This window comes from Macrotis lagotis, chromosome 7 (assembly GCF_037893015.1).
Source record: "Macrotis lagotis isolate mMagLag1 chromosome 7, bilby.v1.9.chrom.fasta, whole genome shotgun sequence".
Lineage (NCBI taxonomy): Eukaryota > Metazoa > Chordata > Mammalia > Peramelemorphia > Peramelidae > Macrotis > Macrotis lagotis.
The window spans coordinates 149987015-150131193 of NC_133664.1; the positions used below are offsets into that span (position 1 = coordinate 149987015).

The window sequence follows — 144179 nt, forward strand, 5'->3', positions numbered from 1 at the left end:
CTAACTTTCACTTGAAACCTATGCATTGTCTTCTCCATTATAATGTATGCATAATGCTCCTTGAGAACATAGATTGTTTTTGCCCTAGGGTTTAATAAATACTTTATTATTCTTTAATTTCCAGAATATCAGTGATAAAAGATATACCTTGGGGCAGCTAGGTGGCGTAGTGTTTAGAGCACCAACCTTGAAATCAGAAGGACTTGATTTCAAATCCAGCCTCAGATGCTTGATACTTAACTAGCTGTGTGACCTCAGGCAAGTCATTTAACCCCATTGTCGCACAAAAAAAAATAAATAAATAAATCCTAAAAAAAAAAAGATGCACCTTAATTTTGGAGGGGTCACTAAAATGATTTAATGACAATAATGATGTTTGCCCTTCTTTCCCAAAGAAGTCTGTGATATCAGGGGAGGTATGTATGCCATGATAAGCTCAAGAATTAAACTTGAATGATGAGGTTCTTGCTAAGTAAACAGCCTTAATTTCTCCTGCAGAGTCATCTGTATCCAGTGGACAGATATTAATCAGGACCACTAGAGATGGCCCTGGATGCAAGGCCATCAGGGTTAAGTGATTTGCCCAGTATCATTTAGCTAGTAAATGTCAAGTGCCTGAGACTGGACTGAAGCTCCCATCTACCTATCTCCAAGATTAGTATTCTATCCACTGTGACTTGGTAACTGAGTGACAAAGTAAGACTATTCGTTTTCTTTCTGTGGAAATATATTCAACTTGATGGAGGGGGGGTGACTATTACCCTATTCCTTTGCTCAGCATGTCCTGTCCTTTTTTACTCTCTTCTTAAGGAAAATTTTCATGATATATTGATGTGAGGTTTCTATGTAGTCAATAAGACTTTGACCTTTTTCAAGTCATATTATACAACATATTTTTCATCATTTTCCCTAAGCCCACTTTTTCAATAAAGTTATCAAATATAAATATTTTGCACATTTGATTTGCAGGATCTTATAGAATAACATACTGAATTTCTCTTCGTCATCATCTACTACAGATGTAATGTAGACTAGATGCAATTGTCTTCATAATGGTATTTTTACTATTGCTTTCATTGAGTACAGTAATATCTGATAACTGATTGTCCCATGAAATGATATTGATAAATTTTGGATATCTTAAAAAGTCGACTCCACTTACTCCTTCCTTTTTTACCTCCCCAAGGAGAACCTGTGAGTCATCCTTCTAATAGGTAGCAACTTCTCTTTGTCTTAAAGCTTCACTAATAAAAAGAGTATCAAAATTGATGTAATTGTTTCCAAATTGCTTATAAAAGAAAGAAGAGGAAAAACTTCAGATGTATTGTTTTTCTTATTTTGACTATTGGTTAATACATTATTGACTCTGGAAGAAGGAAGATTTTACATTTTGCAAAGCATTTCATTATGACTTTATTTGCACTTTCAGAGTTTTCTTTGGAGAATAATGGTCAGTCTTAGATCTTCTTGGTGATGGAAATTTCATTTAAGGTGATTTATTATGTTAAAAAAATTATTATATTTTCTCATTAGTTTTGTCATTTCAGCTGTGAAAGATCCTTACAAAATAGCAATGAGGAAAGCTACATCTAATTGGCAATCATTGTTTTCCTCATAAAAGGACCTATTATTTAGAAATTTAGAGCCTTATCATTGACAACTAGATCACTGGTTGATTCAGAGAATGTTATATTGCTTCTGTTCCTTCGTGTTTCTTCATGAATTGGGAAAAGTAGGAAAATCAGTTTTACAACTCTATTAAGATTATTACTGTTTGCCCTTCTTTCTCTAAGAGGACCATGACATCAGAAAGCTGATACCATGACTTGTATGTAAATTGGATTTAAATAAGGAGGGCTCTGCAAAATCACCAGCCTCACTGTCTCTTTAGGAACCATCTGTGTCCAGTGGTAAGATATCATTGTTTCAGAGAATGTTAAATTGGTTCTTTATCTCCATGAATTGAAAGGAGCAGGAAAATTAACTTTACAACTATATTTAAAATATTTGTTGGGTATGGTGACCCATATCTGTATGCTATGGGGTGTATTGCTTAAGTTCAGGAATTCCCAGCTATGGAACTATGCCAGTCAGATGTCCACACTAATTATGGAAGGCCCCAGGGAACAGGGAACCACCTGGCTGCCTAAAGAGAGAGTAAGCAGTGAAGGTCAGAAGAGGAGCAAATTAAAACTTCTATGACTATCAGCAGTGGTATCTGTCTGTGAATGACCTACTCTATGCTTTAGATATAGAGATTTGGACTCAAAAAAATGAAGATAAAATAATTTAATGTAAAAATACTTTTAAAGAGTTATGTTTCTTTGGTAAAATATTAACAGTGGAAGTAATAGTTACTTTATTTCTGAATTGTATTTTCACTTTTATTAGAGAATACAGTTTTTCAAACATAAAGAATAACATAAAATAACAAGAGCTGGTATCATAACATCATTGATTTGGAAATAAAAGGGAACTCAGAGGTTATGTAATGCCATTTTTACAGAGAGGAAAATGAGACCCAGAGAAATAAAGTGATTTGCCCAAAGTTACAACAGTCTGAATTTGGTATACCTAAGAGTTGAACTCAGATGTTCTAACTCTAAATCCAGTCCTCTTTCTACTCTGTGATGTGTCAACCATAACATCCAGAGACCTGGGTTCAAAACCTGCCTGTTATTCCTTCTAGTTGCAAGTCATTTAACCTTTCAGTACAACAAGCAACTCCCTAAAACTGTATAGAGCAGATAAGTTTCTGCATTCTGCTGATTGAGAGAGTTTCTCTTTAGGGAGTTTCCTGAGCTGCTAGGGGTGGGGAACATTAAAAACAAATAGGTGTTCAACATAAAACAACAAGAGAATATAAATTATGTTATTTAGTCATTTTCAATCATGTTTGTCTCTATAAATCCTTTGATGGTTTTCTTGGGAAAGATCCTGGAATGATTTGCTATTTCCTTCTCCAGCTCATTTTATAGATGAGGAAACTGAGGCAAACAGGATTAAGTGACTTGCTCAGGGTACACTGATAGTAAGTATCTGAAATATTTCTGCTACCTGATATTTTAATATGTATATGTAAATGTATAAAACATATATGTGACAAGTATATAATGAATTTTATCTCAGTTGGTAAATTGAGGCAAGGGAAGTATTATAGAATAGAAATCTAGTTTAAAATAGGCTAATTAGGGGCGGCTAGGTGGCATAGTGGATAAAGCACCGGCCTTGGAGTCAGCAGTACCTGGGTTCAAATCTGGTCTCAGACACTTAATAATTACCTAGCTGTGTGTCCTTGGGCAAGCCACTTAACCCCATTTGCCTTGAAAAAAATAAATAAATAAAATAGGCAAATTCATTTGAGTTAACTGTCTCCCCCTCCCCCAGGTGAACTGACCTGAATCCTAAGTGTAGGGCTTTCTGTAGAATGAGAATCATGTAAAGATTATCCTATCTGTGTTTCTTAAACTTCTTTGAATTTAAACTCAGGTTTTACTAACTCCAGGATAAATACTCAATCCATTGTATCACCTAGCAAATGTGTATTATTTGTTATTAATCCCACAAACAAAAAACTTATCAATGTTTACAAAATAGCACCAATATGATTCTTAATTTCATAGTTTTTTTGTACTATTTCCTTTGTATGGAATTTTATTATTGTCTTTAACCAAATATTTCTAAGTAATTTATTATTTCTTTTGGATCAACTTTCTTCATTCTGTACCACTTAAAATAAATCTTTCTATGTTTCACTTAGTTCGTATTTGTTTTGCTTCTGATGCTATGACAATCCATTTAAATTAGTTCAATAATTGGCAGAGAAATTTTGGTTATAAAAATATTTGAAAATTTTTATATCTTTCATTTGTTTACTCTCTACATTTTCTTCTTTACTAGCCTTTGGGATAACTTTTCCTAGCTGAATATCTTACCAAACTCTTTTTTTCTCTTTTCTGCATCTCATTCTTTTTATGAGATAATATTTTTCTTAATATCCCCACCATCTTGCTTTGGGAGACTTTACAAACAAATTTATTTGATAAACTAACATTAATCATTGGGTGAGAGTTTTGAACTTAGAAAACTGAATTGTCCTGACTTCAGGCCCAGAACTTTAGCCATTGCATTATCTACCTGCCAGAAACCAACTAGGTATCCAAAAAAATTGTAGAATGACTAAACAATTTGTGATAAGATATTGTCCAAATTATTTTAAACTTATAAAGACTGATTCTTGTATTAGTAATAGATTATATCCTATCTGGCAAAATATAATAAATTTCACTTTCGTGATATTATTTGATGCCCATCTTTTCCAAAGTCAATCTACTTTACAAATGTAATTAAATGACCACAGATTTAAAGAATAAAGGGAACTTAAAAATCATTAAATCCAATCCTCCTTTAGACTTAAGGAAATTGAGACCCATAGAAGTTATAGGCAGAAAGTTGCAGAATTGAGATATGAACTTATTTTTGGTATTAAATATATATTTTACTCAACTTATACAAAAGGCAATAATATGTCCAAATGATTGCATAATTGTATGGCTTACTGTTAAAATTAAAGATCAGAAACATTTAAAGGATAATTATGAAACAATGTAAAGAACAACTTGATAACTCAGTATCATGCCCTCCATCTAAAAGCAAGCTATATGTCCGTAGCCAAGGAAAAATGACCACAGAAAATGAACCATTCAGTAAAGAACAATCCACCTCCCAACAACCCACTAAACCTTTCCCTACAGCCTGAAAGCAGCCAATCTCTTGCATTCCCTCTAAATGAAAGAAGATGATACTTGTTTTCCTCATAGAAGCATAAAAACAAAAAGCTTTTGATAATTCTTAGGTCTAGAAGACTTCAACCTTGTTGCAATGAGTTAAAAAAAAATCTCTATCAAAAAAAAAAAAGCCCTATTTAAAAGGAGGAGCCAATATAACAGACCTGGATTTGTAAATATTATCTAAAAGCACCTGTGGAGCTATCCATAGTACTGGAAAACTATAGTCTAAATACTTTCATCAGAGTTCATAGCTTCTATTTATGTTATCAAACTATTTCTTCTGTCTACTGTAAACTTTGACCCTCCCAATTTTGATTGTCATAAATGCTAATCTCAGACACTGAAACCTTCCCAGTTGATTCTTAGCCAGCTCCAGTTTCATCTACCAGCCATATCTTCCTATCCACCCCAGCTATTGATTTACTGTAATTCAGTTACCATTAAATACAGCTGATCTATTAACCCAAAATGATGAGGTTAACTATTCACCCTCAAAATCAAGAGACTGGTCCATTAGTCAGAAAATAAAGTTAGATCATCAAGGAATAGGGAAGATCTAATGCTTTAATCTGAAGGGAGAAAGAGAAAAAAAAACAAGTATCAGACTTATTTATCCCCTTTTAAATCCAAACTAAAACTTAGAAACCCTGAGGAAGTAGCCTGTTTTCTAAATGACACAACACAACATATCTTTATTATGTTCTTTGTCGAAGCTGCCTTCTTATGTGATGACAGAAAAAGATCAAATTATTGTCCTCAGGGTAAAAATGATCAAATTTAATCTGTCATTCAGGAGAGGCATAATTGATTTAAATACCTACTGCTGTCATTAATGGATTTCATTCTGCTTGCATGAAAATAAAGACTGACCTGGCTTACTGAATTTTGTAGTGATCATGGAAGTATGAATTAATTGGAAAGGGCTTTGATTAGATTTTTCTCTTCACAGTGTGGAAGAAATTAGTTATTTTTTCCAGAGGACAGAATTTGACCTAGGAATGCTGTTGTTATTTCTTTATCAAAGCTATAATAAATGTAGGAAAATCTTGTAGTAATGTGGCAATCTAACTATATCAAAGTTGCCTTTGGAATCTGAGTCACTGTAATTTGTCTACTACTGATTTTTGACAGATTTCTTTTATTGAGAGTTATTGTAATCTACCTAAATACTTATTTGTTAAAAAAAACCTAAATACCAAAGTAATAAAAAGGAAACCAGTACCTCTGCATTGTCCATAAATGGTTGAAACTAGATAAATTGTGGGTCTTCTATGTTCTTTAAACCATTACCATGTTATTTACCCAATCCCATATGGAATGTTCACATGTACCAAATATTAATGGTTCTTAAGGTTAAAGGAAAAAACTTCAATACTGAAATACTTTAAATTATTGCCAAAAGAAAAAAAAAGATTTTTTTTTTTTACTTAAAACAATCAGGCTTATATCAGGAAAATAAAAATTACAAAAGAATTCTCGTTTGTTTTCTTTCTGAAATAGAAACAATCACAAGATAAATCATTTATATATTCTGCTACCAGTGGTGGCTAAACTACCATGTTGGAAGAGTGAGAGAGCAAAGAATGAATTCACATTTCCTCTCATTACCTGCCCTTTATGTTGTAAAGTGCCTTCTCAAATGTGAAGATGTAAATATTGTATTTCTATTTGCTGAATGCCGATATAGTACTTGGCATCATTCCAGGGAAAGACAGAGGTATGATTTCTGCCCAGGAGACTTACTATCTAAGAAAGGCAGGCAAAGTCATTTGCACACAACAAAGCTTCTGAGACACTGGTTAAATGTCAGAGAGCTAGGGCATTGGCTTCCAACCACAACATCAGACCCCCAGACCTCTAGTCTTTTTTATTTTTCATTCCTTTCCCCCTCCCTTCCTTTCCTACATCTTTCTGTTGCTTCTAAAGAATAGATTTATCATTTAAAGACATCATTTGCATTTTAAGGACAACAGCATAAGAAAAACAGACAAAAAGGGAATGGTAAGCTAGTAAATGATAAGCTAGCAAAAATAACTGAGAAAAGGGTCAAAGTAATCAAAGAATGAAAGTCCTAGCCTATATCAAGGTCAAGAGATAGAACTAATTCTACAGCTTTCAAGAAAATAACAAATATGATCTTCCACATAGCCATTCACTTACATGCAATTAAATCTAAACTTTTTTGAGGTTCTAATTCTCTACCTCCCACAAGCTACTGACATTGCAATGGGGCAGTCAGTTGCTGAAGTTGATAATGTCATGTAAATTTGGAACTGCATTTACAGACCCACTGACTGATTAGTGAATACATGGAGAGCAGGAGGAGATTATTTGAAAGCTTTCAATAGAGCTTGTCCAATGTGTAGCAGGAGTGACTCATTTATTACCTGGGTTTCAAGCCTGGAGCATTTTGCATAAAGACTCTCCTAATTAGTTGAAAGAATAATAACTTAATACTGTGTTCCTGAATGAGGGGTAGAATGTGCAGGAAAACTTTGAAGAGGAGAGCCCATTCTTCACTCTTACTCAGAGACAGAAACAGAAAGAATATGGTTCCAGTCTCCCCCCTTTTTTTTTTGAACCAGCTCTGGGAAAGAGAAAGAGAGAGTTACCCTTACAGACATATAAGGGAAATCTAGCTCTTCAACATGCCCCTGATTTCCAAATTGCCTTCTGAAATAATTTGGGAGATTTCGCCTTTGGTGAGATCAATTTTATCTCTTTGTTAAGAAAGATATGTACACTCACATATAAAGAGTTTATTCACTCTTTTCTATTTTCTTGTACATTCTAATCTGTATAACTTCTCTAATTTCTATTTGTTGTATGCTTACATAAATAAGTTTACTCACTAAGAAATACACATACACAAACACACATAAGAACAAAGTGGCAAGTCAAATGGTACCTTCTTCCCTCCAGGCAGGAATCAAAGTCTGACTTGAAGAGGGTTGGGCAAGTGTCTAGAGAGATCTAATCATAATGTTCCCTCCTCCATCCTAACACAAGTTACATTTAGAAAACTCATGTGGATATACACAGCTTGCATAGGCAAGCTATACCTTATATCTACATGGTGCAAATTTACAAACCATCTTTAGACAAAAAAAAATTATCTCCTCTTCCACTGTTTGATGCCTGGGGTCCTCAAAAAATGTGATAAAGCTGTTCCCACAGAAATAAAATTTAAAAGGTGAGAGAGATAGGGAAATAAATAATCAATCACATTCACAAATTCATAGTGGGATATGAGTGATTAATACTACTATTCTGACTCAATTATTGGTGCTTTTTAAAATGATTTTTTCATAATAATACTTATGTGTAGAAGGAAACTCTAAAATATTTGCCTCAGGCAAATAATAATATTCCCTTACTCTAATGAGCAGAAGAGAAAGAGATGGAAATAGCTACTAAGGAGAAGGAACTGCAATGGTCAATGTGGTTAACTGTTTCAAAATATGATAGGTAGAATTTTGAAAACCTAGATGACTTTCAATAACTATTTACAAAGCTGCATTATTATAGCCTTTGCAAAGACCTCAATGTCTCCTCAAATGAAGGATTCTAAAAGATTTAATCATTTAAATTCATATTCTATGGCATATCCCCACAATAATACTGATCCTATTTCTTCTTTTATTGTTCCTTGCCCAAATGTCAACTACCATTCTTCCTTTCTCAGATTCCTGGAATTCCTCATATTTACTATATCTTCTTAATATATATTACTCCACCACCACTTTTATCTACTCTCTTCCTTTAAAATCAGGTATTCCAATCTGGAACCTTATTATCATCATAAATCCCACCCCACCATGCATCAATGATACTTGGAAGTTCAAATTTGTCTCCTTGCAATAGGATCTCTAGACCACACAAATCCTTAATAACATATTTGTATAATCATATATACATCATAAGATCTTCTTCTTAGTCTCTAATTTATTACAATTCCACTCTTATCATTATTCTCTTCTCTATGCTGTACCTGCTCTTCTCAATGATATCAGGTTTGTCAGTTCTATTAGGACGGTTTTTCCCTGACCCTCTCTTTCAGTTTGAAGTTCGCTTGCACAAGACTAAAGGAAAATATGCATTTACCAACCCTTGTTAGTTCCATTCCATCCCTAGTCAAGAACCTACCAGTTCTATTTTGAGTTTTGTGTCCACATCCAACAAGAGTAATGAAAACCACCTTTGTCCCTAAAAGCTTCAGGATTTTTTTGTTTTGGTTTGTTTCTCCTTTTGTTTTTGCCTAAGACTTCATAATAGTTATTAATTTTTTTAAGATCCTTCAGTAATACCATTTGTCCCCACACAAATCATCAAAACTGGGTAGTGCTCATCAAGTTTAACAAGTCTCAGGAGACACTCTGTCATGTTTTAGATACATGCCCCCAGGAAGTCAGTAGATCTCTCTGTTTTTTTATGTCAGATTGACAAATTGCTGCCTAAGTACCACTCAGTAGGGAGCTACTTCTTCTCGCCATTACTAGATGAAATTTTAACTGATAGCACCCATGGATCCACACATAATTTCTAACTCTCAAGAAACTGCATCTCCCAGAGACTCCAACTTATCCCTAACTTGCATCCTTTTTAGCAATGGCTTCCAAACTATATGGAGTGACACATTTATGTAAAAGAAAATATGTCATCCTCACATCTCAAAAAACATACAAAAATAATTTTACCTTCTTATTTTATTAAAATATAACAAGAATTTATTATAATTTTAATTATCTTAAATTTATAATAAATAATCACTTCACTGAATTCATAGAATGAAAAAATGAAAGGGACTTAGAGAGTATGAGATCTGGCTCCATTAACATCAGATGGAGAAATCTAGCTGGAACCAAGGTGTGCAATTGCCATAAGCAATAACTTGATCCCTCTTGACATATAGAACCACCTGAGTGGGGCAAGGGATTGAAGAGATAGCAACTTGTTTACCATTTCTTGGCAGATTCCCCTTCTGATACTACCACTCCTCATCACTTGTAGTTAATTCACAGTATTAGTCTTCCTTTTACTATCATTGATTTGGGCTTTTTTTTCACTGAAGAAAGCAGAATCATATGTAGTTGTATTCAAAAGCATGATAATTTTGTCATTTGATTTGTGTCTTCCTAATGGACACCACCATTTAGAAATCTATCTTATGAGAAGGGACTTATGGGGTAGCTAGTTGATGTGGTGGATAGAGCACCAGCCCTGGAGTCAGGAGGACCTGAATTCAAATTTGACCTCAGACACTTAATAATTGCCTAGCTGTGTGACCTTGGGCAAGTCATTTAACCCCATTGCCTTAAATAAGTAATTTTTTAAAAAAATAAGAGACTTATACCTATTAAGTAGTTGTGCATATTCCTAGCTTTCTTCTTTCTCTCCCTTTTGATGCCCCATTCACTCAGTGTTTTGCATTGTAAAGAAGGGTTTAAAATTAAAGGACCAAATTCTGCCCCTGAAACATGCTACCTATATGACCTTTAACCTGTCATTTCTGTGGGCCTCAGTTTTCTCCTCTATCAAATAAGGGAATTAAGTTAGTGGCTCTCATCACTCCAGATCTATGTCCATTCTTTCAGGCAACTCTTCATTTTCCCTGATAAACTAAATAGTAGATTTGCATCACTTCAGCTTGAGTACCTTCCTCTTTAGAAGAGAGAACAACTTTTACTTTTTACATACAAAGGTGCCCTCTCTGTTTGCTTGAATTAAGATTCTTTGTCTGTTAGTGGTAGTGATGGCCCTATGGTTCTCTAGACTAATCCTTTTAATTCACTATGGTAAAACTATCTCTATGCAGTACTTGAAATGAAATAGGATATACAGTACATAAATCTTATAAGATATTTTCTTCATGTTTCATCTTCCTGCTGATCTCCAAATATCTATCAATACTTCCCTGGATTTTAGTTTTTCCTTTTCCACTATAGGAAAATCAAGTATTAATTTGCTTAGCAAACCAAAATATTTTATACATTTAGTTCACAAGACAAAAGGGCAAAAGAAAGTCATAATGCAAACAATGTTTAATGAACCTCATTTTAACTTGGTACTCATCACCATTTGACTCCTATATTCCTCTATTTACAAGCTAAACTGACTACAAGAGTAGGGGAAGCCTAATTTGTTTATGAGACAAAAGTAGATAATCCAACAGGACATAAGGACACAAGACCATAAACTCATGAAAAGATAATTGATTTGATCTGTAAATATGAGGAATTTGAGCTGTGTTTGCAGTTCTACTTTCTTTCTAAAGGGAGAGTAGAGGGGTTTGGGACCAAGTAAAAGGACTTTAATCACAATCAGCAGGGAAGGATAGGCAAAAGGAGAAAAAGGTAAGGTTGAGAAAAGGGAGAGGAGAACAAATTTGCATTATGTGATCTATTTTTTCAAAGCTAAGGTTGTCCTTGCTCATGGTAATGGGGGGAAAAAGTTCAGTTTTTCCTCTTTGAGTCCATATTTTCAAACACAAATGATCTCCCAAACATCATGGCCTCCAAAAAAGATCAAAACTTGTAGCTGATCCAAAGTTTTCTCCAAAGATGCAGATATATATGATGGACACAAGTAGACCATAACACATGTCCTATGATGACATACATTCAAGAAATGAGTGATAAAAGGGACATTGTATGATCAAAAAATTATGAAGTCATTCCTGCAGTAAAAGCATGAGATAACAAGTTGACAAACTGAGTGCCACTCTGGTATTCTTGGGATATAAAAAGACCAGGAGGAAAGACTTTTGCATAAGGTACACAGAGATTGACAAGGAATGAATGTGCTGCCATTTCTACCCGTGAAGGTTCTGAACCACAGATACCTTAAAAGAAAGATACATTCATCTACTCTCTTAATGAGCGTTAATAGAGGAGAGTGTGTGGTCTTCCTACTTGCCAAAAAGTGGTGGACAGCATGTACCCAGGTCACATGACAAGGCAAAAATTTGCACTGGCTCTAAAATCAGAGACCTTGGGTTCAGAGCTCACCTCTGAAGCTTACTACCTGTGTGATCTTGGGTAACTTGATGAATTTCCTTGGGTCTTAGTTTTCTCATCTGTAAAACTGGATGATCTTTCAAATCCATTCCATATCTATATCTATAATTTTTTGCCTCATACAACTTGAGATATAATGAGAATACTTCATTAATTTATGAGACTCCTAGAGAATGCTGAGATTCTTGGAAATACATTGTCCAGATCTTGGAGAAAAGAGGACAAATGGTGAAATCACCCTATCCTAATTTAGTCAGTCACCTTCCTAAGTCTACTCCTATTCCTATTCCTATTAATAAAGATGTGAAGTGCCTTCCTCAAGATCATATTGCTATTTACCAGCATATATTGAACTAGAACCTATCTCCCCTAAATTCACAGTCCAATTATCTTTAAACTGACCCTTAAAATGTCGATGCACCATGTAAATTTCATCATTGCTTTTTGAAGTAGGATAGGGTTCTTTGTTTTATTTTACAAGAATACTTATAATAAAGGATTCTTTTAAAAATATGCATATTGCAGATGCTGTTCTCAAAATAGCCAATCACCACATGTGCTGTTCTTTTGAGTGAACAGTATTAGTGCAAGCCTGGCTTACATTCCATATGATATAATCCAATTATCTAAGTTCCAGGAGCCAAAAAATAAAACTTAAACAGATAACTGGCTCTGTCTCACAGCTATAAGTAGGCTAGGAAATGTCAATCATTCTATTCCCTTGGAAAGAAATGAAGATGCAATTTCAAATGGTGTGCTTTGGGGATGCTGTGATCCACATGAAGGCTGGTAATCTTCAAGCTTATTTCTATGCCAAATAAATGCAGAGTTTCTCCTATAAATATACTGCATTATCATATATAAAATTTATTCATTTCTCTGCTATGGTTACAGAATCATTTAAATAGCAAAGATTGTAGAACACAATGTCAATGGGATTTGGATTCTAGAAGCAAATTTACAAGAACAAGCACTCATATTACCAAGGGCTAAACTTATCTAGGACAATGATTACCTACCAGAAACCTACAAATTTCTACCACAGCTAGAGCAACATATGGAAAAGACTAGGTGTTCAGGACATTAGCTGAGGAAATAGAAGACCTTCAAAAGAAAGGTTTTGTCCCTTCTTCTCTAGCTTTGTAATCATTTTCTCCGTGCAGTTTACTAGGAAGATAAGATTTTTGAATGTTTTAACTTGAAAATGATAATCAAGTGATTTAGGTGACCCTACACAAGACCAATATGAAGGTAACTAGGCAGGAAAGCACTCACCTTGACCTTTGTCAGTCCAGTGGGGGACCCTGGTATGCCCTTACTTCAGCTTCAGATTGTTAAATAAAAATACAGACACATTTTTTTCTGTCACCTCTTCAGTCAGTTCTTAAACACATTCTTGCTTATGTGTCCTATTTCTCTGCCTCCAAGAATAAACTCCCCAAACTAGATTGCTTCTCTGTGGCTCTGCTACATGATTCCACTTAATATATCAGGCCAACTTAATTCACTTAGTATCAGGTATGCATTGAGGTCCAGAAGGGTGTGAGGAAACTCAGGTAGTCAGTACAAAAAAAGGAAAGGGAAAAAGTAGAGAGGATAAGATTATAGAGATCTAAACTCTGAAGAACTAGAGTTCAAATTCTGCCTCTGACAGTACCTTTTTTAACTTTAGGCCTTATTCCCTCTCTCTGGGTCTCAGTTTCCTCATTGAAAATGAAGCTATAAAATTAGATGGCCTCTGAAATCCCTTTTAGCATGAATATGGGGATGAATATGGCCCTTTTCTACCATTCCAGGTTTCTCCTCCTTTTACTCTGTGATTCAGGGACATCAACTTCCTTTCTGTTCCTAAGGTAAAACACACCATCTCCTGACTTTCAAACCTTTTCAGTAGCTATTCCCTATGAGTGAAAAGTCCTCCTTCCTCATTTCCACCCCCTGGCATCTGTGACTTCCTTCATATCTCAGCTAAAGTCCCACATTCTGCAAGGTCTTTCTTTATTCTCCCAAATTTTAGTAGCTCCCCTCTGAGACTATCTCCAGGGCAGCTAGATAGCACAGTAGATAGAACACTGGATAAAGCACTGGCCTCAGAGCCAAGAGGACAGGAGTTCAAATCTTGACTCAGACACTAGAAACATACTAGCTGTGTGATATTGGGCAAGTCACGCTGTGTAATCTTAGGCAAGTCACTTAACCCTGATTGTCTCTCATCCAGGACCATCTTTAGTGGTCCTGATTCATATTTGGTCTCTGGACCCAGATGACTCTGGAGGAGAAAGTGAGATTGGTAAAATAGCATAGCACTTCCTCGCTCAAATCCATTTCACATGCTTGTCATAGCATCACCTCCCTCATGTCATGGTCTTCTTCAATAACAAAGAACAAACATCAATATCATCTCCAAATTGTACAATGTACAAATAGATTGGGGATAGTCCTATATCTATGTCTTTATTTATATGTATTGTTTGTACATAATTGTTTACATCTCCCCATTAGATTGTGAACTAGTTGAAAGCAGAGACTATTTTCTTTTTTAGCACAAAGCCTGGTAGATCATAAGTGCCTAATAAATGCTGGTTGACTAGCCATTTGAAAATCAAATTCAGAATGAATTCATTTTTTAATTCAGTAGAGAATAGCACTCTCTTCATCTAATCAAAAGTTATGTCAGAGAGTCATCTAAATAGAACTTCTTTTCAAATTTAGAAGTGTGACCCTTCCCCCACCTCCAACAACCATTCTTAGCATTCACACCTGTGATTATTAGGCTTCCTGCACTGCCATTCACCACATGCTGGAATAATGAGCCAATTAGACTGGATCCCTGATCGGTCCCATTTTGCTTTAACTAAAAACACAATCTCTGTTTAACATTTCAAAGAAAAGCATCTCCTTTTCATTCTGGAGAGGTTTAAGAGACAGAATCCTGACTGTTGATATAATATTTCCTTTACAATAAAGATAGGTAGATAGATGATAGATAGATAAATAGATAGACAGACAGACAGACAGATGGATGATAGACAGATAGATAGATAGATAGATAGATAGATAGATAGATAGATAGATAGATAGATGATAGATAGAGAGAAAGATAGAAAGATAGATGATAGATAGACACACAGGTGGGGAGATAAGTAGATATAGGTAGGTAGGAGGGCAGGAGGTAAACACATAGATACTTCTCTCTCCTTAGATCACCATATGGAACACTAAGGTACCTTTTGGAAAAAGACCCATGAAGATTATAATTTAATCTTTTCATTTTTCATGGCATTCTCAAAGACCAAGGGGGAAAGAAGAAAAACATATGTTATAACAATTTTCTCCCTGTTTCTTCTGATTAAAATCAATATTCTTCTTGTTCTTAACAGCAGCAAAGATCAACACAATAGTTTCTGTAAACTCAACAGAATGCCAAGTGGTATCTTAGTATGATGTCAGTTTAAGACTATGGTCAGCCCATAATAGCTATTGTTATATTATCTACAAAATGTCATGGGTATGTATGGCATTTCATAAAACTGAATATGTGGAAGGCAAGGTCCTTGCCTCAAGCCACTTCTGAACTCAATTAAACAAAGCATAAGATAACAGCAGAAGACAGAATCAAATCTCATACAGGGATGGGGGCTGGACAAATATAAGCAATGTTTTTCTATGGATGTTCAGTGGTGTTTGCTGAGTTCAAAGCTAATGAGGCAACCCAGTCAGGATCATAACTTCAATCCTCTTCCAGAGCCATATGGTCTGCTGGGTTTCTTGGTCACAAACTCACATTGAAAATTCAACAATCAGCTTTCATGGGTATGAGTTGGATCAGGAACATCTTGGTTAAAAATAAACACATTACTTATAAACCAATATAAGTTAATTTATTAAAGTATAGTAGATATAATTCTGAAATTCATGAGTATTTATCTAATCTAGCACCTTCACTTTAGAGATCCTGTAAGGCTAAGTTACTTTTACAAGACTTTACATATAGAAAGGAATAAAGTTAAGAACTGAACCTATGTCTTCTAAACCTCAAACTTAGTCCTCTCCCCATTGCTGCAGAAAGTACAAGATCATAGCTCAGTGAGAAGTAAGAGATGATCGATTTCAAGTGTTTTGTTTTCCAGGTGAGAAAACGAAGACCCAGAGTTGTAATATGGCTTACCTGTGGTCTGACAGTTTGATACTAGCAATAGACATTCTAGAATTGAGTCCCTCAGGCTCTGAGTCCAATATTCCTAGACTGAACAAATGTCAGAACTAGAATTTACCTTAGAGGTTATCTAAAATATGGGAGCTAGACTAAATCATCTCGGAGGTCTTTTCCAGCTACCATGTGCTATTCAAATTCTTTGTGCTGGGTACTGAGGTATAAAAAGGAAAAAAAAAAAACAAAATCCTGAAAAAGATGCAAAGCATATAGTCTAATAAAAGAATGCATTACATACACAAAAATACTACACAATAAATGCATAAGAGGATGGATATTCTATGCTTTAGTTCAACCAATTCTTTCGACTGTTAAGTCAGTTGTTTCCACAACACCTCCCTGGCTCCCAACCCTTGCAAAGTAGCATGCTTAAGGTGAAGAAGCACAGTGTTTCTGTCTATAGAAAGGTGCATATTAATTGTTAATGGCAAATAGGTACTTGAAGGAATGAAATGGGAGACTACATATCCCTGCATAAAAGAACTTCAGAGTAGAGTCTGGGAGCAAAAGTGATGGAGAAATGATACTCTTAAATGTGAACATTTGAGGAAATCCAAAAAAGGATACCTAGGCTTTCTTGTAATAGGCTGTATCTGCTGTAAACAAATCTCATTGTGCTGCCTTTACCTTCTACTGACTTAACCCCCTACACTAATCCCTATTGCTGAAACAACTTATATTTAGAATTCCATATTCTGGAATCTTCAATCCTCAATAATTGACAGGTCTCTTCCTCTTATACCAGAGAACCGGTTATGTGCCAGGTACTATGCTAAGCCCTTTACAAATGTCTCATTTGATCATCAAGACAACCCTGAGAGATAGCTTCTTTGATTATCCTTAATTTACAATTGAGGAAACTTAGACAGAGGGTTAGTGACTGACCAAGACTCACACATCTAGGAAATATCTGAGACTGGATTTATTCCCAGATTTGTCTCCAGGTGCAGTACTCTAACCACTGTACCACCTACTGCCCTAGGCAGGAAACTAAACAGTCTCAATTAAACAGAGCATAAGATAAAGGCAAAAGACTGAATTAAATTTCAAAGTAGGAAATTTGCCTCCCTATGAAATACTTGGCTGCCATAGAAGAAACCCTTGATGTATGGAACAATCCAGATATTCACGCACCAGACTGGAGAGAGATAAGGACCAACTTTAACCTGAGCATTGGGCCATGAGAGTTGCCTTTTACATAATGATAAATCTCCTTTGTTCTCCTGTCATGACCTAAGGATCATACTACTTTAGCCTCCTTCTTTCTTGATGTCTTCTGCCCCTCTTGAGATCAGATTATATCTCTGTTTACATTCAGATGCAATGTATCCTTCCCCCCTTAGCATATTCCCAAATGTCTCAAGAAAGGAGTTGCGGTTTTCTTCTCTTGTGTTATTTAAAATGTATGAAATAAAAACTTGCATCTAGCATCATGGAAATGACTTTCTCTTTCACCTCTTATTTTCCCCAGCTCTTACCCTTCTACAAAAGGCCTTTCCCCAGTCTTCTCAGCTGCTATTGCCTTATTATCTCACATTACCTTCATCTATTCTGAATGTCACATATAAACAAATTTATTTGTCTTTTGTCTACTCCATTAGGGTGTACTCTCCTTGAAAGCACTGACTGTTTTTGTTTTTCTTTAGCTCCTGGTGCTTACACTTAGCACAGAGCCTGGCTCATAATAAGTGCTCAATAAATACAAGTTGATTGATTTGTTGACTGTCTAGCTTTCCTCTTCTGTGCAGCTGTAATGTACGGGGCACCATAACAAGTGATTCAACCTCCAGCCTCCTTAACCCCCCCATTTGGGATCTTTCAAAGATATTATTTTGTGTTCATTTCCAGTGAAGTAAAGATAATCAATATATAGCATCAGAAGGAGGTGAGGAGGAATGGGTGATTCAAATTAAGTAAATAGAGGAGGTAACACAGCTAAAAAAATGGTCATAGGATGGTATCTGTCAGTCATTCAACAATGATGTTTGTCCTTCACTCTCAAAGACCATGACATCAGAGAAGTAATACCATGACAAGCACTTGAACTAAATTTAAGTGGGGGTGGGGGGGAGGTGCTGTGCTAAGTCATCAGTCTCACTATTTCTGCTCCAGAGTCATCTGGGTCTAGTGGTCACATATGGACTGGCTATAGCCCTAGATGTGAGGCAATCAGGATTAAGTAACTTGCCCAAGGTCACACAGCTAGTAAGTGTCTGAGGTTGAGATCTGAACTCAAGTCCTCCTGATTTTAGGGCCAGTATTCTTTCTACCCACTGTCCCATATAACTAGTTGCCCTAGTTAATAAACATTCATTAAATGCCTACTCTTTTCCAGATGATATGCTAAGCACTGGTGATACCCAAAAAATGTAAAAGATAATTCTTTACTTCAAGGACCCTGCAGGCTAATGGGGGAGAATAGAAGCAAATAAATATATACAGGATAAATAGGAAATCATTAACAGAAGGAAAGCAGTAGGATTAAGAAGGATTATAGGGGGCATCTAGGTGACACAGTGGATAGAACACCAGACCTGGAGCCAGGAGGACCTGAGTTTAAATCTGACTTCAGATGCTTAATAATTACCTAGCTCTGTGATGTTGGGCAAGTCATCTTAACCCCATTGCCTTGCAAAAAAAAATGATTATAGAACATGAAATTTTAACTGGGATTTCAGGAAAGCTATAGAGTATCTTTTTTCCATGGTACAGCAAGAATACCAGGATCACTAGACTGGAGACTATGTGGGGTAAGATGTAAAGGCTAAGAATATTGAAGAGGTGGGGGAATGGGCAATGAAAGATTTTGAATACCAAAGCAAGGATTTTGTATTTGATGGTAGAGATTATAGGGAGCCACTGTGGTTTAGCAAAATTAGTTTGGAGGCTGCCAGATACACTGGAGGTGGGAAAGATTTGTGGCAGACAGACCAACTGGTTTTCTATTGCACCTGAGGTGATGAGGGCCCACACCAAGTTGTTAGCAAAAGTAGAGGAGAGAAACAGGATATTCAAGAGATATTACAAAGGTGATAATGACAGGTGTTGACATATTGTATATTGGGGGTGATAGTGAGAAGCCAAGGGTATCCCCAAGGTTAAAAGCCATAGGGGGGACCAGAAGGGAACAGTAATAAGGAAATTTGGAAAGGGAGAGAATTAGGGGAAAAAGGAAATGCATTCAATTTTATTCTTGTTGAATTTGAATATGTCTACTGGACTTCCAGTTTGAGATGTCTGAAAGGTAGTTGAAAGTAAGAGATTGAATGTCATCAGAGGTTAAGGCTGTGTAGGTTGAAGCAGGATAGAGATGATAATTAAATCCATAGGACATAGGATAAGATCACCAATTGAAAGAGAAAAGAGAAAAGGATCCAGCACAGAACTCTATGGGATACCCATATTTTGTGAGAATGAGCTAGATGAGGATCCAGCAAAGAGACCAAAGAATGGTCAAATAGAAAGGGAAATAGTGTGATGTCCCAAAAATCAAGTGAGAAGAGAATCGACAATGTCAAAAACTACAGAGGTGAAGAGCAATGAGGATTGAGAAAAGGCCATTGTATTAGTCAATTATGAGATTATTAGTAGCTTCAGAAGCAGCAGTTTCTCTAAAATGATGAAACCCAAAACCTGATTATTTAAAAGTTAAGAAGAGAGTGAGAAGAGAGAAAGGTCTTATTAAGCCCAGAAGTGATTTTATGCAATGTATATATCCAATCCATGAGCAGTTAAAAACAAAAAAAAGAAAAATAGGATAGTCCTTCCCTTTCAAAGATCCTTTTCATTTGTTTTTCCCTATTTGCTATGCAACATCCACATTATACCAACAAAGTTGTTCATTTCCAATACTAAAGATCATTTCTATATGAAAACAGAACCCAAATTTACATTTCACCTGCTTTTTTTAACTTTCAGAACTTCAAAGACTCCTAGCCATCTCAGCACATCCAAGCAGGAACAAAGATAATCAGCATCATGTCACAAAGAATAAGCTATCTGAGGTAGTTTCAAGGAGAAACTGAATTCTTGATCAGAATTACAGAGTTCTTGAAGGCACCTTCAGAGAAGGATTCAAATATAACTCATGAAATCAGAAAAAGTGGCACAAAAATTTGAGTTTCAGAAGAAATCCGATCCCAACAGTTACAGAGCAGCATCAAACAATTTACTCTACACACATAAGAGTCATACTAGACTACATAATTAAAAGATAAATAGATATGTCCAAAGACTATTACCACACTTCTAATTCTTTCAGCAAAAAGCAAGTAATTAACTAATTGTTTGGAAGCAAAACTAAAACTAAGCAACTGGCCTTTCTAAAAAAATTATTTCTCTGATAATGTTGATTTTGAAGTTAAAAATCAATGATTTCAAATTCACCAAAGAGCTTAGAAATCAGCATTAGAACAAAAACTAATTATTTCCTATTCAAATAAATCTTTCATTAGAGAGATAAATGGTAGTTTTTAACTTAAGTTTAAAAGGTTTTAAAAATCTAAAAAGTCAACTTTTCTCAGTATTAGACAAAAGATAGGATTATACTGTATAAGATTTCAGATGGAAAAAATTCATTTCTGCCCAAACTTTCTTGATCCAACATGAATTAGACTATTCTGATCAAATCACTACTAAATACATGAGAAAATAAATAATTTTTTTCAGCCTCTTGGTGGATCATTACTTAAATGATTGTGGCAATTCCCTCTCAACTGGTCTGTAGAATGCTAGTCTCTCCATTTAGTTCCTTCTGGTACTGACAGATGAATCTTTGCAAAATAATCTTCAGTCTTTCAAATATTTTTAGCTAGCATTGTAATTTCATTAGTGAAAGAAAGTCATGCTAAAGGCCCTCCTTCATCAATACAGATCATTACATTCGCCACAACTTAAGGTTTTAGATTTTAGAGAGTTGTCTGGGACAGTGAAGTTGTAGCTTGCTCAAGATCTAACATCCAGAAACAGATATGACTTAAAACCAACTTTTCTTGACCCAGATACCCACTGAGATAGGTGGATGAGTTGAAATGACTGAGGAAACAAAGGTTTGAGTTTCAAAGCATATTAATTTATTAACAATCCATGCCGATTGTATAATGAATTGGGACCAGACCTCCCCAAGAGTAGACAGATTTTTATATATTAAAAGATGAGGGGTGGCTAGGTGGCACAGTGGATAGAGCACCGGCCCTGGAGTCAGGAGTACCTGAGTTCAAATCTGGCCTCAGACGTCTAATAATTACCTAGCTGTGTGGCCTTGGGCAAGCCACTTAACCTCATTGCCTGAAAATCTAAAAAAAAAGATAAAAATAACCAGGATACAAAAATAGAATGTATAATTAACTCATCTAATTTCTAACTAAAGGAAAAATTATGGGTTTTCTGGGTTGAGAGAAGGATAGCAAACAAGTACAATTCACTAAAATCAGAAAAAAATAGGCATTCCACTCCTCCCAAATATCTATTAAATCAAAGGAACATGGAAATAATAATTTATTGATCAGTATGGGTTCACTTTTCAGATAAGGCAGATGTTTGCTTGAGATGTATGAAAAATATGAGAACCATGAGAAAATATGAGAAAACTTACATCAATTTTAGGATCTGACTGGGTTTCTGGGCATAGTAAGACCACCAAGTGAAGTAGTATAAAGTTATGGGTCTCTGAACAAGTTGAGCAACGAAGAATTAAGTTCAAACAATGCAATAAAGTTTTAACACAATTCCCATCACTGAATAAAGCTTTCTCATGACAGAAATTTAAATAGACCCATAGATAATTAAAAGGGGACTGAGTCAGCTCCAGAATTGAGTCACAAGATAGTCAATGTGGTTCACTCAATTTTCTACAATTCCTTCATCACTCTATATCCATGGGGCCACAGAAACTCTCAAATGACATGCCAGCTTATCAATATTCTTCCCATATAATTTCCAGACCTAAACACAGTATCCTAGATGAAGCCTAAGTATCAGACAAAATAGAACAGAGGGGGAAAAGAAAAAAGGGCCGAATGGGGTCACAGAGTTGTAGATGACTTAAAACAACTGAACAAAAACAAGACTGTGTCAAAATTTTTTTTGCTGAAATGTCATACTTTGGTTCATAGTTTACTAACAGTTTTCTAAAAGAAGCAAATCCTTTATTTCATGAAAACTGTTATCTTGTCACACTGTATTAGTGTACTGAGTTTTTTGAACCCTAACTTAGAAATTCATATTTATACTATTTTATTATTAGATTGATTCCATTTTTCTAACACAGTAAAGGCTTTTGGGATCCTGCTTCTATCATCCTTTGTATTATTTATTTCTTCCAGAATAAGACATATATTGATGCAGAGAATTATGAATATAAAAAATTTATAGTCAGAAACAAATTCTGTAATCTTTTATGCTGTTATATTTTGTTAATTGTGGAAGGTTGCTTGCTCCCGAGATATAACCTGACCCCTGTTGTTTGTATTCTGTCTCCCATCTTCCCCTTCATCTAACCTTGACCATAGACTGGCATGTTGAAGTTGGGGGTCATGCACCTTAGGACAGGAAGGACCAGTATGTAGCTTGCCCATTGAAGAATACCTGGCCCAGGTGCTAAACCACTCCCCAAGCACCACCCCCTTGTCCAACCTACTACAGAAGTTTATCTAAGAGGAAGTACCACCCCTTCTTTCTTCTTTTTGTCTCTTTGATCCTCCAGGATGTTTGAATTTCTCTTTCCTTCCTAGGCCATGTACTCCCATGCTAGACCCTGGTGGTTCACCATGGACCCCATGCCACGTGGGCTGGAAAGCTCTCTCTCGCTCTCTCTCCCCCCTCTCTCCCCTCTCTCACTCAAACTTCAACTAAATTTCCCTCAAAATGTTTTTTTGGGGGGGGGGGTTTTAACCTGTTTACTTTGCTATATTTATAATACAATCCTGAGCACTTTTAAAATACCAGAGGAGCACTTGAATTCATTCACTCTTCAGTAGCCTTAGATCTTCTATCTTCTATCTCTATACCTCAGTGTTAATAATATGAGAGTTGTTTAAAGGGTCAAATTGACAGGACTTGATACCAAGTTAGATATGGGTGGTGAGAAAGAGGAATGAGTTGAGGATAACACCAAGATTGTGAATCTGAGTGATTGGGAAACTGGTAGCATCCTCATGAGTAATAGGGAAGTTTGATGGGAAAGATAATAAAGTTTTTGACATGTTGATTTTAAGATATCTACACATCTGATTAGAGGTGGCTAATAGGTAGCTGTTAAGAAAGTTAAGAAGTTAAGAAAGAGGTCAAGGTTAGATAAGAAAATGTGAGGATAGTCATCAAAGAGAAAATAACTGAAACCATGGAAGCTGATAAGATCTACAAGCAAAATAATTTATAGGAAGAAGAAAAGAGACCCCAAGTCAGAGCTCTAAGGATACCCACCGGTAGCATATAAAGATCTAGTAAATAAAGATATAGTAAAAAAAAAAAAAAGACTGAGAAAGAATAATCATACACAGGGTAAAACCAAGAGAATAGTGTCACCAAAACCTTAAGAGAAGAGTGCCAAGAAAAAGAAAACTATTGACAATGTCAAGAGCTGGCAGAGATGATTAGAATTGAGAAAAGGCCATTGAATTTGGCAAATAAGCCAATTCAATTCAAATTCAAAATTTGGGGGAGAGCAGTTTCAGTCAAATGAAGTCAGGACTAGAAAGAAAGAAAACAAATTAGACATAAGAATTTTAAACAACCTCTTTAGATTGATAGATTTTTTTGAGGGCAGGGACTCCCTCTTTTGAATAAACCTTCTTAGCTGAACTTAGCTGAAAGGGGAAAGATATAGGAAAATAAGCTAGCAAGGATGTAGAATTCACATGAGGGTTTTTGAGGATGGGGAGACTTGGATAAGTCTGCAGGCAGTAGAGAAGCAACTAGTAGAAAAGAAAAAATTCAAGATAAATAAGAGAGTGGAATGAAGTGGCAGCATGCCAGAGAAGATGGGATAGAATGAGATCATTTATTTAGAGGAATTTGCCTTGACAAGGAGTAGGATTACTTCCTCATTTTGGAGGTAGAGATAGTGGGAGAGGGCATCTGAGTAATATGAGATGAAAAGAGGAGAAGGGGAAGCTCTCACCAATGGGCATATCCCTTTTTTCAACTTCTATTTCTCCCCCATCTAGTTTTTAGTTAGTGAAAGCAAGAGATCACAGAGACAACACAGTTGAACACTCTCAATAGTCTTCTTCAAACAACTTTAAAATAATGCTTTTTATCAAATTTTGGAGTGGCAGAGTAAACAAAAGGCCAAAATGAGACTTTTTCTGACCTGAGAAAACTTAGGAGGTCAGTAGAAGGTTTGTGACAGCAAGTTGTAAGACTATGCAGAGTCCATATATGATGGCAGCAATAGTGATAACTGTAGCAGCTTCAAGAGCAAGAGTATCCATCCTTTTAGCTTTACTGGGTCTCACTGCCCAACAAAAGCCCATCAAGGAGAGCATACTCATTCATAAATACAATGTAACCCAAAACACAGCCCTGAGAGTCACTGGGGCCAAAAAATCCCATGTTGCATACACCTATTCAAGAACTTTCAGCCTAAAGATGGAAAGGGGAGGTCAGACAATCACTCCAGAGCGAAGGGATCCTTTGCTAGCACTGAGTACAACTGGCACTGGCTGGCAACTTTATTACCAACAACTTGGTTACAGTTCCAGAGAGTTTTTGAAGATCTGTCACAAGAGAGCAGGAGCCTGGGTATAGTTCCAGTTCCAAGAAGAGAATTAACCCGAATGGCTGCAGGAAAGCAAAGTCCTTTCTGCATTAACATCAGAACACAGATCAAGAAAACAGTGAAAACACCTCTTGCCTCAACACACCAATCACTCTGGCTCTCTTTGGTTAATAAAGGCCAGGTCCCACTTGATCGTTGTTTGAGCCCTGATAGCTCAGAAGGAATTGTTTCTGTTGGTCAGAAACCCTGAGGATCTTCTGCTCCAGATCAATATTTTTTTATTTCAAATTTAAATTTGAAAGAAGCTACAATTGGGCAAGTGCAAAAAGAAAAAAAAAATTACTTCAAAAATACAATTGGGCAAATGGAAAAGGATAACAGTTGCTTTAAAAATAGAATTGACCAGATGGAAAAGGAGATGAAAAAGCTGACTGAAGAAAATACCTCACTGAAAAATAGGCTGGAACTAGTGGAAGTCAATGACTCCAGGAAACAACACGAATATTTTAAACAAAATCAAAAAATGAAAATGAAAACATAGAAGAAAATGTAAAATATCTCTTTGGTAAAATAACTGATCTGGAAAAATAGATCCAAGAGAGAGATTTTTTCTCATTTCTTTGTTTATTTATTTTTTCATCTACATGTAACAATAGTTTTCAACAATCATTTTTTTACATCTTTCTCACTCCCTCCCCCCTCCCATAACAGAGAGCAATGTATTAAAGAATCTACATCTATATCCAAGTTTAATATATATATATATATATATATATATATATATATATGTGTGTGTGTGTGTGTGTGTGTGTATATATATTAATCAGGTTGGGAAAAAAGAGTCACATCCAAATAGAAGAAAATAGGGGGGAAATACATAAATCTTAAGAAAACTTTTTTTTTTAAATATTGAAGATAGTAAACTTTGGTCTGCATTTAAAGTCCATAGTTCCTTCTCTGGATGAATGGTATTTTTCCAACACAAGTCTTTTAGTATTGTCTTTGGTTATTGTACTGCACAAATTATCAAGTTCATCATAGTTGATCATCACCCCATGTTGCTGTTAGTATGTAAAATGTTCTTCTGGTTCTGCTCACTTCACTCAGCATCAGTTCTTGCAATTCTTTCCATACTATTCTGAGGTTCCCATCCCTCCTGATTTCTTATAGAACAATTTAGTGTTCGATAACATTCATATACCACAATTTGTTCAGCCATTCCTCAATTGATGGGCATCTCTTCAATTTCTAATTCTTTGCCACTAAGAAAAGATAGGAGAGATAATTTAAGAATCATTGGATTACCTGAAAGCCATGATTATAAAAAGAGTCTGGATAACATTCTTCAGGGAATCATCAAGAACTGCTCTGATGTCCTGGAACCAGAGGCAAAATAGTCAATGAAAGAATCCACTAACTACCTCCTGAAAAGGATCCCAAAATGGAAACACCAAGGAATATTGTGGCCTAACTCCAGAATTATCAGTTCAAGGAAAAAATCCTGAAAGTGGCCAGGAAGAAGCAACTAAATTCTGAAGAGCCACAGTCAGGATCACACAGGATCTGATTGTATCAACATTAAAGAGTCAAGGGCCAGAATATGATATTTAGGAGGGCAAGGGAGCTTGGATTATAATCAAAAATCATCTACCCAGCAAAACTGAGCATACTCTTTCAGGAGGAAAAAAAATGGACATTTAACAAAATAGGTTACTTCCAAACTTTTCTGCTGAAAAAAACGAAGTTGAACAAAAATTTAATCTTCAAACAGAAAACTCAAAGATACATGTAAGGGTAAACAGGGAAAAGAAAAAAGACTTGTATTTAACAAGATTACATCCCTACATAGAGAGAAAGATTCTTGAGAATTATAACTTTATTAGAGGTAATATACTGAGGCTGAAGGTCTGCACATAAGTTGATTTTGATGGAATGATTTTTAAAAATTAAGCCATTAAAAGGTGTGGGGGGCTTGTAATGAGAAGAAGGAAGGGAGAGACAGAATGGGGGTAAATTGCAACACATTAAGAGGCACATTAAGCTTATCATTTCTTATAGCACAGTGGTAGTATTCCATCATAATCAACTTGTGCAATAATTCTCCCATTGATGGGCATTTGTGCAACTTCCAGTTCTCTGTCACCACAAAGAGAGCAGCAATAAACATTTTAGAACATGTAGGTTCTTTTCCTTTTTCCCTAATTTTCTTCATAAATAGACCAGGTAGTGGTAATATTTTTTCTTCATTTTTCAAAGAAGACCATAGCATTAGGGAAGTGATACCATGACAAGCATGTGAATTGAGTGAGGGGTATTGAACTAAATCATCAGCCTTACTTTCTCCTCAGAGCCATCTGGGTGCAATGGTCAGATATGAATCAGGACCACTGAAGATGGCCCTGAATGTGAGGCAATAAGGGTTAAGTAATTTGCCCAAGGTCATACAGCTAGTAAGTGTCAAGTGTCTGAGGCTGGATTCAAACTCCTGTCCATTGTGCCCCCAAGTTGCCCCTAATGCTAGGTCAAAGGGTATGGGTAGTTTAGTAATCCTTTGGGCATAATTTGAGATTGTTCTACAATATGGTTGGATCATGTCACAATTCACAATAAGTAAATTTTTCAATAATGACTTCTGGTTTTTACATGATTTTAGAAAAGCATGGAAATACTTGCATGAAATAATAATTAGTGAGATAAGCAGAGCCAAGAGAACATTATAAATAATAACAGCAATATTATATTAAGAACAACTTCAAAAAATAAGTTAGTTTGATTAGTATAAATACCCAAATTAACTATAAAGGACATTTGAAGAAAGATGCTATCTGCATACAAAAAAGAACTGATAAATAGAAATATGTATAGAATAATTTTACATATATATGTATATACTTATTTGTGTCTAATGGCAGCCATCTCTAGGACAGGGGAAGGAAGAAAAAAAACAAATGTATGTGATAATTTTGTTATATTTGAAAGAAATAGCAAATTGTGCATAACAGATTTGCAGTTTCATGCTTAATAATGTTTTTATTGTACTATGTTATAAAATACTTGTTTTATTCCATAAATTAAGAATAAAATTCAATAAAAGATAAAAACTTAAACTAAAAACTTGGTTTGACTGTATAATTCATGTAATGTACTTAAACAAGATAATAATTATAGTCCTCTAAAAATATCATTCATGGCTAATTTCCACATGCACAATAACATATAAAATGCTCATATGTCAGACTAATTTGACTGTGACTTTGATTACAGTACTAATATCTTCTTGAATCTTCTGTCATTTGGATATCACAGGCATCTATTCACCCCTTAAAATACATTAGATACAAGAGTACTTGGGGGAACTGACTGGAAGAACATTTGGGAGGTTCCTGGAGGCAAGATAGAAATTTCAGGTATTACTGTTCCATTAAAGAAATTATCACATTTTTAAAAATCACATTGTTAAAAAAAATCTTTATGATTTTACCCCCCTGGTGTTAATTGGTTGCTTTTATCCCTGAGTGTTTCATTAAATGTTATTAAGGGGTAGTACATTGAAACAATTTTTGAAAGGATGGCTTGACATTTAACAGGAAAAGTATTTTTTCCTCCTTGTTCACACTTCTATTGTTCACTTTGAGGTAGGAGTATATCTTCCTGCAGAAAGAATACTACTCTGCTTCAAACTTATTTCCACATATGACATTTAAAGCCCCAGCATCTGATCCAGCATGATTGTCATGACCTTTTGACACAGATTGCTATTAAACTATATACCCTTCAAACCTGAGCAAGGCTACCTTTAAAATATATGGGGGTGTGTGTGTATATATAGTTAGATATAGATATATAGACATACAGATATACAGATAGAGATAGATTTAGAGATAGAGATAGATATAGATATATATGTGTGTGTAATCTTTTTTTACTTTAATAAGCAGAGAAAGGGATGTATCATTTATTGTTTTTAAATGGGGCAAAGTCATTGACTCTTTCTGGAACTGAGTCACCACTCTTGTAAAAATAAAACAGTAGATTAGGAAATCTTTAAGAAGCCTTTAAGTTGGGTAGCTAGGTGGCATAGTGGATAGAGCATTGATCCTGGAATCAGGAGGATCTGAGTTTGAATATGATCTCAGACACTTAATAATTGCCTACCTGTGCGACCTTGGTCAAGTCACTTAACACTCCCCTCCCCCAAAAAAGCAAGAATCCTTTAAGTTCTGAATCTTATTCCAGAACCAATTCAGGAAGAGATTGAGTTGGAATTTTCCCCCTCTGGGTCACTGCCTAGAGATAATGAGAGCAACACTCCAAAGTGAAACTAGGGCCTTGAGCAAGTCATTTAACCCTTTTGATCCTTAGCTTCCAGTTGAAGTGAAAGGACCCTTCCTCCTCTAAGTGATTTTCTTAAAGTACAAGTCACACATACCTTAGTACACTCCCATGGCTCCCTATCAGCTCTAAGATCAAATACAAAAGATTTGTTTTGACATTCATAGCCCTTCATGATCGGCACCACCTCCATTTTTCTAATCTTATACCTTATGCTGCATCACATACACACACACACACACACACACACACACACACACCACCCACGCCTTCACATCACACATGCATGTACCATACATGAACACACACCACACAAACACACATGCACCACATATACAGACACACCTCTTTGCTATTCCTTAAACAAGACTTTATCTTTCTTTCATTGATTGTATGCTTGGTATGTCTCCCTCCTCATGCCTATCTCTGGGTTTCCCTGACTTCCTTTAAATCCCAGCTAAAATTCCACCTTCTACATAAAACCTTCCCTTTTAATTCTAGTGCCTTCCCTTTCTTGATTATTTCCTATTTATTCTGGGTATAAGCTCTTGACTATCATTGACTGCTTATTATCTTTCTCACTGTGAGCTCCTATAGAATAGGAACTATCTTTATCCTTAGCACAATACATAGCACATGGAAAATAATTAATAAATATTTATTAATTAACCAAATCTATGATCCTTTAATTCCATGGATGACTAGAGCACACAACAAAATCACAGACTCACAGATTTAATTTTGGAAAGGACCATAAAGCCTTCTAATTTAACCCATCTCATTTTGAGGGGAAAGAAATGGAGGCTCAAAGAAGTTAACTGATTCACCCAAATTACACAGGAAATAATCAGCAAGTCTGCAATTCCTACTTTCTGACGTTCAATTCAGAATCATCTCCACTGCAGCATACTGCCATCACTAGGCTAATATTTCACCTGTGCCTGTAGCAGTAGGTCCCAAATATGTAAACCCTCATCAGAAATAGGAATATGTGTATATATGGACCAAGTGGCTTCTTCTTCCAGTGGGAGGGAAACAATGCATCCACTTCTCATAGATATGATACAACAAAACTGAAGTCCTCCCCCTGCCCCATGCCTCCTCCTTAAACATCAAATAATTCTTTCAAATTCTGATTTACAAAAAGATAAGACAGGCATAATAGTGCTTTCTAGAGAGCCTTTAAAACACATGACTCACAGCTAGCACTCTGTCAATAGCTTCTAGTATAATATGAGCAATTTAATGGAATTTGTACTTGACAGTAATAGGTGTATGTGTGTATATATTAGATCAATGAAAAGAAAAAGAAAAATCCAGTGAACAAGAAGTATCTACAATGCATGTCTGGTATTTTAAAAGGACATTTTTTTTTTGCTACCTAGCTCAAAAAAAATTTGTTCTGTTGAACTCTGCTTATGAGTACAAGTACAATTAAAAAAATAGCTTCTCTAATATTCATGACTGACTGTTGCTTCTCTGACTCCTTTATAACCTTTATCATTCCCACTAAGTGCAGATGCCCCCAAGGCTCTACCTTGGACCCTCATTTTTTCTCTCACTCTTTTTTCCTAACTCTTCTTCTCCCTCTTCCTTACTCTTTCTTATTCTTTCTTCCTTCCCTCCCTTTCTCTCTCTCTGTCTCTCCCTCTCTATCTCTTTGTGAATCTCTGTCTCTCCCTATCCTTCCTGCTGTGTCTCTGGTCTCTGTCTCTCACTCTTTTCTCTGTTTATATCTCTGTATCTCTCTAACTCTCTCCTTCTCTCTCTCTCTCTCTCTCTCTCTCTCTCTCTCTCTCTCTCTCTCTCTCTCTCTCTCTCTCTCTCTCTCTCTCTCCCTCCCCCAATGTCTTTGTCTTTCTGTCCTTTCCTGTCTTCGACTCTTCCTCTCCTTCTCTCTGTGTCACTTCCTTTTTTCTCTCTCTCCTTTCTCTGGTCTCTGCTTCTGTCTGTTTACCACTATCTCCTTTTCTCTCACCTGAAGTGTCATAGTTTTAATTAGCATATCTATATAGATAACACAGATTTACATAACCAGCCCCTATCTTTCCCCTGAGTTTCATTTTTCTCTTATCAATTGCCTATTCAAAGTTCCACTACTATCTATTCCATGTCCTAGATTTATAACTTTGGTATTACCCTTGACTCTTCCCTCTCCACACTACAAATTTAATCAAATGCCAAATCTTGCTATTTCTGATTCCATAATATCCAAACATTTTTCTCTACTCACATAACAACCCTCTTAATTCAATCCTTTACCATGTCTCACATGCATTATTACAATGACTTCCTAAAAGGTCTCTCAACCTCTTCTCTCCCCACATCAGTTCATCCTTCACACAACTGCTAAATTTTCTTCTTTTCTTTTTGTTGATATTTTATTCTATGTTTCTAATTACATGTTATGAAAGTATTTTAACAATCATCGACTTGCATATTTATGTTACACATTTTCTATCACCCTCCCTTCCCAACCTCTCCCCTCAGAGTGAACAGTTTGATAAAAGGCATACATGTGCAATTGTGCTTAACAGGTTTACATGTTATATTTTGTGTCTGAGGAATTAGGACTAAGGGGAAAAGAAAGAAAACCCTGTGATAGACAAGAAAAAAATATAAGAGAAGTTATAAAAAAAGTGAAGATAATATCTATTCAGATTCTGGGGTGGGGTTGGTTTTTGTTTTGTTTTGTTTTATTTTTTTTGCCTCTGGATGTGGATGGAGTTGTCCATAATAGGCCTCTAGAATTGTCCTAGATCTCTGAACTGTTGAGAGGAACTGTAGTCATTATAGCTGATATACTCATTATGCTGATGTTAATGTGTACAATGTTCTCTTGGTTCTGCTCCCTTTGCTCAGCATTAGTTCATGTAATTCTTTCCATGCTTTAAAGTTTGAACATTCATGGTTTCTTATAGAAAAATATTACTCAAATGCTATAACTTGTTCATTCATTCCCCAACTGATGCGTATTCCCTCAATTTCCAATTCCCTGACACTACAAAAAGAGCTGCTATAAATATTTTTTAACATATGGAACTTTTCTCATTTTTTCTGATTTCTTTTGGATATAAACCTAGCATTGATATTGCTAGGTAATAGGTATGGTCAGTTTTATTGCTCTTTTGGCACAGTTCCATATTGCTCTCCAAAATGATTGAATTAGTTCACAACTCCACTAACAATACATTAATATCCTAATCTTCGCACATCCTCTCTAACATTAATCATTTTTCTTTTTAGTCATCCTAACCAATCAGATAGGTGTGAGATGGTACCTCATAGTCCTCTAACCAATAATGATTTCAATCATGTTTTTCACATGATTATATATATATATATATATATATATATATATATATATGTTTTTAATTTTTTCTGTTGAAAACTGCCTGTTCATTTGACCATTTTTCAATCAGGAAAAGTCTTGTAACCTTACAAATTTGATTCAATTCTTTATATGGTTTAGAAATGAGACCTTTATCAGAACAGCTAGACATGAAAAATGTTTCCCAGCTTTCTGTTTACCTTCTATTCCTGGTTGCATTGGTTTCATTAGTGCAAAAACTTTTTAATTTAATATATTCATGGGGCGGCTAGGTGGCACAATGGATAGAGCACCAGCCCTGGAGTCAGGAGTAACTGAGTTCAAATCCAGCCTCAGACTCTTAATAATAACCTAGCTGTGTGACCTTGGGAAAGCCACTTAACCCCACTGCTTTGCAAAAAAAAAAAAAACTTTAAAAATAATTTAATATAGTCAGAATCATCCATTTTTCAATTTATAAAGTACTCTATTTCTTTTTTGGTCATAAATTTATCACCTTTCCATAGATCCAACAGATAAGAGTATTTCTGGATCTGTTAATTTGTCTATGATATCATTCTTCATATCTAAATTCTTGTACCCATTTTAATCTTATTTTAGAATAGGATGTGAGATGTGGATCTATGCCTAGCTTTTGCCAAATTTTTTTCTAGTTTTCCCAACAGTTTTTGTCAAATAGTGGGTTCTTATCCCAGAAGCTGTTTTGGAGTTTGTCAAACAAGAGATTACTGTAATCCTTTACTATTGTTTCTTTTGTACCTATTCTAATCCACTAGTCTATTACTCTATTTCTTAACCAGTACCAGGCAATTTTTGATGATGGCTGCTTTAAAGCTTTAGATCTGGTACAGTTAAACCATTTTCTTTTGCATTTTTTTAGCAATTCCCTTGATATTCTTAACTTTTTGTTGTCTCACTTGAATTTGTTACTATTTTTTAAGTTCTGTAAAATAGGTTTCTGGTAATTTGATTAGTGTGGCATTGAATAAGTAATTTATTTTTTATTAAATTTTCATTTTTATAATATTAGCTTAGCCTAACCATGAGCAATTGACATTTTTCCAGTTGTTTAAATCTGATTTTTAGCAGTGTGAAAATTATTTTGTAATTGTGTTCATATGGTTTGGGGTTTGTTTTGAGAGGTGAATTCCTAAGTATTTTGTTGTCTATAGTTACATTATGCTAAAATTCTCTATCTCTTGCCCTTGGGCTTTGTTGCTCATAATATAGATGCTGATTTATGTGGGTTTATTTTATATCCCACTATTTTGCTGAAGTTAATTGTTCCAATAAGATTTTAGTTGATTTTCTAGGGTTGTCTAAGTATACCATCATATCACTGGCAAAGAGTGAAAGTTTTGTTTTCCCTTTGCCAATTCTAATTCCTTCAATTTCTTTTTCTTCTCTTATGCTAAAGCTTATATTTCTAATACTATATTGAATAGTAATGGTGATAATGGACATTCTTGTTTCACACCTATTCTTGTTGAAAATGTTCCTAGTTTATCCCCATTACATATAATGTTTCATTTTTGTTTTAGATAGATTCTACTTATTGTTTTAAGGAAAACTCCATCTATTCTTATTATCTCCAGTGTTTTTTTTTTATTTTTATTTTCATTTTTAATAGAGGCAATGGGGTTAAGTGACTTGTCAAAGTTCACACAGTTAGGCAATTATTAAATGTCTGAAGTTGGATTTGAACTCAGGTCTTCCTGACTCCAGGGTTGTTCCACTGTATCACCTAGCTGCACCCTCTCTAGTGTTTTTAATAGAATGAATGTATTTTGTCAAATACCTTTTCAGCATCTATTGAGATAATCATAGGATTTCTATTGGTTTTGGGATATGTTCAATTATGTTGAGTGTCTTCCAAATATTGAACCATTCCTGCCTTCCTGGTAGAAATCCTTTCTGATAATTGTTTATTATCTTAGTAATAACTTACTGTAATCTCTTTGTTAAAATTTTATTTAAGATTTTTACATCAAAGTTCATTAGGGAGATTGGTCTATAATTTTCTTTGTCTGTTTTGGCTCTTCCTGGTTGGGGTACCAGCACCATATTGATGTCATAAAAAGAATTTGGCCAAACTCCTCCTATTTTTTTAAATAATCTATGTAGAATTGGAATTAATTATACCTTAAATGTCTGATAGAAGTTACTGGGAAATCCATCTGGACCTGGATACTTTTTTTTAGCAAGTTTATTAATGGCCTGTTCAATTTCTTTTTCTGAAGTACAGTTATCTTAAGTGATTTATTTCCTCTTCTGTTAATTTGGATAGTTTATATTTTTGTAAATATTCATCCATTTTCCTCAGGTCATCAAATTTTTTGACATACAGTTGGGCAAAATAGCTTTGAATTAGGCAATTAGGTGACACAGTGGATAGAGTACTGGCCCTGGAGTCAGGAGTACCTGAGTTCAAATCTGGCCTCAGACACTTAATAATTACCTAGCTGTGTGGCCTTGGGCAAGCCACCCCATTTGACTTGCAAAAAAAAAAACTAAAAAAATAGCTTTGAATTATCTCATTAATTTTTACTCAGTGGTAAGTACACCCACCTTTTTCCTTTCTTTTTTTTAAAATCAGATTAAACAAAGGTTTATTTATTTTATTGGTTATTTTAATAAAAATCAATCCAGTTTTATTTATTAGATCAATGGTTTTCTTACTTTCAATTCTATTACTCTCTCCTTTGATTTTCAGAATTTCTAATTTCGTATTTAATTGGAGATCTTTGATTTCTTTTTCTATCATTTTAGTTGCATGTCCAATTCATTAATCTCCTCTTTCTCTATTTAATTCATATGAGCATTTAGAGATATAAAATTTCCCCTAAAAACTGCTTCAACTGCATCCCATAAATTTTGATATGATATGATAACTCATTGTTGGTCTTTTATAGGATGAAATGGTTGATTATTTCTATGAATCCACTCACTTTAAAATTAGGTATTTAGTTTCCAATTAATTTTATTTATCTTTCCATGTGCCTTTATTACATGTAATTTTTAATTGGATCATGGTCTGAAAAGTATAAACTTATTATTTTTGTCTTTCTGCATTTGTTTGTTTTTAATGCCCTAACACACAGCTAATTTTGGAATAGGTGCCACTGAGTGCAAAGAAAAAGGTTTTCTGCATTCAGTTTTCTCCAGAGATTTATCATATCTAAGTTTTTCAAGATTTTATTCACCTTCTTAACTTCTTTCTTGTTTACTTTGTGGTTAGATTTATCTAATTCTGAGAGAGGGAGATTGTGGTCCCCCACTATTATAGTTTTTCTGTCTATGTCTCCTTGTAATATGTTCAGCTTCTCTAAGGATTTAGATGTTATGCCACTTTTTGCATATGTGTTTAATAATAATATAACTTCATTGCCTCTGGAGCATTTTAAGAAGATTTGTTTTCTTCCTTATCCCTTTTAATGAGATGTATTTTTGCTTTTGCTTTGTCTGAGGTAATGATTGCTACCTCCAATTTTTTTTATTTCTGCTGAAGCATAATATAATTTGCCTCAGCCTTTTACCTTCACTTTATGTATATCTCTTGGCTTCAAATGTATTTTTGTAAGTAACATATTATAGGATTCTGCTTTTTAATCCATTCTATTATTCCATTATTCCCTATTATGGAAGAGCTCATCCCATTCACATTTACAGTTAAGATTGCTGATTCAGTATTTATCTCCATGCTATCTTTCCCCATTTATACTTGTCTCCTTTCCTCTTACTTCTCACCAATGTTTTGCTCCCTTTATCCTTTACTTTTTCTTTTAAATTTTAACTTTAAATTTACTTTTATTTTTGTCTTTGCATTCCCTTTTATGAGTCCCTTCTGCTTTCTTTTGCATTTTCCCCTACTTCCATGTAGGGTAGGATAGATTTTTTTTTGACAAGGCAATGGGGTTAAGTGGCTTGCCCAAGACCACACAGCTAGGTAATTATTAAGTGTCTGAGACCAGATTTGAACTCAGGTACTCCTGACTCCAGGACTGGTGGTCTAGCCAATGCGCCACCTAGCTGCCCCCATGGGATAGATTTTTAAGCCAATTGGGAATGGGTCAAATCTATTGATTAATACTCAGGATTCACACCCCCTCTTCTTTCCCTATACTATAATAGGTCTTTCAGTCTCTTCACCTGGTGTTATTTATCCACTAATACCTAACCTTCTCCTACTATAGCCTTCCTTTTTATACTTTTATGGTTTTAATCCTGTCTTATATCTACAATCCATTTGTCAAAATATGCTCCTTTTATCTGTCTTGATAGAAATTCCATTCTCAAAAGTTGATTGATTGATAAACAACATTGTCTCATAGTCACCAAGTATCTTCCCCTCTTCTGTCTTCTTAGAAAGATTCTTCTCAAGAGTCATAAATCACATAAAATTATAATTGATTTACACTGCCCTTTTCAAGTATCCTTCATGAGCAATGCAGTCTTCCTGAGCCAGAGCACTGAACAAAGTAAAATCATTTCATGGATTATTTATACCTTCCCCCCACCCCCCACCAAACACACTCCCTCCTATTGTAGGAAAAGCATCATGAAAAGCAAAACCACTTTGTGATTTTTTCATATTCAATACCTCTAAGTACATTTTTTCACTTCTTCTCTATAGTGCTAAAACCATATCCCTACAACTCTTCTCAGGCAAAATATATAGCACACTCTTTCCTTCTGTTCCTTTAGTACTCCAGCCATATTAGTATAATCTTTGTTACTTAAAATATGGATTGAGGCAAAATCAAATCCTAATCTATTTATGTCCAACTCTTCTAAGTACATTCTCACCCTCTTCCCTTATTGTACTACAGTCTTATTTATCTAAGGTATCTAATAAAGTAAGGTCACTTCCTAGTTTAAAAATTTAAAGAGCTTCTTAGTTATTTTCCCTCCCTCTGTCTCTATAGAAAATACCACTCACTCTCACATTCAACATTACTCCATGTAATTATCATAAGAGCTATACAATTATCAAGAGTTACAAGTGTTATCTTCCCTTGTAGGGAATGTATACAGTTTAATGTTCTTGGTTAGTTTTTTTTTCTTTTTTCCATTTTCCTTTTTTATGGATCTCTTGAGTCTTCTATTTTGAGATCAAATTTTTTCTTCAGTTCTGGTCTTTATGTCACCAAATTTTGGAAGCCCTCTATTTTGTTGAAAATTCACCATTTCAGGACAGATAGGTGGTGCAGTGGATAGAGTACCGGCCCTGGAATCAGGAGGACCTGAGTTCAAATCCAGCCTCAGACACCTAGCTGTGTGATATAGGGCAAATCACTTAACCCCATTGACTTGCAAAAACCAGAAAAAGAAAAAGAAAATAAAGAAAGCTGTCAAGATTGGAGTAAAGGAGAGGTGAAAGACAGATGGGAAAATTCCCTTGACAGAATATGCTGAATTTTGCAGGGTATTTAATTCCTGGTTGTAATCTAGGTTCCTTTACCCTCTGAAATATACTACAGGTTCTTCAATCCTTTAGTGTTTAAGTTGATAAGTTCTGTGTAATTCTGATTGTTCTTTTGCATTTCAATTGCTACTTTTTTGTTTGCTTGCAATATTTTCTCCTTTAGTTGAGAATTTTACAGGCCCTTATTTTCATTAGGTTTTCAATTAGGCCAATAATTTGTAAATTATCTTTCCTGTATATATTTTTCAAGTTATTTGCTTTTCCTAAAACGTTCTTTATATAGTCTTCAATTGTTTTTCAATCATTTGATTTTGTTTGATGAAATCTTGGTATCTCATAGGGTCATTAGTTTCAATTTGCCTAATTTTACTGTTTAGGGTTTTATTTTCTTCAGTAAACTTTTGTGTTTCCTTTTACAATTGAGTAATTTTGCTTTTATATTTTTGAAAGATTTTTTTATTTTGTATTTTACAATTTTCCCCCAATCTTGCTTCCCTCCCCCACTCCCCACAGAAGGTAGTCTATTAGTCTTTACATTATTTCCATGGTATGCATTGATGTAAGTTGAATGTGATCAAAGAGGAATCATATCCTTCAAGAAGAAAAATAAAGTATAAGAGATCACAAAATTACAAAATAAGATAATGGGTTTTTTTTTCCTAAATTGAAGGTAATAATCTTTGGTCTTTGTTCAAAGTCCACATTTGTTTCTCTGGATACAGATAGTATTCTCCATTGCTAATAGCCTAAAATTGTCCCTGGTTGTTGCACTGAAGGAATGAGCAAGTCCATCAAGGTTGATCATCCTCCCCTATGTTGCTGTTAGGGTATACAATGTTTTTCTGGTTCTGCTCATCTTGCTCAACATCAGTTCATGCAAATCCTTCCAGGTTTCCTTGAATTCCCATCCCTCCTGGTTTCTAATAGAACAATAGTGTTCCATGACATACATATACCACAGTTTGTTAAGCCATTCCCCAACTCAAGGACATTCACTTAATTTCCAATTCTTTGCCACCACAAATAGGGCTACCATGAATATTTTTGTACAAGGGATATTTTTACTCTTTTTCATAATCTCTTCAATGTATAGCACCAGTAGTGGTATTGCTGGATCAAAGGGTATTCTTGTTGCCTTTGGGGCATAATTCCTAATTGCTCTCCAGAAAGATTGAATGAGTTCACAGCTCCACCAACAATGTATTAGTGTCCCAGATTTCCACATCCCTTCCAACACGGATCATTGTCATTTCTGGTCATATTGGCCAGTCTGAGAGGTGTGAGGTGGTACCTCAGAGATGTTTTAACTTTCATTTCTCTAATAATTAGTGATTTAGAGTAATTTTCTTATGACTTTTCCACATCTGTAAATGATCTTTGCATATCCTTTGACCATTTGTCAATTGTGGAATGGCTTGTCTTTTTTTAAAAAAATTTGACTCAGTTATCTATATATTTTAGAAATGAGTCCTTTGCCAGAAATAATAGTCATAAAAATTGTTTCTCAATTTACTACATTTCTTTTGATCTTGGTTACAGTAGTTTTGTCTGTGCAAAAACTTTTTAATTTTATGTAATCAAAATTGACTAGTTTAGTTTTAATGGTGTTCCCCATCTCTTCCTTGGTCATAAATTGTTTCCCTTTCCATAGATCTGACAGGTAAACTATTCCTTGATCTCCCAATTTGCTTATAATATTGTTTTTTATGTATAGATCCTGCATCCATTTTGATCTTATCTTGGTATAGGGTGTGAGGTGTTGGTCTAATCCAAGTTTCTGCCATACTAACTTCCAATTTTCCCAACAGTTTTCTAACAAAGAGAGAGTTTTTACAAAAGCTGGACTCTGGGTTTATCAAACATTACATTACTATAGTCAATTCCTGCTATTGTGCCCAGTCTGTTATTCTGATCCACTACTCTATTTCTTAGCCAATAACAGACAGTTTTGATGACTGATGCTTTATATTATTATTTTAGATCTGGTAGGGATAAGCCACCTTCTTTTGCACTTTTTTTCATTAAATTCCTGAAAATTCATGACTTTTTATTTCTCCATATAAATTTACTTACAATTTATTCTAACTCATTAAAGTAATTTTTTGGAATTTTGATTGGTAGGGCACTAAACAAGTAGTTTAATTTTCATACAATTGTCATTTTTATTATATTTACTCAGCCCATCTATGAGCAGTTGATATTTGCCCAGTTATTTAAATCTGATTTTATTTGTGTGAGAAGTGTTTTGTAATTGTTTTCCAAAAGTTTCTAAGTCTGCCTTGACAGGTAGACTCCCAAGCATTTTAAATGGTGTGAAGTTACTTTGAATGAGATGTCTCTTTCTAGCTCGTTCTGCTATATCTTGCTAGTCATATATAGAAATGTAGAGGATTTGTGAGAGTTTATTTTATATCCTAAGACTAGAAATAATTTGCAAATTATTTCTAGTGGTTTTTTAAAATGATTTTTGGGGGGTTCTTTAGGTATACCATCATGTCATCTGCAAAGAGTGAGAGTTTTGTCTCTTCCTTCCCTATTCTAATTCCTTCGATTTCTTTTTCTTCTCTTATTGCTGAGGCTAACATTTCTAATATGATATTGAATAGTAGTGGCAATAATGGGCATCCTTGTTTCACCCCTAATCTTATTGGGAATGTCTCTAGTCTATCTCCATTGCATATAATGCTTATTGATGGTTTCATATAGATAATGCTTATTATTCTAATGCACAAACCATTTATTCATATGCTGTCTAGTGTTTTTAGTAGGAATGAGTGCTGTATTTTTGCCAAAAGCTTATTCAGCATCTAGTGATATAATCATTATTTATGATATGTTTGGTATTGATATAATTAATTATACTGACAGTTTTCCTAATATTGAACCAAACCTGTATTCCTGGGATAAATCCTACTTGATCATAATGTATTGTCCTAATGATAATTTGTTGTAGTCGTTTTGCTAAGATTTTATTTAAGATTTTTGCATCTATATCCATCAGGGAGATAGGTCTATAGTTTTCTTTCTCTGTTTTAACTCTTCCTGATTTAGGTATCAGTACCATATTGGTGTCATAGAAAGAATTAAGCAGAGATCTGTCTTTACCTATTTTTCCAAAGAGTTTATATAGAATTGTAACCAGTTGTTCCTTAAATTTTTGATGCAATTCATGTGAATCCATCTAGCCCTAGAGATTTTTTTCTTAGGGAGTTCAATAATGGCTTGTTGAATTTCTTTTTCTGAGATAGGGTTATTTAGGTGTTTAATTTCCTCTTCATTTAACCAGGGCAACATATATTTGTGCAAATTTTCATCTATTTCATTTAGATTATCAAATTTATTGATATAGACTTGGGCAAAATAATTCGGAATTATTATTTTAATTTCCTCCTCATTGGTGGTGAGTTCACCTTTTTCATTTATGATACTAGCAATCTGGTTTTCTTCTTCCTTTTTTTAAATCAAATAGACAAGAGGTTTTATCCATTTTGTTGTTTTTTTTCATAAAACCAGCTCTTGGTTTTATTTATCAGTTCAATAGTTTTCTTGCTTTCAATTTTATTATTTCTCCTTTAATTTTTAGAATTTCTAATTTGGTATTTAACTGTGGGGTTTTAATTTTTTCTTTCTCAAGTTTTTAGTTGCATATTTAGTTTATTGATTTCCTCTTTCTCTAATTTATTCATATAAGCATTTAAAGATATAATATACCCCCCCTGACAAGCTGCTTTGAGTGTATTCCATAGGTGTTGGTATGTTGTTTTATTATTTTCATTATCTAGGATGAAATAATTCTTTCTATAATTTGTTGTTTGATCCACTCATTCTTTAAAATGAGGTTATTTAGTTTCCAATTAGTTCTGGTTCTATATCTCCCTGGCCCAATATTGCATGTGATTTTTATGCAATCTGAGAATACACCTGAGAAAGATGTATTCACTATTTCTGCTTTTTTGCAATTGATTATTGGGTTTTTATGCCCTAGTACATGCTCAATTTTTGTGTAAGTGCCATGTACTGCAGGAAAAAAAAGTATATTCCTTTCTATCCCCATTCAATTTCCTACATAAGTCTATCATGTCTAGGTTTTCTAACAATCTATTTACCACCTTAACTTCCTTCTTGTTTCTTTTATAGTTACATTTACCTAAATCTGAGAGTGGGAGGTTTAGGTCTCCCACTAATGGAGTTTTGCTGTCCATGTCTTCCTGTAACTCCTTCAACTTCTCCTTTAAGAATCTGGATGCTATACCATTGGGTGCACACATATTTAGTATTGAAATTAATTTATTATCTATGGTACCTTTTAGGAGGATAAATTTCCTTCCTTATTTCATTTAAGATATCTATTTTTGAAGATGCTTTGTCTGAGATAAGGATTGCTACCCCTGCTTTTTTTCACTTTAGCTGAAGCAAAAGATACTTTGCTCCAAACTTACCTTTATTCTGTATGTATCTCTCTGCTAAAGATGAGTTTCTTGTAAGCAGCATATTGTAGGATTCTGGCTTTTAATCCACTCTGCTGTTCACTTATGCTTTAAGGGAGAGTTCATACCATTCACATTCAAAGTTATAATTGCTAACTCTTTATTTCCTTCCATGTTACCTTCCCTCTATTGTATTTTCCCCCTTTTTTCCCTTTATCCATATTCCCCATATTTTGTTTCTGAATACCACCACCTTCAGTGTGTTTGTCCTCCTATATCCAACCCCTCCTGTTTTTGCCCCCTTCTTCCTTCCTTTCCTTCTGTTGGTTCCCCATTTTCTCCCCTTCCCCTTTTCCCCTTTTAACATTTTAAAGGTAAGATAAGCTTCTTAATTTAACTGAGTGTATGTATGTTAATTTTAAGCAATTTTTATGAGAGTAAGATTCAGGGAGTTTCACCTCCTTCTTTCTTCCCCTCTTTTGCATTAGATCCTTTGTACTCTTAATGTAATGAGATTTACCCCATTCAGTTTCATCCATCCTCCCATCTCTTAACTGTCTGCCTTTTTAAAGAGGTATTGTTTTTAAATCATTCTATCTGAGTAACAGAAAGGTCATGAGTGTCCATCACTTCTGACTAAGTATATTCTCTCTACTAGAATTACAATTATTGAGAGTTATTAGTCTTTCTCCCAGGTAGGGATATAGCCAGTTTCATCTTATTTGATAAGTTTTTTTCTTTCTTCCCCCCCCATTTTTTTTATTTTACCTTTTCATGTGTCTCATGAGTCTCCTGTTTCAAGTCCAAATTTCCTATTAAGCTCTGGTCTTTTCATTGGGAAAAGTTGAAAGTCTCCCATTTCATTAAATGTCCATCTTTTTTCCTGGAATAGAAGGCTTAGTTTTGCCGGATAATGAATTCTTGGCTGCATTCCAAGTTCCGTGCTTTTTGGAATATTGCATTCCAGGCCCTTCGATCCCTTAATGTTGATACTGCCAGGTCCTGTATAATCCTTACTGTGGCTCCGTGGTATCTTAATTGTTTCTTTCTGGCTGTTTGCAAGATTTTCTCTTTTATCTGATGGTTCTGGAATTTGGCTACAATATTTCTTGATGTTTTCATTTTGGAATCCCTTTCCAGAGGGATTGATGTATTCTTTCAATAATTATTCTTCCCTCTGGTTCCATGATATTGGGGCAGTTTGCCATCACTAAATCCTGTAAAATTGAGTCCAGGCTTTTTTCTCTTCAGTGTTTTCAGGAAGACCAATAATTTTTAGGTTATCTCTTCTTGATCTATTCTCAAGGTCAGTGGTTTTGCTAATGAGGTATTTTACATTTTCTTCTATTTTTTCAATTTTTTTGGTTTTGTTTAACAGATTTTTGTTGTCCCATGAAGTTTCCACAGACTCCATTCTTTTTTTAGAGAAGAATTTATTTCATTTACCTTTTGCAACTCCTTTGCCAATAGGTCAATTCTATTTTGGGGGTGTTTTTGGTTGGGGGGGGTTAAGAGCAGCAAAACCTCAGGATTTTCTTTAAAGGATAAACTCTTTTTGATGACAATCATTTATGTAGATTCTATGGTGCTAATGTAGACATTCTTAAATCTCAGGTTAGCAAATACGGATAGGTACCCATCCATTATTTCTAATTCTTGTTGCCTTGGCCTTTACACCCATTTGACTGACCCATTCCAACACAAACAAGTACTGGACCCAGTCAAAATGCTATTAACAAATATGGGATTTAGGGATAGGAAAAAGGGATGCTAAACTTGTTTGCCAAAACCTAGCAATTGCCTTTTTGTTGCATTCGGTTTGTTTCAGTGTTCCAGTATGAAGTACTCTTGTAAATATGTCAAATAGCTTTGTGGTAGTGAAGGACAAGAAAGTGACACAATAGAATTCCCCATTTCTTAGTAGAATTGTTTTTATTTGAAACTATGAAGCCTATGTTTAGCTTTGAATTTAGCAGATGATAAGTGAAAAGGTATGTCAGGATTTGTCTTTTTAAACAAAGCTTTGCAGTTGAAAAAATAATAACATTGTAGTAGCCTAGTCTTTGCAATGATTTAGAATGTCTATTCTATAGAGACATTTGAGAGAAAAAGATCTTGTTTTAGTTCAAATTCCAAATCATCCCTGACTCTCCACCCTTCTGAACTCCATAAAATATCCTTTAGCCAAATTTATTAGTATAGAATTATAGTTTCACATATCATTTGTACATTTATAATGTATTGGGGCCCTTGTCTAGATGTTTTAGTTTTTAGGAATAGGAGTATAGTTTTACTATTATTGTGGAATTATAGTAGTTATGTTTGTTTATAACATTTTCAGTCATATATATGGTATACTTGTTGGATTACTCAGGATCAGAACCTTCAATTCTAACATTCAAAAGATAAAATTAAATCCTTTTTATGTTGTGGTTTTGGGGAACTCAATGCCAAGAAAGATATAAATGGCAAAAGACCAGTAGTTCAGCTGCTATATTTATGAAAATTTTAGTGAATAAATTATTCAATATTTATCTTCTGAAAAAAAATCAATTCTATTTTCATAAGAGTTTTTCATTTGACCAGTTGAGGTTTTGAGAGAATTATTTTCTTTTTGCATTTATCCAATTGTATTTTCCAAGGATTTGTTTTCTTGTTGCAAGATGTTAATCTTCTCTCAGGGTTCTTTTCCCAAATTTTCCAATTTATTTTTAAGCTCCTTGCTGATTTCTTCAAGGAAGTCTTTCTGTGCTGAAGACCAAATCAGATTCTCCTCAGAGATTTTATGTCTCACTGAGTTAGGGTCTTTTCCTTCTAGGAATTTTTACTCATTTTCCTAAGATCTTGTGTTGGGGAGGGGCTGGTCACAGAGGTTTCATGTTGGGATCCCTAGCGGTTTTACTCACTGGGTTTCATAACTCTACATGGGCCAGTGAGTAGGGGGGTGCTAGAGGCTTTACTCAGTGTAATGTCTCCAGATGGCCAGTGGGGGTGCTAGAGGCTTTGTTCACTGAGTGTAATATCTCCTCCCAGCTAATAGGAGTGCTAGAGGTTGGAACTTACCCTCCAACCCTTCTGATAATTCCCAGACCATCAGTCCCATGGCCATGCCTCCACTCTCTAGTGGTTTCTCAGAGCAAATGCCTCTGGGGCTGATCTTAGGCTAGTCAGGCTCTCACACCCCCCCCACTGGCTGTCTGTGCTCTGCATACCCACAATCCCAGAAGACAGACCCTGAAGTAGGCATTGTTCTCCTGGCTTCTCTTTCTGGATTTTGTTGATCGGATTTCCATTAAGAGGTTTGTTTCATATTAAATATGAGGGAAGATCAGGAGACCTTAGCACAGGGCCTCGTTTCTCTCCTCCATCTTGGCCAGAAATATCTGCCAATTTTACTTTTAAATGAGTTGTTTTCTTTTCCAGTTGGTCATTTTTACTTTTTGATGAATTATATTCCTTTTCCAATTTGTCATTTTTACTTTTAAAAGAATTGATTTCTTCAGCAATTTTTTTTATAATTTTCCTGCAACACTCTCATTTTGGTTTTCCATTCTTCTTCTTCCTCTCTTCTTTAGTTTTTAAAAATGTTTTAAGCTCTTCCTTAAGGTTTTGGATTTGATTACAATTCATATTTGACACTTCTCATGCAGTTAATTTGTCACTGCTTTCTTCTTCTGAGATAGGATTTTTATCATCTCTATCTGAATAGTAGCTTTTTATGATTAGCTCTCTCTCTTTTTTTGCTGTTTGGTTCATTTTGATAGCTGAATTCTGCTTCTGGTATATAGGAAGTATAGTCCTGAGCCTTTTGTGCTAAGTCTGGATTTTGGTTCTTGGTTTATTGCTTTCCATCTTGTTGCCTGTGTGGCCCAGATATTGTCTATGCAGAGGTGCCTTTCCTTCTTTATGTCCAAGCTTTTGCTATGCAGTGATTTGTTCCCTATGTACTTCTGTCTGTGGCCTCAGTGTTCCCAGGGTTCAGACTTTGTCTGGAGTTGAAACTTTCCCTGCTGACCTGCTATCTAACTGAGCCAGGACCTAGGTTGCTATCTTACTGCCAGGACCAGGGCTGAACTGTGACTTGAAGCCTCCCCTGGCTTTCCCACTATCCCACCTAGTTAGGTTTTACTTACCCTTTCCCCCCAAAGAGACAGATCTTCACTGAAGATCCTCCATGATGTACAGAGTTGATAATTTGTTTCTCTCTTCTTTTTGGTGGGATTTGGAGATTTGATGTCTGTGTATTGGCTTCATTTAACATTGTGTGGGGGAAAACTCCAAGAACATGCTAGCTTCATGCCACCATCTTAGTGCTGTGGAGGAAGTCCAAACTTATTTTCTTAAGCCCAAATCTGACAATGCCAGTCATCTAGTCAATTAATTCTAGTTTCTTATATTTCCTCTATGACAAAATATAAAGTCCTCTGTTCAACTTTTAAAGCTAAACCTGTCCCCATATAATTTCCTCCTCCTGTACTCTGTGATCCAGGCAAATTAGCTTTCTCTCTCTATTCATCACACATAGCACTCTGTCTCCAAGACTTTGAACAGGCTATTGTCCATTGTGCCTAAAATGCATCCTCTCCTCACTTTTGTCTTATAGACTCCATCTCTTATATCAGGAGACATCTCAATCACTACCTTCTATATTGCTTTCCTGATCCCTTTCCCAATGCTCTCAACTAGTGGTATCCTTCCTTTCCATGTGCCTTGTAATTGGGTTGCTTTGCAAAAATTTTTACTTATTCACTTTTTATTCTTACTTCATATATTTACATATGTGTTTCATGTTTCCTTCACCAGAATGAATGTAATGATTTGCTTGATCTATGCATAAGGGATAACTTTAAGAATTAATGGACTGAGGGGCAGCTGGGTGGTACAGTGGGGCGGCTAGGTGGTACAGTGGATAGAGCACTGGCCTTGGAGTCAGGAGTACCTGAGTTCAAATCCGGCCTCAGACACTTACTAATTACCTAGCTGTGTGGCCTTGGGCAAGCCACTTAACCCCATTTGCCTTGCAAAGGAAAAACTAAATAAAAAAAAAAGAATTAATGGACTGAGAAAAATTAGCATAACCATAACCAGTCCTATAAGCAAGACTACCAGTCAGCTATAATAATATTTTCTAACTAACTTCATATACCCAGCAAATATAGCATTTATGCTGTGGTGTGGGTGCCTGTGGAGCAGGGAAGAGGAGTGAAGTTTTAATTGTTGGCTATCTATTTTATTTCATATTTAATTATCTATGTTTATTAGAGGAAAATAATATAGTAAGAATAATATAGTAGAATGGTCAAGAAAGCAATGTCTTTGCAATGAATCAACTGTTTGACCTTGGGTAATTCACCTAACCTATCTCTCACCTTATAAACTCACCCATTTAATTCATGTCAATAACTATTTATCAGCTACTATGCATAGGCTATAGTTCTAAGACTGCTTCCTTATTTGTTAAAGGAAAGAATTGCAATGAATTCAAGTAAAGATGGCTTTGAAATAAATGTCAGGAATCCTTGGATCTGAATGAAGTTGATTATATCTCAATTTCCTCATCTGCAAAAAATATTTGTCCTCAGGAACCTCTAAGTTTTCTTCCTACTTTATGTCAAATTATAAACTAAATTAGTGTTTCCAACTTATGTTCTACAAATCTTTTGATCAACTTCATGTACTGTTCTGATCCACTTCAGCTATATCCTGGATTTTGTTATCATCCAGAAATATTCCATTTCCATGTCCATGAACTCCAAAATTACTTTATCTGATCATCTTCAATCACTTTATCTTTTCCTATAATTGACCATCTTTAATCCAGTTTTTGTTTTGCTTTGTTTTTCATCTTTACCATGACCTCCATTCTCTCTATCCCTCAGTTCTTCACCAGCCTATTAACCCTGTGCTGGTTATAATTTCCCATTTTCCTACCTTTTCTATCTCAACACTTTCATGAACCAATTCAACTCCACACATTTCTCTCTTCTTGAATCCCTTACTCTCTTGGCCTTTAGATGATCATACCATTCCAATCCCCAACACTAGAATACTTCAAACAATTGTCTCCTCTGCTCCCAATTCATGTACTACTAACAGACCTTGATGAAAACATGAAACTGTGCTGATTGTTTCCCTGCAAATAACCACACTTCAAGTCACTAGGAATACTTCTTGATAAACTCCCACTTCCACACTACTAATAAAATGAAGTCTTTCCATCCAACTGATTTTATCACAAGAATGCTTTAGTACCAGTCTAGTCACAGGAACACTGAATAACCAGTTCAATGTGGTCTTTATTAGATTTACTTAAAAGACAAAGTTATTTTGTCAGCAATAAAAGCAGAGATTACAACCTATATAAGAACTCCCTCTTTCCAATATTACTAGCTAATTTACAATACCACAGTAGCCAGGAGAACAGTATTGTAGATAAAAAGTAATTTGATAAAATAATGGTTGCCCATTTTTCTCATGAGATTGCACTGAGACATAATTTATAGGGACCATACTTCTGCTCTTCTGGATGACAGGTAATGGAAAAAATTTCAACTGCAAAACCTTGATAGCACACAAAAACAATCTGGATTTTCAGAATGAAGTCATTTTTAACTGTTAGCTCAATTATTTTTTTCCAATTTTCTTCCCATTTTATTGAAAAGTGGGCCAAAGGTTTATCATAAAAAACTTCACTCAAACTTGAGCTATTTAGATTGAAAAATAGGTATGTGATTGCATCTTGCTTTAGGGAACATGTTGGATAATTTTCTATACTAAGAAATTCATGACCCTTAGAGTGCTGTGAACATAAGTGAATATAAGAATATTCCATACAAATTTGAAAGTGCCAATTAGAAGTCAGGGAAAAATGTTTTCTTCTCCACTTTCATATATGTTTACTTAAAAGGCAATTCATTTATTTAATATATTTAATATCTGTAACCACCTGTTTTTGAGAGGATTTAGGGCAAATTACAGATTCCATCAAAATTATGATGATGTTTAAGGATAAAATAGAAAAAAAGATTATACCTGAAGGAGGTCTAAGGAGCAAATTATTTTAGGCAGGTGAATTAAGTAGATCCTACAGCTTGAAAATTCCTTCGGCTATAGATTTTCTGGAATCTAAAACCAAAAAGGAAAATACATTAGGAAGGTAGTTTTTATTTTCTGAACCCAGAAAGCATATAGATTCATCAATGGATATATTTATACATACATATATATATATATATATATATATATATATATGTATGTATAAATATATATACATTTATGCAGAGGGGGGGGGAGGGAGGAGAGAGAGAGAGAGAGAGAGAGAGAGAGAGAGAGAGAGAGAGAGAGAGAGAGTTTTTTTCCCTTGTCTCTTAACTCAAAAGTAGGCATTTATCCCATGGGTCTTTACATTAACATATACTAAGTAGGGGTGGCTAGGTAGTGAAATGGGTAGAGCACCATCAAATCCAGTCTCAGACACGTAATAATTACCTAGCTGTATGGCCTTGGGCAAGTCACATAACTCCATTGCCTTGAAAATACAAAAAAACAAACAAATGAAAAAAGTTGGTATTCAGTCATGGGGTTTAAAAATCTATACATTTAAATTTTTGAGACAAAAAGGCAAACCAGTTCAGCATTAAAATGACTTTTTCATTGCCCCTCCTTGGGAAGGAGCTTGGAATTTTCAAGCTGACCTACATATGACTTGATCAATATCCCAAAGACCCTAACTAAATATGAGGGATTGATCTTGATTTGGAAAAAAAAAATTTCAGATGGGGAGGCTAGGTGGCACAGGGGATTGAGCACCGGCCCTGGAGTCAGGAGTACCTGAGTTCAAATCTGACCTCAGACACTTAATAACAACCTAGCTGTGTGGCCTTGGGCAAGCCACTTAACTCCATTGCCTTACAAAAACGTAAAAAAAAAATTCAGAGCAAGTGACATCCTAGAGAAAGTTTCCAGAACATCTGGTAGATCTTCTTTGGATCATTCAGGGAATGAAAAGAATCTTAAAGGATGAGAAGATATAGATAAATGTGTTGTAATCTTTACCAGTGAAATACTAATGAGACTGTTACTCAGTCCTTTTCAGTTATATCCAACTCCTTATGATCCTGTTTGGGGTTTTCTTGGCAAAAATACTGGAATGGCTAGCCATTTCCTCCTCCAGCTAATTTTACAGATGAGGAACTGAGGCAAATAGCATTGTATCTTGCCCAGAGTTAGTAAATATCTGAAGTCATATTAGAATTCATTAAGATGAATCTTCCTGACTCCAGATCTGATGGTCTATCCATTATACTACCAACATGCCACCAATGAGATCATGGACACATTAAAGTGTGAAAATAGAATTAGTATGTCCTCTATAATGAGATTATTCCTGCCTCTTCTGTTTTTTAACTATGACATTTTGTTATCAACTCCAAAGAAGCATTATCCTAAAATTTATATTGAACTCATATAAATTGGCTCAAAGATAATTCCTATCTATTGAGCAATAGGCTAATAAAAGGTCAAAGAAAACTGAGAAATCCTTAAGTTGCTCTGTTTTCCTAATTAAAAAAGAATAGGGTATAACAGTTATCAACAATGGGATAATCATTCCAGAATCCAGCTTATTCCTCACACAAATCATTAATTTGGAAAATCTAAACATCTCTTAAGTGATGTCGCCACTGAAGGCTTGTTGCCAGAAAATTGGCCAGCCTAAATCAAGGGTAATAAACAATTGCCCTTTTTAAAGATGAAGGAGACTGTACTTGAAGGGGAAATAATTATAGAACTAATTTGAGTGAATAATTTGATAAGATGAGAGGCCATCCCTTAAGACAAATTCTGAATAGTCCTGGAGAAAAACAATCTTTTTTACAGTCTTATTTCACTTTTTCTGGTTATTCTAATGCCCCAATTTCATCTGTGATTTTATTGTAATATTAGTAGATGTGGAGGGTGTAATTGAACAACTGATACCAAATCTTTTCTGCTCCCTGTTGGAACAGAAAACAATCCTTTCTAAATCTTCTCTATCTCTTCCTTGATGGTGAGAGTAGTTAATGGATATGAACTTTTCCTAAATTACTAGCCTATTCTTCTTAGACCCTTTCTCTCTCTCTGGTGAAAAATTTCTATAATATTCATAGTAATTATATTATATTACAATAATTATCTTGTACTGTTTAGCCTATGAATAATATAATAATTCCTCAGACTCACATGGTCCCCTCTTCTTCTCTTTTATGGAGTTTATATCAAAATAAAATTTAGTGATACAACCACAACAATTTAGAGCTCCCAATTTGAAAAATCATTAATATGCAGGCAGAGGTTTAACTCTCTATGCTAATTTAAATTTTTTGAAAGTTTTCTTTTTCAATTGAATGCAGAGATAGTTTTCAGCATTCATCTTTTTGTAAACTTTTGAGTTCCACATTTTTCACCCTCATTCCCTTCCTTTTCCCTCCCCCATAAGCAGCAAATAATTTGATATAGTTTATCCATGTACAATCATGTTAAAAATATATCCATATTAGTCATGTTGTGAAAGAAGAATCAGAACTAAAGGAAAGGAAAAAAATAAGAGAAATAAAGAAAAAAACATAAAGGAATTTTTAAAAAGTGGAGTAACATACTTTGGTCTGCCTTCAGACTCCACAGATTTTTCTCTAGATGTTGACAGCATTTTCCATCACAGTTCCTTTAGAATTGTCCTTGGATACTGAACTGCTGAAACAAGCTGAATCCATCATAGTTGATCATCACACAATGAGGCCTTTAGTGTGCATAATGTTCTCCTGGTTCTGTTCACTTAACTCAGCATCAGCTCATACAAGTATTTCCAGGCTTTTCTGAAGTTCACCTGATGATTTTTAAAAGAACAATAGTACTCCATCACACTCATATACCATAATTTGCTCAGTCATTCCCTTACTAATGGGCATCCAATTCTTTGCCACTACAAAAAGAGCTGCTATAATTTTTTTGTATATATGTGTGGATCTTTTTTCCCTTTTTATGATCTTTCTGAAATGCAGGACCTAGTGGCACTGCTACATCAAAGGGCATGCACAGCAACTCTCCAAAATGGATCAGTTCATGTGCTTGTTTAAATATTTTGACTCATTTAGTCTTTTCTGTCATGTTCAAATCTTCAAGACTCTATTTTGGGGTTTTCTTGGCAAAGGTACTGTAGTCAGCTATTTCCTTCTCCAACTTATATAAGGAACAAGGTAAATAGAGCTAAATGACATGTCCATGGTCACAGAGTAGTTTTGAACTTATGAAGATGAGTCTTGCTGAATCCAAGTTCAGTGCTGTATCCATTGTACCACTTCACTGATTAAATTTATATTTATCTCTAAGTAAACTCTGGTCTCTTTATCAATTACAATGGATGGATAATTTATGCATAAAGGATGATATTATGGGTAAATTAGAGGAGCATGAAAAATTTTATTAGTCAGATCTATGGATAGAGGAAAATTTTATGACTAAACAAGAAATAGAGAAGATCACAAGAAGTAAAATTGATAAGTTTGATTAAAGATATAGAAAAGCTTTTTGCTTAAACAAAACCAATGTAGTCAAAATTATAAAGAATAAAGGAAAGTGGAAGAAAGTTTTTATTGCATGATCTCTGATAAAGGTTGGATTTCTCAATCATAGCGAACTGAGTCAAATTTATAAAAATAACAGCCATTCTTGAATTGATAAAAGGTCAAAAGATGAACAGTTTCAGAGGAAGAAAGCAAAGCTATCAATAATTACATGAATAAAATGCTAGAAATCACTATTGATTTCAGAAATGAAAATGAAAAAAACTTTGAAATACCACCTCACACCTTTCAGATTGACTAACAAAATGACAGAAATCAAAAATGACAAATGCTGAAGAGAGTATGGAAAAAATGGGGACAGTGATCCAGCAATACCACTGCTGGGTCTATACCCTGAAGAGATTATGAAAAATGGTAAAAAATATCACTTGTACAAAAATAATCATGGTAGCCCTGTTTGTGGTGGCAAAGAATTGGAAATTAAGTAAATGTCCTTCAATTGGGTAATGGCTTAACAAACTGTGGTATATGTATGTCATGGAACACTATTGTTCTATTAGAAACCAGGAGGGATGGGAATTCAGGGAAACCTGGAGGGATTTGCATGAACTGATGCTGAGTGAGATGAGCAGAACCAGAAAAACATTGCATACCCTAACAGTAACGTGGGGTGATGATCAAACTTAATGGACTTGCTCATTCTCAGTGCAACAACCAGGGACAATTTTGGGTTGTCTGCAATGGAGAATACCATCTGTATCCAGAGAAAGAATTGTGAAGTTTGAACAAAGACCAAAGACTATTACCTTCAATTTAGAATAAAAAACCATTATTTTATAATTTTGTGATCTATTATACCTTATTTTTCTTCCTTAAGGATATGATTTCTCTCTCATCACATTCAACTGAAATCAAAGTATACAATGGAAACAATGTAAAGACTAATAGAATGCCTTCTGTGGGGGTGGGGGTAGAGAAGCAAGAATGGGAGGAAATTGTAAATCTCAAAATTAATAAAATCTTTCTAAAGAAAAAAATGGGGACACTGATAAACTGTTTGTGGAGTTGTGAACTTGCCCAATCATTCTAGAAAACAATTTGAAACAATACCCAAAAGACTACTGTGCATACCCTTTGACCCAGAAATACCATTTTCTGTATCCCGAAGTAATCAAAGAAAAGGGGAAAATGACCTATATGTACAAAAATATTCATGGGGGTTCTCTCTGAGGTAACAAAGAATTGGAAATTGAGAAGATGCCCATTTTCAATTTGAGAAAGGCTAAACAAGTTGTGGTATACGATTTAAAATACTATTGTACTATAAGAGTTTATATACTATAAGAAATAAAAAGCAAGATGGCTTCAGAAAAAATCTGAGTTTTTTGTGAATTGATACAAAATGAAGTGAGCAGAACCAGAACATTATATACAATGATAACAATATTGTAATGATGATTCAAAGGGAAAGATTTGACATTCAGATAAAAATAATGACCTAAGGCCAGTTCAAAGATTCCATAACAAAAAAGTTATCCACCTCCAAGCAAAATGAATTCTGAAAATAATAATTTCCCTTCAGTTTTCTTTTTATTAGCTGTTACTGTGCCATTAACTCTTTCTGTCTCAGTCTTGGGTGGGGGTAGGGATGCTTTCTTCCTTCTAATGCTGCTGAGTTCTAGAAATCCTTCTTTCATCAATCTAAGGTCTGTTGGTAGGTGGCAGGAGATAACCAGAACACCAACCTGAGCTTATCAATTCAATGTCCACTGGCAGAAATTGACTCCAAATTAGATTAATTAAACTCTTGCCTAAAAGCATGATACTGAGATTTCCAAGAGCCTTATTATTAAGAGGGAGGAAGATGGTACTTACCTTCTCACTCAGAAGAAATATATTTTTCAAGAGTGCTACAGAGAATTCAACAAAATAATGAGGGGGGGGGGGAGAGAGAGAGAGAGAGAGAGAGAGAGAGAGAGAGAGAGAGAGAGAACAAAGGATTTGATTCATTAAAAATTACTTGGGGTGGCTAGGTGGCACAGTGGATAGAGCACCAGCCCTGGAGTCAGGAGTAGCCTCAGACACATAATAATTATCTAGCTGTGTGGTCTTGGGCAAGCCACTTAACCCCATTGCCTTGCGAAAAAAACTAAAAAAAATTACTTAAACTAATCAAAAGAAGAAACTAGCTTAAAAATCAATATGCAATTATTATGTAATACCTTTTACATATAAGAGAATATAAACTAAATTGTTCCTCAGTTCTGTTAGAGATACAAAAATAAAAAGCCATATTATGACTTCAATCAGAATCATTAAATATGTGTGTATATATGTATGTATGTATGTATGTATATATATATGTTTTTTACAATTGCCTAAGTATGTGACTCAAGTGAAATGACTAGATATTATATGACATCCAGTTCACTTGTAGCCAAGTCACCACTTCCAGTAATAAAGCTCAAAAGAGGACAAATAGGATCTAGGACCACCAACACTATGCAATATCCAGAATCCAAGAATGGTATTGTATCTATCTTCCACCCTTCAAATATATCTTGCTTAGGGATACAATTAGCATTTGCTAGAATCAGCTTGTGCTGCCTCATGAGAGCAGGCTGCTAAATTTTCAGTGTGAATATTTACACATCAGAAAACAACACTCTCACCAAATCAGAGTTTGGTTTATGTTTTATTAAATGTTTAAACTTAAGAAAGTGATGTAAAAATGTCAAAAATACAGATTAAACTTAAAAGTATGTCATACATTCTTTTGGAGGAGTGAGGAAGCTAGTTGTTAACCATTTACCAGCATGCCATTGGGAACAATTCCAAGGATCAAACAAAAGTAGTTTCCCTTAAGGCTTTGGGTATTAGTTTATACTTGCCACCTTCATTATTTTCCATCAAATACTAATTACACAAAAGACAATCACAAATAAAAAGCAAATAATAAGCATAATTTAGTAAGATTCATAGAGTAAAATAATAGAAAAGTAAGGGAGTTCTTCGGTTGGGAATAAAGTAAAACCCTTCAACTCAGTCAAAGAACTAGGGAATAATCCTAGCAATGAAATTTCACATTCAGGTGTATATTGTTACAAGTACTGGAAGTCAAGGAATAGATTTGATTTTTTTATTAGTTTTTTCCCCAAGGCAATGGGGTTAAGTGGCTTGCCCAAGGCCACACAGAAATTATTAAGTGTCTGTGGCTGGATTCAAACTCAGGTACTCCTGACTCCAGGGCCAGTGCTCCATCCACTGTGCCACCTAGCTGCCCCCAAGGAATAGTTTTTAAAAGTTCACTTTTGCCTCTTACAAACCCCGTCTCTAAAATTTCTAATCCAAAATGCCCTTCGCAACAAGCTCAATTTTACAGGTATTCTGAATATCACTATCATTTTCTCAGCTCATCAGGAATCACAAGAATCTCTCACAACTGCTCACTTCAATTGGGCTGGAATAAGTATTACATTAAAATGATAGAACTATAAATGAATAGTTGTAAATGAACATTTACTGTTTAAACCTCTGCTATAAATAGCCTTCATTAAAAAATACATCAAATTCTATTACCTATAAATTCATTTGGAAAAAAATAAAATAGTACTTAATGCTTAGAGTTTAGGGGTTTTTTCCCCCTTCATGCAAAAGAGTATTTAATTTGAAGTCTCAGAATCTGAGCTTAAACCTGCTTTTTTTCCAATAACTCCTTGTGTGGTCATAAGCAAGTCATTTAGCCTGTTGGGCCTCTGTTTTCTCATCTGTAAAATAACAGGTAGAGCTAGTTTACCTCTAAGGTCTTTGTCTAGCTCTAGATCCCTTAATCATTTCCATTTCTGTGAGACCAACCTATAAAAGTCCTTTTCTGACTTTTCTCTAAACTACAATTAATAATAAAAACAGCAAAAAGATGGCAATATATACCATAATAAAAATGGATATATTTATAACGTCTTTAATACCCCAAGTGATGCTATATATTTAAGACAAAAAGCCTGGGATTATTTTCTTAATAATTCTAAAATTCTGAGAAAATTACTTAATCTCTCTGATTCTCATTTTTCTCAACTTAAAATGTGCATAATAATAATTATGGCTGTCCAAGAACCCTCTCTACATATATTTTTGTTAAAGATAAAGCACTGGGCAGAGCTAAGAGTTCAGATTAGGATCAGTCACCCCACTGAACTCTCCCAAAATTTCTCTCCAAACCACTTTAGAATAACACCACAAATCAAATTTTGGAACAGCAGAACCAAAAAAAGGTCAGCATGGGATATTTTTCCAGTCTAAGATAACTTAATAGGTCAGCAGGAGAAGCCTATGACACTTGAGTGAAAGCCTGTCCCAATTGCCAAAAGTAGCAGCAGCAGGAGCCATAGCAACAGTTTCAGGAGTTCTCAGCTCAGAGATGGAAAGGAGAAATGACAACTGGTCATAAAATTACAAAGGATCAAAATTTTTCTGGCATTGGATACAGTTGGTGCTTATTGGCAATTCTATTGACCATACATAGTCCTGTGTTCCAGATCAAGAGTTGAGAAGAGTGCTGGTGGTTGATCTCAAAGAATTCAAAGTTCTGGTAAGAATTCAAACAAAAGAAGAGGTCCAACAGTTTACAGTTGCAAAAAGCCAGGGGTCCTTCCTAATTAAAAATCACAGCACAGATCAAGAGACCAGTGATCATATCTCTCCCAGGTTCATATCTCAGTGGAAGCATCAAAGATTCTGAGACCTCCCAGAACTACCTCTGACAAAAAAAAAGCCTAAAGAAGCTTGAGATACTACCTCCTCAGCATCATCTGAGTAGTGAACAACTTTAACATTAACTTCAAAATTAAGAAATAGATTGGAAAAATGAGAAAAACAAAAAAAGAAAAAAGACCAAGGTGGCAGGGAAGACCAAGGCATAAATCCAGAAGACAATAATAATGTTAAAGCAAAGCCTCAAAGAAAAAATGCTAATTTAAACAATGGCTAGCAAGAATTCCTGGAAGAGTTAAGAAGATATAAAAGTAGTAGATGAAAATTTGGGAAAAGAAATGAGAAAAACATAAAATTATTAAAAGAGAATTAACAGCTTGGCAAAAGATGCACAGAAAAAATACTGAAGAAAATCATACGTAAAAAACAGAATTGAAGAAAGGGACTCTTTCAGAAAGCATAATTGGATAAATAAAGAAAAAGAAAATCTTATTGAAGAAAATAATTGCCTAAAAATTAGAACTGGACAAGTGGAAGCAAAGGACTACATGACATCCAGAAACAGTAAAGCCAATTCCAAAACAATGAAAAATTAGAAGAAAATGTGAAATGTTTTATTGTAAAAACAATTTTCATGGAAAATAGATGTAGGAGAGATAATTAAAGAATTATTGGTCCACCTAAAAGCCATTTCTAAAGAAATAGCCTAGACATCATATTTCAAGAAATTATCAAAATTAATTATGCTGATATTTTTAGTAAATGATAATATAAACCTTAAAAGAATCCACCAATCACCTCCTGAAAGAGATTCCCAAAATGAAAACTACCAGGAATAGTATAGTCAAATTCCAGTACTCCCAGAACAAAGAGAAATTGCAGCCAGAAATTAACAATTCAAGTATTGGAGAACTACTGTGGGGATCATGCAAGATTTAATAATTTTCTAAGTTAAAGTAGAGGGTTTGGAATATCTTATTCCAAAAGGCAAAGGAGCTAAGTTGACAACCAAGAATAAACTACCCAGTAAAATTAAATATAATCTTTCAAGTGAAATGACTACTTAATGAAATAGAGAACTTTCAAATCTTCCTCATGAAAAGATCAGAACTTAATAGAAAAATAGACATTGAAACACAAAACTCCAGAGGTATAAAAAATTGAACTGTTTATATCTCTATATGGAAGGATGATATAAGTAACTCCTAAGAATTTTGTTTTCATTATTAGGGCGCATAGAGAACCTGAATGTGAGTCCATTATGCTAGAAAGATTTCCTAAAAAATGAAGAGGTAAGAAAGATGGATGTACTGGGAGAGGGGCGAAAGGAAAGGTAAAATGGAGGAAATTTTTCTTATATTAAAAGAGGCACACAAGAAGGGACTTAACAATGAAGGAGGAAAGAGGGGCATAAATGCTTGAGCCTCACTCTCATGTGGAATTGGTTCAAAGAGGGAGGAATATATATACACATATTCATTTTTGTATATATTCAATTATGTATAGAAATGTCACTTACCCAATAAAGAAATAGGAGGGGAAGGGAAACAAGAGAAGGGGGGAGGGGGTATAAAAGGAAGGGTAAGTTAAGCAGACTACAATTAGAAACAAAATAGACTTTCGAGAAGGGACAGGCTAAAAAGAGAGCAAGAAACAGAATAAAATGGGATGAAGGGAAATACATAGCTAGTATTCACAATTGTGAATGTGAATGGGATGAATTCACCCATAAAGTAGAAGAAGACTACACAATGGATTAGAAACAATGTTCTAGTAAATTTTTTTCACAAAAGATCTATTTGAAACAGAAACACACAGAGTTGAACAAAGAGTTGGGGCAGAATCAAATATGCTTCAGCTGAATTTTAAAAAGTAGGGCTAGCAATCATGATCTCGGATAAAAACAAAGTCAAAATAGACTTAATTAAAAGAAATAATTAGGGAAATTTCTTTAGGCTAAAAAAATTACCATAGACAATCAAAAAATTTTATAGTTTTAATTAATAAATGCCTTATTTCTCAAATGTTTACTGAGTACAGAATTGAATCAAATTTATAAAAAAAATATAGCCATTCCCCAACTGATAAATGGGGATAAAAGGATAAAAGGAAAAGGATAAAAGCAGGTAGTTTTTAGAAGAAAAAAAAATCAAAGCTATCTATAATCATATGAAAAATGCTCTAAATAACTATTGAGCAGAGAAAGAAAAATTAGAACAACTCTGAGGTACCACTTCACACCCATAAGAAATGTCAAATACTGAAGGGAATGAGGGAAAAACAAGTACATTAATGAACAGCTAGTAGAATAGTGAACTGGTCCAACCATTCTAGAGAACAATTTGGAATTAGACCCAAAGAGTTATAAAAACTGTGCAAATCTTTTGATCAAACAATACCATTACTAGTTTTGTATCCCAAAAAGATCCAAAAAAGATGTAAAAGAATATAAATGTACCAAAATATTTATAATAATTCCTTTTGTGGCATCAAAGAACTAGAAAGAAAAGGAATGCTGATCAGTTAGGGAATGCTAAAGAAGTTGTGGCACATAATTGTGTTGGAGTAATTTTATTTCATAAGAATGACAAGGGGCTTGATTTATGAAAAACATGTCAAGAATTATATGAACTAATGCAAAGAGAAAGTGAGAAGAACCAAGAGATCATTGTACATAGGGACAGCAATGTTGTAATGAGGCTCATCAAGACTTGGCTACTCTGATCACTACAAAGAATCAGGACAATTCCAAATGATTCATGATGGAAAAAATGCTATCTTCCTCAAGAGAGATAACTGATGTTTTATATAAGTAAATATTTTTAAAAGGCATGCATGTGGTTGTGCATTAAAGCACTATTCTAATGAGGCTAAGACCAGAGGTTTAATTTCTATAAAAAGCAGTTCTCTATGGGACTCTGATATTAAAAAAATTAATTTTCAAATATTCTAGAGATGTGTTTCTCTCCTCCCTCTTCAGAAAATAAAAGAACTGTGACAACTGTTACCTGAACTATCAAAGTAATCATTCCACTCATCAGTAAACTGTTTGAGGGAGTTAGAACTTGAAAATATAATAACCAGAATACAAGTATCAAGACAATAAGTGCCTATGACACCTTCCAGGAATACAGGAACTCAAAGGAGTAGACACCTGTCAGAATGAAGTCACTAGAGGGGGCTCCCCAGGGATAAATAATAAAAAATGAAAAAAAGATTAATTTAATTTAAAAAATTTAAATAGGAGCCACCCTGAACTTCCCCCTCAGTACAAGAGTTACCAAGAGTCATACAGACAATACAGGTGTCTGGGTTAAGAGAAGGGAGAGTGAGATAGAGAAAGAAAAAGCCAAATAGAAGTCTTTAAAAGGTTCTAATGCAAGTTCTTTCTATATCCTTTTCCATGTAAATAAACATTTTTCTATGTTGAAAAAAAAGCAGATCCTTAGCTAGAAAATGTTACCCTTAAATCCTAACAGTCTTCTTTAAAATGCCTGGCATTGATTACAAGGGAGAACAAAAAAATTAGCAGGTGGTTTAATAAGTATTCTGACTGGTGACAGGGAGTGAGGTAATGGAAGAAAATCCTCCAGTTATAAAGCCTATTAATTAACTCTATTATATATTTTGAAAGATTGATTACACATCATTAAAATGAAAGGAATGGACCTCTTCCTGCTTCTCTTCAATTCATGTGTGGTCTCAGATTATTGAAATTTATACTTTCAAATACTTAGCTAATGTTTAACCATGAAAGACTTACTGTGATATCATGAGAAGTTTGGGTTTGAAATCAAAGGACTCTGGTCTCAATGCTGAGTTTATACCACTTCCTACCAATGTTTCTATGAAGAAGTCATGTCAATCAGCCAACAAAAATATAATATGCCAGTCATTATCCTATGCATTTTGGATATATGAGAATGAAACAATCCTGCCTGAACTGTTTACATTCAAATTGCCTCTCTAGACCTCTAGATTCTCCTAAAAAGTGGACCAGATAATCATTGAAGTTCCTTCCATTCCCAAATCCGTAGTGCCATGATTTCCAATAGAGACATTTTTTCCAACTGCTCATATAGAGTTATCTACCACTGCAGTAAGCTGGTTCTCCATTCTTAATGAAAATAAAAATATCCTGGTTCAGTAACCAAAACTTCTGGTTGTCCTTCAGGTCACAGAAACCATCATGAAAACTGGCATTAATTGATATTGTTGATGACAATGTGGAGAGAAAGGGCAAGAACTATGGAAGAAGGGACAGTCATCTTAGCATGTTTGTTTGGAAGGAGCATCTGACACATCTTGGCAAGGCAATATGAAGGAACCTTATACTGGGAAAGCTCTTGTCATAACCGCTCAGTGACTAGATGTGGGATGACAGAGCTTTTGATCCGACACTTTTTACAAACATAGAATTCAGTTTGCTTCCTTTATTTCCATGTGCATCACTTCTCCCAACTTGAACTGAGGAGGAGAGGGAGGGGGGAGTTCAAAGACAATGAAAGTGATGCTCTGATCAGTGATCCTCATATGGCAGGCAGTGAGAAGCACAATATAGTCTCATGCTGTGTCTCAGTGTTATGACAAGAGCTCAGTAGTATGATGCTAATGAGACCAAGCCTAGTGCCTGGAAAGCTGAAACCATTTTCAGGTCAATCAAAGGAAACTCCATCCACCTGAATGACACTCAGCATCTCCATTACCATCACAGCTTATAGGCTTGGCATTAATGGCAAAAGAATGAAGACAGAAACAACTACTGTCTCTGACAATCCTGTCTTCCTGACTGGTCCCTTCCCTCCCATCTGTTTCCCCCAAGCCACTCACACACCAACCTCCCCCTCCCCTACCAGAATTCCAACATATGATGGGTGTCTGGTATAACTTTAACAGGGACTACACATAGGATAATTATATTATGAAGCTAAAAAAGCATCATCTAACTTATCTGGCACATGTGATCCATCTTTTGCCTGCCTTTTACTTTCTCAGAGGACAAAATTGGCTTCTATAAGGGAACAATTCAAGAAGCTCCTGTTGAGAAAGTTTATACTTAGATATATTAGCTCTGATGAAATATGAGACTAACAAGAGGTTAAAAACTATTTCATAAATAAAGTTGCAGATTGTAAAGAGGAGGAGGACAGGAATAGAGAGCAATTTCAAAGACCCTGTACTGAACAGGGACTGAAAAATGGAGATGCATAAGAGAGGACACATAATAAATGCATTGATAGAGAGTAATCCCTTGAAGCAGAAAGGTAAAAAATGGTTCTAAAGTAACTAATTTTTCTGCCTTAGCTTGGGATCATGAATTAGAACAGACTTCAGAAGTCCATTTTCCCATTCCTCCAGAACACCTTTGGCTGTAATTTTTTTTAAATAATATTAGCATCTACTATAGCAACTTATAATCTTTAAGATTTATATACTATAAAACAATATTATGAATAATGAATAAGTAGTATGAGTAGTATTATTCCCATTTTACAAATAAGAAAACTGAGGCTCAGAGAAATTAAATGATTTGCTCATGGCAATATGACTAGTTAAGTATCAGAACTAGAAATGAACTCATTATAACCTATCCCCAGGTTAAATTTTTTCCATTACCACATAAGGCTCATCTTGTACTAGATAGTATAATCCCTTATCAGAGTTTGAAATTCTAGGTTGGAAGAGAGAAGAATATAGACATTTAGCAAGATCACCCCCATAATAAAGAAAAAATAAAGCCTTTTTCTTAAAAAGTGATAAAATTCATTAAAAATGAATTTCATTTGTTTGTAAAATGCTATTTTTAAGATTCTATTAACAATTTATTTGGGGAAAAATGGATTTGGGTTAAGACTAATACCAATACATTGAGCCAACAGAAAAAATTCTCTAAAGATTAGGTAAAGGTGGCAGTGAATAAGGTGAAAATTATATTGTAGATTAAAATAGTCTCATGTTAGGAAATACAGACACCAGAAAGGGAAGTATGGAAGAGAAAATGTGGATAGAGATCAACAAAAACGAAGTGAAAAACCATCAAAATTGTCATTGAAGATTATTGCAGGCTGTTTGTACCAAAGGATCAAATAGATGAGGTTTTTGGAAAACAGCACAATCCTGTCCCAGAGATATGATAGAGCGGTGAAAAAGGACTCTATGTATTCATATTTATGCTGGAGCTTTCTCTTTCTTTCTAAATAGAAGTAAGTGTTTTCTCGACTTGCTTTAATGACAATATCATCATTCAAAAATTAGAGGAACTAAAGAAACTCTGGTTTGATTTTCATCAATAAGATAAAACTATTCACTTGAATAAGAATGACGAGAAACTTGGGGATTGGGTTTGGTTGTGGATGCATGGCTTAGGCCATTGGATCACTGAAGTTCAAAATTCTGAACTGCAGTAAGTTAAGTTAACTGGTTATGTCCATTAAGTTCAGCACCAATATGATGAACCATTGGGATGGGAGGCATTAGAAGAGGGAGCCATGTTATTAAGGAAGGGCAAATGAACCCAGGTCAGAAATAGAAGTTTTAGTTTACATTCTGATCACCTCTCTCTTTTATTTTAAAGGTTTTTGCAAGGCAAATAGAGTTAAGTGGCTTGCCCAAGGCCACACAGCTAGGTAATTATTAAGCCTCTGACACCAGATTTGAACCCAGGTACTCCTGACTCCAAGGCCGGTGCTTTATCCACTATGCCACCTAGCCGCCCCCTCCATTCTGATCAATAGTGAAAATGAGTCCTTCAGCAGACACCATACTTTCTTTCTTTAGAGCATGATAGAAATACCCAGACTATAAAAATAAAAATAAATGAGAATCTTGAGTGGAAGTGACTATATCATCTTAGACAGAGGAGCTAGATATAAACTGACATGGAATGTAGAGTTTAGGAGAGCAAATATCAAAGGGTTTAGAAAAAAGCAGAGTTTGGATCTGGTGGGAAGTGCTCAAAAATAAAATTCTAAAGACCTAGAGAACAAAAATTTAGAAGCTGTCAAATGAGACCATTGTGGATACAAAGGCAGCTCACCAACTAATTTATATTTATAGAAGAAGTGTACAATCAATCAGTAAACAACCCTGACATTGTGTTAGGCACTAGAGAACAAAAGACAGAAGCAAGGGCAGAAAACAGAAGACAAATCCAGTGAGTCATTCAGCATTTTTAAGAACCTGCTATGTATTTACCAGAATAAAGTCAAAAGTGTAAAAGTTCAGAATGAACTGAGACAGCAAAATACATTGTTCTAGATATATTGAGAGGGTGAAATATTAGAAAATATCGGATAACTACTCTTCATGAATTGGACTATATGGTGACAGAGAAGAGGTAGAGCTGCTCATCTATTATTTTCTTCTGCTTTCTCCACTGCTGTGAATTATCCTTGGGCTGGCAAAGACAGGGAGAAAGTTGTTAATAGTAAGATGAAATCCACAATGGATAAAATGACTGTAAGGCAGCATTTAGCTCTCCCTAAATCCAAATCACTGTACCAAGATGTACATTGTTGGGTACTGTTAAAGTAACCAAGATGACAGAGTGAAAAGAATGTGGGGTTTGGAATCAGAAAGACCTGAGTTCTGAACCTAAGCAAGTCACTTAAACTTCTGCCTGTCTCCATTTCCTCATCTGTAAAATAAGGATAATAATAGTATCTACCTCCCAGAGTTGTTGGGAGGATCAATGAGATAATATTTATAAAATATTCAGCATAGTTCTTGGAGCAAAAAAGGCACTTAAATAAATGCTTATTTATTTACTTTCTACTGAAACATCTGGTAGGAATTATTTGCTTAGTTACTGTCAGTGGTGTTTGAAAGATCATAGAAAACAATAGAAGACATCATTGAATTGGAGAAGAGTAAATATCTTGATTTTCAAAAAAAGGAAATATATGAACTATAAGCCAATGAGTCTGATTGAAATCCCTGGCAAAGTTCTGAAACATATTAAAATATAAATTTAATGACCATGTTGAAAAGGAAGTGATTATCACAAGCCTACAGTTTGATTTTATCATGAAGAAGTCATGCCAAACTAACCTCATTTCCTTTTTTGGAAAATTACAAGATTAGTTATACAATAGAACTCTAGAGATATAATTTATTTAGATTTTAGCAAAACTTTTTACAAATATCTCATGCTATTTTATGAAAAATTTGAAGAGATATGGGCTTAATAAGTATAGTTAGAAAGATTCAAATAATGCTGATTAACCACATTCAAAGAATAATTATGAGAATATGTTGCCAAGTTCAAAAAAGGTCATTAATGAAGTGCTGCAGAAATCTATATGATAGGCCCTGTTAACATTTTATTAGGATTTTATCCTAATGTTTATGTTTGTATAAAATTTTTAGATGGCACAAAACTGAGAGGAATAGATAAATGAGAGGATTAGCTGTTTTATTTAAAGAACCCAGAAAGATCTTGACAGGCTAAAATACTGAGACAAATCTACTAAGATGAAACATAATAGAAACAAATGTAAAGTCTTGAATTTGCGTTCAAAAAGTTAGTTTCACAAATATAAGAAGGAGCTGATTAGAGAGCAATCAATCTGAAGAATCAATTAGAAGAATATAAGTTCAGCATGAGTTAATGGTATGATATATTAGCAAAAAAATGCTAATGTGATTATAAAGGACATACTGTCAAGGAGAGAGGAAGCAATATAGTTTTAAACTTGGCTTAAAAAAATTACCTTCATTGGTAGCTGATGGTGGATGTGTAATTAGACAGCAGTTTGAAAAGGTTCTGAGGGTTTTAGAGAATTGACAGTTCATTGTCAATAGATTAAGCAATCAAGAAAACTAAAACAATGTCAGTCTACATTAATAGAGGTGTACTATCTAGGACTATTATAATCTTAATAGTTTTCTCCTCCTCTAGCCAATCCATCATCAACAACTACTAAATTATATATCTATTATCCTAAATTATACATCTATTGTTCCTGGCTCAAAAAGTTTTTATGGATCCCTAATTGGTGGTTAGTTGGCTGATGCCCTTCATGCTCAAAGAAGACCAAAATGACATAATTATGTTGAGGGTTGAGGTACAGAGTGTCCAGAGGTACAGAGTGGCTGATCAAACTAATATAAGTTTGGAAGACTCTACCACAGGTCAGGCACAAATGAACATTTGGAGTGGCCTCTAAATTTGCACACCTCACATTTCTTTTGAGATACTACACACAGAACACAGTTCTTTCTTCAATGTGAGTGTATCATGATGCTCAGTCCTGTACCAGTGTCTCCCATGACTCACAATCCATCCCAAATTTCTTCAGAGAGAGATCTTGAAAGTATTCTTTTATCACTTCCTCTGACCTCTATGTGAGCAGTTGCCTCTAGGATAAAATACAAATTCCTCCAGATGATATTTAAAGCTATTCAAGACCTGATTCCATACTATCTTTACAAATTGATTTTGCATTTCTTGTCTTTATTGTCTCTACAAGTCAAACAAAAGGATGTACTTGCCATTTGTATTTCCTAATGGTATATAAGCTACTTGAGAGTAGAGATTGTTCCATTCTTTGTATTTCTTTCTTCAGCATCTAGTACATAATACCTGAAACATATACCACCTTCTACATGGACTTTTTCTGATCCCCCAATTTTTAATGCTTTCTCTCAATCCTCCCAAGAATTATTTTGTATTTGCTTTGTATATGATTTATATTTACTTGTGAGTGTATATATTAAATGTTCATGGAAGAATGAATAAACAACAAACATAAATATTATCTACTATGTAAGTATGTACACTGTTCTAGAAGTTAGGAATTCAGAGACAAAATGTTCTCGATAAGTTTATAATTAATAGACCATTATTAAAAAAAACTCTTTAAGGTTAGGATTTGGGCATTTTTCTCTTTCTTTTTTTAATCTGACATCCTTTCATGATCTCCCCTTTCTGATACTCTGAATCTCCCCCAAAATGGTTAGTCTGAGAAGTTTACCTTTGATTTTATCAAAGTGACTTATTCATGATCAGAAAATCAGTATGTACTGTAGTGAAGACTTTCTTGATCCAAGACTGATCCCCATCCACAAACCACAGTGTCTCTCACCATTGTCAATACTTAATTAATGTTTAATGAACTGAATTAAAAGCAAGCTAAGCAAATATTCCATGAGATTGAACAAAGTATAACTTCCAAGGAAGACTTTTGCTGCTCTTTTCTATCCTTGGAGAATATAAGATATATATTAGGAGGCAATTCAAAGAATTTTAGAACATTATCATTGCAATGGGTCTCAAGGATCATCTAATTCAATCCTTTCATTTTCCTGGTGACAAAGAGATAAAAGAACTTAAGTGAATTGCTCAAAATAAAAATGTGGCAATTTAGGATAGCCCAAGGATGATACATAGGGCTAAGGATTTAAAGCCAGAAGGGATCTTAGTGACAAGAGAATCTAACAACCTCATTTTACAGATGAGGAAAAGGAAGGAAGGGTCCAATGGCCAGATATGAATCAGAGCAACTGGAGATGACCCAGTATGTGAGGCAATGAGGGTTAAGTGATTTGTCACTTAACACAGCAAGTCACACAGCTAGTAAATGTCATGTGTCTGAGATCTGATTTGAACTCGGTGCCTTCCTGACTCCAGGGCCAGTGGTCTATCCACTGAATCACCTAACAGCTGAATTATAGCATATTACCTTTCACATAAATAAGTAATCCAGATTTTACTCCCTATCATTCTTAAAAGAAGCATATTTGTACAATATGCTTTTGAAGATATGATAATTCACAAAGTGTATGCACAATACATACATACACACACAATATTGGAACTCAGAAGATCTGAATTATAATTCTGGATCTGATACTTCACTGTATGACCTTGAGCAAATCACTTCAGTTCCCTTTCTTCAAGTGAAAATGAGGAACTTGAATGAGGACCTTGCTAAAGTTTCCTTTAGCTGAGACATCCTTTGACTTTATCCAAAAACTAATTTCTGAGTCAGTGCATAACTCCTATTCATGTCAAACTTTTCTTTGTTGGTAACCACTTCAATTCCCCCTGTTTACCTCCTATCTCCCTTTTCAACACACACATCAAATCTCTCCAACCGGCTGTTGGATCATTTCACATGACAGCCACCCTTAGGGGAGGGGACATGAGAATCAGATGAAAAAATAAATTGGAAAAGTAAAAGAGAGAATTTAATCTAAAAAGAAACCTGACATGAGGTGGGAGAGAGGAGCAGCCTAGGGGTAAAAAATAAATCTTTGCCCCATGGGGTGCAAGAGATTAAGACTCAACTCTAGTTTGACAGCACATGAGTCCCTTGGGTGGTCTAACTTATCATGATATTTTTCCTTTGAACTTCTATAAACACATATTTGAGACCATATGTTATAAGCGAAGAATAAAAAATTGCAAGCACTGCAGTGTTCCCATTTATATTTCATTTTTTTAATTTTCCCAAGTCCTTGGCACTTATATCTCTCTGTAAGATCATAGTGTATTATATATATACAAACATAGCATCTGTGGCTTATGACAGTTAACTCTTGGTCAACATTGGCATCTTAGAAGCAATGCTATTGAGAAGCTAAAAGAATATATAATCTCCAAAGCCACATTTATTTTTGTAATCCGGGTTTATAGATTTGTCTTCCTTGATATTAATACAGCAGTGCTTAAAGGCAAAATTAGGAATTTTAGTGTACCTTTTGATAAAAAAAAAAGATTAAAAACTGAATTTGGGAAACATATCCAATCACCTTAAAAAAAACATCAGTATTCCCCTCATAAAGTATAAACTTCTGGAATTCAAAGACTTTTACTGCTGTCCACACACATACCCATATCTTATATTATACATATAATGTCCTTCATTCTTTTCAAGTTTCTATACAACATTATGATATCTAATGTCACCCTGCCCTCTTTCACCCCTAAGTCTCTTTTCACTGCATTGCCTAAATCTACAGTAGATCTCTCCAACACCTCTAGCTCCTAGTACAACTTGCAAAACCACATCCCCTGTAGTCCCTACTGAAGCTTGAGTTTTGAACATAACTGTTTGAACATCCCTAAGCCCAGCACCAAAATGGGAAGGGGCCACCAGATTGTCAAAGGAGGGGAAAAAATGCCTAGTTAGAAAAAGAGAGCACAAAAAAGTGTCTGTGTTGATGGGTTTTGGGGATCTGATGATGAGTGGCCACTGTCTTTCATCACTGGGCAAGGTAGGGAGATCCTGCAAAAAATAATAATAATAATAATAATGATGATGATGATGATGATCATTTAAAAAAGGAAGTACCTAAGAAATGTTTCTTCTATTGAACTGAAACTTTTCCTATGGCAATATATTCTTTCAAAGACCGTAAGGAATTGCAGGCATGCATGTCAATTTTGAAGGTTATATTTCAAATCTATTATATACTTTAAAAAAGAAAAACAATTCTCTACATAATGGAAAAAAACAGTTTCACCAGTTCATCCTCTCCTATTCTTGTGTGTGTGTGTTTGTATAATATATATATATATATATATATATATTCATATATTATATATATATATTCATTTAAATACTTGGTATTTGTTAAGTTCAGAATTTTTTTTAATTGTACTTTAAAAAATAAAGGATTTTTCTTTCCTTCAAAGGTTTCCTTCACACCACACTTTCCCTAAATCTGGAAGAGATTTCTCTTTTAATAACCACATATTCATGTATGACCTACACATGTCTGACCTATCCCACTCGAATGTAAGCTCTTACTAGTTGGGGCACTAGCCAGTAATTCCTTTGCCTAGCACTTAATAGGCATTAATTAGGAGACCTGGGGAAAGGGACTGCATCTATGATTTTGTCGTTGTTGTTGTTGTTACAAGTAAAAAGCCCAGAAATGGAAATCTCCTCTACCCAAAGCAGGTTGTAACATTTTCTAACTTGTCTGAAAAAGTTTCCTGTCAGACTAAGAAATTATGTGATTTGCCCAAGATCACACAAACATATGTCAGAAATAAGACTTGGACATTGATTTTAAATTGGTTTTAATGACTCACTATCAATTCATGAAGAGTTGATTTTTTCCTCCTTAATTTACAAGTTTTTATTTGAGTTCCAAGAAATCTAATAGTTCTCTGAGATTTTGGATGTGTTATCATTTGCAAAAGGCTATGTTTGCAGTGACATTCATTCAACAAACATTGAAATCATCATCTACCAAGGCTAACCCTACAGTTATACAATACTATCTTTTTTTTTAGGTTTTTGCAAGGCAAATGGGGTTAAGTGGCTTGCCCAAGGCCACACAGCTAGGTAATTAGTAAGTGTCTGAGGCAGGATTTGAACACAGGTACTCCTGACTCCAAGGCCAGTGCTCTATCCACTGCACCACCTAGCCGCCCCACAATACTATCTTTTTGCATTGATAGAGGGAGTTTTCCTCACCAGGAGTTCCCTTTACCAATCTAATCACAGAGAAAATATTCACTTACTACAATGTGCTTAAACAAATGGGAAACCACTATTTATTAAAAGACTAGAAAGGAAAATACATACCCTGAGAATACATTTTGTCAAGACAAAGAGATAATGTACTCAGTTGTGCTTTGTGTCATTTCTTACTAGTAGCTATAGACTGGAGGAGCAATTTAGCTAAAAAAAAAACAGGAGAGGAAGAAGAAAAAAAAAGACAGACCCACAGTTCTAACACATATGAAAACATCAACTTTTCCTCCAACCTTCACCCAACAAAAAAAAGCAGTAGCTTGCGTGTTTTAGTTCCCAATAGCAAGAAAGCAGCAATGATAATTAGGTATAAAATGGTGATGTTATCAGCAGTACCAGAACTCTATCTGAAAAATGACTATTTTCCCAGCAAATCCATGACAGTTCAATTCCATGTTAAGGCGTTGTTCTGAAACAATGGCTTAATCACTCTGTTACCAGCAAAGCTCTTGTAATAACTGATAAGGCTTGTGGAGAGTTATTCCTTATCCCTGAAAACAGCATAGAGGGTCAGTTCATAAGAATGCAACTCCCAAGCATAAATCCACACTTCTGGCTTCACTAATTCACTAATATATAGATATTCTACCAACCTCTCTCATTCAGATGCTGATAAAAATATTAATATATGTGGGCATAATTATCAAAGATCAAACTGCAAGTAAATTATAATGCAATAAATGTGCATTTTTAGGATTGTACCCTGTTCAGTGTCTCAGAGACAGTGTGGTATGTTGAAAAGAATGCTACTCTTGGAGTTAGGAGGCTGGAGTTTATGTCCTGATATATCCTCTTTCTAGAAAATCGTAGCTCTGAACCTTAGTTTTCCCCATGTATGAAATAGAGATGATAGCTCCATTAACACCTTAGGATTGATTCAGGGAAAATAAAATAAAGTTCCTTACAAATATGGTATTACTTTTATTATCCTTTATCATTTAGAAGTTGAGACAGGATGGCATGGTAGATAAGGAGCTGTTCTTAAACCAAGAAAACTTGATTTCAAATCCTGATTCATACAACTACTGGCTATGTAATCTATGGCAAGTCATTTATTCTCTCATTACTCTAGGTAACTCTTTTTAAAATTATGACTTTCAGAGAAGATAGGGATTGGTAGAGAGAATTTCCTCACCAGGAACTTCCCTATTTTTACACACACACACACACACACACACACACACACACACACACACACACATTATAATCATAAGTCCAGGCTCTATACTAGTCCTCAACACAGAACCTAGCACATGTTACATACTTAATAAATGTTTATTGACTTACTATATATCCATAAAATTGTTTGTCCACTAAACATTTAAAAATAATGACTGTTCTAGTGCAAAGCATCTACCACAATGTTGTGCATTAGGGAAAGCTCAATAAAGATTTTTTGTTATGATAGCTATAACAATTACATTAGTCATAATAATCAAGAAAAATCATGTCAAATAATGTAAAATTATATATAAAAAAAGTTCAATTACATAATATGTGAGAGGCAAGTGTATCTTGCCTCTAATACATCCTGGCTGCTTGACCCTGGGAAAATTGCTTAGCCTCTTTGTGCCTACTGGTATCTCTTTAAAACTAAAAAGTAGTGGCATCATTTCTATCTACATTGCTTGAGGAAGCTTCCTCACCCTGAGTTTCCTTCATAGATGAAATCTCAGGTCCACTCCATCCCACACATCCCCTAAGAGTTCATACTGTGGGAGGAAGTTGAGAAGTAAATGGAGTGAATGCCAATTTATTTTATCCTTTTGTTAGATATAAAATTAAAATGCATCTGCATTGTCTAAATATACTCCAACTAACAGTAGAAGGAGGCAAAATTGACAAAGGGTCAGTGAGAAGTCAAACAAGAATGAACAATTTGCCAAGAATAATTAAGTCAACAATTTTCAAAATATTTCATAGTTAAAATTTAAGTATAGTCATAGGTAATGACTATAATTAAATAATACTTTGAAATTGGCAAGGTGTTTTATGGGTTGTCTCACAACAACCCTATGAGGTAATTACTGTGGCTATTATTATCCCCATTTTACAGATATTTAAAATGAGTCTGCAAAGTAAAGTGGCATCTAAGATCTTTGCATCCTGTTGCCTAGCATAGTGACTGGCACAGAGAAGTAGTCTAATACATGCTTAACTGATAGCTTCAGAACTAAAATTTGAACCCAAGTTTCCTGATTCTAAGTCTAGTATTTCTGTTCAACTGTACCCCCAGAACAGTGATAAGACCACTAGCTAACAAACACACAGTTATAGCATTCCAAGTATACTCTAATTTTTACTTCCAGTGAATACAACTTTATATAAAGTACTATATAAGGTTAATTATATGTAACATTACATAACAATACTATTTTTAAAATTATTGTATGATATCTTTCAGGTCAATAGGAAGCAAGTCTCCAAGTACCCTACTATAATAAAATTTTCAGGAACAATAGAGGAGAAAGAAAGGTTGCTAAATTTACTATTAAAAAGTGAGATACTGGGGAGGCTAGGTGGTACAGTGGATAGAGCACTGGCACTGGAGTCAGGAGTACCTGAGTTCAAATCCAGACTCAGACACTTAATAATTACCTAGCTGTGTGGCCTTGGGCAAGCCACTTAACCCCATTTGCCTTGCAAAATCCTAAAAAAAAAAAAAAAGAAAAAGAAAAAAGTGAGATACTTCTTGAAATTAATAATAGATATGGAATTTAAGGATTAATACTTTTTTCCTCAGAAAGACAATAATCTAAAATGACAATTTTTTTCTTCTGCTCATGAAGGTAGACAAATCTGGATAATGAAATATCTAACTCATTGAACTAAAACATTTCAAAAATAATTTAACTAAATTTTACCACACAGTCTCCTCTTTGACTTTTAATGTGTGTAACTATCTATGAGATATGTTGGAGGGAACACCCAGAATGATTACCTGTCCCAGGACTTTTCCTTAGTGTCACATTGATTGAAATTATATATAACTAGAAATATATCTGAGGGTATAAAAAGAATACTCTATTATAATAGGAATACCACTATTTGGATTGAAAAGGTTATCAGAAATCATCTAGACCAACTTCCCTGAGACAGCTGAGGACCAGGAAGGTCAGGGGACTTGCCACTGGTATAATCAAAACCAAGATCAGGTCCAGGTCCTCTAACTTCAGAATCATAGCTATACTACTCCCTTCTATTCTCATGGTAGCAGAGTGATGAGAAAAGAAGCAAAGGAAGCTAAAACTCTCATGTAATTAGGCTATTGATATATTTTAATTTAAATATAGTTACTCTGAAAGTGAATTTCTTGACCAGTCATCAATGAATGGACATTTTTCTGGAGGAGTTGAAACACATGTATCTTGACATATTTGTTATAATTGAAACCAGACAAAAATAGAAAATTATAGTTAAATGGGAGGATTGTCACATATACATCTTGTAGAAGAAAAGAAAGAAATGACATAAATTTTAAAAACTATATTCTAAAAGAAAGGAAAATACTTTGTACTGATTAGAGGGTTAGTTCTGAGTCATCTATTCAAATAGCCAGATGATTGAAGCTAAGATCAGAATTAGAAGGGTAAAAAAGGAATAATAATGAGGAAAATATATGATGTGATTAAAACTTAATCCTGAACTATTTAAATAAATAATCAAAATTTAAAAAATTGGAAATGGACAATAAACATGATATAACACTAATTATAATAGCTTCTTCTGTAAAAAAAAAGGCATCAAAAACAAAGCAAAAGCAAAAAGAAGATGCCCTAGTCAGCAAACATCTGGCTTAACCTGATAAATGGAGAAAGATGACTGTGGAATGCAACATCATGTTAGAATATAAATTTTCATAAGATATTATAAAGAAGAATGATGGATAATTATGAGCAGGATCCTCTCATAAAGGAGAAAAAAGTGGAAAGTGAAATCAGCTTAAGGAAAGCTTATCAAGATTCACCTATGCAAAATTATTCCAGGGGCATTCAAAGATGATATAGGAAGATAACAAAAAGAAAAAATGGAAAAGATTTCCTGAAAAAAAATTATAACAAACTCTTTTCTCTACCAAGTACAATGAGACCAACAATTAATATCACATTTCTGAAAATGCTTACAAAGGAGGTAGAATTGTTACTTAGAACAAAGATGAGAAAGCAACAGAATTAGACAAAGTTCATACAAAAAAGCTGCATGTTAAAGGTAATCCATTATATGGTATACAATCAGGGGTATGCTGATAAATGTTTAGCAATCTGACCTCTGAAAAAAATATAAGCACAGCATACTGTTAAATTTAATTGACATCATTAACATTTTATCCTTTATTTATTAAGACTAGACAATCAAAAAATAAATAAATCGAGCTCTGGTTTGTAGATTTTATCAATTTCCCATGTATAATTCCCATATTGAAAATTAACAACCAGAGCAGCTAGGTGGCGCAGTGGATAGAGCACTGGCCCTGTAGTCAGGAGTACCTGAATTCAAATCTAGCCTCAGACACTTAATAATTACGTAGCTATGTGGCCTTGGGCAAGCCACTTAACCCCATTGCCTTGCAAAAACTAAAAAAAAAAAAAAAAAAAAATTAACAACCAACTTTCATGAGCCTGAATAAGCTAGTTTCAGAATACTACTATAATTATTCAAAGAAGGGGAAAAATAGCAAAGGTGTGGGAAAATCTCAGACCTTAGTTAAAAAAAAAGAAAACCCATACTAAATCAATAATAACCTACTTAAATATTTCCAAAGCAATATACTTAACTGGAACACATCCTTATGATTTCCCTTAATATTTAATTATAAGATGTGGACAATATAAGATTACACTTATTTTTGTAGAATATAATGCAACTGTTAGGCTCTTTTATTTCAAAGTGTCTTCTATCCATCAAAATTATATAGTCAGATGAGATTAATGTTTTAAATGTCTACCATGTTCCAGGCATTGCCCTAAGAGCTGGTGAAACAATGAAAGATGAAACTATCGTTGCTCTCTAGGTGCTCACAAGACACATGTGATACTTTCAAGTTAAATTCGAGATAATCTCAAATCAATCTAAGGTAAGAAAGTAGCATATAATAGAAATAACTCAGTTCAGCAGTTTTCTGATCATAAACATTGAACAAGGAGATATTTGCCAACCAAAGATATTCGTCACAGTGACATAGGAGATATAGCCTAAATCAAAGAAGTCCCTGTGGATTATGAAGTCATCCAGATGCTCCTATGTGGGAATGATATTGTACTGATTACATCACAGAATCTACTGGTAGCAATCCACACTCACTAAAAGTAACTTGGCCTTGCCATCCACAAAAAAAAAAATTCAAATGGAAGAAAAATGTCTACTTCTCAAATTTCAATGTGAATTTTGATAGGCAGTCTAAAGAGTTCAACCATGATTTTAACTAAGAACTTTGGCTCAATCAAGTAAAGTCCAGGGTGAATTGCTTTCAGAAAATTACAATCTTCTTTACTAACCACAAATTTCCCATGAGAGCAATCCTGACTTTCTACTAATTTTGCTTTATGATTGTAAGATATGGAATAAAACTACCTACAGAGAATTAAAAATGCCTGTTATGTAGATGGCAATAGAGAGGCCCATATATTAGCAGTACAAGAAGTGTTACAAAGGAGTAAAAAGATCACATCAAGGAATTGTGGAAAAGAAGGGAAGACAGGATGATCACATGATAAGAAAGAAGGAAGACATGAGCACAGACAAATAAACTCACAATATCAGGAAAAGTAAAGAGAGGTTTCCATCATATGGAGTGCTCCCCCTGTGGTGAATTTCTGGAAGGAGTTCGACCAGACTCAGATAGAGCTCATTGAAGGTAACCTCAAATCGATCAGGTAAAAAATGAATTTGGGTATTGACTGAGGGTTGGGATCTACTCTTTCATTATTGTAGGGAATTTCTCTCACAGTTATTCACTCACCTACCCTAACACATAATCTGAGCTTTTAGTTTCAGAGAGCTACCTAGGGTGCTAAACCATTATATTATCTACCCCATAGTATATGTATTTGTCAGAGGCAGAGCTTGAACTTAGTTCTTTCTAATCTGAAATCAACCCTCCATTATGTCATGCTGCCTCTCTAATTTTCTTTACCTGTTACCAAAAGTAATTTATGAACTTTATGGAATTCTTCATAATATCAGAATGATTTTTCTAAATAAATGTTTCTAAAAAGGCATCATGCTTTGGCATCAAGTTGTCCATTTGAAACTTGCACTTAGTCTCTTCTATCAGTTTTGTTTTATAAGAGAGATTCTGGTCATAGAAGAGCAATACAAGCAAAGCGAAGAATTTGCAGTTATCCAATGAATTCTGTGAAGAAAGTTCAACAACTTAATTTATATTTTTAGAAAAGTAATATATATATATATATATATATATATATTATCCTGAAAAAAATCCAGTTTCTTATTCCATAAGCAAAATTCACCAGATAATGGAGAAGTGATCAAGAAGTCTCCTGTTATTATTTATATTAATTTTGGAAATTTTATTGAAATACTATTCATCATCCTTACTCATCCATACTTAGCTGTACTTGTCAAGGTTGTTAGTCCTTAAAATTCAAAATGGAAATCTTATGATTTCTTTCTTTTTAACATTTCCATGACTGGACAAAGTAAACCTATTATAAGAAGGAATAAATTATAAGATTGGGGGCATCTGCAGTCATAATTCTCTTTTGCTTTTATAGTCAATGAGCTTGACATACTTTCAGTAGCATAACTGACAGCTATGTAGATTAAGTAAATTCAATAACAAGCTACAATTTTATAACCTAGAAGCTTCTGGGTTCAGTTTTCAGGGAGAAACTACAAATCAAATGAATTCTATCTTTTCTTTGACTTTTACTCATAGGATTACATCTTTCACAATCAAGTCCCTGCCCAGAGTAGTTTATCCTTTATTTTCTTTGGGACTAACATAACATCTATTTCTCTCAACATTCTTGTGCTTAACTATTCCCCAGTGGATTCAGTGGATGGGACTTTAAGAAAGCACACAGCAGATGATTGTCTCCTGGGGTTTTGCCTGAATAAAGACTGAAAGTTAGTGTACATCAAGGTTTTTCGCCAGAAGCTGAAACTAATGTGCAAACACAGTATATTCTAGCAGAGATACATTGTGTACAGTCAAGCAAATAAGTAAAGATTACAAAGAAGAATTCTGTATGTAAGTTTAATGAGTTCAATTGAACATTTCAGTTACCAGATTCTCAGACTTATAATCACTTCAGTGTGGCATAAATTCCAGATATAACGATTTTATCCTAAGTTTTCCTCCTTTCAAGTTCATTTCAAATATGGCATAAACAAAGAAAGCTTCAATGAAGAAGAAAAATGACGAAGATGAAGTCCTAGTGCTTGATTGGAAGGATTTAATTCCATTCTACTTTTAAGAAAGTAAAAAGACATTCTTCTCATTTGCAAGAACAACCATCAATCCCATTTATATAATGCTTTTTGTTTTACAAAGCAGAATATCTTCTAAGATGGATAATGCAACATTATTGGCCCCATTATATAGATAAGGAAACTGAAGCTCTGAGAGTTTGATTTCAAGATCCCATAACTAATAAGAAGGAGTGTGGAAACTCAAATCCACATCTTATGCTAACAAGTTCATTAATTTCTGCACTTTCACCACACTGTTGCTTTACTATTATCATAACATAATAAATACTGTGCTGAATTTGAAGTAAAAAATAGCATTTTTTTAAAGACCTGAATTCAAACTTGAGCTCTGTCTCAGTTTCCTTATCTATTAAAAAGGGGCTACCAATAGTGTAACTATACAAAATTCTTACAAAGAAAAGAAAACAGAATAATGCATTTTAAGTTCCATATTATAGGTGGGAAGGGGTATAAAATTGTAATTTCATTAGTATAGGGAACTCCTGGTTCCTTGACCAGAGAGGTTAAGAGACTTAACAAGGGTCATGGAAACAATGTGAGTTAAAAGTGGCATTTGAACCCAGATCTTCCTAAGTGAGATTAATTCTCTTTTCGCAATGCCAAGATGTCTCTCATATTTATTATTGTATTCATTATTCTATTGGCACCATATCCTCTCTCTTTCTGGAGGAAGCTGAAGACAATCATTCATTTCTTATCTTAATTCACATGTAGAGGCATTACCTAGCTAATATATCTATCAAGAATTTACACGATGTTTATCTAGGTAATTTTCAAGAACCAAAATAACACTTAAATGTGAAGCCCATTTCTGTCCTCTCTAAGAAATATTCAAAGCTCACTGATCAGCTTGAAAAATGAAAACCTAACTCTATCCCCAGGAAAATCTTCCTTTGAATTGGGCAACAATACCTCCTAACTAGACCTTAAAGGGCAAATGGAACCTGAATCTTAGTGATGAAAATTATTGCTAGAAAACAGCAAATCACAGAGGTTTTGCTTCAAAAGATAGAATGGCAGCAAAGATCACCCTCCTTTGTCCATCTCTTCTAATATTTTTAGGACCTTAATGCTGTTCATTGATGCTCAGAGGCATTTTGCATGACTAAACACCAGCTGTCTGGAGGTAAGAACAGAATGAGGATTGAAATGACATCTGGGGTGAATGTTTACCAGAAAGACACAGAAGGAATCCTTGGCCATATAGAGTGGATATATACTACATGCTAAGGTGAGGAAGAGGTTGATGAAATTTAATTGACAAGGTACAATAAATAATACAACTAGGGACCCTTTCCCTAAGAAAGGTGAGTCCATGAGTTTTACAAGCTACCTGAATGGCCCTCTTCTGGGTAATAAAGGGCACAGCTGTGAAGTAAATGGTGGAGTTGAGAACAATTGCCTAGATCTAGATCTAGGTCGTGAAGCCTGAGTGAATCTCCTAAGAAAGTAGTGACATTTCCCTGAGGCAAAAACACTGAAGGAGCAGGAGAAAAGCTTTAGTAGACAACAGAGGAGTTGAAGATGGCAGGTAAGCATTCTGACAATAGATTTTATATCAGAGATGGGGCAGCAGCCATGGGAAAGGAATTGCAAGACCACTCCCTAAAGATCTGTGCAGCAGAGTAACAGCAGTAGTGAGGTACATCCAGTTGTCAAGAGAGTAAATTAGGATAATTTGGACAAAAGAGATTTTTTTCAGGTATGTCAAAAAAAAGTCATAAAAGTCAAAACCTTTCCTTACCTCTTAGAAGGAGTTTTTCCAGATATTGTTTCCAACAATGTATGATTCTTCAGGTATTTGCATTTGTGAACTGAAGGTTATCCAACTGAATGATTTTTTTCCTATATACTCTGCTTTTCTGTACCATTTAAATATTTGAATATCAGGTTTCTGTGTGGTCTGTTGGTAAAACAAACAGTAACTGGGGGTTTGGACAATGTGTCTCCTCCATTCTGAATACAAGTAAAGTAGTCCAGATTTAGCTGTTACTCATTTAAGGAAAAATACTTAACCTATTTTTTTGCACCATGAACCCCTGGGAAATCTGGTGAAGCCTATGGATGCCTTGTCAAAATATTTACTTTTTAATTCATCATTAAAGGATATGATAAATTTCAGTTAGAGGTTAGTGAAAATAAAGATGTTATTTTTCCTCCCATTCAAATTCATGGAAATCAAGGAAAAAAACTAATTTCAGAGATTGTAGAATGACAAGTCAATTTCCTCATCTGTACAAAAAGAGGCAGCCAGATGGCACAATGGATAGAGTACTGGCTTTGGAGTCAGGAGGACACTAGCTGTGTGACTTTGGGCAAGTCACTTAATCCTGATTGCCTCACATCTGAGACCTTCTAAAATTGTCCCTATTCATATCTGGCCATTGGACCCAGGTGGCTCTGGAAGAGAGAGTGAGGCTGGGGACTTAACACAGCATTCCCCCTCCCTCAAATCCCATTCATGTATTTGTCATCTCATCACCTCCCTGATGTCATGGTCTTCTTTGAGAATGAAGGACAAAGACTACAATAAGAGGTTTGAGCTAGAAGATTCTTTAAGATGAAAATTCTATGAGTCTAAGAATCTCTGTTTTATTTTAAAAAAAAAACAGAAATATGGTTCTATTCAGTTTCAGTTTGGAATAGATTCCACTGTGGCTTGTCTTATTCATGATTGATTAGTCCATTCATTAAATTTTCCTATAACCTAGCCAAGTATTTGGGAACTTTCTTGTACAAGGAGTCAGCTCAGAAAGGTTATGTCTGTCTGATATTTGGCACTGACTGATTGAAACAAGACATCCAGCCACATTTAGTGAGTCTTTCAAACTGACCTTGGAAAGGAGATAAATGCCACTTCTCATGTCTTATATAAAACAAGAGAGTCAGACAATACAGAAAACTTCAACTTTAGTCAATATAAGAAAAAAGTGGGGCTCAGATGAAGGGGAGGAACTTTGCCCTGTGAACTGAAAGACAAGATCAAACTGTCCTTACTCATTTTGCTCTTTAATTTGAAGGTGGGGAAGGGTTAGGATAGCTCCAAGTTTCTACCCACTTATCCATGGCTGATGACAAGAAGCCCTATTAAATGTTTAAATTCCCTATATTCCCCAGTAATAGCTGAAAGCATAGATTTGGGTTGGGCTCCAAATTAATAAATAGTGCAGAGAGACTTCCAGTTAAATAGTAAGACCACTGGCCTAGGAGTCAAATGAGCAAGAATTATAAGCATAGATCTCTTTTAGGAAGCTGCTTAACCAGAATGCCAATTTCCCCCTGCCTATAGAATAAGGATAATAATGCTGACAGCAATGAAAATCCAGAAGACCAAGGTTCAAGTCCTGCTCTGACACAAAATGACTGTGTGACTCTGTATAAGTGATGAATTTCATTGTATCCTTATCCTAATAAGGTATGAAAGCTCCTGGCAATTTTTAAAAATCTAGCTGGATAACATATATGCAAGTGCTTAACCATAAAGAAATAGATAAACATAAAATATCACTAAAATATTTTTATAAATTGCAACTATGGATTAGTCAATGAACTATTTTTGTCCATTATGTACTAGTCACTGTAGTAAAAACTCTGAATTGATTCTTAAACTCACTCATTTGCCTAACAATAAAGTCAACAAACATTTATTAAGCCTTTATTGAGTGTGTGATATTGTTGGTTTGAGGAGATAAAGAAAAAAATAAGATCCAATTCTTGCCCTCACACCAAACCTTAAACACATTCATATACCTATATCATGCTATTCAGATTAATGTGCCATTAAATTCTCACAAGTAGCCTTTCATAACAAAATTATTATTAATACTATTAATAGAAGGAAAGCACAAACACACAATATATGAAAACTGATTTAGAGATGAAAAATAAAATCCCATGTTAGATATGCAAAGGAGACAAAGGACAAATTTGAAAGAAAGTTGATTAAGGTGGCATTTGAGTTAGACGTCAAAAGATGTATAGTAATTTTGTTAGCAAAAAACGAACATGACAGACTTTCTAAATGGAAGAAGCAGCAAAATCAAAAGCAACCTGGAGAAGATTTTTATTAATAGGAATAATAGCTAACACATATTGTTTTAAGATTTTAAAATTTTCTAAAATTTAAGATTTTTTAAGCTTTTTAAGATTTTATGATTTTAAAAATATATGTAAAAATTTACATATATTAAATCATTTGATTCTCACACAATGCAATGCAGATATTATTATCAGCATTTTACAAATGAGAAAACTGAGACTGAAATAAGCTGTGATTTGTCTAGTGTCACACAGTTAGTAAAGGTCTAAGAGGGATTCAACTTGACTGATCATTCTGACTCTGTCCAGAATTTTCTGCCTTGTGTCCCTCACTATAAAAATCTATATGAATGAATATTACAATTATAATATTAGCAATTCATATATACATATAACTCACCTTAAGATTTCAAAGTGATTAGGTTATCTCATTTAGTTCTCATAATCTTGGGAGTAAAGGACATGTTCAGTTGCAGAGGTCAGGTTGTACCTCCACAAGAGTTGCCCCTTTGATGAGGTTCATGGGAAAAAGGTTGACAGTAATTAACTAATTGATATTTTGATTAGTGTGCTATTAATTTCTCAAGTAATCTTTCATAACAAAATTAGGAACTAAATTGAGCAGGAATCAATGGTGGTAAGAACAAAGGCCTTGAAGAACACTTGAAATAAGGCTGGTACCCCTTGATTGAAGAGTAGCTAAATTTAAAAATGTGATATATTAATATATTGGAATATTATTGTGCTATAAGCAATGGCAGATGAATAATTCAGAGAAACATGGAAAGTTTAAGACAAAGAAAGTAAGATCAAGAGACCAATAAGAATATGGCTACGATAATGTAGAACAAAATAAAGTGAAAGCCAGCTGAACTCAAATTAATTATCTTGGCTTTTCTTGATTCTGGAGAACAGATAAGAATGAATATTCCCTTCCTCTCATTTTAAGAGACAGGATATTAAAGGTACAATATGTCTCATATGTTGCCAGACAGATGATATGTTAGTTGGTTTTACTACTTCACTAGATAGACATTCAGTGAGAAGGTGATATTAAAATAATGTGAAATTTTTAAAAAGTCTTCCACAAAACATTAATAAAAAAGACTGAAGACATTGACAACCACACAAAATTATTGTTTTCAGGAGGGGCAATGGAAAAAACAATTCCTCATTGGTCTCTGCCCCTCCTGGAATACTATTTTACAATACAGAGTGGGTTAACCAAAGCTGAAAAGTACCACTGATTCTTCACTTTGGCTTATTTCAGAAGGTACTGAAGTATCATTGAAACATCTACCTTCAAGACACTATAGAAATAAATGGCCTATTTTCTTCACTTATTGTGTGACTGTACAAGTTACAGCCTCTCTGAACATCAATTTTCTAATTCATAAAATCAAGATGATCATGTCTGCAATCATCTACCATGAAAATTTATTATAAAAATTAAATTGGGCAATTATAAAAATTTATTTTTATCCCTAAAGATTATAAAAATATAAACTATAATTTCTTTAGCTCCAGTGAGTTAAATCTAAGGTTTTTAAATTGCTTATTTGATGAAATGAAGCAGTATCCCACAAGAGAAATATTTAGGACTAACTAAGAAAACTCAGCAGATGTGTGTTTAATAAAATAATAAGCTATATTAGAATACAGGTTTTCTACTGTATGACCAGCTAATATTGATTACATTTCAGTCAAGTCTTGAAAAGGAATTTTTAGGTGATGGAGAAAAGCAGTACTCTTCCCTCATTCTTTGACCAGAGAACCATCTAGAATATTTCTGAGGACAAAAGAATTTGGGCTTTTCAATAACATCTTAAAAATATGTTCTCAATGGAAAATTGAGGACAAATCTATACTGAGATAGGTGAGGTTCCAATAAATGAATGAACGAACAAATGAAAATGAAAATATTTATTAATACTTTATTATGTGCAAAGGACCAGGAATCCAAATTTAAAAAGCATGACAGACCTTGCACTCAAGGATTTCACATTCCAATGGGGAGACAACACATAGAGAGGGATTTTGTATGTCCTTAGGGTGGAATAGTAAAGCCCATGAGAGTTAGAATGCATATTCTTTAAAGTTATTTCCACTGACAAAACTATATTGATTTTTGATGTTGTATTATTTAACAATGCAAAGGATTTTTGTGGTGAGTTGCTTTTTGTTTTTGTCTTTTTCCAATTCTTCAGTAACAAAAGCAGTTGATCGGGGACATCTCCAAAAGTGTTGCTCCCCTGGAAGAAGGGTGTGTAGAGGCTGGGCTGGAAGTAGGATTCATGCTCAGTGAGAGTGGAGAGGGATGGTGGTGCTATTATTACAAGGGCTCTTGGAATCAGTATCCCAGGCTGATTTCTATGGAGTATAAAGAGAGATGAACTCATGCCACTTCCTGTCTGTCCCCTCAGATCACTCTCTTCTTTTAGCTAGGCTGACTTGTCTGCCCTGTAGAGAGCAACTGCTTAGCAGTTGGAGTAGATGACTTTGTCTTCTTCTGCTCGTTATTTTTGCTCATAGTTCACAGTTCAATGACTATTTGTAAAACTTTCTCCTCATCAGTGGAGACTGATTACATAATGTTCATTATCTATATAAGGAACAGAGTTGATGAGAACTTGAGAAAGGGGGAATGCCAGTCTTCTGGTTTCTGGCTTCAATAGAGAAGTTACAAAGGTTTGCAGATTTTCTTCTCTCTCTCTCTCTCTCTCTCTCTCTCTCTCTCTCTCTCTCTCTCTCTCTCTCTCTCTCTCTCTCCCTCCCTCCCTCCCTCCCTCTCATTCCCAGTGGAAGAATTCAAACTCATTCATTTTGTATCTTGTCTGATATATATTTTCATCTGAATATCTTCTCTGGTTCCTATTTGCTATCAATTTGGACAAATGGACTTATTTTCAATTCAGAATGTGTGTTCATTATGGAATTTGCATTTAGTAGAAAGGTACACAGTTTGGTACACAATTTAGGACACTTCTTAAGGGATTATCAAAAAAAGGGCTCAACTTGAATTTAAAAATTGTTTTAACATGATTAGCAATACTTAGGAAATCAGATAGTTATAGTCCAATATCCCACCTTTCTGAGGAGAGCAAAGTGGATGACCTCTGCAGCTAACACTTGCTTCTCCTGGCAAAAATCAAAATCTCCATTAGAGGAAGTGGGTAAAAGATGAGAGATATCTATTTATAACTCCCTCTAAGCTACAGACTCACATGGACACACACAACCTATATGGATAATGCACTCAGTACTTCACCTATTTACTTTAACTAGTAGGAGCTTTCAAAGTCTCCTTTACAGAAATAATTACAAATGATTTGGCCTAAAACCCAGTCTGTAGCTGGGTCAGACTCCTGAGACAGTTCTGTTTTCAGATGCAGGTCACTTAAAAACTAAGATTAAATATCACTGGATTCACATCAGTTCAGTCTTTTTGAGTCACTATTAATCAAAAAAAAATAAGGCTTAGGCAAAATAAAGGATGCACAATATTAACAAAATGCAGGTTTAGAAATTTTGAAAATAATGGTTTAAAAAAGTTCCAGAATTACCAGAATAGTGACAGTGGGGAAAAGAATGAGGGATCAGAGAGCGCTCCAGAAGGCCAGCCCCAACAACGTCGTCCCTACCAATGGTTGCCCCCTTACTACATGTGGAGACCCTATGGGCATCGACCACAGTATCCCAACCCTCCTGTGCAGGAGAAGTCATGGAGGGTGCTGGCACCCAGGGTGCAGGAGAACAAGGTAGACTGGTGGGACAGAATATGCATCAGGGTTATAGACCACTATTCCGCAGGGGCCCTCCTCGTCAAAGACAGCCTAGAGAGGAAAGTAATGAAGAAGACAAAGAGAACCAAGGAGATGAGCCCCAGGGTCAGTAGCCACCTCAACGTCGGTGCCACCGTAACCTCAATGACCGACGCAGAAACCCGGAGAACCCTAAACCACAAGATGGCAAAGACAAAAGGCGCCCGAACCACCAGCTGAGGATACGTCCGCTCCCAAGGCTTTAGTCATCATGGGAGAAGAAAGAATATGAAATTCCAGCAATAATAAGAAATGAACAAAAGATTTGGAATGAAAGACCTAAGTGCTTGCTTTCTGCTATTGACCAAATAACTAGAGCTCTCTGCATTATCTATGCAGCATGGGGTTTTTATTATTTTTACCTAAAAAAAAGGTCTCTTTTGGGGAATGACAAAGATGTTTTTTTTAAAAGCCTGGTTTTCTCAATACACCTCTAAAGGTTTTCAAATTGTTTCATATCTGGTCAAGTTGAGATTTTTAAGAACCTCATTTTTAATTTGTATAAAAGTACACCTGATTTTTTCAAAAATCCACAAACTGCAAGCACCTGTTAATAAAGGTCTTTAAATTTAAAAAAAGAAAAGTAAAATTAAATCAGTTTTTTAAACTCCTTTCTCTCTTCCCTAAACTTTACTACTAATGAGTTTGGTATGATGAACTGACCTCGAAGCTAGGAAGAACTGAATTCTACTCCTGACCCGGACAGCCAGTAATCATATGACCCAGGGTAAAACAATTGGCCTCTCAGTCTTTTAGACAACTCTATAAGATTGTAAGTTAAAGAAAAATGCTGATCTGCATTGACAAACTTTCTCACCTGAGAGATCCTTATACTAATGTAATTACAGTTCTAATACCTAGCTCACCAATCAAAGCACCTTTGATTTGAATTTTTTTTCTTTTTAAAAACTCTTATTTAAGGGTTTCTTTTCAATTCAGATAGGAATGGCCCAAATTTTAGTTACCAACATGAAGTTCTATTAGTCTCTATTGATGAACATAAATATTTGAGGAATAAATAATGAAGAAAAAATATTTCTCTAAGAGACTCCTACAGTGAAAACTTGAAGTTATAGAGATAGCTATCCAGGCAATGAGTCATCTCTTCTGCCTAAATTCAGGGTTTGAAAAAAGAAAAATTCAGACAGACTTCTTAACCTACTCTGAATACTGTACTCTGAATATTATGTATCAGTTTACCATGGAGCCCATTCTCTTGATTGGTGACTGTCATTTTTTCGGGATAGATTCAGTCATGATTTATTGCTCTCTCTCCTTTCTGACCACCTCCTTCACAATATCCTTAATAACAAGTTGCTAAGTGGTTTCTTTCTTTCCTCCTCATTATCCTCCTTTCCTCTTTACCCCCAGTTCTAGAAACCTTCCCATAATTAAATTAGCTCTGCCATATTGCTAGTTAGGGTGTTTGTGTCTACTTTCCTATGACCCTATTCATATTCCTGTAAACTTCTAAGCTTTACTGACCATTTCCCTGGCCCTGTGATTCTCATATTAGAACTAAGGCTTATGGGAGCAGGGTTTTTGTTTTCATGTTTGTATGTCTTCTGCCAGTACTTAGGACAATGCATGCCATATAGTATTGAATAAATATTTTTGATATTATTTCTTCACACTTCCTTTCTATTTTGAGTCAATGTATACTATTGATCTAATAAAAGTTAAGGTGTAGTGTGGAACTGGTGACATGAACATACACATACACCCACACAATACCACTTGCATTAATTTTACTCCCATTCAGACACCAGGCATATTGTTGAGTTTTTGCTTGTTTTCCAAGCACTCCTTTATGCTGAGACTCCTGGGGACTCATACATGTATCAACCAGATACCTAAATATCTCTTTAAATACCACTATCTCCATGTGGGGATCAGCACTAGGACTCAAGGTTTACAGCCTCTCCAGGCACTCTCACAAGCAAGGGATTCCTGCATTCACCTCTATCTACTTCTGTTTTAGTTTAAAATGACTGTGGGGGTGTAGCTAGGTGGCACAATGGGGTGGCTAGGTGGCACAGTGGATAGAGCACTGGCCCTGGAGTCAGGAGTACCTGAGTTCAAATCCCTTCTTGGATACTTAATAATTACCTAGCTGTGTGGCCTTGGGCAAGCCACTTAACCCCATTTGCCTTGAAAAAACCTAAAAAAAAAAATGACTGTAGGGGAGAGGTGTATATATGTATGCATGTATGTGTCTGTCTCTCTGTCACTAATTCTCTGTGTGTCATTATGTCTCTGATTCTCTTCTCCCTTTTGGCTCTCTGTGTCTATCTCTACATCTGTCTCTCTGTCTAGCACTGTCTGTTCCTGTCTGTCTCTCTGTGTTTCTCTGCCTCTTGTCTCTGACTTTGTCTTTCTGACTCTGTCTTTCTGTATGTGTGTATGTGTGTGTCAGTGTTAGTTTGTCTGTCTCTCTCTCTCTCTACATTCTAGGTTGTCACAAACAGTCAGTAAGACTCAGTTATATTGAGACAATTCTCATTTAGTGATACACCCTAAAGCAGGGGTGGAAATGTCTGGTTGGTGAGCTGTATAAGACCCAGGGACTGGCTCAGCCATGGCAACTGCAGATGGGACTCGAAATTCAGTAAATCAAGAAGCTTTTTAGGAATGATTTAATTAAATGTTTGACCAAATATAGCCATTGATTGATGTTATAAATATCCAAGAGGCCCTTGACAGAAAAAAGATTCCCCACCCCTGCCCTAAAGGGTAATTGCGATTTGAAGTAGTTGCAAGAACAGTGTCTTCTCTACACCACAGTCTGCCTTCCCCTCAAGGTTCTTACCCTAACAAGAGAACTGACTACTCAGCTCCTACTTGTATCTCACCTTGCCCTATAACATTTCTTACACATTATATTCTATCATTCTATGACCAATGATCCCAATAAGCAAGAACAAAATGAAATCTCTAAGTTTCATGTTCATTGTTTATGGTATCATACCACATACAACATATGGTTCAAGGAAGAAACAATTGGAATTAGAATCCTCAAGTCAGGTTACACAATAGACTTAGTATCTTTGATCTAATTCCTTCCCATCTTTTAGTCTCATTTCTAAAACATGCTGCTATCTATCTAGTAAACTGACTTTTCTCTCTTCATGGCAAGAAGGCTTGTACATTCAGTTATTCTTCCAACTAATTAAGATGGATTATGCAGAAGCCTCTTCTATTTTAGAACGAATAGCAGATATTTTCTCAATGGGCAACCTAGTTTCTCTTTATGATCATGGAATAGAGATTGTTCTCTACACAATCAATCTAATCAACATCCATGTGTTAAATGCATACACTGTGTGTAAGGTATTGTCCTAAGCACTGGGTATACTGGGACAAAAGAAAAATAATCTTTACCATCAAGAAGCTAACATTCTAATGGGGAAGACATGGACACAAATGAGTATAAACAGAATGCACACAAAGTCAATCCATGGTCATGGGGGGTTGCCCTAGTTGTTGGAGAATCAGGGAAGGCTTCATGAAGAAGAATGAAGCTGAACTAATTAATGGAAACCAGATAAACCAAAAAGTAGAGATTCCAGACATTGTGAGGAGTCAATGTAAAGGCACAAAGAGGGGAGATAGAATTTCATATGTGTGCAGCAGCAAGTAGGTCAATGCAGCTAGACTAGAGAGTATGAGGAAAGGAGATAAATGTATGAACCTCAAAGGAAAATCATTTGGAAGTTAGTCAAAGTTATCCTTTTTTGCTTCCTTGCTCCTTGTAGTTTTTAGTCCTTCTTAATCCATCCCCAAGATTGCCTTGGGTCCTTTCAACCCCTCTCCTATTTTATCTGCTAAATTTTCAAGATGCCAAAGAAATTACAATGGTACTTGTCATGTCTCCAGTGGTAATAATGCAGATGTTATGAGCAGTAAGGATTTTGAAAAGGCAAACACAACAAAGTACTTATGAAACAATCTAGGTCTTGTCAACATTTCAGGTGGCATTACAGAATCTGTTTTTCTCTTCCCTAACAGAAGGCAGAAAATATTTGCCTTGGAAGCAGTCTATAAATGTCCCCTTAGAGCCTTGATCACAACCTGCCTTGCTGAGTGCAGATGCTAATGACAAGCACTTCAAAAAAAAATTATCTGTTATATCTGACTTCTGTGTCTTGATGAATTCGAAGTGTAATATAGAGAATTTGAGATGTGGCTGTTGATTATGATGAGGCAGATGGTACACCTGTTTAAGTTTTTAAAAATGCATTCTTCATAAATATACTGTGCTATGCAAGTCTTTCCAAATAGCCTAAGTTCTGCTCTATAATCTCATTGAAGCAATATGATTAAGCTCCACTGAAGCCTGAAATATATTACAAGCATTACGAACATTGTAGGACAATATTTACAACTTAAAAATGACATTGAACTCTATTTTTTTTAACTTTCCCTACTGTATGGTCCACTGGGTTCTCTTCCTTTTAGTTTACACTGTTCCATTTTTTATGGTATAATACTTCAATTCTCCAAGGTATCTGTAGGGTCATCAATGTGAATGTTCTTTCCAACAAATGAGTTTGTCGTTCATTCTTGCCCTCTTGGCTTCTGAAGCACTCAGAGAGATCCATCCAATATGATGGGGGTCTACATGATGGTTGATTCTTTGGGTCCTTGGAGGCAATGCCAGAAAAGTGCAAGTTTTGAATAAATGAATTGAATTGAATGAAAAGACATTTAGTAAGAACTATTAAGCAAAGAACCATATTAAGTGCTAGAGTTACAAATGGAAAATGGAGATAGTCCTTATCCTCTAAGGGAACTGAATGGTGCGAAATTAATTATAATTGAAAACTATAAATAGAAGAATAGAAGTCCTAAAAGTTCAGTGATGATATGGATAACAAAGTCAGAGGATTTTTAGGCAGCATCAATAGATCAGATATTAATGCCAGCAATCTAGAGAATAGAGAGGCAAAGTAGATGATAAGGCCTGGAAGTTCTGTGACCTTTACTCTCTAAGGTATCCCTCTACTATGCTGAATCCCCTTTTCTCCTAATCTGCCTTCCCAGCTGTAATTCTGACTTCCCAGACTTCAATACCATACCCTGTTATACCTCATTTTCCAACTCCATTTCAAGTGTTATCTTCCCCCATTATTTTGTTAAAGACCTTGAGAGCAGGACTATCTTTTCAGTTTTATTTGTATCTCTTGGGTTTAGCACAATGCCTGGCTAATAATCAATGCTTGCCTATTTCCTTAGGATACAGTGACAGAACAGGCGGTAACATCTATTGGATCTCCATCTCACTGGAAAGAATAGAGTTGGTGACAAGGCAGGGTAGAAGGTAAGAGGGAAAGCCAAAGGAGGATAGGTGCTACCCAGTGGTGGTAGAAGAGCTATCTGATTTCTAATCATCCAGATAGACTAAAAGAGGCATGAGGCCATGGTTCTACTTTGCAAGAAAGGCTTTGAATAGAATCCCAGCATCAGATTGTGACTTCTTCACAAGGGCCAGCCTAACTAGGTGCAGGTGGTCTATCTGCAAGCAAACTGTCAACTTTTTACAATGACAGTTCATTACAATGTCAGTGGTAGATTGTTGGTTGCTTTTTTTTTAAATTGTCTCTTATTAGTATCTCTGCCTGAAGGTAAATAAAGAAAGGAATAGAGAAGTAGTGAAAAATCAATCATTTACTGTTATAAGTTCTATTCAAAAATTGGATTGAATATGGGGGGGAGGGAAGTTTGAATGAGATTTTATGTGCAGGTGTTTAATCTGTGAATTAAAATCACCCAGGTCAGCACTAAAACCCCATTACAATATGTAATCCAGAGTTTGCTGAGACTCTAACAGGGACATTAAAAGTAAATACTAGCCAAATGAATACTTGGAGGCAATGGATACTTGGAAGAGCATAGATGAGTGACTCAAAAAGCTAAAACATTATCTTAAAGCATTCATTTGAGGCATTTATGACCTTTTTTAAATTATGAGACCACATTTCTAGCTAATTTAATCATATCCCAAATAGTCCATGTGTCAAAGTACTTTTTACTCTTCAATAAACAACAGTGATGCAACATAAAGTGTACAGACAGAGCAGGCATAACAAATTGTTCCAAGACAAGTCTCCTCTAGGTGTGAGCCAGAGAGATAATACAGGAATATGATGAGGAAAAAAAAGTACCTTTTTGGATCCCACCATGAAAGGACAGCTTTTTTAGAGATGTTATGCTAAGTATAGTTGAAAATAAGATAATGGTAATAACATTAATAACATTGGTTAATATTTTTGTAGTTCTTTAAAGTTTAGAAAGCCATTTTAATAATTATTTTACTTGAGAGTGATTGTGGAGCAGTAGATAGAGCAATAGATTTAGAATATGAGGAACCAAGGTTCAGATCCCAACCATGCTACCTTTATAACCTTGACAAATCACTTCACCTCTGGGACCTCAGTTTCCTCCATGATAGAGCTGGAGTAAAATTCTTCTAAGATTGCTCCCCTTTCTAAATCTATGATCCTCACAACTAATGAGGAAACTGAGAGTCAGAAACAATTGCCCAAGGTTGGACAAACTAATAAATATCAGAGGTAGTATTCAAACTTAGTTCTTACTGAATCCAAGTCCAGCATTTTACCTGGAAATTGTCATAGTTAAACTTGAGTAATTCATACACAGAACAATCAATTCCTCATTACTTTATTTCAGTCCCTTTTGTGATTAACTCAGATAATGTTAATGCCTAAAGCAAAAGCAGTCAAAAGATGGGTCAGGAAAGTGGGGTCAGGGAGAAGAGCCTTGGCTTTTTTAAAAGGATAAGATGATTTTCAAAATAGGAGATAGAATATTGTTTTAAACCTACTATTGCTAAAAAATGTATTCTCTCACTTTAACAACAGCTTTCATTGTTATTTCACATTGTCTTTGAAATTGGTATTGATTTCCCTGACTAGACCCTGTAGTACAATACCACAACTTTCTATCAGTCAGCCTTCATTCCTGACCACCTTTGGTAGCTTTCTGGTGCTTTGTTTGAAGTTGTCCCTCACCAATGCTTTGGGCTTCCTAAAGAATCATGAAGGGTTGGATTTCTATTCTTCAGACTGTAAATCAACTAAATTTCTGCTGAGGGGGAAAAAATCATATCTCAGAAATCTAAGTTAAAAATAAAATAACTGAGCAATATGGCTCACTTAGTCACTCAGGAAGGCATTGGGGTTAGTGAAAAACCTTTTTTCCCTTATTCATATATGTGTGCAAGATGTTGCATTAGGTGCTTCTTAGGGGATGGAATGATAAACCAAATATGGTTCTTATCCTCATGGAATTCACATCTAGTAGGAGAGATAAAATTCATTCACTTGATCTGGCTAACAAATCACAGTCATGAATAGATAGATATGGGAATAGAGAATGGAGTGTTGGAAGGAACTACAAAGATCTTGTCCGATCCTTTCCTTTTATAATGAGATTAAATGATTTCTCAGGTCACATGTTCCAAGAAAAAATCTCTTCCAAAGAAGAAATTTAAAGCTAAGCCCTCTGAAGTTCAAATCTAGACCTCCTTTCTCTTATATAAGATAAAGTCAAAGTACTATGAGGGTACAGAGATAAATTACTTTAAATTCAAAATAACAGCATCTTGGAGTCGCTTTTCAGCAGAACCTTGAAGGATTGATAGAATATAAAGAGATGACTATAGCAGATTACAGAGGAGAAAAAAAGAGGGACACTCTAAACAAAGAGAACCAAATGAACAAAAGCATAAAGGCAAGAAATTGTTCATCCAGTTTATTTTTGATGTCCACTCTGCTCTAAGCATGGACTGTGACCTGAGAGAATGAAATAATAAACTGATCATGAAAACTCAAAAAGGTAGTGTGGTATATAGTAGGAAAACATTTGAGTTTGAATTTTCAGAGATCTCCTAGCTGTATATATTTCCTAAGCACTTAGGCTTCCCTCATAAGTTGCTTATACCAACTATTGTGTTATGGAGAAAGCACCTTGTAAAACTTGAAGTATTATTGATATGTTGAGGTATTTGTAACATTCACAACTTTGAAGTGAATTAGACTTTTACTCAAACAAGCTTTCATTTGGTTAAATACAATGCTCAATACCATCAAGAACTAGAAACAAAAAAGTTTACTGCTCTCATATTTTAATCCACACTGACCACCTATGGTATTAAAATTTGTGCTGCAAAAGGAATCTATCTTTAACTGATATTACCAACATAACTCTTCAAGATTTTCACATTAGAAATGAACTGAGATGGAGTTAATGAGGTTTTTTTTTTAGTTTTTTTGCAAGGCAATGGGGTTAAGTGGCTTGCCCAAAGCCACACAGCTAGGTAATTATTAAGTGTCTGAGGCCGGATTTGAATTCAGGTACTCCTGACTCCAGGGCTAGTGCTCCATCCACTGCACCAGCTAGCCGCCCCCGAGTTTATGAGTTTTAATAAAAGTATTCTACCTAGAATTCATACTCCAATGCTTTCTCATGGCTTGGAAATGAACCCGAATTTTTAAAGGCTATGCTAACATTACAAAAGCTCTGGAAGTCCTATCAAGTTGGAAAATATTTCAGTATAAACCCAGCAATGGGCTTATTATGTCTATTTACTAAAGATAGTCTAGAGACTATATAACAAAAAGGTCAGTGGGTAATAATCAATATTAGTCAAGGTACTAAATAAATCACCAGTATTTTGAAATATTGACACCAAAAACAAAATGCAGATTGGCTATGCTGACTGAATAAAAGGAAAGGGAATAAACATGTATTAAACATCTACCATGTGCTAGCTACTGTCTTATATGCTATACAAATATTATCTCATTTGATCCTCACAACAACCTTGTGAGGTAAGTTACTATTATTTCCCCTATTTTACATTTGAGGAAACTGAGGCAGACTTCAGTTGAGACTCTAACTTTGTGACTCTGGGCAAACTTGTTCAGGGTCACATAGCTAGCAAGGTTTGTGGTCTAATTTGAACTCCAGGTCCAGTAATCTATCCATTGTACTTTTTAGCTACTCCACAAAAATTAGCAAGTTCTTTTAAAAAAAGTTTTATAAGCAGTATTATGTCTTTTCTCTTCTTTTGATTCCTTCCAATTTGCAAAAATTTTAATATTTCATCAGAATTAAATGATTATAGAATATTATACATATAAATAGATATGGTTGTAACACATAAAGAAGTCTGAAAAATTAACAAATTTTAATGGATCAGTAGACTTTTTCTTGAGGACAGGAACAATTATTCATTTATTCTTTCTTTCTCCAGTGCCTAACATATAGCTTTAGCACATAATAGGTACTTAATAAGTCTCTTCTGAAAATCAAATTGATAGATTGAAGTCAGGAAGACAAACTAGGAAGTATTTAAAATAATTCAGGTATTAGGGTCAATTAATTAGCAAGAATGCAGTAAGTGTCAACCATTTGCCAGGCCACTATGTGTGGTCATTAAGGCACTATTATTAAAACCTAAAACAGGAAAATTCCTGATCTATTAATAGGATCTTAGAAGTACCTTGCCCAATGTCACACCATAAGTTAGTGTGATCACACCCCAGTGTGGTCATTTGTCTCTACTGAAATTTTTACTCTTTTGCCTCATTTGAAGCTCAACACAATTCTGTGATATAAGCAGGACATGTATTATTATCTCTGTTGCAATCACAGAAAAGAAAATTAAGGTTCAGAGAAACGTATGGACTTTCCCATTGTCAAATATCTCATCCATGGCATAATTTGAACTAAAACAGAAATTTTCTGCCTCCTAATCAATTTGTTTTAAAAAGTCATACTTCTTCTGCTATTTATGGCTCCATGAGAACCACAGAATCATAGAATTGTAAAGGTTTTTCAGAATAACCTATGCAAGTATTACCAAAAAAAAAGAAAGGAAAAAAGGTCATAGAATCAAAAAATCTCTAGATTTTGTATAGAAATGACCCCTAACCTATACCTTAATAAGAATCGTTACTACAATATCTTCAACAAGCAAGCATTTCAATTCAATTTAGCAAACGTTTGTTAAGTGACTGTGTGCCAGTTACTAGGAATACAAAGTACTTGTCCTCAAGGAACCTATATTCTGATAGAGGTGTTTGGGGGAATTTGGGTAAATGCATGGAAATAAAAATAGAATGCTGCTGAGTTTGAGGACCAGTTAGTGGTCCAGTTTGGCAAGAATCTATAGTTTATGAAGGGTACTTGTGTATGATAAAATTGAAAAAGTAAATGGAAGCCAGATTTAAAGGGCTTCATATGCCAGACTAAGAAGTTTTTAATTTTTATCTTCCAGACAACGGAGAACTAATAAAAGATTTTTATAAGACAGTAAGATGTCCACATTTCTGATTAAAGAAAATTATCTGATTAAAGAAAATTAGCTTTGTTGAGAATGAAGACACTGAGGAGAGTCTGGAATTAGGGATATCACTTAGAAAACTACTATGTATTTCAGGATAGAGATGATGGGGAATCTAAGATGATGACCATGATATTGAGATAAGGTAGTGTATGGCTAGAGATCAGAATAATTATAATAATTACTAATATAATTAGCATTTGCATAGTACTTAAGGTTTACAAATTGCTACAAATGAATATATAGCTCTAGAAGTTTTTTTCCTAATACACAAAACTTTTTAGGAGAAAGCATAAAGATGTGAAAGCCCAGGTCAAAGACCAAAGAAATACCCACATTAATGGGATAGCAAATGAATTATAAAAAAGATCAGGCAGAAGGAGAACATAAAAGAGTAGGGTTAGGGAAGCCAAGGGAAGATAAAACATCCAGGAGGGGATGATCAATAGCATAAAAAGCCTCACAGAGATCAAAATGATGACTAGGAAAAGGGAATAGCAGTTAGGATATGTTTAGCAACCTCTGAGAAAATAAGATAAACAGCGAGTAGAAGAGAGGAAATTAAAGATGAAAGAGAAATGGAATGATGAATAGGATATATAGAGGAGACCATAGGGGATAAATCTAAGTATCTAAGTAGCCTAGTTGTCTAGAAGCAAATGAAGAGAAAATTAATAAAATGTAGTGAAGATTACACATCTTGAGATATTGGAGGAGAAAAATGAGTAAAGTTAAAAATGAAGGCATCTTCTGATATGTAAGAAAAGAAGTGCTAAGGACCTGAAACAAGTTTGGAACAGTCACTGAGAGGAATGTGATATAGATCCAATCAAGGATAAATAAAATTATTCCCATGAAGAGTCAAGTTGAGATTAGATATCATGAATTTGTAGTGGACCCAGCTGGCACATTAGCATGACTTTCCAGTAGCAATCAATAATTCAGATATATGAGTGGAAAAAGAAAAATGGTAGGAGTAACCCATGGCTGAAAATCAAAGATAACCCATGATTCCTAATTCACTGTTTCTCAAGATAGATCATTTCATCTTCCAATAATTTTTGCCTGTCCCTCATTTTCAAAATCAATCAACAAAACTTTATTAAATCAGGAAATATTTTCGGCTGGTATTTGAAGGATAAAAAAGGAAAATCCCTACTCTTAAGGAGCTAATATTCTAAGGGGGAGACAAGTTCCTCTTTCCATTCCTGTGATACTTATATTTCCCATAATTTTACAAAATTTCCTTCAGGAATCATATTCACAAATTACTCTGGTAGTTGGGAAGTAGTCCAGTCAAGATTACCAATGTAACACATTGAGGACAATGAGGTGCCATCACTTAACATATCCTTTCTATAAGCATCCCTGATAGAATGCTCTCCAGTCTTGGTTTGATCCTTTTCATTGATGGGAGCTCACTATTTATGAATCAGACCATCTGATTACCCAACACTCAAATTGCAAAGAAGTCCTTCTTTATAGTGAAATCAAATTTTGCTCTACTTCACCATGTCTTTCACCTATTCTAACCTCTTAGTTGTGGAGAAAAACAGAGTTGGACGATTCTCTCCTTCTTCCATATTACAATTCCTCAAATATTTGAAGAGGGCTATAGGGCAATGCATTGTAGTGGTCAAAAGAACAAGTCAGAGTAAACAGACCCAGATTTTTGCCCCAACTGCTACTAAAGTCATGTGCACCCTTGAGCAATTCATTTCATCTCTCTAAAATTCATTTTTCACAAATGTAAAATGAGAAGAAAAATGGTGAGACTACCAGTGATTTATCTAGATTGAAGATTCACTATTTCAATATTATTTTTATATCTTTTGGTGGGACAAGGGAGTAAAACATTCCTATGTCCTTCAAATGTTCTTCAAGTGAAATGGATTCTAAACTCCTCTAACCTCCTTTATACACATTCCAGGTTGTCATAGAGGTTTTTAGACATACTCTCTCCACTATCTATGGTGTGACTAGTGCAAAATAAATGAAACTACCATCTCCACTATTCTGAATTCTGTATTTCTATAAAAAAAAATTGATAGATGCTAATATCCTTAAGATTAGGACCTATTCCATGTACACAACCTTTTTGCATCCTCCACATCACACATCACAGTAGGGGGGAAATATTATTCAATTAATTATATTTTTCCATTTCTTGGAATTTTAGATTGCAACTATAAGTCTATATGGCAAAGCCACAATTTATATATGTAAACGAATTAAGTGTTTTCATTGTGGAATTATCCAAAATTTCTGATGGTACATGAATTTGGTTTCTCGAAAGCATTTCTTATCCTATTTTATGGCATTCTTTCATTATTTTTTTTAGTTTTTTGCAAGGCAATGGGGTTAAATGGCTTGCCCAAGGCCACACAGCTAGCTAATTATTAAGTGTCTGAGGCCAGATTTGAACTCAGGTACTCCTGACTCCAGGGCCAGTGCTCTATCCACTGCACCACCTAGCCACCCCACATTCATTCATTATTTAACCTACCAGTTTATGTCACTTAAATAGAATATTTGTCAGAAAAAAATCATATTTTTTTATTTTCTAAAGTTAAATTAATAAGAAGACATTATCATGCTTAGATAACATCTATGAGCATTGCTATTAAGTTGTAAATAAAAAAGGAAAATATACATTTCTAATACTGTTCAAAGTGAAGTTGATCATTTTGACTTCACTTCTATGTGAAATTATAGTCATAGACTGAAAAATTAAAATGGCTATTTATGTTATATGTCACAAATATATAAGCTAGCCTCAATCTGCCTTCACATCACAGTAACCAATAGATAAAAAGTTCTACCTGGGAGATGCCAATAGCATAAGCCTCCAATGTGCCCATGAAGCCTTCCTGATATCCCCAGTTGCTGGTGCCTAAATATTTTCTAATGATATGAGGAATGAAAAATAAAAAGAAGAGATGTGTTTATGATAGAGAGTACCCAAGGGCATTGTGGAGTAGTCAATAGTCAATAAACATTTGTTAAGCATTTACTATGTGCCAGATACTACTATTGGGGATATAAAAAGAGGTAAAAGACAGTCTTGCCTTAAAGGTATTCACAGTATAATGGGTGAGGCAACACATAAATAACTATGTACAAACAAGCTATATAAAGAATAAATAGGAAGAGAGAGAAGGCATTAGAATTGGAAGGGTTGGGAAAGGCTTCCTGGAATAGATGAGATTTTATATGAGATTTGACAGAAGCCAGACAGACAAAGAGGTTAAGCATCTACTCCTTTATTATAATTTTCCATATATTATTCTAATTCAATGATTCTCAGCTACTTTTTTAATACTTTAAAAATCCAAATTTTGCTCCTCATCTCTTCCTTGTATTTCTATATCAAACTTTCCAATCATTGTCAGGATTTTTTTTTTCTATTTTTTACAATCTTATTTCTGGTGATCTTGTTTTTAAATTATTACTTATTTCCTGGAGAGTTTGCATTACACTGTATTTCTTCATACTATGAGAGTCATTTTATTTACTTATTTCTTTAGTTTCTTTTCTGGTTTATTTTTTATTTAAGGTAATGGAGTCAAGTAACTTGCCCAAGGTCACACAGCTAGAACATTATTAAGTGCCCAAGGCTGAATTTGAACACAGGTCGTCCTGACTCCAGGTCAGATGTTCTATCCACTGTGCCACCTCACTGCCCCCTCTTTTCTGGTTTTCATGTAGTTTTTCTTTTAAGTTGTTCTTTTTTGTTTTGTTTTGTTTCTAATTTGATACATTTCTTGAAATGATAAAGAGGAGTTGGGACAGTATGCTCACTCAAACTCATCTAACATAAGTATTGTCTACTAGACATTACCTCTTTAGAGTCAAGCAAATGATTGAAAAGTATAAATCAAATGAAATAGAATCATAGATTTCAATTCAGAAAGAGCTTAAAGGTTATCAAATTGAACCACATCATTTTACAGAGGGGGAAAGTGAGACTAGACAGCTTAAATGATTTTCCCAAAGTCACATAGTAAGTGTCTGCATCAGGATTCAAATTCAGGGCTTACTCTAAATCCAATTCTCTATTCACCATATCAAATATTTTGTTTCTATCATTTATTGTTTCCTTTATAGCTTTTGACTTGGCAGATACCTTGAAGGTTCTCCTTAGAAATATCTCTCATACATGTATACAATTCTATTTCATATATGCAGCTTTATAAAAAAAAAAACTTTGTTCGATTATCTACAAAGTAACAATATCAAGTGAGGTATAAAATAAATAAAAAGAATATACATAATATATAACGTATATGTGTGTATATGTATATATATAATGTAATATATATATAATGTAATGCATATGGGTGCATATATGCTCACCTAAAGTTTGCCATTTTCATATAAATAGCCTAGAGTCCAAATAAAGGATTCTCTAATGATGGTTAAGTTCTCTGAATCATCCTAGTCACAAATGATGCAATCACTCCATCAAATCCCAGAACACAGCAAAACTTTCTTACTGAAATGCACAGCAAAATTAACTATTTTAATCTTTATATTACCAAAACAAACTTTGAAATATTCATATTGCCCAGATTATAATATATAGCACAATGGGCAACTTCCTGATTTCATACTTAAATATATATATTAGATTATCTCTTATGATGAAATGGAATGAACAATGAGTTGGGCTCAGCCCTGAGTTGTAGGAGGCAAATGGGATTAAATTTCAAAAATGAAAAGTGATTTAATCCTAAAATCCTTATTTCCATCAAGTCATCCCATTAATACCAATACTCTACCCCCATTAATACCAAGATCTATAAATCATAGAATCATGTGATTTTGAAAGAAAAAATAATTCTAGCTAACCAAAAATCAATGGAAAGATATAGTATACAAGTGGACTGCAATATTTTAACAAAGATTAATTTTGTTTAATAATAGCTATATAAAATAACATCAAAAGCACATATGACTATAAAAAGTTAGCTCAGTCATAATACTGAGAATGGGAGACAAAGATGGTAGTCTGTGTTACAGTGACACCCTGAGGATGTTAAAATTCAATTCCACAAACATTTATTAAATGTCTACCTTGTACAAGGTGCTGAGTTAGAAACTAAGAGTAGAAAGAGAAAAATAGCTCTAGTCAGAAAACTCTGGTGCAAATCTTGCCCTAATGCATACTACCTATGTGATACTGGGCTAATCAGTTAACTTCCTGAGATCTCAGTATTATAAAATGGAAAGATTGGATAAGAAGACTAGATCCTGGCCAGATCTGAATCTATGATACTGTGACTAGAATAGTCCTTGCCCTCAAGAAGTCTGTATTCCAAAAGCTTTCATCATATTGAATGGATCATCTATTTAAATTATCATAGAAGGACAAGAATGCTACAAAGAGGGAGGAAAGATATGTGGCACTCACATGAAAAATGGAAATGGTCTTATTTGGATCCTACTGTTATAATTGATTAGTTTTTCAATAGTACCTGATTCTTCTTGAATTTGGGGAATTTTCTTGGCAAAGATATTGAAATGCTTTACCATTTTCTTCCCTAGTTCATTTTACTGATAAGGAAATAAGGTAAGAAGAATAAAGAAACTCTGCCCAGGATCACAAAACTAGTAAGTGTCTGAGGTAGGATTTGAATTCATGAGGATCAGTCTTCCTGATTCCAAACCCAGTGTTCTATCCACTACACAACCTACCTGCCTTCATGGTGCTCTAGGGAATGGCTAAAGTGAGGAGTATTATTTAGTTTGAGCAATTCTATCTTCATATTTAAGGATAACAAAGAATCAAAAATAACCTAGTAATTTGATGTTATGTGGAAATTAGTATATCCTTGAGTGTGGAAAAAATACAGTAGAGAAAAAGAATACTTGGTAAGAGTCAGTGGAATGTGCCTCAGGGAAAGACCAACTGAGACCAGAAAGGATTATACAATGTAGAGACCCTGAGTCTCCATACCTTCTTGCATTTTGGTATCTATTTGTTTTCATGGCTAATACTACCATGAAATATTCACCACACACACACACACACACACACACACACACACACACACACACACACATACACACACCATATGTCATACCTTGGGAGTAAAGCAATAATGAGATCTGTAATAAAAAAAATAGGGTGTTGGGGGCAACTAGGTGGCACAGTGGATAAAGCACCATCCCTGGAGTCAGGAGTACCTGGGTTCAAATCCAGTCTCAGACACTTAATAATTACCTAGTTGTGTGGCCTTGGGCAAGCCACTTAACCCCATTTGCCTTACAAAAACCTTAAAAAAAAGTAGGGTGTTTTTTTTTAATCTGAATTATACCAACTGAGCTTAGTTTGGATTTCTTATTCCTAGGGAATAATGCCAAATATTGGACAGTGGACTCTAAGGAGTATTTATGGAAGGAAATTAGACAAGATTTGGGGAGAGAAAATGCAAATAACATTTTATTTTGATTTACATTATTATTTTCTCCATCACTTTCTTAAATCTAGAAATCAACAAAACAATAAAACCAAGTCCTGATTTATATCCTTTACTAATTTTCAGGGGAAATGCTCACACTAAAAATTTAACAATTGGTTCCCATGATTTGGCATGAACTGGCTCCCAGATAACCCTGGAAAGAATGATTTTACATCATTAAAGGGCTACCCACACTGATTAAAAAATTGTTATTCAAAAACAAAACTTCATATAGAACAGGAACAGAAATAATCCCTCCTAAAAACTGGACATCTTAAAATATTCTGACATATGTTATTTAAAACCTCTTTTTTTAGTTGATTCAAGGTTATGGATTCTTGCCAATTACAGAATCAGTTCCTAATGAGGAAATCAGGTTAAAGCATTATAGTGTAACTAAACAAGTACTGGACTGAGAGTCAGATTTGAATTCTCTTCCCATCTTTTCCCCTAACTGTGTGAACTTGGGAAAGCCTCTTAATTACTTTTAGTCTCAGTTTTCTAATCTATAACTGACTAGATGATCTTTAATATCTCCTCTAGTTATAATTTTATGATTTTGTAATACAGATATCAAAGTCTGCAGCATCAGGTGACATTTTGTTCCAGACTTCTTTCTGTCAAATATACTTAACATGATCCTGGTGCTATCAAGCCTAAAGTAAATCTAACAAGATGACTGTCATAGTGAGTGCTAATGTCATTGAAAATAGGATAGAGATCACAAGGTTAGAACAAGGTGTAGATATCATTGTCTGAGAAATTCACACTAAAACAGAACAGGTCAGTACAAGATGTTCACATTTTTTTAAACTTCTTTCCTACCCCAAGTTCTCTGTGTTCTTTCCCAACATATCAAAAAGAAGAGTTAAAAGTCAGTATCTTTCCATCTTTCAGTTTTCTCTTTAAAACTCCAGGATAACAATTATGGGTTGTATTTTTCCATATCTGGGAAATTTTTGTATTGCTGTTATTACATTCTCATTAGAAAAAATGTTAAAAGTCTGACTCCAATGAGATCATTGTTGAAATAATCTAGGTCAATCATTAAACTGGGAAAAGGAAGGGGGGGGGGGAACCATTGTAGCTGTGCTCAGTGCTTAAACACAAATTTATAAACCAAATCAATATTCAAATTCCAAATTCCATAGATTTGTATCTTTGATCAAAGAAAGGATATCATCTTCATTATCATCACCATTATCATCATCATCATCACATTTATATAATACTTTTAAGGATTGCAAAGCTTTTTACATGTATCATCTCATTTGATGAAAAAATTGTACATGAAGCCAATGTGCCAAAATCCCATGGGGGGGAACAAAAAGAAAGCACATGACCTTCTATGCCCTATTATAGTGATAAATAGCACTCTCATATTAAGGAAAGGACAGAATATATCAAAAAAGTCCAAAGTATTCAGCATCCTCCAGTTGAAAGGAATATTCATGAATAAATATAAAAACTCAGTTCATCTTAGGGACAATGCCTCCCAGACAAAGGACTATTTGAGGAAGGGAAACGAACATTTGCTTCTTCTGCTCCATGCAAAGCATATAACTGAATTGCACAAGAAAGGAGTTTTGTTGCTGTTTTTTTGAGACTGAGGAAAAAAAAGATTATGTAATCTTTATTGAATCTCTAATATCTAGTGAAATTTACCCAAAAAAGTAATGATGTATTGATAAATATTGATTTAGGTCCAGGTCATAGGATCAGAGATTTAGAATAAAGAACCCCTCAGAAGCTGTCTAGACCAGACAACCATTATCCTTTATTCAACAGAAAAGGAAACTATCACCCAGTATGGTGCAGTGATTGCTCTATGTCACAGAGGTGGAATTTAAACTGAAAGATCAGTTTAAATCTTTTAACCATGCTACATCCTGCCTTATATAGAAAAGGAATAATATACAAAAGCAGAGACAGCTAGGTGTCACAATGGATAAAGGACCCTGGAGTCAGGAGGATCTGAGTTCAACTTCAGTCTCATAGATTGTATTTCACCATGTATAAGATGTACTTTTAAAAAAAAAATTCAGGATCTAGAAACTGGGAGCATCTTGTACAGTGTTTGTAGATTTTTTACTTTCATTTCCTGCTTTTTCACACTTGTCTTTGTGCTCATTGTTTCACATTTGTTACTGGTATATTAGGTGAGATTTTGCCATGTTCTGCCCAGAAATGACTCAGAAAAGATTTTCATACATTACAGAATTCAAGTTCAAAGTGATCCAGTTTACAAAAGTAAATGGAAATCATGCTGCTGAACATCAGTTTGGTCCTCCTCTGAGAAAACAATCCGAGACTGGCTATGGGAAGAAGAAACCCTACTGAAAATGCCCTGGAAGAAGAAGGGCAAGAGAAGCAAGTCAGCCAAATGGCTTGAGTTAGAGAGGGAATTGAAGCTATGGATTGAAGAACAAAGACAATTGGAATTCCTGTGTCCACAAAGATGGTTCAGCATGAGGCAAGAGCTGCTGATGAAAAAGAAGTGACTGATTTCAAAGGAGGTCAGAGCTGGTTCTTCCAGCTCATGAAATGGAATGGACTAACCATGGGTACGTACACCAGACTTACCCAGGCATTGCTTGTGGTCATCCACAGACCAGAGCACAGACAGGAAAGCATTCAGAGCCCCTCCTAAGGAAGTGATTCATCATCAAACACAGATGAGGACCAGCTAATGGAGGGGAGTTTTGACAGTAATGAGGAGTTGTATGAATTTAATGATAAATAAAAAATTGAGTTCAATAACTTTATGTAATATATTTTTTTAAATTTCAGATCCCAGAATTAAGATATGTCTTAAACATGAGGAAATACAGTACTTACTAACAGTGCATGGGGAAATCACTTAACCTGTTCAATTCAATTTACTCATTTGTAAAATGACTCAGAGAAGGAAATGGCAAACCTCTCCAGTATCTTTGCTAAGAAAACCTCAAATGGAGTCACTGAGAGGTGGATAGGACTGAAATAATTCAACAACAACAAAAATGTAAAAAAAAAGCAATATACCAGGCAACTTAGTTCTAGTCCAAGGTCTGTCTTAAACTGAATATTACTCTGTTTGATTGACTATTTGTTTTAGTCTTCAGTTGCTTTTGGTATATAATGAGTATAAAATGGTGTAAAATGAATTGAAGAATATCACTAAGGTCCTTTCCCTTTAAAATTCTGTGAATAGATATAGAGAATAAAAAAACAATCAGGGTCTAATTCATAATTTCATAGATTTAGAACTAGAAAGCCATCCAATCTAAGCTCCTCATTTTATAGATGAAGAAACAGAGATCAGGAATTTAAGTTATTTGTCCAAGGTCACATAGATAGTAAGACTCAAAGATGAGATGTGAACTTGGATCTTCTTACCCCAGAGCAGGGTCTCAATTCTCTCTGTAATTACCAAAGGTATGGTCCTGGACCAGCCACTTCAGCTGTCTAAGTTGAAAAATATCTGTAAAATCATCTGTAAAATAAGAATAATAATGATCTCATTACATAATTAACAAGTTTATCAAAAAAGAAAATACTTTGTAAAATTTAAAGCAACACAAATGCAATCTATTATTATTACCTAATACATATGAAAAGTTCAATTCTCATTTTGAATTTCATTTTAGCCCATTTGGAAGTTGCCCTCACTTGAATCTGCTATTAAAGGAAAGTTGAGTTTTTTGATGATACAAATAATTATTTCCTAACTTATCTGTTAGAGAGATTTCAATTTTGTATACTAGTTTTCCTTGAGGCAAGATATAGTTGTGTTCATTTTAAAATGTATAACTTGAAAGATGTTCTTAAGTACAATTCTGACACTAAAAAGTACAGTATGACTAGTACATTCTGCTCCCAAGGCAAGGTGATATGCCAGGAAAGCATGAAAGGTTTATCTAAATGTATACAATGAAATCTTCACATGGATCAGTGTTAGTCATGCTCAAAGGCTTCAGGGTTTCCCCTAATTTTAAAAAAAAGTTATGAAATGGTCCTAGCTGAGTTAAATTATACTCTAAGATCTTTGAAAAGAATTCAAGTTTCTCTTACCTTGCATAACTATCATTAAGTTTGCAAAACCTCAAGGAAAGATAAGGTTACTTAAGTCTCAATTAGCAATTTTTTTCAGGGATTGTTCATATAATCAGTGCCAGGATTCTCAGAACTGGTTTACTTGTTAAGGAATATAAACAATCACCAGGATATTTTTAAACATTCTTTTTCAAAACAAGAAATAGATTGTTCTTCTATCTCAACAATTACCAAGTCCCCATTACTGATAAATGACACCCCCCAAAGTGTCTCAAAAGTCTATGTCATTGGGCAGCTAGGTGGTGCAGTGAATAGAGCACCAGCGCTGGAGTCAGGAGTACATGAGTTCAAATCCAGTCTCAGACACTTAATAATTACCTAGCTGTGTGGCTTTAAGCAAGCCACTTAAACCCATTTGCCTTGCAAAAACCTAAAATAAAAAAAGTCTACGTTGTCATTACAAATTATGTACCTGATGTTGACCAAAACATCTACCTCCTAGTTAAGATAGAATTCAAGCTAATATTTAAAAAATAAAAATCTCTATGTGATTTATTTTTATTTTATTTAAACAATTTTCTCCCACAAACATATTGTGAAAATTTGGGGATTCATTTTTACAAGATTTTAAGTTCTAAATTTTCATCCTTCTTCCCCTTCCCCTTTTGAAAATAGTAGGCAATTTGATATAGTTTATACATGTGCTATTTATGTATAACATATTTCCATATTAGTCTCAGTTATGAAAGAAGAAACATCAAAAGGAAAAAAATAATCAAAAGAAAGAATAAAATATTTGGAGGAAATATGTTTTGATTTACATTCAGAGTCCATTACTTCTTTATCTGGATATTGATAGAATTTTCCTTCAAGAATTCTTTGTCCTTGTCTTGGATCATTGCGTTGAGAAGAGTCTGGTCACTCACAGTAGATCACACAGTGTTGCTGATACTGTGTACATTATTTTCTTAACACTTTAGATGAAAAAATATTCCATGGGGCCATTCATTTGTTTAGTCAGAATCCCTGAGATAATACAGGAAGATCTACCTAAGTCTTACCTTCCTTTATCAGTAGAGATTAAAACTGTGGGTAAAATTTGGAATACCTATGAGGAGAAAGCCAAAGATCCATAACCCAGTGGGAAATAAGTTTATTGAAAAAGCAAGAACTGCTTTTTTTCAGCTTGTCTTTGTATTTTCAACATCCCATATAGTTTGTTACAAGTAGTGGATACTTAATAGTACTTAATAAATACTTATTATATTTGATTAGATTGATAAATTTTTAGTAATGAGTAGTAAAAAAGTCTAGAGTGAAATAAAGTCAATAATAAGAGAAATAGAGCACACAGTGCTTAAAGGTTTAGAAAGCATCTCCCTCATAATAATTCTGTTGGGTAGATAGTTCAGGTATTGCTATGCAACTTCACAAATGAGGAAATAGACTTGGAGAGGTTAAATAAGTTCTCTATAAGGCTGTAAGTACCAGATCCAGAATTTTACCCTATATCATCTATCTCTGAGAGAAGTGATTCTTCAAAAGAATAAAAAGACACTGAAATAGCATCATATTTAACAATCCTATTAATGAAACATTATTGGCCACTATCCTAAGCTATGTAAAAAAATATGCCTTAGGGTCTCTGCAAGTATAGACCAGTCTGTCTTAAGTAAGAGAGAGTTAAAGAAGGGCAGTGAAGTACTCTTAAATGGGTTCTTAAAATGAGATAGAGGTCTGTAAAAACTTATGACCTCTTAGTCCTCACTATTATCTTACAAGTTCTGTCTCCTTGAGCTTGACTGACCTACTTCCAGAAATTCTTATCCATTTTACAATAGAACTTGTCCTCTTCCACTCTGAATAGAAGTAGTGTGCATGAAGTCTTTTCTTCTTACATTAATAATGATACTAATACTATAGTCAACATTTATTAACAGTCAGCTAGGTGATTCAGTGATTCAGCACTGGGCTTAGAATGAGGAAGATTCCTCTATATGAATTCGAATCTAATCTCAGATACTTACTGGTGGCATGATCATTCAACTCAGTTGACCTTGTTTGCCTCAGTTCCTCATCTGTAAAATGAGCTGGAAAAGGAAGTGGAAACCCCCTTCAGTATCTTTGCCAAGAAAACCCCAAATGTAGTCACAAAGAATCAGATACTGCTTATACAAATGGACAATAACAAACATTTATATAGTTTATCTTTATATATAACAAACATATACGTGGTCGTATAGAACAGGCTCTGTTCTAAGCACTGGCTAATTATTATCTCATTTTATGTAATTGTAAAATATTATTATTATCTCTGATCCTCAGAGAAATCCTGGGATGTAAATGTTATTATTAATCTCCATTTTATAATAAAACTGAGGCAAATAGAGGATAAATTATTAGCATAGGCTTACATAGATAGTAAGTATCTGAGACTGGATTTGAATTCAAGTCTTCCTCACTCCAGGTTCAATATTCTATCCACTTAGCCAAACTGCTTTTTATCTTAGTAGATAAAGATTCTGATTGCAAAATGGCTGAACAAATTATGACACATTAATGTAATTGAAAATTACTCCTCCATAAGAAACGATAAACATGGGGCAGCTAGGTGGCACAGTGGATAAAGCACCAGCCCTGGAGTCAGGAGTACCTGGGTTCAAATCCGGTCTCAGACACTTAATAATTACCTAGCTGTGTGGCCTTGGGCAAGCCACTTAACCCCATTTGCCTTGCAAAAACCTAAAAAAACAAAAAAAATGAAAAAAGAAACGATAAACATAACTCAGAGAAAAATGAGAAGATTGATATAAATTTATGCAAAGGAAGTTAGCAGAACCAAGAAAGCAATAGATACAATGAATACAGCAAAGAAAATGAAAAAAACAACAAAATCCCAAATGTTGTCTCATGCTTGATCCTAAATAAAAGATGAGCATTTATACCACTCTTTTTTTTTCACTGTATGACCTTATCGATATGTTAGTTTTGATGGACAATGCCCCCCCAAAAAAACCACTTTTTTATTCTTTGTTACTCAGGATGGCTTTCCCATTAGGAATTTGGTTGGAAATGAAGATGATCTAAAAACAAAGATATCAATAAAATTTTGAAAAGTCATATGAGGGAGTCTGGCAGGTTGTAAGACTATGTAGAAATATTCTAAAATGAAAGTTTTACATCCAGCCTAACAGCCTCTACTTTATATTGATATGATGTCACCACAAATCAGAATTATTCCATTAAGGTGTCAAGGCTGTGATTTATGTCAGACATAAAAATTAGAGCTAAATACGGAAGCCCAGAACATTAGTGGAAGTTATATACATGCATTAAGGAGAAAATTCCCCTCTGAATGTTGTTTATGAAAAGGGTCATTCCTCAGTTTGAGCACGCATCTCCTCAGACATTACTTAAGGAGGCTTATATTGTAGACACTGACGTTTAGGGACAGTCCTCCCATTTTCAGTTATTCAAGGGGGCATGTTACTTCCAATCAGTACATTGAGGACATAAGCTTGTCATTTTTAAGGAGGAAAACAAAATAGGTTTCCCACTGAAATCAATAGAAGTTGTCCTTTAAAATAGATTCCATCAAGGATAAACTTAAAATGCAAACTGTAATATTTACTTCAACATTTATTTAAAAGCCTACTATATAAAAACATTTCTTTGTGTGAGAGATAAAAGATCAGAGGACATTGACCCTACTCTCAAAGAACTCAAAAACTAGCAGAGAAGCTTAAAAACAAATAAACAAGTAATTATTATAAGAAACAGAATACAATGAGTAAGGAACAGCTGGCTGAATGACTAGATAACCTTTCAGAGTAAAGATGACTTGGAATTAACCCTTGAAGGACAACTAGAATTTCAATAGATAAGATGCAAAAAGTTAACTCTAAAAGTGGTGAATAGAGTGGACAACTAACTGTACAGGGTTAGAAAAGGGTAGGAGTTTGGAAATAGTGAGCAGTCTAATTTGCTACCTTCTCTATGAAGTCTTCTTTGATTAGCCCCCTTTCTCTTTACATCTCTTGTGCCATTCTATTTGGCCTTTTCCACTTATTAAATAATATTTTAATTTGCATTATCATCCCTGACTATCACTACCCAATAATTTGTAAATTATTTAAGAGTAATAACTATATTACTTTTTAAATCTTTAGCCCAGAAACTTTATTTTTTTTTTAGATTTTGCAAGGCAATGGGGTTAAGTGGCTTGCCCAAGGCCACACAGCTAGGTAATTATTAAGTGTCTGAGGTCAGATTTGAACCCAGGTACTCCTGACTCCAAGGCCAGTGCTCTATTCACTGCGCCACCTAGCCGCCCCCTAGCCCAGAAACTTTAAACCATTCCTCATATGTGATGTTGAAACATTTCATTTTGTGTCCAGATCTTCTTGGTCTCATTTGCAATTCTTTTGGCAAAGCTTCTGGAATGATTTGCCATTTCCTTCTCCAGCTCATTTTATAGAAGAGGAACTGAGGTAAACAGGATTAAGTGACTTGAACTCAGGTCCTCCTAACTTCCAGGACCAGCACTCTTTCCACTGTGTCACTTATCTTCTCTAAATAAATGCTTAATGTTTTGTCTTACGTTGAATTGAAGTGAATTTTCCTGATTATTGGCAAGATTGTAGAATGTAATTATAAGTTCCATAAAATAAGGCTGGAAAGATGGATGTCAACCCAATTTGTAAGACCTTAAATGTAAAAGTAACCAGTAGTCCTATCTATTTCTCTCCCCACTTCACTAGGTATTTCCCCATCCCCAACCTCCATACTCTGATGGAGAGGATATTAATATTAATTGTAATATGCCTGATCTTTAAAAGCAGAAAAAATAAGGAAATGACAAGATCTTTTTTATTTATAAGTATAATCAGTATAAAGGACAGCTAGGTGGCACAGTAGATAGAACACTGGCCTTGGAGTCAGGAGAACTTGAGTTCAAATCCAGCCTCAAACACTTGACTCTTATTAGCTATGTGTCCTAGGGCAAGTCAGTTAACCCTGATTGCTCATACCAGAGCCATCTCCAGTCATCCAGATTCAGATCTGGCCACTGAACCCAGATGGCTCTGGAGGAGAAAGTGAGACAGGTAACTTAGCACAGCATCCCCTCACTCAAATCCAATTTATATGCTTGTCATAGCATCACCTCCCTGATGTCATGATCTTCTTCAAGAACAAAGGACAAACATTATCATCATATTTAGTAGAATGCATATATATGGGTGTTTATATATATATATATATATGGCATATATAATGGTATATAATATATAATATATAAATCTGAATATATATGTAATCATACATACATTTCATTTAAACATTATACATATATATCTATATATACACATATTTGTAAATGAAAATGTGCTGCATTGCATAAAAGATTGGCTTTGGAGGTAGTCTCTGAGTTCACTTTTGCCTCTATGGTCTACTATTTGTTTGACCCTGGGTGAGCCACTCCAATTCTCACTACAACCCTCCCCCCGACCAGGGTATAACTATAAATTACAGGCATTCATTGGTAGAGGGAGTTTCCATACTAGGAGTGTACTACATGGATGAAATCATGAATAAACCTTCCCTAAAATAAAATAGATCTATACATACTGCATAGATATCTATAAATGGAACTTTAGCCATCATGCTTATCTCATTTCACTGAGCATGCTTAGAGTATGAGCCAAGTGGGTTAGCATATTTGACCTGACAGGTGTCTTTGCATGCCTATGGATTCAAGTAAAATTATGATGGGAAATTATTAAATCAAACACCCCTGAATATTGTGTGGCAATGAAAATGTACTATAACCACCTCCCCAGTAAGAGAAAAACAAATTCATTGTTTGTAATGAAGCAGAAGATAGGGTTCAATATGCTACCTAATTCCAAAACTATGTGTTATTTCCCCCAAATGGTGATTTTCCACTAATCACAGCCAAAATTGGAAAGCTCTCAGAGGCTACCAATCCCTAAATTAGATCAAATGAAGCTGTAATTTTACAAACAAATTTCACAAGTTCTGCGCTACAATCAACTACCATTTTCGCCTTAAAAAATGACACTCTAGAAAGCAAGTTATATCCACTTCAATACACACTCTTAATAGATTCTATTCTTTTCTTTTGAGAGGTTATTTGCTTCCATTTGAAATTTAGGAGAAAAAAAGGAAAGGTGAAATAGTTATCAAAGGAGCCAAAGGAACAAATGGATGAGTTATTTGAAACTGCTACCTCTAGACCCCCAAAGAACAAATGCTCTGATGAACTAAAAATACATTTCATTTTTAAATACAGAAAAGAGAATGGCACATCTCAACTATCAAGGTTTAATTGTTTCAGAATCCCCCTCAAAGAGGGTGAAAGCACCTTCAATTTGCATGATGTATTATCTTTCTACATTTCAGTTACTGTGGAATATGCAATCCCAAAGGGATTTCTTCCATTTCCTGACAGCCCCTGAGCACAAAATTAATATACAGGATAAAAGAAAATTTGCTGTAGAGCTTAAGAACTGATTAATGTAAGTCATGTCAGTCTGTCATTCTCTTGCAAGCCAATTAGGCAAAGCACTCATATCTAGCATTCCAAACACTGTATATTAAAGTTGACCAAAAGTTTAAGTTCTGGTAATAAAAAATAACTATCACAAGCAAAGCAGCTTCAAAAATGTAACTCATTAATAAAATACATTGATGTCCCAATTGCTAAGGAAAATGAAGAAAATTTCTTATGATTTTTAGCAGCAAATTGCCCAATCAACCCCTTCAGTCCTTTCTGGCATTCCATTAAGGGACAAGAAGTTCATAAACTCCAAGGTGTCAATTAAAACTTATCAAGCCAAAGAAAACAATCCAATTTTCTGACCATTTATAAACTTCCAAACAATTTCTTACTCTCTTTCTAAAAGGTTAGGTCCAAGGACAGTATAAGGTAGCCAGACAAACTTTAGTCTGGTCTACTGAGAACAAGGATAATATCTCCTTTCTAATCATCTTCTACCACTATACATTATATATGCCTATTTTTGTATATGTTATCTTTCCTGTTAAGATGGTACCAAGAATGTAAGATAATAAGGACTTAATAAATTCTCTTCTTTTCTCTCCTATTCATCTTTATAAGATTGATAAACAAACTACCAAAGGAAGACAAGAATTTTTTTTTGCCTTTATTTGTGACCCCTGTACTTAGTACAGTGTCCCCTGGAGTCAGGAGGATCTGAGTTCAAATCTGCCCTCAGACAACTTATTAATTGCCTAGCTTTGTGTGACCTTGGACAAGTCACTTAACCCCATTGCCTTACATTAAAGAAAAAGAAAAGAAAAGAAACTGTGCAAAGTCAGAAGGATGACTTAAGGCAAAATAAGATCAGCTTATGGGTCAGAGTTAATATGAACAGAAAAAAGAATAGAACAAACCCTCCCCAACTAGAAACAGAAATATAAAAGTAAACATCATCTATAGCACTTTAAAGTATTTGATATATGTCATCTCTGTCAAATTTTCCTTTTAGTACATGAATGACCCTAGGCAAGTAATTTGAATCTTTGATTTCCTAATCTGAAAATGAACAAGTGTGACCAGATGATTTCTAATCTTCCTTGTAGCTATAAATTTATAATCCTATTATATGAGCAGATATAAATTTGTAATTCTCCATAAGCATTGATTGTAACCCTATGATAAACTGGATAAATCTAAGGGAATTACCAAAAGCATTTACCCAAGATCTATAAAGGGCATGATTTGAACCCAGTTCTACTTGATTCTAAGTCTAGTACTCCATCCACTATACCATATTGCCACTCTATGAGCACTTTGTTATCATATTAATGCCGCTTTATATTGGCATAGCATTTTTCAGTTTATGAATCATTTTCTATGCATTACCTAGTTTTGACTTCCAAAACAACTCTATGAGAGAGATTTTGCAGGTTTTATCTATCACTCTTATTTTACACATTTCAACACTGAAATCTAAAGGCTTTAAGGAACTTCTTCAAGAGTACACAGCTAACAAATGATATTGATGGAATTAATAACAACAGCCCAAATTTACATAGCCCCTTAAAGTTTACAAAATATTTCCCTCATAATAATGGAACATGAGAGAAATATTCTTTTAAATTTTAAAACTTTTTTCCAATTCTTTGTTCATGATATATTACAATTATCTTCATTTTACAGAAAAGACTAAAAAAATTAAAGCATTAACTCATGGTAACATGTGGAGTAAATATATATACCAAGATCTGAATCTGAATCTCTTTATTTCACATCCAGAGTGCTTTCCATTCTACAATATAGCTTTTCCAACTAGAAAGTTCTTATGATTGCCAGTTCAATGTTCCTTCTACTATGCCATAATTCTCTCATGCAAGCCCTATAAGCCCAAAAGCCTTTGCTATTTCATATATCAATTTTATAAAGATAAGAGAGAGAGAAGAAGAGAATTAATAGTAAGTTCTTATTATCTTATGTTCCAGGTACCATCTTAAAGTGCTGGGGCATACAATATACACTAACAAGACAATATTTACCCTCATGGAGCTTATATTCTAATGGGAGAAGAAAACACTTAAAAGGGAGTATGGTTGGAGAAGTATTTTAACCACTTGTTTTCTGCAAGTTAGGCTAATTTTCCCTTAAAATGAATAGAAACCTTCCTCTTGGTTGACCTAGAAAATTAAAGACAAGCTCTTGAGATTATTTCTTGGTTATCAGAGTATAAAACATCATGAGGACCTGAGAGCTAGGGTAGGGGGTAGGGGTGAGTCAGCAAAAGAACTATTCAGCTAAATCAGTTCTAGGTGTCCTCAATGCATAGTCTTGATGAATGTCTTTTTCCTATTATTAACTGTTGAAATGATCTATAAGCGTCCCATTTTTGTTCCAATACCAAATAAAAACTACCAGGGAACTTGGCCTGAGACAGGTCCAGGAAGGAACAGGGAAGTAGAAATAAGGGTGAGGAGGAGAGGGTGCCCTTTCCTTTCAAAAATAAGATCAGGAAATGGATAAGAAGTATGGAGAGATAGTAGACTTAAGAATGAAGCAAGCATGACTGCGACCCATGCTGAAATGGCCCTGAGTTTTAAGAAGTCACCAACTAGAAGAGTGGAGCCATTGAATGGAGGTTTCTAGTGGCTAGGAATATTACTGGCTTAGAGATGGAGAGGAAGCCATCACTTTGCATTTATATATATTTTTAGCATGGGGTGTGTGTGTGTGTGTGTGTGTGTGTGTGTGTGTGTGTGAATTCCACTTCTTTGAAATATCACTGTAACAGGTCAGTGACAGAATCAGCACTAAAATCCTAGTCTTTCCATACCTAGGCAATGTTATTTCTAAATTACTCAAAGAATTTTAGTGTAAGATGCTGCCTTAAAGAGTACCTAATATACATGCTGTATTACAGCTTAATGAAATGCTGGAAAGGATTGAAGGGGTCAATTGGGCAAGGCTTTGCCTTCCATACTGCCTTTAAACTTTCTGATATGTAATAACTTTCTCTATTAGAATATGAACTCCTTGAGAGCACTTTCTCACTTTTATTTTAATTTCCCAATTTATACAATATTTTCTCTGTAATAAGCACTTAAATACTTTTTTTATTTCACTCATCTAATCCAATACCTTCATTTTACAGAATAGAAAACTGAAGCTCAGATGAGTTAAATGACTTATCCCATTTCCTATCCATACTGAAGCAGAGCTAGAACTAGAACCCAGGTCTCTTGATGTCTAGCTTTATATTCTTTTCAGGAGACCCTTTAACCTGTGCAAAGCTCCATAATGAAAATGGACTGTTCTCTTCTATAATAAGATCATAGATTTAAAGCTTAAGGAGACACCAGAGACCATCCCATCCAACCCATTCATTTTATAGATGAGGAAAATTGAGATCCAAAAAAATTAACTGGTTTGCCTAACATTACACAAGTAGTAAGTGCTAGAAGTATAATTTGAATCCAAGTTCTCTCACTCTAAATACAGTACCCTTTTCACTGTCCCATGCTGGCTCACTCCCCCCCAAAAAAAATTATTTCTGCTTGCAGTCATAAAACAAGCAATATAGTCAAGTCTATTGAGATTGTATTGCTTCAGGGTGGGGGCTGTGAACAAGACCCTCTGAATTCAGACAAATCTTATCCCATGGCATTAGTTGAAACCTCCTTAAAGAAAGAGGAAAATCTTGACAAGGGAGTCCTGTTCAGTATTATATATGACCAAGGCAATAAGTTTTATTAGCCAAGTCAGATACTGAGCTGAAGAGTAAGAGAGGAAAGTAGTGACCATATTGGAATCAGGATCTCTGTTGCTATCAAAAAAAAGAGTCTAATTGGGTTTACAGAAAGAGTGATTAGGTTTTAATACTGTTATAACAACTATTTTACAGTTTCCTCAGTTTGTTCTATTCAGGCTTCTGTAGCAAACCTCACCCTTCACCTCCTGAATTAACTAAAGTTGGACAGCTCCCTTTGATGCCACCATCCCCAGGTCCAATCCATCTTATTTTCTATAGAAACAGAAGTTCATGCAGACTTTGTTGAAGAAATGAATAGGAGTGGCTGCTAAGCATACTTATCCTCCTATACTGGAAGGGCTGTAAGTAATGGTGTATTTAAGGGAAACAGGAGCAATGAACTTCAGTGTTGTTTTCCTCACATGAGCTCTATATTTTTGCAAATTCAATGTGAATTGTACATGGGTTGGAAGATGAGGGGGGTGTGAGGGGGGTAGGGAGAAGGTAGTTCAAGAAAAATCTTCCTCACAGCAAGACAGTAGGACTATGGCATGGTCTAGGGTCCACATGTCCCTTCCCTTCTGTGTGTGTTTTTTGTTCTCTGCTGGTGTACCTCCAAAAGAAGAATTTGGCAACTATTGGAGGACTGGGACATTGCTGCATTTGTGAGAGATCATGTTGTTTTTAATCTTCTACCATATGTGCATTTGAAATAATTACCAATAATTGGGAATTGTGTTTTCCATGCTGAGGACTTGGTTTGTATTTAATATATAATGCAAATTTAGTTAATAAATGTAGTTTTCTTTCTTCCTTAAATGACTTTCATTCTGACAATTGAATACACACACACACACACACACACACACACACACACACACACGCATACCTTAATTCTTCCAAATTACTGATACCTCTTTTTTCACTTGCTGACATCAACCAGTAACCAAGGAAACATTACCTCAGGGTAATAATGCCTTTTAAGAACTTCTTTTCTGAAAAGGAAACTCTATTCCCTCTACTCATTCAGAAACATGAAATTAGGGAAAAGATGAGAACAAGGTCAAACTCAACATGCACAAATGGCATTCATTATATTTTCCCTAAAGCCTATTCCTCTTTCAAACTTTGCTGTTTCTATTGAATGCATCACTATCCTTTCAGACATCCAAGTTCTCAAAGGCAGTCACAATTACTCTTCTTCCTCTCTCGCTCCTATATCCAAACATTTGTGAAGTCTTGTCATTCTACCAACACAAAGAATGTTTTGAATCTAGTCAAACAACATCTTCTACTCTAGTTTGGTCTTTTCAACTTTTTCCTGGACTATCACATTAGCCTTCCAATAATCTTCCTACTTCCTATCTCCCTACTCTTCCCAAATTCTTTCTCCAGGCAGCTGTCAACTTGATATTCCTAAAATAAAGCCCTGATAATGTCAATTCCCCTTAATTTTTTAAAGACTCTCCCTTGTCCCCAGGAAACTGGTGTAGAGCCCCCTGGATTTGGAATCAAGAAGTTCTGAGTTCATACCTTGCTTCTAATACTATGTGACCCTGAGCAATTTACTAAACTTCTCTCATCCTCATTTTCTTCATCTGAAAAATCATAGTAATTATAGTACACAATTACTGAAATATATTCCCTCCTTATCTCTTCCTACTAAAATATTGATCTTCCTTTAAACTTTCTTCCCATGTAAAGCTTTTCTTATTCTTCCCAGGTGTTAGTGTCTCTCTTCCTCTTGAAATTACTTTTAGAATTTTTATACACTATTTACTTATCAGTATTCATGTCATTTCCTTTCACCCCATCCCACCACAAGTAGAATGTAAGCTCCTTGAGTTTCAGACTTTCATTTTTGTCTCTGATCCCAGTACATGATACAGTACTTATGCAAAGTAGATTCTTAATAAATGTTTGTTCAATTGAATCCAAGGAGTCACAGAGCAGAGGAGAATTTTCATTTTGAAGCCATTGATCTTCAAAATGCTCTTTATAGACCTAATAGGAAAAAGAAAGTTTTTCTTTATACATGAAAAATTACAGGGGAAAACCACAGTTCATAAATCTTGGAGCTAAATGAGTAAATTTATGCTCTCAACTAGAAGCAGAGAAGGTATTATCTTTCCTTTTTACAGATGAGAAAACTGAGGCATTGAGAAATTAAGTGACTCTCCAAGAATTAAGTGCTGCCCTTATCATCAGGGTTCTGATGATTTACCTTCCCCTATACTTTATTTCATGTATTAATCACTATTAAATCAATATTGCAATTACTATGGAACAGTTTATAAAGGAATATGAGAATTATCCTAAACCATTTTTCCCAACTTTTTAAAACTGCTGAAATATTATTCTTAATACAATTACTTAGGGGATGAAATGGGGAAAGGAAATTCAGGATGGGATTTTTTTCAGAGTGTGATTTAGAGTTGTCCTGTGATTGGAGGATTTTATTTAAGCCTAAATCTTTCAGATGGCATATTTGCCAAATTCATAACCTGAAAAAAATCTCAGGGGAACTTTTTATTTCTAGATGGCATATTAATCCATTTACTTAATACTCTGATTTGCATGAATGATCAGAAATTAGGTTAGTTTTAGCAACCAAAGTAATTTGACCTATCTGAATAAAATAATTTATCTTTGTGACAGAAAAAATGCTAAGTATCAACACATATATTAACTATATTTTGCCCACATATTCATATATATATATATATATATGCATATAGATATATATATATAGATATAGATATAGATATGTATGTACAGAGATAGATAATCATATTGGGATATGGAGTGGAGTGAGGCACCTATATTATCTTAATGAATAGAACTTCCCATGAGGAAACTCTCCTATAAATGTAGAGTGACTGACTCTCTACCCACTACACTGCCTTTCTCTACTTACATACATCTCTGCATGATATACAAATGATGGATGTGTGTTTGTGTGTGTGTGTTTACATAAACTACTCATTTTAAGAATCTAAGTTTCTCCTACCTGAAAGTTCAATTTCAATATGTTACCATGGTGTGAAGGTGAATCTGTGCCCTTGAAGGTATTTGGGAAAGCAAAGTCTCTTTATTAAAATTAGAATACAAATCAGTAAAAATATCTTTAGTCAGATATTTATGACAAATCTAAGCAGAAAGAAACATTAGCTGACAAATGGAGAAGTGTGTTTCTATGAGGTAGATGGACTCTCTAATCAGTTAGGTACAGTGAGCAGAGTACTAAAATTGAAGTCAGAAAGTCTGAGTTCAAATTCTAACTCAGATTCTCTTTGATTGTGTCACCCTGGGTAAGTAAGTTAACCTCAGCCCCCTCATCTGTTAAATGAAGATAAGAAAAATACACACTTCATAGCATTGTCTTAAAGATCAAATGATATAATCTATATAAAATGATTCGCAAATCTTAAAGTTCTATTTAAATTCTATTTTCACTATCATTTAGTGGCCTTATGGATATGAATAATTTCCCACAGATTTAAGCACACAGTCATGCCAGTTCAGAATTATTCAATCATTGGCCTTGAAGCAAGTTCACTATTTTAGAGGAAAAATACTAAGATTTTGTAATCCTCTGACCTGTCATTTTTCTGAGGGGACTCAAGTAAAGTTATTTTTGTTTGTCTTTGCACAAGAACTGGGTAAAGGAAGGCAAAACATACAGAGTTGTGCTATATGAATATAACAAAATGTAAGAAATCAAAAAATGAACTATTTCAGAAGAAACTAGAAAGACCCTTATGAACTGATACAGAACAAAGTGAGCAGAACTCAAAAAAGTTTACACAAAGATGACATTCCAGAGAGAAACAACTTTGAAAGACTTTGGAACTCTGATCAGAACAATGATAAACTTCAAGATCAAAAGGATGAAAAGAAAACATGCAATTCACTTTTTAACAGAGAGGTGATGAACCTAACATGCAGAAAATGGCATACATTTTCAGGCAAATCCTGGTTTACAAAGCTATATATTTAGGCAGAAGTTTTTCAGGATTGTTTTTTATAATTGGTTCAAGGAGGAAAAGTCCTATTATATTAATAAACAATCTTGTTACTTGAAAATAATATATATATACTTATACATGCATATATATATGTATGTATATTTAAATATATGACTGCCCATTTTAACTTTAAATAGAGGCTGATTCCCAAATGTCATTACTCATGTCAAGAAAGAAAAAATGAGGTGCCTTCCTTCTTTGAAATCACAGAGGACCCACTAGTAAAGCAAAGGTCCTGGCAGATCTTCTCAAGTTGAGGTGGCTTTGGGATAGCCAAGTAAAAGAGGATGTGGTTATTATCTGAAGACTGACCCAGCTAAGTTCAGAAAGCCTCACCACAAGGTTGGCTTCAGGGTGATTGATTTTCTGACCCCAGCAATTCTCAAAGATATTGTGCTACTATGTACCCCTGAAAAGAGGGCTTGGAAGAATGAAATTACAGATTCTTAAAGCATCATAAAAGTAATTCAAAGTTCTTACTGTTGTCATTTATTACTCAAAAGACAACAAAACTTTCAGTATCTTAGGAGATGCACATCACTTCATTATGGGAAAAAGTGTATCCAGAATTCTGTGCTTATCTGGAAAGGAAGAATATTGCTTATTCCCATCAAGGGGGAAGAAAAGAAAGCATGGAAGAAAAAATGAGTTATGGCAGCTCAGGGCTCCAAAATAAAAATGAATTGGAATCACGTCTTAATTACAATTACAAAGGCTGAAAGAGTACTGAAACATGACCAACCCATTTATGTTTTCATTTAAGCCTGTTCCTAAAGAGATGTTGAAATATAATTCCCACTAAATCTTAATAAATCACTTATGGCAGATGGTAACTGTATCAGTATAACAGATTCTTGCACAAAAGTAAATTCTAGTCTAACTAACAGCATGAACCCAAACCAAAGTGTCCATGATTAACAGTGACATGTTGAGAATACAGCTCTAAGTAACTTAAAGACTAGAAACCAAAAGGATCAAAAGAAACAAGTTACTTGCATTGTACAAATAGAAGCAACTTTCAAAATTGGGATCATTATAAACTCCTGCTCAAAATGAGGTACAGACAAGGAAAGAAAGAGGGCTCTAATTTATTCTAAAAACTATTCTTGTTTTTAAACAAAACAATCTATTCTGTGATTGCCACTCAAGAATCAATTATTCTTAGGAGGTTGTCAAACCAATGCCTCAGTGCCAGCACATTACAGAAAAAATTACATACATGCATTTAGCATGTATTAGTTTGACCTTATGATATGACTTCATTCATGAAATTTCAACAAAGCTCCTGAAAAATACTTTAACATGAGAGCACACCTTAATTGAACATGACATATAGATTATTACAAAGGCTGTAATATGGGGAATTACATGAAAATGAGAGTGCAAAAGAAATTAATTCAGTGTTTTTTGATATCCTAGCTTATCTTAAGAGTTAACAAAGAGCAAAAACTCAATTGCCAGCTGTGTTCTGAAGTGAACTGGTCCAAATCCGTGCTAAGCTATTCAACCAAACTCCCTTTGTTTTTAGTAGGTATTAAAGCATCAGGTAGTTCTGATTCTCATGAAATTCAAATTATTACAATAATAATAAATTAAAACCATGCTCTGACACTGAAACAGATGGACCTCTTACCTTTATATACCCCACGCCATTCATTTTATTATACCGAAAATAACCTCAAAGCCCCAAAGTCATTTGTCAACTTGACCAGCTCTTTAGCATGTTTGTTACCATTCTAGGTGGGGTTGCAATAGAAATTTTGGTATTGAGACACGGTTATTCATTACCTAAATGGACATTGTTTTCTATTTACTTTTATGGGAACCTGATTTCTCCTACTTTGCTATTTTGCACAATTACTGTATTTTTAGTGAATTAATTGATTTGTGTTGATAAAAACCATGTATTTATCCCATTATAGTCAATGAGATGGCTTTTATTCTTTCCTGCATGAACCAAGTAAACAAATGCTTCCCTGGTCACTCATGTTTTCACTTAAAACTAGTGAATTGTTTATAATGTGGTTTTTAAACCTGAGTTCTTCAAATTCAAAGAGAAGCAAAAGTGGAAGAGGAAGGAAACTAATAACTACCAAGATAAGCTCCCAACTAAGGAACAGTGTGGTCCCCAATCCTGACCGTGACCTCAAGATCACCACAAGGTGAATACAGCAGAAATGGGTTATAAGAGCATAGTAGGCAGTTGTAGAATTATAGAAAAATATATCTAAAGCTGGAAGGGACCTCAGAGACCATTTGTCCAACCCATTCATCCCACAGTTTCAGAATGAGAAGGAGATCAAGTGACTTGTCCAGGGTTACACAAATTATAAATGGCAAATGTATGCTTAAAAAAAATCTAAATTCTGGAAGTTTTTAGTTTTAGAAAAGGACTTTTAGATAATGGGAAAGGAAATAAGTGGATTTTTTTTCTTTTTGTTCCAGTCTTCTGTGTTTTAGAGAAACAAAAATTTACAGTCTCAAGCATAATATTCCTCCAATATTTCAAGGATCAGTAATTTCATTGCTATGGCTTTTTGATTCAGTGATACAGGGGATGTGACACAAGGCTGGTGAATCCTTTATTCAGCAAATATCATAAACTAATAAAACAACTTTTTTTAATGTTTTTAGCATATATGCCCCTTATAATTTGTATAAGCCTGGACAAGTCACTTAATCTCTTCATCATTCAACAACTGTGGGATGAATGGGTTGGACAAATGGCCTCTGAGGTCCCTTCCAGCTTTAGATCTATATTCATATAAACCTACTACTGCCTACTATGTTCCTATAACCCAAATCTGCTTTAAATAACCTGAGGTGACCCTGAGGTCACAGACCTCAGAGGCTTCTTTGGGATATTCCCAGAAAAATCCTAATTCAGTGCTGCATAACAGTCAAAAACTATTTGTTAAATTGAGGAGGCCCCACAAAGCATTAGATTGAATCAATCTCCATGCTCTAACAAAAAAAAAAAAAGCAACTATAGTAAACACAAAGTCTTCATTATGATAAACACAATTCCATCACTCATCATTGTGTATAATTATTTCAGAAGCTCTTCTGTAATCCTATAGAGTTAATTGAGTGATTTTCATTTAAATAAGCCCTGGTCTGAATGCTAAAATAAGATCTTGAAGAACTCTCAGCTCTATTTATGATATGAAGAGTACCCCTGGTATTGTAAGACAACAACATATGTTGGGTTCTCAGCTAATCTAAGTTCATGCAGAAAGAAGGTGGATTTGTTTTAAATTGCTATTTAAATCACTACTCAGGAGGATGCAATTAAATCCATTTTCCCTCTGCAAAAAGAATGCCTCTAGTCTGGTAAAAATTTGACTTTGCTTCCCAGGCATTTTCTCACCAAATTATTTCCTCAACTACTTTGCTGAAAACCACAACCAGTGAAAAAGAGGCATTAGCCCTTGAACATTTCACCTTGAAGCCCACTGGCCTGATGAGTAGATGCCTCAATCATCCATTAGATCTAATCCAAGCTTTACCTGTTTTGCTTCATTCCCACCCCATCTTTTTGACAGTCACCTTACTGCCACATTACTTTCTCTTTTTTAATTGAAAAATTTTTAATATTTCCATAAAATAATCATGTTGCAAAAGCACAAACAAAATGAAGCAATAAAAATAAAGTACAAAGAGGTATGCTTCAATCTGCCTTCAGAGTTTGTCAGTTCTCTTTCTGGAGGTGATCAGCTTTTTTTTTATCATGGATTTAAAAAAATTTTTGGATCATTGCTTTGATCAGGGTAATTGAGTCTTTCACAGTTGAACATTCTTTCAATATTGCTATTACTGTGAACAACCTTCTCTTAGTTCTTCACTTTGCATCAGTTCATATAAGACTTCCCAAGGTTTTTTGAAATCATCAAGCTTGCTATTTCTTATAGCACAATAATATTCCATTACAGCCTTATACAATAATTTCCACAACTTTCGGTGGAGAATTTTGTACTCATCTTGGTTGCCTTCTTGTCAATGTCGTCAACATCCCAAATTGAAGACAATATTCCAGCTGTAGTCTGAGCAGGTGATCAGGGCAGAGTGCAGTGGGAATGTTATCTTATTTTTTTCTGGTCACAAGGCTTCTCAATGAAGAATGAGTTGCATTAAATTTTTTATTTTTACTTTTTGTCTCAGCAGTTAGCCTACAAAGATGCTAAGGCTATCCACTGCATCCTGGATCATCTCCAATCATCTTGACTTTGTCTTGGCATTGGACTTCGATAACTCTCATGAGTTATCATGGTGATTCCGAGCGCAGAGGGCGACTCTGCCGGGAGCAGGGGACCGGGTGAGAGCCTCAGAGCCTGGATCATCCTCGGACCAGCCTGACCAGCGGCGGGGTAGGAGCCTGGGGAGCCCGAGAGCCGGAGGACCGGACCGGCTCGATCAGCGGCAGGGCTGGAGCCTGGTCAGCCACAGGGGCACGGGCCAACCAGGGAGCAGAGGCATTGGTTGCGGGGGAGCCTGCCAACAGGGCTGGAAGGAGAGTTCAGGTGTGGGAGAGCTGCGGGCATCGATTCCTGGGCTCCTCTGGTTGGGAGGAACTCCTCCACATTACTTTCAATGTGGTACAGTCATTTCAATCATGACCAGTTCTTTAAGACCTCATTTGGGGTTTTCTTGGCAAAGATACTGGAATGGTTTGCCATATTCTTCTCCAGCTCATTTCATAGATGAGGAAATTGAAGCAGAGTTGAGTGACTTGCCAAGGTTACACAGTGAGTATTCTGAGACCAGATTTGAACGCAGAAAGATGAATCTTCCTGACTTCAGGTCCAGCATTCTATATCTTGTTCCACCTAATTGTCCCTTACCCTAAATATCCTACCTTTTTTTCCCAGTTCTGGAATCAGAGTTGTTCAATCTACCTACTCACTATTCACCATCCCTATAGCTTTCCCAACCAAAATGTTCCTCCCTCCCGTTCTGCTATATCCATTTCCTCTTCCCCATTAGGATGTAAGTTACTTGAGAATAAGGACTCCTTTTGCTAACCACAGTGCTTAGCACATAGTAAGTGCTTAATAAATATTTTTTTTCATTTATCCATTCATGTATAAGAATACATCTCACAATTAGTAACAAACTTGAGAAAAATCCTTATGACTTTAAGAATGACTGAGAGATACCAAGTCATAAGATTCATGCTTATATTCCACTAAACCATATCCAAAAGAAGATATTTCATTGTATTGTTTTCTTATCAAAAAGATGAAGATGTACAAAGGATATTCGAAAAGAAAACCAGGAAGGAATAATATAGATGGACTATCAGGTATGACCCCAAATGTCATATGCAGGAGGGGAATTGCTTAAAAGAAAGATTAGAGCTAGATTTATAAATCCAGGACTGAATGCAAGCAATGATAATGGAAATCTTGAGAGTTGATGAGATCGTCAAAAGGGGAAAAAAAACATAACAAAAGGGAAGAGAGGCCAAAAGAGAATCCTGAGGGGGTATCCATGGTTGGGGAGAAAAAGGGATAAATGACAGTCTAACAAGGGAAACAGAAGAGAAATCAGAGAAGTAGAAGAACTTTGAGAAAGTAACATCAAGAAAGCCCAGGAAAGAGAAATTCCAGGAGGGGGAGTTAACAGTGTCAGAAATAGCAATTATAATGAAACCAAGAAAAAGGACTTGGGCTTAGCACATAAAAGATAGATGATAACTTTCAAGAGAACTATTTTAGCCAAGTTGTGGGACTAGGAGTCACATTACAAAATGATTGAAAAGTGAGTATGACCTGCTCATCTTGTTCAGCATCAGTAAAAATAAAAAATAATAAAAAAAAAGTGAGTCTGAGTGAGGAAATGGAGGCAACAAGTGAAATTAACCATTTCTAGTAGATTAGCAGCCTTAGTTTAGGGAAAATAAAAAACAATAAATTGAGGAGACATCATGATCAAATCAAGGTTTCATTTATTGGTTTGTTTGTTTTAAGATAGAATATATCTGTCAATGTTTATAGGCACTAAGGAAGAGTAAGTTCCAAGGGGAGATTGGAGAGAATGGAATGAAGTAAAATGAATGGGCTTTACATACAAAGGACCAGCTCTTCCTCAAAGACTGAAGCAAATGTTGAGTTGAGTTGAGAAGGTAATGGGGGAGTGGGTCAGGGCATGGTGATGGTGATGAGTGAAAAGAGAAAAAAAAGGTCCTAGATATTCTCAAAACAGCAGAAGCAAAACAACAGGAGCAGATATTATAGCCGGCTTAAGGGGAAAGGATCAAGGGAGCAAGGATTTATTAATAATCTACTATGTGTAAGCTTTTTAAGCTTTTTGGAATAGTCACTTCTGAAAGCAAGTTAGTAAGTCAATCAATGAAGAGTTAAAGGGTAATTGGGAAACAAGGAGAATTTAGACAAGAACAAATAACATAAATTTGTAGTGGACTCATTTCTTACAGTGGCTTTTTTTTAAAGAAAAATCTTAATCTTAGGCAAGGGTTCTTAATCTTTTCATATGCCATGGACATCTTTAGCAGTCTAATTAAGGATATATAGCTAGCTCAGTCTTTACCTTCCTATTCCAATACACTTTGTTTCCAAAACTCTTTGTTTTCACTTTTCCAATTCTTAAATTGTTTTTGAAAAAGATAAATCATATTTCAATTCAACCCTTTTCTATCTGCCAAGTTCTCTATTATCTGGATCATTTCTAGACACCATTTCTGCATCAAAATTTATTCCTCTTGAATTGCCATCCATAGATTATGCTCTGCTCTGGTACACAGCACTCAATACTTGGGGCTAGTAATATATGATGTGCCAGTTATAGGTATGTGGTGGGAAAAGGTATATAGAAACATTGGAATTATTGTCTGTACAGCTGCTATGTTGATTGCAATTAAGTGATAACCATCCTGAGGGACTCACACTGGTATTAAAAAGGGAGGTTAGGAGGTAGGGCAGTCATAGGAGAAAAGCAGCAAGACGGGAAGGAGTGGGGGAGTGCCCAACCCAAAATGGGTGAAGAGGGTTGCATGGTTGTATTGGGAAAAAAAGCCCAATGACTGCCAATGGGTATGGGACCTATTAATGGGACCTATCTTCTCACCCAGTAATTGATTGGTCACATCATACTCATGGTTATATCATAACCCGCAATAGTAAGGCCTCTTCTTCCATAAATGATTGATCCAAAGCTCTGTTAGTACAGTGGGGAAGGCAACACACTTAAGTGACAGGGGCAAAATTGTACAATTGATGCCATTAGATATCCTTAAGGAGTGTGTCAACTCTTTCCTATGATAGAATTGCCAATAGTCAAGGACATTTTAACAGGGAGAATATTGACATGTATTGTTTTTGTAAACTGATTTTTTTTGTGAACTTACCATTTAGTTTAAAAAAAGACTATGAAAAATGAGAGGGAGGAGATATAGGTCTCAGATTGCAGCTCAAATATAGTGACTTCAGGTTCCCTGATATTTGCTCTTTTTTGTATTAAGTGCTTTGAAGGTAATCTCCCCTTTGTGGAGGTGCAGCCAGGGGAGCAGGTGGTATGTAATATCTTGTTGGCTTAAGAGTAAAGTTGAAATACTCCTCTGGCATCCAGGAACAGCTAGGCATATTTTTTTGACAACAACCATTTGCAATCATGTGCAATAGAAAGTTTGTTAATCCCTTTCTAAGATTACTGCCAATATAACTCTGTGTCCAGAAGTAACATACTATGTCATTCAAGTTAGCATTTGAAAAGATAACAGCTGTTAGCCCAAATCGAGGAGAGAGTCTTTCTGAATTGACTGATTTTCTTCTGGACTATATCCCTATGTATTAAGATGTTTTCATGATTTTGGTTATGTGGGAAGTAGGCATGCTAGAAAACAGAGCCTTGGGTACTTTTGCTAACACATGGAGCAGTTGGTAAGTACATGCAGAGAAAAGGAGATTAGTCAAAAAGGTATATAGCAGTGCAAAGTTTTGAGAGCTTTGGTAGCTGGGTAGAAGCTGAGAAAGTAAGAATAAAAGGCATATGAAAGCCTGAAAGTTAGGGGTGGGATCAGGGAGGCAGAGATTTCAATCCTGTGAGAGTTTTATGAACATTTGAGTGTGGATTCTCAAAAGGTTCAAGTTTTCTCCTAGGGTAGTATGGTCTAATAGATAGAGCTTTAGTCTTAAAGTTTAGAAAGATCTAAGCACTAAACCAGTTCAGAGTACTAAGCCATCTGGGTCACTTAACTGATCTAGGATTCAGTTTCCTTTTCTATTAATAATGAGTGTGACTCAATGGCCTCTAGAGTCCTTTCCATCTTTGAATCTGTGAACCAAATCCTAATTTGGAGAGCATGCAGGGAAAGAGATTAAGGTAGTGTGCAGAGGCAGAAACTAATATTAGATCTATGCATCCTGTCATTGCTATCAAGAGCAAAATGGATCCTGGTGCCAATATGCCTGGGGCAATTCTAGTAACTAGAGGCTCTGATGACAAAACCTGAGTTAGTTTGGACTAGTTTCTCAACCTCATAAGATCTCCCCATCCTTATCTATTAAATGAGAGGGTTCTAGATGATTTTTGTGATTATGTATGTATATGCAGATGTGTGTGTGTGTGTGTGTGTGTATAATGATCTTAAATAAGATATTTCTTTGGTTAAATCATAGTAGTCATCAAAAGAGGGAGCATCCTATCCTGGACCTTGCAGACAGATCAAGTATTCAAGATGTATATTTAAGAATAATAACATTGTAGGGACAGCTAGGTGGCACAATGAATAGAGTACCAGCCCTGGAGTCAGGAGGACCTGAGTTCAAATCCAGCCTCAGACACTTAATAATAATTACCTAGATGTGTGACCTTGGGCAAGTCACTTAACCCCATTGCCTTGCTTAAAAAAAAGAATAGTAAGTGGGTTCATGTCACAAACATCATTCTCTTGACTAGAGATAGTCTGTATGCTCTTTGAAGACAGGGACTGTTTCATGATTTTCATGTTTTATTTTGTTAAATAAACATGTTTCATTTGTGCCTTTTTGTTTATATGTGACCGACATTTTTGATTGTGTGTTTATCACAATAATTTCAAGATATTGTCCATAGCCTCCAAACCCCAGAATTGAACCTTCTTTTATAATAAAGAAAAGAAGTTAAGCAAAATAAAACTAACATCCTATCTGAAAACATTCAAAATTAAAATTACAGCTAGCATTTATATCATTCTTTAAGGTCTGAAAAGCACTTTACAAGTTAACTTATTTGATTTTCACAAGTGTGAGAGGTAGGTACTATTTTTATTCCCATTTTACAGATGAAGAAACTGAGATTGAGAGAGATTAAGTGACTTGCTCAGTATCACACAGCTCATTAGTGTTCAAGGCAGAATTTGAACCCAGGTCTTCCGGACTCCAAGTGTAGCACTCTATGCATAATGTCACCTAGTTACAGAGTTTTTTTGTGCCCATCAAATCACATGCTGTACCTAATACATCTCACATTTGGGACCAATTGCAGTTCCTAATAAATCCAGCTTATCCTTAAGTGACTTCTGCTTTTGTGTTGGTGCAGTTTTTTCTTTAAAATTCTATCAGCAAACATATCTTCTGAATAGCTTGCTCTTAGCCCTGAAATTCATTGTGGTTAATATTATGGAGAGATGATTGCTAAATCCAGAGACACAGCCAGTTCTTGAGCAGTTTAAAATTGACCTTGGTGCGAAGGATTACACTTCCAAGAAAATGAGCTGCAGATATTACAGGACTTATTGTGATCAATTTATGAAACTTTTCTCAACAGTTGCCATGAATGGATTATCTCAAATTCTCTTTAGTTAGACCTCCTAATCCCTATATTATAACAATATCGTGAAACCTTAACATTTAAATTAAAATAATCTTTATGATATTTTGTTTTGCTTTCACAAAAATAATTTTAGCATCCCCATAAAAATCTGATCAAAATAGAAAAACCTGTTTTTCAATAATTATGTAAATAAATCTTATTATTGATTATAGATTGGCACTTGTAAAATAAAATTAAAATTCTGTAATCTATTTTACTTTTCTATTTCTGTTTATTATGATTTTTAGAAAGATTGTAATGAATTCTCTTGTTAAATAATTTAGTTTGAAACCAATACAGAAATCATTTATTATAGAAGCTAGGGCAACTAGGTGATACAGTAGATAGAGCACCAGCCCTGGAGTCAGGAAGAACTGAGTTCAAATTCATTCTTAGACACTTAGATCACCTCCCTGATACCATGATCTTCCTTGAGAATAAAAGACAAACATTATTATTTAGAAGATATAGTTCTAGGGATATAAAAAAGGCAAAAACTGGGAAAACAATCATTTCATCAAGGAGTTTACATTATACTAAAGGGATGCAGTATGGAAACATGGATATATTTAAGGAGGGAGAGGGAGGGGAGGGGAAGGGAAGAACTAGGGAATGAGGAAAGACCTCCAAGAGAAACTAGCATATGAGATGAGGCTTAAGGGATGCTAGAAATTCTAAGATTCAAGTTAATAGAGAATTTTTTCTCTGCTGTTTCCATTTTTTCAACTCCCCATTAAGAATGCATAGTCTTTGAATAATAGTCATTTTTTTTTGCTTTTCTTTATTTTGCCAGCATTGTACTTGATCCAGAGTGCTTAATGAATTTTTGTTGACTTTGTTGGCTATAGACCAGATTGTGATATTTTAGGTGTCAGGAATTCAAAGTGAGGAGATTTCTTCCACTAATGCAGACCAGCAGTTACTTTGCAAACTAGTCTTAGTGCCTGTGAATTGAGAAATTAAGTAACTTGCCCAGGTTCAAATAACTAGTATGTACCAGTTTCAAGAATAGAAGCAAAGTCTTCCTATCTCTTCCTACTACTTCTATTGACTACATCAAACTCTTGATATGTTTTCTCATTAGTCCAGAAAAATATAATGGAAATCTTAATCTTGTTCCTATAGCAAAAATAATGATGATAATAATAATAATAATAATATAAATTGAACTAGAAAAAATAAACCTAATGTCAATCAAACCAGAATTCCTTCTTAAAAATGCAGCTGTAGATTTTAGTTTTAATAACTAAGCAAGATCCAATTATTCAAATCAACTTATATATGCAAATTAGTCCCTTTAAGAAACTTCCCTAATCCTTGCAGTTATTAAGTGTAATGGGATTTACCTCAACTAATTTCTGTACTAGGAAGAAAAAGTACACAAGGGAAATCCTATTATAGCTGAAAAGAACCTTGCTCTCCCTTGTTTACTTTGAAATCTTCCTCTGGCAAGAACAATGGACAAAGAGTAATTATTTTCTTGTCAGTGGTTTAATTCTAATTTGAAACCATATCTATAAGGAGTAAAAGAAGACAGGCATAAGTTTACTGAGCTGTATACCAATCTGACTTGCTTTAGTTATAAAGGAAAATGAGAAAATTTATGCCATTTGTTTCAAGTGGAACATACTTTAGTCAATTTGTACTCCCTGGCTTGGAGAATAGAGTTGGCTTATTTTTCCAGCTAGGGTGTCTGTCTACACTGCTCAAAATCAGACTCATTTTCATTAAAGAACAGACTCCTGGTGCTAATGCTTTCTGTTCCATTACCAATGAGATATTAAAAATCAGTGCACTAAAGAAGATTTACAACCTTGGGACATGAATCAAGCATGGGTTATTGCTGTGGCAAATTGAAGAAGTTTAACCAGCACAAGGAGGTGGGTTTTGATGTCTCTTAAAAAAAAAGTGTCTTAAATGCTGTCTGTCAGAGTAAAAGAAGCAACCTGAAGAAAAAAAACATGAGGATTTTGACTTAAAGTCACAGTCATTAGTGGCAAGCCTACATTCTCTGTGTTATGTTGAGACACTGCATTAGCCAATTTAAAGCTGACAAACAAAAACCTTGTCACCTGGAAGGCTGGGAAAATGAGTTCTTCTCACTATGCCCATTTGAAGGTAGTAGCTTAGATTCTAAACTCAATAGAAAGTGACACTTAATTTGGCAGATTCTGGTTTTAGGAGCCCAAGAGAATAAAACTGTCTTGGTAACATCAACCACACAACTAAGGTTGAATCAAGGTGGAATTCAATTCGTTGAAATGTTACAAGTCACTGAAACCTTGATGACAGATGGAATTTACATTTTTGTGGTTTTGTAATTACTATCTTCATAGCACTTCTATCTGCTGGAATGCTTTCTTTGAATTAATATAAAATGTTTGAAATAAAATATACTCATGTGTAAATAATAATATTTAATAATGATAGCCTCTTCCATTTTCATAATACTTCAAGTTATTCAAAGTATTTGATATCTCATCCCTGCGATATAAGACTTACAGAGATTACCTTCATTTTACCAAGGAGGAACCTGAGTCTCAGAGGGATTAGTTCAGGGCTAAAGAGTATCAAATAAAATTCAGTCATATTAACTCCACTCATGTTGATTTGTATTTATATGTTATGAGTCAGTGTAATCTAGAGAAGAGAGAGCCAACCTTGATGTCAAGAAGACATGGATTCAAGGCCCATCCCTAACACATACTGGCAGTGTAGTCCTAGATAAGGAGGGGAGGGAAGGAGAGGGAAGTAGGGGAAGAGAAAAGGGGAAGGGAAAAGGGGAGGGAAGTAGGGGAAAAGAAAAAGGGGAAGGGGAAAAGGGAGGAAGGGGAAGGGAAAGGAAGGGAAAGGAGAAAGGGAAAAGGGGAAGGGAAAAAGGAGAAGAAGAAAATGGGGGAAAAGAGAGAAGGGAAAGGGAAAGGGAAGGAAAGAAGGGGAAAGGGAAGGGAAAGGGGGAAGAATGGGAAGGGGAAAGGGAAGAGGAAGGAAAGGGAAGGAAAACCCTCATAACAAATATGACTAAAAATGTAAGTCACATTGTTAATGAGTCCCTTAACCACGCTGTCAAAAAGTAGAGAGCATACTTCATTCTTAGTCTTCTGCAATAGTGAATCTATCACTTCATTAACTAGAGTTCTAAAACTCTTTCAAAATTGCTTTTATGTATAATATTGTCATTGCATAATTTGCTCTCCTAGTTCTGTTTACTTCACTCTGCATCAGTTCATAAAGTTCTTCCTATTTTCCCCTGAAACTGTCAATTTCATCTTTTCTTAGGGTTTAATGTTTCATTACATTTATATAGCAATTTGTTTAACCTTTCCCAAATAGGTGTGCAACCTGTTTCTTTCTTTCTCTCTCTTTTTTCTTGCTAATTGAATCAATGCTATAAATATTTTCATCTTCCTTTAATTTCTTGTAGTACATGCCTTGTAGTAATACTGCCAAGTCAAAGGATAGTGAACTTTGGAATAGAGTTCCAAATTGCTTTGCAAAATGGTTAGATGAATTTGCATCTTTACCAATAGTGGGGACTGCCTTAATAGAGTTCCTCCAACATGTATCATTCTTCTTGCCTTTTATCTTTACCAATGTGACAAGTACGAGATATAACCCGAGTTGGTTTAATTTGCATTTCTCTAATTATTTGAGATTTGAATAATATTTTCATATAGTTGCTATCAGCTTAGATTTCTCCCTTTAAGAACTACCTGTTCAAGATAATTTCCAAAGTTTTTCTATTTTTGTAATCTTAGATCATTAGTGATTTAAGGAACATTGAGAGTAGACCAGAAAGAATGACATGCAAGATTTCTGGAGGTTTGGGCTAACATTACCTACAGAGTATAAACCATAGGATATTCCCACAAATTGTTGAAGGATATCACTAAGGCTTAAAGTAAATGAGATCTCAGGTTGAAGGATATCACTAAGGCTTAAAGTAAATGAGATCTCAGGTTGATCTTCAATCCTATATCTTTTCTTTCTTTCTCTTTTGGCATCATTTTCTTTTGAAGGAGGTGAGGATAAAGGGCTTGAAAATCTAAAAAAAGGAAAATGATATATTTTTATGCTCTACAAGAAACCTTTCACCCTTAGCAACTGATACATGTTTTTGGCATTCATTGCTTGCTTCTGTGGTCAAGTACAAGGGCATGGGTTCCCACTAGCCACTCCTGCTTACTGTGGAAGAAAATTCTACTCATTCAGAATAAGTATGGGAAAATGACACCTTTACTAAAGTACTCTTTAAAATGTGAAGAATCTATTATAGAGATAGCTTTCTGAATAGGAGATGGGAGGAATATATTTGGAATTGAAGGTGATGTATATACAAAGGATAAAAATAAAAATTTAAACCAAAGAAAAGAAAGAGGAAAATGTGAAGGAAACTACTGATTTTCTTTAAAAAAGATAACTACTTGACACAATTTTTCTTGGAAATTCCCTCCTTTAAAAAAATTTAGATAAAAGGCAATATTCAGAGTACTGTGAATCTGATTCAACTTAAAATTTCAAATAAGAGACTAAGGAAAGTCTGAATTAATTAGGTTTTATTTCTAATCACCTTATGAATACATATTATTGTGATAGGATAGAGACCTTCTTTATAGGTCTAGGTTTAGACTTTGTTTAAGTTTAGGTAGATAGAGTCCTGCTTGATCCACTGGAAAGATTAAATGATATACATTGAGACAAACTAATGAAATTCAAAAAAACATAGTAGAATGATTTTTGCGGAAGTGAAAGTCTGACCCCAATCTGGCTAGACTGAACAACAAAAAACCTGATGTTGTCAGAAGCTATATGACATGTGACTTTATCTAGCTAGGGAACTTTTCAATTGATTTCAATGATCTATCCAATGCATTGACATAGTACTTTAGACCAATGCAGACAGAATAGATGCTTTGTAAAGGCTTGCTGGTTGATTAATAATTAATTATTGACAATATTTATGAAGATCTGCTGTAAATCTTTAAAGTTTAAAAAAGTTCAGAGGACAGAACTCTAGCAAGACTGAAGCTAGCTGATTCACGTTAATTCTGCCCTCTGATTCAGGGAAAAGGATAGTGAAGGGGAAAAGAGGAGTTTTTACAGCTTTTTCAAAAGTCAAAGTGCAATTCTAAAACAATATATTAAAGTTTTTTGTTTTGTTTTCTTTACTTTTTATTTTAAAGATCTTATTTATTTTGAATTTTAAAATTTTTCCCCTTAATTTTGCTTCTCTTCCCCCCCAAACCCCCACAGAAGGCAGTCTGTTAGTCTTTACATTGTAAAATTATTAAAGCTTAAGAATGTAAGTTATTTATTCTTATAACCCTAAGTATTTACATGTAAAATTTTTATGGAAATAAATGTATTATCCTGGCATTGCTTAATTATACAAGATGTCCCAAAATTTTCAAAGAGGAAACAAATGAAAACACTCTGAGTACATTGCACCTAACAGTGGCTCATCAGACCAATAAAAACACAGGTCCAGCACAAAACAGCCAGGTAAACATTTGGCATGGAGATGTCTCTAAATTTGTAAATCTCTCAATTCTTTTGAGCTACCGCAATTCTGCTTTGCTCATATGCTGGATAGTCCTTTGACAATGTCTCCTATTCAAACAATTGATTCCAAGTTCTTCAGAGAGACCTTGAGAATGTCCCTGTAACACTTCTGAAGACCATGTCAGCGCTTGTCTTCTGTGAGCTCTCCATAAAATAGTCTTTAAGCAACATTCAAAGTGGTCAGATCATGAGAGTTGCACTCTTTGTAGCAGAATTTGACTGCTTGGCTATTTAGCTCAACAATTTAAATGGGAGTGATTCAGATTCCTAGCATGGTTCTGGTATACTGCCCAGGTTTCACATACATACAGAAGTCATTGTGCAACTCCAGAGCTTTAATAGTTTTAAACATTTAGAGTCCTAAGAATAATTAATTTACATTTCTAATACTGCCTATTTATGTTTAAGGTGATTAAGGCCTGAGAAAAATTACAACAGAATTACTTAGAGAAACCTCAGTAGGTTTCAAAGAAAAGAGGACTTGATTTGGAGTCAGAAATCTGAGTTCAAATCATAAACATTCTATTTACAAGTTCTGTGATCTCATATATAAAATTAGGAGGTTGGAACTCTACATCCCACAAAATCTGTGTAGCTACTCCTTCCATTAATTCAGTCCTTTAACAAACATTTATTAAATGCCACAAAACTAAGAACTCAGGAACTTCTGTGTCCAGATATCAGAGATCCATTTGAGCATACATTTCTTGAAGAAGAGGTGATATTCAGTGTGAGTGTTTTTCTTTTTATCCCACCCTACTTTTTCAAAATCAATTTATTTATATAGGTTGAGTTGGAGTTTCTATGATGTGTAAACATCATTTTCTGCCCATCTCTATTCTTTCTTTTGAATTTTGTCTTTGTTTTATTCATTATTTTTAATTTTGACCTAACCAGTCAGTGATCTAACTGAAGAGAGGTAGCTAATATTTAAATAGCTCTTACATCTGTAACCAATCACTTCCTGTAGCTAGTTATAGTAAGTTTCATTTCTTCCTATGTACTTATTTATTCACTATACCTACCACCTTTCAAACTTCATCCTGAAGAAAACATCCTTCAATTTGATGGTATCCAAGGTATCTATAAACCTTTGACTTCTCTCATTTAGTGACACTGGATCATTTCTAATATTTTCTTTTCTATTTTCCATTATCTTCCCCTGTACATATCTTTGCAGTGATATTATTAAAAGTAAACTATGTTAATTATCATGGATCTTGTCAGATTCTTCTTAAGATTTCTCTATTTCTTCATCTTTAGTAATATATAAAATTATTGTTATGGTGGTCTATATGTTTCCACTTACATTGAGCACTGCTGAGTAAAATATCCAAATATACAATTACATGATGTTTCCTGTGGGTTTTGATTATATGGTGAAAGCAATCCCAGTTCCATTTTTTTCCCGCATTTACAAGGAGAACCTATGAGTCATCCTTAAATTTAACTTCAATTTCTTTATGTCTTCTGACTTCATTTATAGTAAGAATCTCAATTTGGATGGTGTTCAGTTCCTCTAGAAGGGTATCAGTTCATTAGTCCTTAAACAAAGACCTCAATTTGAATGCCAACTGTTAAATTACAGTTTATATATGGAAGAACTATGTTACTTTTATCACTCTTTGCCCACTCTTTCGCCACTCTACTACTGTCCCTGAGTATAAGACAGGAGGATTATGCAGTTTAGAGGGCCATTTTGTATTTTGCAAAATGAAATGTCACCTGCTGGCAAATCCTCTAACCATAGAATTACCTGCTAGAATTTCAGTGTTACAGTACAGGACATAGTATGGCAAGTTTGGAATCAGTAGGATAGGGCTTGAAACTTGGTTCTACTTTTTTACTTATTTGCTTTAAACTGCTACTTATTCATCCTAAACTAAACAAAAAAATAGGCCAATATGCAAAGAGAATGGAAAAAACAACTATAAGTTATGAATGGAAGACTTCAGACCCAGTGGAAAAATATCCCTAGATGCAGTGAAAATTGACAGATATCCCTATACTGTAAGCAAATGAGTTTCATTTCATTTCCTAGCATAATGAAATGGAATAGTTAGTGAATGCCTAGAAAAGGAAATGATGATCACAAAGAATTGACTTAATTTTATCCAGAACAGGCAATGTCAAGACTTCCAGATTCTATGAGAAACAGGATGGTATAAAAGATATTTTCTATGATCTCCATGATGCCACAAACCTCTCCAAGAAAAATAGCTACCAAATTATAAAACTATTCCATCTTTCTCCATGGTCTATAATCCAAAAGAAACTTAGGGAAAAAAAAACAAAATATGAAGTGATACATAGCCTGAGTTCATTCAGTACCTAGCCCCACCTCCCATACTAAAGCAGTAAGATTACTGTAGATTAGCAGACCCAAGGACTCAGCATTCAGGGTAACAACAAAAACCAATCCATACACTCCACCCTACCCCCATCTTTCATTACCATGGAGATGATAACTCCATATAGTGGAAGGTTTTTTTTTTGAGTCATGGAAGATAGGTCATTGAAAATCATTCTAAAGCAAAAACTTAATGAGGGCCCTAACACATAGCCAATAGACAAGACCATGACACTGGAATGACAGATCTCTGAACTGGTAATGCAGAGTCAGAGAACTAAGGAAGTGAGGGAACTGGTCAGGGCAAATTATACAGTCTGCCACTAAGCCTGAGATATTTATTCAGTTGGGATCAGTTCTGTCCACTCAAGAGACAATTATGGTAAAGACCTAGGCTAAAAGAACCTTGAATTGCCCAGCATGCCCAGGGACTTTGAGATCCAGACCTTGAGGAAATCATCATAACAGAGGACAGTCAGAAGGTGAGCATAGGAAAAATGAAAGAGAAAAATAAGACTAAAATTTCCAAAGAACTCAAGCAGAAAAGCACTCAAAGAACTTGAACATAAGTGGAGAAATCAACAGGAAAAATATCCATTTCAAAAGAAAATATAGCCATTACTAACACCATAAAATAGGAAGTAAAATAGAATAAATAATAGAAAAAAACTATTCAGAACTTCTGAACATAGAAAATAGAATTTCAATTAAAAGAATTCACAGATTGCTTCTACTCTCCCCCTAAAAAAGAATCCCAAGAGTTCAAAATCCAAGAAATTTTTCTGGTTAAATGTAATTATTCAAATCAGAAATAACAAGCTCTGTAAGTACTCAGGAGAATTCCCTTCAAATACATGCAAATAATGCAAGACTATTACCTATCCACTAGAAAAAGAAAGACAGAATGGAATAAGAGGAATAAAACACAGCCATAGTGACCTATTCTACAAATCTGAGCTTATCCCTATAAGACAAAAGATGAACTTTGGCAGGAGGGGAGGAGGGGCAGAGAAATGGCAGGGACTTTCCTGACCTCTTTCTTAAATCCTTCCAAATATCTTAACTGATGTCTCAAAAACAAATTCTATAGCAGCAGAATTCTTTTATGGTACCAATATGGTGCTGATACCTAAACAGGAGAGCCAAAACAGACAAAAAATATTACAGATCAATATCCCTAATGAATATTGATGTGAGCAAAGGGAATATGACAAATTATTATTAAGATAATATAGTATGATCAGGTAGTATTTGTGATAGGTAGACTAGGATGGTCCAATAGTAGGAAAACAATTAATATTAATTGATCATGACAATAACAAAACTAACAGAAATCATATGATTATCTCAATAGATGCTGAAAAAGCTTTTGACAAAATACAGCATCCATTCCTATTAAAAACACTAGGGAGCATAGGAAAAAATTAAGTTTTCCTTAAAATGATAAGTAGTATCTATCTAGAGCATCAACAAGCATTATATGCAATGGAGATAAATTAGCATCATTTCTACTAAGATCAGAGGTAAAGCAAGGAAGCCCCTATTAATCAATATTGCATTAGAAATTTTAACTTTTTAACAAGAGAAGAAAAAGTAATTGAAGGAATTAGAATAATAAGGAAACAAGATATGATGGTAAACTTAAAGAACCCTAAAAAATCAACTACAAACTACTTGAAACAATTAACTTTAGCAAAGCAGAAGGATTATATCTTATTTTATATATATATATATATATATAATAAACCCACATAAATCATCAGCATTTCTGTTTATGATCAATAAAATTCAAGAGCAAGAGATAGAAAGAGGAATTCCACTTAAAGTACCTGTAGATAACATAAAATTGAGAATCTGCCTTCCAAGACAAGCCCAGAAACTATACAGACACAATTACAGAACACTTTTCACACAAATAAAATCAGATCTAAACAACTGAAAAAAATGTCAAGTACTTATGGTTAAGTCAATCTAATATCATAAAAATGACAATTCTATCTAAATGAAATTATTTATTCAGTTCTATTCCAATCAGAGCATTGGTTTGCTATTTTACAGAGCAAGGAAAAAATTAGTAATAAAATTCATCTGGAGGAACAAAAGATCAAGAATACCAGGGAAATCAATGAAAAAAAAATGCTAAGGAAGGTAGCCTAATTTTCCAGATCTAAAAACTATATTATAAAATGGCAGTCATCAAAACTGTTTGGTACTGGCTAAAAAACAGAGAAATGTATCAGTGGACTAGATAGGTGCAAAAGAAACAATAGTAAATGGCTATAGAAATCTAATGTTTGATAAACCCAAAGACACTAGTTTCCGGGACAAGAACTCACTATTTGACAAAAACTGCTGGGAAAAATGAAAAATAGCAAAAATCAGGCAGAGACCCACATGTCACACCCTATAACAAATTAATATCAAAATGGGCAACAGGAATTAGACACAAAGGGTGATAACATAGACCAATTAAGAGAACAATTCATACTCTATCTTTCAAATCTTTGAAGAGGAGAGGAGTTTATGACCAAACAAGGGATAGAGAACCTGACAAATTACAAAATGGATGATTTTGACTATATTAAATTTTAAAAAGTTTGCACAAATAAAACTAATACAGTCAAGATTTGAAGGGATGAAGAAATCTGGGAAATAATTTTCATAACTAGTGCTTCTGATAAAGTACACATTTCTAAAATATATCAAAAATTGAATCAAATTTGTAGGATTAGATATCATTCTCCAATTGATAAATGTTTAAAGCATATGAACAGCAGGCAGTTTTCAGATAAAGAAATTAAAACTACTTAGACTCATATAAAAATGTTTCAAATCATTATTGAAAAAAGAAAATGATCAATATTGGAAAGGTTGTGGAAAATTGGGACATTAATGCACTTTTGGTGGAGTTCTGAAATAATACAGCCATTCTGGAGAGCAATTTGGAACCATGACCAAAGGGTAATAAAACTGGGCATAACCTTTGATCCATCAATATAACTACTAGGTCTATATCCTAAAGGTATAGGGAAAATGGGAAAAGTCCCACAAGTTCAAAAATATTTATAGCATCTCTTTCTGTAGTGGCAAAGAACTGGAAATTGAGGGGGTGCCCAATAACTGAGCAAGTTATGATACATGAATGTTATGAAGTATTATTGTTCTATAAAAATTTCATGAGGGACAGGACTTCAGAAAAACATGGAAAGACATGCATGAACTGATGCTAAGTGAAATAACCAGAACATTGTACATATTAACAATAACATTGTGAGATGATCAACTATGATGGATGCAACTCCTCTCAGTTCTAGGATCAAGAACAATCCTGAGAGACCATTATGGAAAATTCCATCCACCTCCAGAGAAAGAACTATGAAATCTGAATGCAGAACAAAGCATACTTTTTTAAAACTTTATTTTTTTCTTTTCTTTTTCATGTTCCCCCCTTAGTTCTTATTCCTCTTTCACAATATGGCTAATAAGGAAATATGTAAAGCACTATTGTATACCAGATTGTTTGCCACCATGCAGAGGGGGGTGGAAAAGGATGGTGGTAGAAAAACTGTGGAACTCAAACCTATAAATGGATGAATGTTGTAAACTACCTTTGCATGTAATTGGATAAATAAAATAAAATTTAAAACTAAAAAGAAAAAGAAAATGGTCTTACAGTCACTACCACAAAACTGAAGTGTCAAATATTTCAACAAGTGTATTAATCAGAAGTTAAAGTTGAGAATATGGAGTATTTTTCATGCATTGAAAATTTTCTTTTTCTTTGTTCATAAATGAATTATATACTAAGTAGCATCAAGACTGAGCAGAAGGTCGTGATATAATATTATCACATTAAAAATTCTTGCTATTTGGAAGAATTCTGTCCTACTGGCTTGCAGCAACCATTTCAATTTTAGACATTACTTTATTTGAGTTTATATCATATTGACTTACAAATTTCACATTCTTCCATTGTACTGTGAAAATTTTTAATCATATTTTTATAGAGTACTATATATTTTGAACCTTAACTAAAAGTTGTCATGCTAAAGAGTTACAAGATTTGGGATTCATTGATATTGTAAGATTTATACACACACACACACACACACACACACACACACACACACACACTTGACTTTTATAAACATAAAGCAATCTCAAAAATTTAAGTTGCATTTAGTATTCTAAAATTGTACTTACTTTTTTATTCAATAAAGAGCTTGTGAACTGAAAAAAAGATGGATTTTTAATAATAAAGAGTTGTTTGAACTATTTTAGAAAGAAAACTACAACTAAAGTGATGCAAGAAGAGTGAAAACTCAACAAGCAAAGACAGCAACAGCACCAGAGAGGGAACAGAAAAACCAATAAGGGACATCTCTTTAAATATACATTTAGAGGAGACAGAGGTAACGCAAAAATCTGGTAAATGTAACAAGAAAGAAGCAGATGGGGCATCATGGTCAGAACCTGTTAGAGGTGAATGATTCTTTTATGGGAATACATTACAACATGAGAGGGTAAAAGGAGATGAGAGGGATTAGGAAGATAGAAGGTAATGAGGGATACACCAGAATCAAACCAAGGGATAGCAATGAAGGGAAGGTGTCAACTGTAGGCTCAGAAAGAGAAAAACCTATAAAGAGGAGATGGGAAGGAAATGAGAAAGCCTGAAAAGGGAAGAAAAGGAAGAAAGATTTACTTTGTGGTGTAAAGAGGTTCCATTGATAAATGATCCTAGCAGGGAAGGAAGATGGGGACACTATAATGGATGGAACCTTTTGGTGCCTAAATAATCTACTTTTCCTAAAAGGTAGAAAAAATTGGCACCTGTAGAAAAGATAGAATTGGGACCACTGGGGGAGATTTCCAGGGAAAACATCAACAAGAGAGGAAATAGATCAATAGGAGTGGTGCCATATATGGGACTATGTGACACCTTCAATAATTGACATTGTTCTGAGAAT

The 144179-nt window shown here is 34.7% G+C and overlaps 1 pseudogene; it reads left to right on the forward strand.

Annotated features, from left to right (window-relative positions):
• Positions 1-24383: 24383 nt before the first annotated feature.
• Positions 24384-86882, forward strand: LOC141494177 (Y-box-binding protein 1 pseudogene; annotated as a pseudogene).
• Positions 86883-144179: the final 57297 nt, after the last annotated feature.